Source organism: Eulemur rufifrons, chromosome 30 (assembly GCF_041146395.1).
Source record: "Eulemur rufifrons isolate Redbay chromosome 30, OSU_ERuf_1, whole genome shotgun sequence".
Lineage (NCBI taxonomy): Eukaryota > Metazoa > Chordata > Mammalia > Primates > Lemuridae > Eulemur > Eulemur rufifrons.
Genome location: NC_091012.1, coordinates 106,984,923 through 107,099,783, shown reverse-complemented (window position 1 = coordinate 107,099,783; position 114,861 = coordinate 106,984,923). Strand labels below are relative to the sequence as shown.

The 114,861-nt window shown below is 39.4% G+C and overlaps 1 protein-coding gene across 1 annotated transcript; it reads left to right on the top strand.

The window, feature by feature from the left end:
- The first annotated feature begins 38,383 nt into the window (after nucleotides 1-38,383).
- On the top strand, nucleotides 38,384-113,898 carry MAOA (monoamine oxidase A). Its single transcript, XM_069464074.1, has 15 exons — nucleotides 38,384-38,575; nucleotides 60,989-61,083; nucleotides 69,212-69,349; nucleotides 92,086-92,190; nucleotides 93,182-93,273; nucleotides 95,077-95,218; nucleotides 99,575-99,724; nucleotides 100,009-100,168; nucleotides 101,030-101,126; nucleotides 104,213-104,266; nucleotides 108,338-108,395; nucleotides 109,612-109,709; nucleotides 110,882-110,993; nucleotides 111,197-111,259; nucleotides 111,440-113,898. Exons 1-15 carry the CDS (start codon nucleotides 38,503-38,505, stop codon nucleotides 111,584-111,586), a joined length of 1,584 nt encoding a protein of 527 aa, XP_069320175.1. The 5' UTR covers nucleotides 38,384-38,502; the 3' UTR covers nucleotides 111,587-113,898.
- Nucleotides 113,899-114,861: the final 963 nt, after the last annotated feature.

Genomic DNA, 114,861 nt, shown 5'->3' with positions numbered 1-114,861 from the left:
TATAGAAGATATGGAAAATGAAGGAGACAAAATAAAATGCTCATTGTTGAGCTCCAAAGGAATTAGTAGTCTTAGATTAGAAAACTTCTCCATAGGATATTTTGGGGTCAGTAGTCCACCAAGATTATGTAATGCTCACTTAGTATTGATTTTTCAGTGCTTATGTTCTTGCTTCAACTCTATGACTTGCTAAGAGACACAGCAAATCAGCAAATAAAAATGTGTGTTAACAATTATAGGAAAATATAATAAAAAAATTGACTTCAATAATTTAAAACTCTATAAACACAGGAGGACTGTCAAATTTACTTTTGATTATATTAGGTTTGAAAATAGAAGAACTGACTAGAACAATTTAGCAGAATTTCTTATTCAAAGAACAGCATATTCTGTTTTCCCTGAAATTTAAGTTATATGTTTGTTGTCCAAAGGACGACCAAGGTGGCTAAATAGTAGAAAGGAGAGTTTTATTAGTTATGTCAGTTTGAAAACTGGGGAGAGACAGAGTCCAGCATGAACTGAAGGTGCTCTCTGTATGAAGAGGGAAAGTAGGAGGTTGGTTTTTATGCCTCACGGGGACTGTATTACATAATAAAGTCATATTCAGCAAGTTTGGGGAAAATCTATACATATTTATAAGGGGAGTCAAGTATATGTGCAATGGGTAAACATATATGTAACACACATCCTATGTTCATTTTGGGGCAGGGTTTAAGTCTTAAAATGAGGTGGAATAGGCTCTTTACATGAAAAGGTGAACTCTAGGGCACAAAGACAGTTTGTGTGCAGTCTCTGTAAGCTAGCCAAAACTGGCTTGAGGTCTGTGGTTGTTTATGAGGAAAGAATGTTTTTGTAAGGCCAGTTCCCTGTCTAATCAGAGTTATAGGGTCTGAGTCATAAATGAGAGTTAAGAAGGATCTGACATTGTGCCCAAAAACTCCTATTGTTAGAGAGTTCAGCAAGAGGGTGATCTTTCTTGTAGCCATAGGAGCTTAGGGAGTTGCCATGCCAGCCAAGCCCTGAGCCCTCCGTTTATAGGTAACTTTTGTTTCCTTAACCTTTGGGTCCATCTTAGTTCATAAAGGGGCATCTATTTTGGTCTCTCAGATCACATATTTAATGCTTAACTACTTTGGTAGCTAGTGATGGTTTAAATCAGAAAATAGGTTATTTGACTTCAGATCTGGAACTTTCTTTTTCCTGAATAGGTATGAGAGGAAGAATGCTGAAGAAATGTCTAACAATACACAGGAAAAGGTGATGCCTTTTCCTCACCTTCTCTTCAGTCACCTAAAAGAAAGTTCAAGCACAAAATCCCACATAATGTATTCATACTAAAATGCCCCAAGCTATCAATCTGAATTTATTTTCAGTTCCAACATATTTCATTTATTTATTAAACAAATATGTACTAAGCACCTACTATATGTCAGCTCCCTATCTAGTTGTTAGGGTTATAACAGCAAGCAAAATAGAAACAGTTCCTGCCCACATGAATCTTACATTGTATAGGAGATACAGACAATTAATTAAACAAACAATTGTAATAAAATATTATAAGTGCTATTATTGGAGAAGAATTAAGGAAGCACATGGCAGGGAGACCTAAGCTAGTGAAAGCAATCAGGGAAGGTTTTTTGCAGGAAGTGATATTTTAGCCAGGTAAAATCTGATGTCACTCGTTAAGATAATAGAGGATACAGAGAAGTTATGGTAGGTATAGGGGAAAATTTTTTTTTTTCAACATGCATAGGGTCGTAGTTGGAATGGACCCTTGTAACAAAAGACAAATTATGTTCATCTGCCAGGGTCGGAAATAGCAAATTAAAAAAAATGAAAAAAAGAAAAGAAAAAAAAGAAAAAAGAAACAAAAGACAAATTAACAAGAGGAAAACAAGTTTATTAACATGTATATTTCATATATGAAACATATACCCAGGAAATGAGTAGTTCTCAAAGAGGTTGCTTTGAATTCTAGCTTACAATGGCATCTTCAACAAAGAAGAGTAAATTTTTAGAGAAGTAACAATTCAAAGGAAAAAGACTTTGAGTCTCTAGGGGTGGCAACTTGAAGGAAGGCAAATGGCAGATAAACGCTAGTTAGTAAAGCTTGTTAATATAGATTTCTCTGGCACCATCTATAGGTTAATAAGGGTCTAAAGCTGTCTTCAGTGGTTAACCTTTGTTCTCCCGGGTAAAACTCAGACAGAACAGGATACCTTTAGTCCTTGTAAATCTATGTCCTGCATTTAAGCAAGTACTCCTCCTTAATTGTCTTCAGTTTGAAAATCCTTCATATTTTAGGGAGGCATATTCTGGTCTTCCACAGAGGGTTCCTCTCACATAAGGGTTTTATGACCTACTTCAGGGGAAAGTCAGAAAGTCATTCCTGCACGTGCCATTTCCCAAATTCTTTCAGCTTAAAATATTCAGCTTAAAATAGACTATAAAGGGAACTGAAAATCTCAGTATCATCCCCCAATTCCTTATGCAAAAGGGAAGATCAAGCCTGGAAGCTGAGTTATGCAACACCCTCTTCCAAATGAATAACTATTACTAACATTATGCATTAGTCAGATGCCCCACAGAAAGGTAAAAGGCCTGGGACATCTACAAGGACTGCCCCCACATATCATCCATAACGAAATTCCTTGCTGGCTTCCCATAAACAAGGACAGACAAATTGTAACTTTAGGTCTAAAGGCTAAGTCTAGCTCCTAAAACAAAAGGCTGTTTGATTTCATATTAACAATGTCGATTATAAGTTTATCTTCCCAGGTGCAGAATCGAGAGAAGACAAGATCAATCACTCTTCCACCTAGCCAAGGACATCTACCTAATTGATTTTTCCTTCACTCCCTTCAAACATTCACCTTATCTTATGTAAGATGTAGATTTCCTGGACCTCACAAGAATCTAACCATTTGCCTCAGCTGCCCACCTCCCTCCTTCTTTCCGTATGCCCTCTACCCCTTAAGTACTGAAGTTACCAAATCTTGCTTTGGAGAAAACAGTCACAGATGCACCTGTGGCTTTTTTTTCCTAGGTGAATCCTCAAACTTTGGCTTAATAAACTTCCATTGATTGAGATCTTTGCCTAAGTCACTTATTTTGGGTTGTCAAGACCAAGGTGCCATATTTTGGAGCAGTATGTCCTGGACCATATCACCAACAATAATATTTAGATAATAAATATTATTATATTCATAGAATGGAATATCACTCAGCAATAAAAAGGAAAAACTACTGATACATGAAACAGCACTGATGAATCTCAAAAATATTCTAAAGTTGTCTTCAGTGATTAACCTTTTTTCTCCCTGGCAGAGAAGGGGGATGGCTACCTTTTGTCTTTGTAAATCTATGTCCTGCTTTTAGGCAAATAGAGGGAGGGCAGAGAACTTTTCTACATCTGCTGCTTCTTAACTGCCTTCAGCTCAGCAATCCTTAATATTTTAGGGCAGCATATTCTGGTCTCCCACACAGGAAAGAGGAATTTTATTCTAGATCTGTTGAATTAGCTTATGGTGCCTATGCACAAGTGATGATATTTTGGTGACATTCAGCTATATCTTTGTCTGGAGCTCACAAGAGAGTTCTGACTTGGAATTCTTCACCCTGTGGAAGGTAAAGAAGCCATGTAACAGAGGGAAGGGCCTGAAGAAAAAAAAATATTTTCTGTCTGTTTAAAACTTCCCCCACTCTTTTTGGGAACTGCAGCCTGGCCTGCATCCCTGAGGCAGATTAAGTCCTTTGTTAAAAGAGACAACTCAGCTACCCCAGGTGGGTGGCTGTCAGAGTTCATAGGCTTTGTCTTTCGCAAAGATGGGACCTAGAACTGAGGGACCCTCCCTTTAAAAGCTCTGTATTTCTGCTATGTTCAGGAAATTTGGATTTTGAGATGAGAAGGTCTACCATTTTCCCTCCTTTGCCAGCAAAGTAATAAAACTTCTATTTCCTCCTCCCCATACTGTTTGTTCTCCTTCTGATGCAGCCTGAGGACAAGTGCCAAGTTTTTGATAACAGCCAGAGGAATAAGTGAGCTCATTCAGTCAAAGGGCACGAAGTGAGAAGAAAGGACACGAAGAGCAGAATCCTGAGAGAAAAGAAAAGATCCAGAAACAGGTAGAAGAAAAGAAGTCAGAGAAGGAAGAGTGTAGTATGCCAGAAGTAAAGGGAAAGGAGAGCTTCAAGGAGAGAGGGAACATTGAGTGCTGGGGAAAGGCAAATAAAATGACAACTGAGAAATGTTAATTAGATTTGTAACAAGCAGCTCATTGATAAACCTGGCAAAGCCAGTTTGAGCAGAGTGGTAGAGACAGAATACAGATTGCTAAGGAGTGGGTGCTAAATTAGGAGAAACACCCAGTATAGAAAACTCACTCAGGAAGTTTGGCTGTGAAAGTGGGTTGAGGGAGCCAGAGAGTGAGTGAAAAAAGCAAGAAAATGAGAATGAATTGAATAAGCAATAGGTGAAGCAGGATAAAACCCAAAGAGTTTTTTTTTTTCTTTTCTTTTCTTTTTTCTTTTCTTTTCTTTTCTTTTTTTTTTTTTGGCTCTTTGTTTTGTCTTTTTAATGGGAGAGACTTGTGCACATTTACATTTTGATGGGATGGAGAGTGTAGAAAGAAGAGGTTAAAAATAAAAGCAGGGGAAAGAGCAGGAGGGGGATAGGGGAGGAAGAGGGAAGGGGTGGGGGAGGAAATGAAAATAGCCATACGTGGTAGGAATACCAGGGAGATAGGATCCAGAGCACAGGTTCTACTGCAACTGGAAGGAATGAAGAAGAGACTGTTGAGAATGCTGACAATTTTGTAGATTTAATTGTAGGGAGTTGAGAAGATTTTGTTCACGTGGTTTCCCAGGCCTCATAAGATTAAAAATAATAAATCTGAAAGTATGGAGGACTTATTCAGGGCAAGTACATTGACAGTAATAAAAAGTCATAGTTAATCATAAAAGATATTCAATTCATTCATTTAACAAACATTCGCCTTGTACTATAATAGGTTTTATAAGGATACTTCAATGAAAAAGTCATTGTCTTAACATTTTGAACAGAAGAGAAAAAACAAGATTTTCCATCTCAGTAAATGGCAACTCCACTGCATTCATCTAGTTGCTCCTAGAAGAAACCCAGGAATCAACCTTGATTTCTTACTTTCTCCCACCTATCCCCCCACCATCCCGTCTCCCCAGCACACACACCACACACACACACACACACACACACATGCACACACACATGCACACATAAATACACATACACACCATATCCAATTTACTGGAAAGTCTATCAATTCTACTTCCAAAACAGGTCTGGAATTTGACTATTTTCATCTCTACTGTCTCAAGCCACTAGTGCTTTTTTTTTTTTTGTAAAGGAGTAAGCTTTATTTTGGGAAAGTGGGATCCTGCTCAGCCTTGCCCCAGCCAGGTGGCTTTACTTCTTCCAGTCTCTAGGGCCTTCTCCTTCCTGATTTCCTTAGCCAGATCCCCAATCAGTCTACAGTACTCATTGGACTTGAATCCTGATTCATATCCAAGCTTTTCATCTTCTCATCTAGGGAGCCCACATCCTTGAGCAGATGAGGCAACTGCTGAGTAGCCAGTTCCTTAAACTTGTTTATGCTGAGGCTGCCCTTCCAGCCTTACTGCCCTGCAAAGGTGAAGAAGGTGATGTAACAGAATAGTCGCCCCTCCTTCCATAGATATGGAAGTGTAAAATTGAGAGTGGGGAATATATAATAGAGGTAATGGCCTGGAAAAAAAGCAGCAAAAATATTTTCTGTCTCTTTGAAACTTCCCCCACTCTTTTTGGAAACCAGGCCTGGCCTACATCCTGGCTTCAGGCAGGTAGTCAAGAGGGGCAGGGGTATGTCTTTTTTTCTTTCTGTTACAGGAGATAGTTCAGCCATCCCAGGCCTGGTGCTGGCCTCTCAGGTGGCTGGAGGTCACAAGCCTTGTCTTCTGCAGAGATGGGCAGAGATGGTTAACAACAATGGCCTAGAACTGAGGGCCCCCCTTTTAAAAGCTTTGTATTTCTGCTTATGGATAATAATTTGGATTTTGGGATGAGAAAGTCTACTATTTTCCTCCTTTGCTGGGAAAGTAAAAAGTAATAAACTTCTCTTTCCTTCTCAAACCATTTGTTTTCATTCTTCTGATGTGGCATTGAGGACAAGTGCTGAGCTTTTGGTAACAGTGGAGACTACTGTCTCTATGGCTGATAAGGAAAACCCCCATCTATTATTTAGCAGAGCAGCCACCTGAGACTCCCACCCCTCATGGAAGACCCACATCAGCATAATACTAACCTATTACCTGGCCCATCAACTAACCTATTACCTGGCCCATCAGCATAACACTAAACCTATTACCTAGTGCTGCAACTAACCTAACCTATTACATGGCGGGCATTAGTCACCTGAGACCCCACCCCTTGGATCACCCCAACTTAATAAAAGTGGGAAAAATCAGGTAGATGGGGCTCGGAATTTGGTGGCGAGACCCCTCTGAGCCCGCCAGCGAATAAACCTTGATTCTCCGACTCTCCGTGTGCCACTCGGTTTGTCTTCGGGACCACTCGCTGTAACACTTGCTGTAACATGGCCACATCCAGCTCAGTCAGAAATAATATCCCAAATCCTAATCATGCCCTGTGTAGGGATGAAGGGAATGCTTCTCTTCCTCCATCTCTGCAGGTTCGCTGAAATGAGCTGACAATAGGCAGATTAATAGGAGAAAAGGCATATAATTTTATTTACCTGCACTTTGACACAGGGGTCCCACAAATATGAAACTCAAAGAAGGGCCAGATGCTTGAGGCTTAAATACCTTCTTCATAGGGGAGAGGAAAAATGGGGGATGTAGGTAATTGTGAGGGGTAGTAAATCATTTCCAGGGGAAATATATGAGCCCAAAGAGCAAGCAACTGGCCTGGGACAAAGTTCCTCTGAGCTTTGGGAGAGGTGGTGGCAAATTGTGGGAAGGTGAGAGGTGAAACTTCACAGTGAACAAAGGTTGTCTTACCATGCAGATAAATTTGCCCAGGTAATCTCTCAGAGCTACCCTTAGAAGAATACACAAAAAAGTCTCTCTGGGTGTGGTGATGACTTTTAGACTTTCCTCTTCTCTGGCAGTTAATCTTTCCTGGTTATTTGATAAAATTTCTAGGGAGAAAGTTTTAAGACAATTGCATTTTTTCTGGAGGAAGTTCCCTTAATGGGATAAGAGAACTTCAGAGAAAGCTCCTCCTGGTGTTAGTGGGGTGCTTCCAGAAAGAAAGGGAATCAGAGAGTGAGGGCAGATCAGAGAAGAGACCTTGGTTCTTAGGCTTATTTCTGAAACCTTTCCATTTTCTTTAATTCAAAGCACTCAGCATGCCAAAGTGCCATATTTTGGGGTATTGTTTTCTGAGCACCTCCAAGACCTTACATAAATGTTCTACTGTCCACTTATCCAAACTCACACTGCCTCCACATGGGTCTCATCTGATTTCCTAGAATATGTCAAGCTCTTTATCAACCCGTGGCCTTTGAACTTGCTGTTTTTCTGCCTAGAGCATGCTTCCTCTGGCTTTTTGCATGACTGACTCTTATTCAACTTCAAGGTTATTCCCGAGAGTAAGCTTTTGTGGCAATTCCACCAAAAGTACTTCACTTTTCTCTCTATCATAGCTCTTAACTTATGTGTTTCCTTTTATTGTTTGTCTTCCTCACTAGACTGTAAAGTCTATGAGGGCAGGAACTATGTCTGTCTTGTCTCTACTTCTTAGTACAGTACCTAACATATAGCAGGTATTCAAAAATGGAGCTTGAATGAATTAATTAATCAAAAATAATTAGCCATTAAACAAGGCACAATGAAAGTATATTTATACATAAGATAATAGCTATGAGAATACATAAAAAGGGATGATTAATTCTCCTTGTTAAATAATAATAATTACAACGAGATAGAGTTTAAGGCAAAACTAATCTATGCTGTCAGAAATCAGAATGATGTTTTCTCTTGGGGAGGTACAGGTAGTGACTAGAAGGGAACGTGGGTCAGGCTTCTAGAGTGCTGGTTATATTCTGTTTATTTGAGTGCTGATTATCCAGCTGTGTGTAGTTTGTGACTATATACTTATGTGTACTTTTCTTGAAGACATTTATGTGTATTTTTTTCTTCAATAAAAAATAAAATTGAGGGAAAACAGTTTATATGAACCATCAAAGTACAATAAGTGATGTTCATAATGATGGCCTAAGTCATCAAAAAGATTGAGTATGACCATTTTCAAAAACTTCAAGTGTGTATAATGTAGTTTTTAAAAGATTTCCACTAAAAACAGTTAATATTATGCCACATAGGTGTGTCTATTACCAGGAAAATTGACTTAGGTGGAATACTTATGATTCAATGATGCTCAAGAAATAAGATATTAACACATGAATGCTATTAAAACAACCACAAGAACCAGGCCAGGATTGGATTATTGCCCACCCCACCCCCTAGACCCATTTTACAGAAGAGGCAACCTCAGGGAGGTAACCTGATTTCTTCAGTTGCACATAAAGAAAAATGGTTGCTCCAAGGCCTAGAGTCCAGACTTCAGAAGCAGGACACTATGCTTCTTACTATTCATTGTATGAGTACAGGGTGTCAACTGAAAAAATGATGAGGTTCATAAATTTGGATAAGAGAGCTTTATTTGTCATAAAGGATTACAGCCTGCAGGGTGGGAATTCTGACAGGCTGGGAAGCCGAGCCTCTGGCAGAAGCTGAGGACTTGTACTTTGAGGGAGGGACAATGGGAACAGGAATTTATGCTGAGTGGGATGGTCAAATATACATATTTAAGCTATGGGTGGAGTCATGAATATTTAAGAAAGGAAAAACACGTGCATGCACAATTGAGCTTTGTGTCCCTTTATGGAGTTCGTGTTTAGAAAATGGCAGCCTTCTGATGTCAAAAGGTGAAGCAAGGATATGAGAACCCTTACTGCACATACTCCGTAGACTGGTTAAAATCACTCCATGGTTGGTGGTCACTTATCAGGAAAGAATGCTGGTCAGTTCTTAGTGCTGAAACCACAAATAGGGAGGAGTGGATCACAAGGTTAGCCCTTAGGTTAGCAAGGGAGGGAGCATAATGAGGCCTGTCTGACCTCCTATCCTGTCATGGCTGGGAATTCAGTTTTAAGATTTCTCTGGGTTCCCCTTGGCTGAGGGGGTTATGTTCAGTCAGTGAGGTTGGGGGGGGGGGCATTAGGATTTTATTTTAGTTCACAATGGTAATCTGGAAAAGAAGACGCAGAGATAATGGCATTGAACCATCATAAGGAGAAGGGTCTGTTAAGATGATGCTCTCTGTGTGGCCACCCATCTTCAAGATTCCCCTTAGTATCTCCCATGCCACCTCCTTTGAGTGGTACTTGACATTCTTTTAAGCAATAAAACTATGATATTTCAATAGGTATTCGCTGAGTTTTACCATGTATATACCTGGACTCTGAGTAGAGCCATCTTTTATTTCTAGAGGCCTTTGTGTCTGTTCTCTAATTATAAATAGTATTAATAATAAATATATACAGAAATAACCTTACAAAATGACTATATTCTGTTGGGGTCTAGAAATTTGATCTCAAAGCAGATAGAAGCATCTAAGCCAATGTATAGATAACCACTTCAGCATTCAAGTTCTAGACTTATGACCCAATTAAGGACTGTCAGCTACAGATTGAGTGAAGAAGTCGGATGTTAGAGGAAAAGAAAGAAGTGAGGCCTACTCTTGTGTATAGTGGTTCTGAGAAGGCCAGATTTCTCAGACTCCTATCACATCCAGAGGGCTTGGTGCAGGCCTCTTCTTAGGTCAACATGATGAGTGTGTGTACATTAGATAAAGCCCACATAGCCACAAAGCCCCACGAGCCTCAGAAAGGGTAATACTATGGCCCAGGAAGAGCCTTGTTCCAAAGCTTTAAGGTAAAGCTCTAGGTAAGACCCAGAATTGAGATAAGATCTCAGAGCAGATTAGTTGAACAAAGCCACACTTACCTTCTCAGACCTATAGAAGACCAGACACTATGTGGCAGAGAAAGAGTCATAACCCCCAAAATTGTAAGTTTTTCCAGTATTTTTAACCCTATAGTGGATGCTATGGTCCATCATCCCAGATTCCACCTTTAGGACTGAGATATTCATCCATTATCCCAACTTCCAGGAATGTTGCTGGCTGGTAACCATCAGTTGAGTCCCTGTCCAGGAGTTTCCATAAGCCAAAAAGACCTAACTGCCTTAAGGTCATACTCCCCATGTAGGGGTAGACCTCATCCAATGACTGGTCATGGCTAGAGTCAAAACCTGGTCCCTTTGTCCCTCAAGGTAGGACAACACTGAAGAGCCATCCCTGGGAGATATCTGAAATCTTTACCACAACTGCATCACAGCTCACCTCTGCCCAGTCCTGCTTGCTTCACTTCCCCACTTCCGATGTTCACTTCAACACTTCCAAGTGTTGATCCAAAGGAGGATCCTTAATACATTTCCTGTACACGAAACTGGCTCAAAGTCAACTTTCCCAGGAATAAGGAACCCAACCTCAAACAATCCCTTATAAAACATAAAAGGTACTATAAATTTAGGAAACAGAAAGACCACAAGTACAAATAGCTAAAATATGAAATACAGCAAAAAATACCTTCCTTAGGATATTATATTAGAAGAGGTAAGCTGGGAAACTTTGAAAAGAGGTCAATATACTTGATTTAAAAAAAAAGATTTAGTTTAGACTTAGTATTACTTTTAAGGATGTTCCAGCCTATGATTATTTTAGAACTAGAGATCCAAGCAGAAGTGCTGAGTTTTCATTTGTGGTAAACTTTGCATAGATTGACCAAGGGTTGGTATTAGTATCTAAGCAGCTCATACATATCAATGAATAAAAGCATGAATACCTCAAAAGATATAAATGTTTAATGGTGCGAATATACAACTTCAAAAGCAGCAAATAAGAACAATCTTCAGGAATAAAAAAGTAATTAAAACTAAACAATATTTTCCCTCTTAGAATAGCACACATTAAAAAAGTTGTAAAATGCCTAACCCTGGTGAGATTTCAATGAAATGTACTCTTACTACCAGTGGGAAGCAAATCAGCACAGTCTTTTTGGGAATCACCTTAATGTTTGATATTAAAACTAAGATTAATATTTGTTAAAGTAATTCCATTTCCTGGAATCTATCCTAAAGAAACAATTCCAAATATAGGAAAGGCTCTATCCTACATACTTTTTATCACAACATTAATTCAAGTTGCAAAAACATGAAAACAAACAAATATGAAATTTGTTTAGGCCAGGTGCAGTGGCTCGTGCCTGTAATCCTAACACTTTGTGAGGCCGAGGCAGGAGGATTACTTGAAGCCAGAAGTTCGAAACTAGCCTGAGCAAGGGCGAGACTCCATCTCTACAAAAAATAGAAAAATTAGCTGGGTGTGGTGGTGCACACCTGTGGTCCCAGCTACTCAGGAGACTGAGGCAAGAGGATCTCTAGAGCCCAGGAGTTTGAGGTCGCAGTGAGCTATGATGAGGCCACTGAACTCCAGCCAGGGTGACAGAGCAAGACCCTGTCTCAAAAAATAAAAATTTGTTTAAAAGAGTGATTATATGCCTTTTATGGGCTGTTATGCCATCATAAAAAGTGATGACAATGAGTTTATAAAAATTTGGAGAATGCTCATAATTTAATGTTAAGTGAAAGAAGAAAGACACATAAGTTCTATATTTCCTCTCTGCCGTTGAGTAGAAAATTTCTCTTCTATTGATACTACTTTTAAACAGTTATATCCTGCCTTTAAACTATTTTTTCTCTCAACAAGTTAGAACACTGAAAAGATATTGTCTTTGTCAGTTTTATTTAGTTTTAAGATGATCCTTATCATGTTGGATATGATTCATTCACATCAGTTTTCTCAAGGAATTGGACAGAATGGTTCACTGAAACTTTGATTGGAACACAGCACAGTAGCAAGTTAAAACATTGTCCTACTGTGCAGTGGTTTCCAAGAATTTTAGGGCTTTTACACACTCCAAAGCCCTGATCATTGCCGTAACTGTGTTTGCTCCAGCAAATGCAGTAACAAGACTTTATTTACTGAACCATCAAAGATATTTTGCCTCAAGGTCTCTTGACCCATAAAGGCAACAACAGTAAAGCTCAAGGACATTCTGGCAGGGATACCGCACCCTGCTGCTGTTACCTCTGGCAGGAAGAGCTACACTTCTGTGCTTGAAACTGCAGTTTATCATTAGCTGGTTAGTCCCCGTGTTATTTGAGCAGTGTGCAGCCAGAAGTAAAGATAATAAGCTTTATGTTTTGTACAAATGTTCCAGAGTAAAATCCACAGTGAGGTATTAGAAATACAGAAATGCTTCTACCATACTGCATTTCTAGAAAAATAATTCTTGAGGGAAGAAATGCTCATTGGATAGACTGAGACTTACTTCCTTAGCCAAATTACCCTGAAGGACTTTGATACATATAAAAGTCTATTCTTTTATTGGAGCAGTACTTGGAAATCACTTACGTATTACCAAGAGGTGTGTCTATTTTCAAACACTTTGAATTTGGGTTTTTTTTTTCTCATTTCAAACCAAAAAAATGTGGCGAGAAATATATCATCTGTCCTTTTGTCATACAACTTTGCAAAAATTATTTCTTTTTTATTTTTTAAATTTAAAACCAGAACCAGAACTTACAATAATAATTTCTAATATCTTAAAATAGCTATTAGAATAATGACTTTCTTATTTTTTATACTTGAACTTTATTGCTTTATTTCTTCTCATCGGGATATGATTTTCTATAACAGGGTAATAGGAACCTGAATTTTAAGAGCAGATAACACTTGTTAAAACCATATTATTTGTCACAAACAGATTATTTACATACACTCTTTTACCAAAACAAAACAAACAAACAAACTTTCTCTTAAGGCACAATTATTACAAAGTGACACTCTTAATATTTAACAGAATATGCAAGGCTTTGGAGAAACTGGAATTCTCACAGATTGCTGGTAGTAATGTAAAACAGTACAATTGCTTTGGAAAACAGTGTGGCAGTTTCTTAAAAAGTTAAACATATACCTACTGTACGATCCAGCCATTCTACTTCTAGGTATTTTATTCAAGAGAAATGAAAGTGTAAGTCCATATGAAGACTTGTACACAAATGTTCATAGCAGTTCTGTTACTGAAATCTCAGCACTTGTCCCTGAGGCTGCATCTGAAAAACAAAGACAAGTGGTTTGAGGAGAAGGAAAGAGAGATTTATTAATTTATTGGCAAATGAGGACAATGGCAGATTTCCATCTTAAAGTACCAATACCTCATCGTAAGCAGAAATACAGAGCTTTTTGAGGGTTTTCAGCTTCAGGGCTATTGTTCTTCAAGTATAGTTGATGATTCTGATTCTTCCATCTCTGGTGAAGACAATCCCGTGACCTCTGCCCTGGACCTCCACTGCTTGGACCTCGGCTGCCTGCACCTCCCCCAGGGGACCTGTACCTGGACAGTTCTACTGAGCCATCTCCTGTAGTACAAAGAACAAAGGACGCTTCCCTGCCCCGCCCAACCTCTGGCCTGAGGCAGGGATGCAGGCTTTAGTTCTCAAAAAGGGTGAGGGGGTTTTAAAAAGACAGAAAACATTTTTACCATTTTCCAGAGCATCTTCTCTGTTACAGCTGTATGTAATAACCAAAAACTGGAATCACTCAAATGTCCATCAGGAGGTGAATGGATAAACAAATTGTGGTATATCCACAATTGTCCAATATCCAATATCAGTGATAAAAAAGAATGAACTGTTGAGGCACACAAAAACACGAATGCATTTCAAAATAATTATGCTGAGTGAAAGAAACCAGATAAAATATAATATGTTCTGTTTGATTTCACATATATAAAATTCTAGAAAATGCAAACTAATCTACAGTGACAGAAAACAGATCAGTGGTTGCCTGAGAGTTAGGTGTATGGGAGGGGCAGGAGAGAGAGATGACAAAGGAGCTCAAGGAAACTTTTGAGGCTAGTAGATATGTTCATTTTCTTAAGCATTGTGATGGCTTCAGCCATGTGTACATATGCCAAAATGTATCAGATTATACTCTTTAAATATGTGCAGTGTGTTGTCAATTATACCTTAATAAACCCCTTAAACATAAATAAATATAAATAAGATAGAAGGAATGACATTCAATAGAACAAAGGTTGTACAAAAATATCATGTGATAACTGAGTTTCTTTTAAAAAGGATATAAAATTTACACATCCTGTTTTTTTTAGGAATTACCTGGGGAGTTACATAAGGACTAACGATAGACCTGGGAAAATCTTGTGGAGGGGACAGCCACTAAGCAACTTTATATTCACTAAGTCATCAGCTATGTAATAATATTTCTAAGATAGAAATATTCTAGATTATTTTGTCAACAATTATGTAGATTAAAATATCAACAACAACACAACAATCAGAGATTTGGGGAGGGCAAAGTAGAATACTGAGGAAATAAAATCCTGGTCCAAATATGACCTAAATTTCCTCCATCCATGAAGAAGGATATAAAAAATTAAAAATCTCCTAGACTACACAGTGAGCTACACACTACCTTACAAATTATAGCTTATTACGTGGGCCAGAAAAGGTGCTAGGAATGCATATGAAAACATATATCATCCTGCAAAGTCTCTTCCTTTAATAAAACTCCACCTATGAACAATTTATCCAAGCATCCGTTAGTAATTAAAAGTTAAACACAATTGAAAAATTTTACATTTCACTTAGGGACAAGCTAAAAAGAGAGAGAGAGAGAGAGATAATATAAAGGTTAGAGGCCTGAGGATCTGCCATCTCTGATTTAATGTGCTAGGAAGCAGGTATCCTAAGTGAGTTAGTATTATTGGATCTGCCTTCCTCTTTGAAACAAGGGATAATACTATTGAATATATCATCCCTCTGGTGCTGCTTTGGAGCTGCTGTTTCACCCTAAATCTTCTCTGGATCCTTTTGGAAAATAGCTTTGAGACGACATGATGAACATGGACTTTAGGTCTTGGTTTTAATGGTATTCATGTAAACAGAAAGTTAAGCTCCCATCAAAAAGTTCTGACATGGACAGTGGCAAATGTTGTAAGTAACACAAGTACAAAACATGCAAGACGATGAAGAGAAAAACAAAGAATATAAGAAGAAGAGATGAGAGGAGGGAAGAAAGCCCCTATGATTATTTGGAGGTAGAGAAGGAAACAGGGTTGCCTAGAAAGGCAGACCTTTGGAATAACTAGGACCCCACAACATTTATTGATGGCTACAGCTTCATTAGGAGATAATTAATTTAGTCTAGAAGAATGAATAGGGAACATCAGGCAAAAATTCATATAGAGGGAGAAAGAAGCACAAGAAGTAGTACAAGTGAAAGGGTGACATTAGGAAACATTGTGCTGCTATTGCTGCATAGAATGTGTGTATATTGGGGATAGAGAGTGAGACAAGTGAAGAGGAGGGTGGAGGCTAAAACCAGGAAATGACATTGGTACAATACAATTAACTTGACTACAGATCTTACTCAGATTTTACCAAAATTTTTAAATTGAAGTGTTAGCATTTCAATAGTGGTATGTATATAAGTCAAATATATTTACTAATGGCTTATGTGGGCCATCATTCAGAAATAACCTCAGTGATGCTAGTGAGCAAGTACCAACCTATATAAGTACATATCCTGGTATGAGACACAGATATCCCCTGTCTTATAGAAATGTGCTGTATAGTTGGGAAGCTACTATAGGGGAAGAAAAATAATTTTCTCTCTACCTTTCATAATTCTTAGTTTGTATGGCCCCCTGTAGCATAAGACAAATTAACAAGAGAAAAACAAACAGAAGTTTAATAACATGTATACCTCATATATATTAATACAAGTGAGATATCCAGGGAAAATGAGTAAATCTCAAAGAGGTGGCTTCAAATTCAGGCTAAATACCATCTTTCACTGAGAAAATCATAGTATAACAAGAGTCAGGTTTGTTATACAGATTTAAGCCTGTGCCTTCACCATCAATAAGTCTCTAGTGATTTAGCATCTTACTCTCTTCCTGGTACAGAGAGGGAGATACCCTTACAAATGGATATTTCCTTTGTGGATATAAATTTCCCTCATAAAAGGGTAACTTCTCTGTTTTCAGAGCTTCTCCAAGTGGCTGCTGCTTCTCAAAATAGTTAGCTCAAAATAATCCTTATGCCAAAGAGACATATTTTAGGGTGGCATATTCTGGTCTCCTACAGTCATATTTTGAGTTGGTGTTGGGGTAGAGAGAATGACACCCCAAAATATTGTGCTTTGACATGTCAAGCACTTTTGAATTAAGGGAAATTGGAAGGCCTTAGAAGCTGCCTCAGAACCAAGGACTTTCTAACTTTCTCTTGTTTCTCTCCCATAAGCACAAGGAGAGATTCTCTGGACTTTCCTTATCTAAGAAAACTTCTTTCCAAAAGAAATACAATTGTCTTAAGACCCCTTCCCTAGGCATCTCATCAAATAACTAGGAAAGATTAACCACCAGAGAAGAGAAAACACTAAAAGTTGTCACCATGACCAAACTTTTAATCTATTCTTCTGAGGGCAGCTCTGAGAGGTTACCTTGGAGACTTTATCTGCATAATAAGACAACCTTTGTTCACAGTGGAGTTCCATCCTTCACCTTCCCATCACCTCCCCCAGAGTTCAGAGGAACTTTACCTCTTTAGGTTCATTCATTTCTGCTGAAACCATTTACTACCCCTCACAATTGCTACACCCCCCATTTCTGTCTCCCCTATAAAGAGGGCATTTAAGTCTCAACCATCTTGCCCTTCTTTGAGTCTCATATTTTATATGGCTCCCATGTTTATGCTGTTAATAAATTTGCATACCTTTTCTCCTATTAATCTGTCTATTGTACTCAAACCTTTAGAGAAGGAGGGAAAATTCCCTCTGTCTCTACAGTGGCATATTCTGGTCTCCTACACTGGACAATGCAAATTAGAGATGAATACACAATCCAAGTTATTAATAAAATTTCAAGGTGGAAGTAGTCCTGTTGGAACAACTGGAAACTTGCTTGCAGTGGTCACTCCATGTAACCCAAAGATAATAGGGCAGAAAAAAATTTAGATCTAAGTGTTGAAAGGGCTGCTTGCCATTTCTGATGGGACAGCAGGTATTTATGTATTTATAAGCAAACTGTGACTTTGATCTATTGAATTTGGAAGTTTTCTCCTTTGATCCTCAATTGTGAACAAATGACTTTTCCAAAATGAAAACAGAAAAAGTAATAGAGAATGGATTCCTCTGTCCCCAGGGGACAGTGTTCCTAGGAGCATTTTCCATGGAAGTTACCCGCTTCTGGACTCAACAGAAGCTAAACATCTGACTGTTCAAAAGGTAATGACTGAAGTGGTCACTGAGATCTAAAAATCAGCAGAGACTAAAAAAAATTCAATTATTTCTGAGTCCGGGCTGGCTGTTTAAGACAAATGATCTTAAAGATTTTTGTGCCATGGACTCTTCCACAGTCTTGGTAATAATGTTTCTAAATGAATAAAGTGAAAGATCTAAGATTACAAAGGAAACAAATTACACTGAAACACAGTTATCAAAGTATTGAAAATTTAATAATACAATAATATGTGTGATTTTTAGTATGCATTAAATAGCAAGGTCTAATAGTGGGCTTTATGAGAAATTTTGAAGTACAAATTGAGTATCACTAATCTGAAAACCCAAATTTGAAATGTTCCAAAATCTGAAACTTTCTGAGCACCAACATGACACTCAAAGGTCATGCTCAAAGGAAATGCTCATTGGAGCTTTTCAGATTTCAGATTTTTGGATTAGGAATGCTCAACTGGTAAATAAATGCAAATATTCCAAAATCTGAAAAAAAAAAAATCCAAAGTCCAAAATACTTCTGGTCCTCAGCATTTTGGATATGGGATATTTAACCCATATTGTGATTAGCATTGATAAGGAAAACTCCCATCTATTGCTTGGCACAGCGGCCACCTGAGACCCCCACCCCTCACGGAGGACTCACATTAGCATGTCACTAACCGAACACCTGGTACATTAACATATCACTGACCTAACATTTGGCACATCAGCATAACACTAATCCTATTGCCTAGTGCAGACACTAAATATTACCTGGCGCGCATTGTCACCTGAGACCCCCCTCCCCTTGGATCACCCCAACTTAATAAAAGTGGGAAAAATTGGGTAGACGGGGCTCAGAATTTGGTGGCGAGACCCCCCTGAGCCCGCCGGCGAATAAACGTTGATTCTCCGACTCTCTGTGTGCCGCTCGGTTTGTCCTCTGGACCACTCGCTGTAACACTTGCCGTAACAGCATAAAGGATTTTCAAGATAGCTATAAGAACTGCTATATGGTATGACAATGTCTGTGATATTTGTTGGTGATGAAGTCACAGGTACTGCCAATACTGAAGTTTTATCAATATTCATAATCAAAAGAAATGTTCATTTCAGTTAGAAGTTAGTGAAAATAAAGATGTAATTTTTTTTTCCCTTTCAAGATCACAGATCCCCGTGTATTCTATTAGCTGACTCCAAGTTAAGAACCTTTGGTCTAAAACTGTGTAGCCTTATTGTATAGCCCCCACACTGGATCTGCTAGTGTGTCCTGAGAAAACCCCCATTGTAGAGCAAACTACATGCTCAGAGACAGTAGCCAAGCCTTTCCAGATCCCTCACCTCTTTCAAATCATAGAGAAGTGGTCAAGAGCATATGCAGGGCCTGACAACTCTGCTACTTGCATAGAATCTGCTTGTGTCTTTTTATCCTTAAATCTCTCTGCTTGTCCTGTCTCTGATGTCCCTAGGGCATTCTGATCTTTTTTTTTGTTGCAATAATCATGGTTTCAGCTTTTAGTTCTCTCTAGGAAAAACTTTTTTAAAAAAATTATCTTAATATATCACAGATATAAACTGGAGGGATTTCTGTGGACATGGGTCCCATACATTTGTGGTAGGAGCTGTTACCTCCAAATTTTTATTCCAAACATGAAAGCAATTGAAAATAATGAGAGGCTGACTCACGTTCATATTTACCAACCTAAGCCGTTTTGAGGAATGTTCACCCTCATGCAAAGGACTGTGGTAGCTGATAACAAATGGCACATTCCAGGGTTCTACGTTCTCTAAACATTCTTTTCCAGCTAGCTCAGCAAATTTAGAATAATATGGTCACTGTCCATATACACTGTGATTACTACTTCATTTTTGAAATATTTTTAAGGGATCCATTCAAAAGTACAACATGGAAAAGTGGATGTAGCTCCAAAGTCTTGTTTATCAGTTGCTGTAGTAGGTCATATTGACACAGTTGGTCATCGTCAGGGTCCTGATAAGAAACACATGACAAACTCAGCTGGCATTTTTGTACTGACTTTTAAAGAAGGGAATATTCACAAAGGTATGGGCTGGGTTAAGGGAGCCAACAAAGGATGTTGAAGCACCCAGGGACTAGCCATGGTGGGAAGCCATTACCTAGCCTGACAGGATATGGGGAAAAAAGGGTGTTAAGGGACCCCAGCTGGGAGGTAGACCTGTGCAAGATGACAGGACAGAAGCAATAGTTAGGAGGAGGCAACCATGGCCATGACCTCAGCTAAGGAGGAAAGGGTGAGGAGGGATGGTGATAGTGATGAAATAAACACCCTGAACTTTCTCTCCTGTGCTTCAACTCTTGCCAGCTCTCACGCCCATGGCCCAAGCCAATCAGAAGCTAGAAGGCAGGGGTGTCCAGGTGACGCCTTCCATAGGGATCAGAGCAGGGCAGAGAAGGGTGGAAAATCAACATGAAGAAGGGAGAAATGGAGAATAACCAGCACATGCCCCCAGCCCTTTTGAACAGTGCTTATACAAAAACAGGTGGAGGTCGTTGAAGGCAGTTATCTAGTTTATAATTCAAGTCCCTCTTAAAATGATGCTTTTAAGGAAGGTCTTGTTTGCCTAGCTTCCATATTGATCAAATTGTGTAGATAATTGTTTGTTTACCTTACCATTTTCCTTTGCCTTCCTGGTCCCCATCAGTGGGAATGCCTAGAGCTGCAACTCTTAAGTGAAGCTGATTTGAATTTAATTGCTTATCTGCTCAAAGGAGGGCACTGCCTGGCTTTTTAAAGAAATCATTCTTGTTGTTCAAATTGTGTCTCAAAATATTGAAAGTTAAAGAGATGATTTAAAGAAGAGCCTGGACTTAAAAATTGCCTAGAGCGGCATGATTCAGAGGATTCTCCGATTCTTGTCTATTTAGTTGAAGGGAAAAGTAAACACATTTGTAAATGTCAGACATGGCCCCTGTAGGGGCTATTGGTGCAGACAGCCAGAGCCAGCATTAAAAAAATTATCTAAAGGGCTTGATATAATATCATTGCTGACCAGAAGTCTGGGAAAGAATTGAGGTTGATGTACTTGGAAAGCCCTCCCTTTCCCCAATCTTCTGTCCCTGCACACAAGAACTTCTTTAAAGGGAAAGCAGTTCTTGTGGTATGAATGTGGAAGCTTCACCTTCAACCATTGAGCAACTGAAATGATGTACTTCCCACCTCACCACTACACCTCTAGTACCTCGCTCTGAACTTAAGTAACCTGTCACTTACTAAGGAACGCAACCACAGACATTTATAATTCTTGTAACTGGGAGATGCTTCTGAGAATTTAATTCAGTCCACATCTATCATATCTCATCAATACCATCACTAGTTATCACCATGATAAGCAGTGCAGCTCCTTTCCTCAGTGGGTTATACTTCAAAGTGTTATTCAGGTTGTTTTCAGTGTCGTGCCTTGCTCCCTCTTCTCTCTCACTTACAGACTATGGACCAATTCACTCTTCCAGCCTACAATGAAGTCGAAATAAAGGTACATAAAAATATTCCAAGAAACTTTTAACTTACCTGTCAAATGAAGATTTTCAGAAATGTGTATGCCAGCTTTTCTTCTCCCAGAGATTAGATGAGACAGAGCATAGGCGAAGTGGAAAGAAATGGCAAAGTAGAAACTCAAATGGAAAAAGAAAGACAGAAGAATTGGAGGAATAAAGTTTCTGTCACATAACCAGAGAGCTGAATAAAAGGAATTAAAAGGAGGGGCTGTCTTTGAGTGCAGATTCCCCTTCTTCCACCCCTGCCAACTCATAACTTGTGGAAAATCCACCTTTCAACAATACTGGATATTTCTAAGTCTCTACCACCTACACCCACACCCACCCCTGACCAAAAGGTAGAGATAGGAGGTATGAAAGGATAACCTCAGTGCCTGATAAGGTGGAACTACACAGGACCAGTAGAGAGTATCCTCCTTGAGCAGGACAACAGTAGACACACCTTTGCTATTCCACGTTCCTTTGAAGAACTGTATCAGAAAGATTAAGTTTAGCTGCTTGTGACTGAAAACCCCAAATAATAGTGATTTAAACAAAAAGAAGTGTATCTGCCATGTAAATGAAGACTAGCAACGAACATACTCCTTCTAATTATTTTGCCAGCCTCCTTCTATCTCATGGCCTAAGGCAACAACATGAGTTCTAGCCTTCATGTCTACATTCAGGTAGCAGGAAGAAGGAAGGAAAGAAGAGGGGACAATCCTTCCCTTTAAGAAAACTTCCTCAGAGTTTCACATGACACTTTCAATTACATCTGTTGACCAGAACTTAGTCACACTTAGCTGGAAGGGAGGCTGGGAAATGATGGTCTTTATTCTGAACAGCAAAACTGTGAGTTCCATTTCTAAGGAAGAAAGTGAAAACAGACATTGAGGGATAACTGTCTCCTCCACAAAGATAATCAAAGTGATCTTTCATTTACAAGGGAACAGGAGATGGGTAGAAGATTAGAGTGAGAAAGACAAATGAAAGAACAGAAATAATGTCAAGAATTTATGCTTTTTAAGAGTGAAAGTATACTTTAAAAATCAGTACCTCTTAATGAACAGGTAATTTTAATATATTTGTACTACATGCAGTAGAAGATGTAATACTCACAGTAGGACCAGGGCATAGACATTATTAAGGACTGGAGCTGGGTCAAAAAGGGCTGCTGTCAGGGCCAGGTAAATCATTTGCATGGCCCAGTGCAAAATGAATATGCAGAACCTGTTGTTCAAAAAGGGCATTGCTAGCAGAGCATGGTGGTGGGCACCTGTAGTCCCAGCTACTCAGAAGGCTGAGGCAGAGGCAAGAGGATCACTTGAGCCCAGGAGTTTGAGACTAGTCTGGGCAACATAGCAAGACCCCATCTCTAAAAAAAAAAAAAAAGGAGGAGCATTGCTAACACTATATGCAAATAGGGCAACAATGGTGTGACAAGGAAGAGAGTACATGCATATTATCTCCTCAGCTCATGTGCATACTCCATTTCCCAGTGAAGTTTCATTGGGCTTCATTTACAAAACACATGTTCCAAAATAAAATCATTAAGAATTTCAAGACAGAGACAGTGGGGCATTAAACTTAAGGGCAAGGCCCAGCTGAGTGTGGGACCCTGAGTGATTGCACAGGTCACATGCCCATGAAGCGAGCCCTGGGTGGTGTAGCAGGCATGGAGATGCACCACTCATATCCCCCTTTGAGAAAGGATTCTGCCCAGATGTGAGGAGTATGGTTAGCTGACAGCCTCTGGCTGTGATTTTCGTCAGGATCTGCCTCAGTTTTAGAGCTAACTTCACAATATTCTTGGGGAATCACAAGCCAATGACTAAGCAAAATAGTCTTCTTAGGGCAATCCCTGATGAATGACTAAGCAAGGCAGTGGTACTCAGGGCCGGCCATTTACACCCAACTCGGTGCTCCTCTAAAGAGCACCCTTTGCTTGGAGGTCCTGCTGGGCTGGCAGAGACTTTTCAGATCTGCAGTACAGCCTGATGGCTCCCCCTGGGCAATCCTGCTTCCTCCCATGTCCTTTCACAGCGGGTGCTACTGCCTGTAAACCTTTTGCATTCCTAGCTCCATTTCCACTTCAGCTTCCCAGAGAATCCAATCTGTGACAGCTTCATAAGGAGATAATGATTTAGTCTAGAAGAATAAATAGGCAATATCTAGACAAAAGTTCGTATAGAGGGAGAATGAAGCCCAGGAAGCAGCACAAGTAAGGGGGTGACATAAAACATTGAGCTGCTATCACTGGTGCATAGAATGTATGCATGTTGTGTGTGTGTTGTGGGGTGGTGTAGGATGGGAGAGGAGAATGGAGGGGCAAATTAGTAAATTGCTATTGGTATGATACAAGTAACTTGACTACAGATATTACTTGGATTTTGCCAAATAACAATATTTTTAAAAGTTAAAGTGTTAGCATTTCAATAGTGATATGTATACATATCAAATATAATTGTTAATATAATTGCTAATGGCTTATGTAGACCACCACTCAGAAATAAGTGATTTTAGTGAGTACATACCAACTTATACAAATACATTTCCTGATTTTGATAATGTACTGTGATCATACAGGATGTTACAGTTGGGGGAAACTGGATGAAGGGTACACAGGATCTCTCTGTACTATTTTTGTAAGTTTCTATGAATCTATAATCATTTCAAAATAAAAATTTTAACTTAATGTTTCAACGATTCTCTCTTATCCTATACATTTTGCTTTATACAACTGAAACCACCTTCCATTTAAATTTTTATCATGCTTTTTATATTCATTCAAGCTTATATAGTCATTTCCCCATGCCATATAAACATTCCTTGTCACATAATTTTTGAAGGCTGCATGACCTCCAACAACATCATCATAACATTTTTCCTATTTACTTTTTGTTTCATGTTTCATTGTTCTGAGTTTTGGAGGTTCTCCTTTGGAGGGGGTTATTATAAAAAATGATTGAAATAAAGTCTTTTTACATAAATCTTCTGCCTGTGTTTGTATTTTTATGAAAGATTCTCCAAAATGGAAATGGTAGTCAGTAGCAGTGAACATTATTGACACTTTTGATACACACTGCCATATTGTGTTTCTAATAAGTTTGTACTCATCCACCCTTTCAAGAGTTAGGTGAGAGGCCGGGCGTGGTGGCTCACGCCTGTAATCCTAGCACTCTGGGAGGCCGAGGTGGGCAGATCGTTTGAGCTCAGGAGTTCGAGACCAGCCTGAGCAAGAGCGAGACCCCATCTCTACTAAAAAATAGAAAGAAATTATATGGACAGCTAAAAATATATATAGAAAAAAAAATTAGCCGGGCATGGTGGTGCATGCCTGTAGTCCCAGCTACTCGGGAGGCTGAGACAGGAGGATCGCTTGAGCTCAGGAGTTTGAGGTTGCTGTGAGCTAGGCTGACGCCACGGCACTCACTCTAGCCTGGGCAACAGAGTGAGACTCTGTCTCAAAAAAAAAAAAAAAAAAAGAGTTAGGTGAGAGAAAACCTTTCAGTGTATTATTAAATTGTCATTTCTGAAAGGACACACCAAGAGTCACTTTAAACAGCAGATTACTGGAGAATTTGGAAAATGAAGGTTAATATAGGGTTTACTGGCTCCTTCAGTACTAGCAGACACCATTTGGGTCACACCTAGAAATTTTGTTTTTGTCAACTAAGATTGTCAGAGCAGATGAATGGCAAACAATCAGAGACTGAGGTTGCTCTCAAGTTAAAATATGTTTATTCAAAGAGCCATATATTCTAGGCCTAAAAATGGCAAAGATGGTGATTTGTTGTGAAAAGCAAGGTATCTGATTCATAGTCTTGCTTTAGTTGAAGGCTGCCTGCATTGGATGTCTTCTAATTCCCCTTCCAGATTTACCCTCTACTCTTCTCTACACTGCTTTCTGCCATGAGATGCTATCCCGTATAGTCTTAACAGACCCCGTATGCTCTGGCTTCTGGTTGAATTTGTCCCATGGAGAGTCCAATTGGTAGATAATAGGAAAAATATAGTAAGTTTGGGATACTTATTCCATGGCTCCCTCCCTGTGAGGTCTCCAGGGGCTACCTGTATCTCTCAACCAGTGGTAATAGCTCCTCTCAAGCTTGTCCTCTCCATACGACTTTATCCTTCCAGATTGCAGTAACTACTCCCTCCCTCCATTTTTCTGGCCCTGCCTAGGTCGTAATAGCTCTGCTATTACTTCCTCAGGGGTACCTCACCATCCTTTGTAGGCTCCCTCAATCCTGCCCACACCTTGGTAAATATTCCACTTATGAAACCTTCCTCAAATTACTCTAATTTGTATGTGCCTTTGTTTTCCTGGTGGGTCCCTTCTTCAAAGAGTGGCTGGCTGTGGCAGCTCTGAGGAAGGTGGGGGCACCCTCTTATTTCCAGAGAAGTTATGGACCCTGTGACAGTATGGGCTGTGCTTCTGCTGCAAGGTACCGTTGGATGAACTGGCTGGAGGAGAGTGGGCAGGTGCAAGTTATGACGTTGTTTTGGCATCTGTCGATCTTGTGTTAAATATTTTTAGCAAGTAACTGCCTTTATAGAAATGACACAAAGATATCGGGAGTTTGAAGGGAATCGTCTCTCAAATAATTTCCAAGACTTAAAATCAAGTGCTCTAGATAACAGAGGGAGGGTCAGTGGAGAAGTCCCAAAAGCATGTGATCTGAGGAACTGAGGAAAGCTCATAAGCAAAGATGGCATACAGGGAAACTGAAACGCGTGGCCTATGTGCATGTCCTACCTTCTGAGATCAGTAAAGCTTAGCCATGAATGGACATGTTGGGCAGACCCAGGGGCAGGGCTGTGCCTAGCCATATTTGAGCCTGAAGGCAAAAGTAAATAGCATAATTACTTCCCCTGTCTTTATTTTAAAATTTAACATTTTGTTCATCATGAAATTTGCATTAATTCTGATTTTTTTTTTTTTTTGGACAAAGTCCAAAGCCCTCTGACTGAGTGAGCTCATTTATTCCTCTGTCGCCCTGGCTAGAGTGCCGTGGCATCAGCCTAGCTCACAGCAACCTTAAACTCCTAGGCTCAAGCGATCCTCCTGCCTCAGCCTTCCGAGTAGCTGGGGCAACAGGCATGTGCCACCACGCCTGGCTCATTTTCTCTATTTTTGGTAGAGACGGAGTCTTGCTCTTACTCAGGCTGATCTCGAACTCCTGACCTCAAGTGATCCTCCTGCCTCGGCCTCCCAGGGTGCTAGGATTACTGGCGTGAGCCACTGCGCCCGGCCGGTTCTGATTTTTTAAAATACTGAATTAAAACATTTATCTTGATTACTGAGTTTTCGATACCCTCTTTAACATTGTACCTGAGGAAAGTGCCTCATTTGCCCCACCCTAGTCAGCCGAGACTGCCACAAGGAGTCGTCTTGGACTCTTCTCTTCCCTTCACACCTCATGCACATTTTTATTGTCTCTACTTTCAAAATATTTTCAAAACCTGACTTCTTCCACTTCTATCATCCAGGTTCAAGCCACTGTCATCTCTCACCTGGTGTTCTGGTTACTATTCCTGTATAACACATTACCTTAAAACATAGTTTGTTGGGGGGTGGGGGGGCAAGGGCAGTATACGTAACCTAAACCTTTATACCCCCACAATATGCTGAAATAATGATAATAATAAATAAAAAATAGAACCATAAAAAAATTAAAAAATAAAATAATTAAATTAAATTAAAAAAATAATAATAAAGGCATTATCAGAAGAAAAAAAACATAGTTTGTTTTGCTAATGATTTTGTGAGTCAAGACTTCAGGAAGGACTTGGCTGAGCAGTTCTTGCTTGGATGACTTCCGCCTCTCAGAAAAATTATCCAAAATCCTTAGCAAGACCCTAAGAGATTTGCACCCCTATCTCCCACACTTCCCCATTGCTCACTCTACTCTAACATTGTGGGTCTCTTTTCTGTTCTTCAAACAAACCAGGCATATTTCTAGCTTTATATCTTTGTGTTTGCTATTCTTTTACCTGGAATGCTATTTCCCTAGATATCTTCTTTTCTATGCCCCTCAATTAATTGACATCTCTACTCAAATATCACCATATGGGAGAGAACTTCCCTGAGCACCTTGTACAAAATATTAAACCCTATTCGATTACTCTCTTTCCCCTTGTTCTGCTTGATTTTTCTTCAGAGTACTTTTACCATGTGAAATATTGTATACTGTTTTCATTTATTTATTTGTTGTTTCTTTTGCACCCCCCCATTAGAATGTAAGCTCTATGAGAGCATAGACTTTGTTCTTCCCCCAATGTAGCCACAGCATCTAGAACAGTGCCTGGCACTGAACAGATGTTTGATAAATATTTCTCAAATGAATCAATGGATGAAGACAATCATAATTGATCCTGAATGAAATATATATTATTATTTTTCAAAATTGCAGTCATCCATTTTGTGGGTAAATCAAAATGAATTTAACAAGTCCCTTATGTTTGGGTTCTTCTCAATGTATCACTTATATAACAATAAACATGTGTATAGCTAAATCCCTTCTCGTAATTATTTTCTTAGGACAATTTCCTCAAGTAGAATTACTAAGTGAAAAGATATCCATGTTTTTCTATTCCTTATCCCACAAATTTGCCGGGGCCACCAGTCACAGACCCATTAATCAGTGACACTGGATAGGCCCTCCTGGGATGTATTGGACTTTCCCAGGATTAACCAGGCAACAAAAGTTGAGACAACAAAAGCCCTTTATGGGTGAGACTTCTTATTAAGACAAACTCCCCTGAGAGCTTGGCACATATGGAACAAAGGGTGTGCTGCTTAATAGCTTAAGTCTCTCAGAGTTCCAAAATCACCCCACGCATGGCAGAGGCCGAGAGAGTGCTCCCACTTGGTCACAAGTCAAACTCTCAAGAACGTAAGACAAGATGTGAAGAACTCTTTATGAAAAATGATGCAGAAAGAGAGACAAAGAAAATAAAAGCTATTTCTAGGAGGAAAAGGATCAGACAATATGAATATTCAGGGCATCCATATATATACATATACATATATATATATACATATATATATACACACACACACACATGCATACGTATATTTAGATGGAGTCTTGCTTTGTCGCCCTGGCTAGAGTGCAGTGGCATCATCATAGTTCACTGTTACCTCAAACTCCTGAGCTCAAGCCATCCTCCTGCCTCAGCCTCCTGAGCAGCTGGGACTACAGATATGTGCCACATGCCCAACTAATTTTTTCTATTTTTGGTAGAGACAGGGTCTCGAGCTTGCTCAGGCTGGTCTCAAACTACTGACCTCAAGCAATCCTCCCCGTTGGACTCCCAGAGTGCTAGGGTTACAGGTGTGAGCCACCACGTCCAGCCCAGGGCATCCCTATTTTTAAGGTTTTTAATAATACTACCCTCAAATAGACCATTGCAATCTACATTTCTATCAGCAACGTATGGGAGTGCTTTTTTCCTACAATCCCGGCTCATATTACTATTTCTTAATTAATTGTTTTAGAAACTGTCTATTGACTTCTTTGTATTTTAGGTGAGGATTTTATTCAGTTACACCACTCCCATAGTCTCTCCTCACTACCATTTTTGGTTGTCGGTCTATTAATTTAGCTCCTCCTTTATCTTTGAGTAGTATACTCCAATCCTTATTTCAGTTTCTACCAATTTTCTACAGTATCTTTTGACACTTGATAATGATTGTGACACTTGTACACTCTCCTCTACTCCCTCCTCCCCATCACTTGTCAGCTGTTCCTTTCGTTCTATATTGTCAAGATCTGATAACGTTTAGATTTTCTGTAGCCACAGCTAAGTATTCTAAAAGTGGAAAAATCAATAAAATACTTATGTAATAGCATAGTTATGAGAATACTGTTCATTGTAGAGCCAAGTACTGTGGCATAATTATACTGTGTTTTCTTCTCTCTGGTTTCAAGGTCATGATCCTTATGCCAAGCAAAGGAGAATTTGCCTAGTGTTGAGGCCAAATGGATTTGCTTTTCTTAAATGCAAAAAATTGTTCAATAATGCCACGTTTTTGTTTGTTTCTCTGTGACTCTTTAATTGAGAGGATAATAATTGGCATTTGTAGGGGAAAAGAAATATCTTTTCTTCCCATCTTAGACTCATGGGTAAGGCCACTATAACGACATACAGATTAACAAGAGGAAAGCGTACAAATGTATTTCATAGAAGTCTTACGTGGTTTAGGAGCTTTCAGAAATGAAGACCCAAAGAAACAGGTAAACTTGTGTATTTTTATTAGGTTTGATAAAAAGTGGACAGTCGTGGAGAAGTATGATTGGAGGACAAAAGGGTATGATCTCATGTTAATAAACTGGAGGAAACTTAACAAGGCCTGTTAGCTCAAATTCTAGTGTCCCTATGTCTTTAGAAATAAGGATGCTCTTTTCCTCTGGGTATAGATAGGAAACGCATCTCTTGATTGAGGGTCTTTTGACCTGTTTCAGGGGAGCAGGGTGGGAGAGGGTTAGAGAGTGACCTTCTTAGGTTTTATGACCTGCTTCAAGGAGAAGGTTGAGGGGAAGGTGAGAGTAGCCTTCCCGCTTCTGTGGTTTTCTCAAATGCCAAGGTGTCATGTTTTGAGGTAGCATGTCCTGAACCCCATCATTTTCTTTACCATACTGCTATTTTTTTCCAATTTATTCATTCTTGATCTCCTTTGGAATCCACTATATTCTCCTTAGAGCTCATGGAATTCTGATTTGGTCTATTTGTTTTCCAGACTGCTGATTGGTGGTCATTCTGATATTTCATTGAATTTCTAAGTTAGTTCCTTTCATGGAATAGCCCCCTTAGTTTTCAGCCTCATTTTTCTGGAGTGCATTCTTAGGAAGTCTTCTTTCAGAAAGAGAGGTAAAGTTCCTTCTTTCTTGTATGAAGATAAATTTCTTTTGCCTTCATAATTGATTAATAACTTACTTTGGTAAAGAATTTTTGGCTCAAATATTTTTTCCTCTGAACTGTTTTCCCCAACACTTAATATTGAAAAAATGTCAAAACTAAAGAAAAGAATACTTTGATCAACACAATGTACTCTTCACCTAGATTCACCAATTGTCATATATATTACCACATTTTCATTATTTCTCTGTTTTCCCCACTGAATTATTTGAAAATAAGTTTTAGCACTCATGACATTTCACCTCAAAGAACTTCAACCTACATCTCCTAATAATAATAACATTCTCCCCCATAACCATAGTACTATAAACACACCTAGGAAAATTACCACTAATCAATAACATCATCTAATATACAGTTTATATTTAAATTTCCTCAATGTCTGTAGCTTTTTAATTTTCCAACCCAGAATCCAGTCAAGTTTCACACAGTCTTTGGTCATGGCTCTTTATTCTCTTAATCTTGAACAGTCCTCCTGCCTTTTAGTTTTTTTCACAACATTGACTTTTTTTGAAGGATCCAGTTGCCTGATAAGATGGCCTATATCTGAATTTGTCTGATTATTTCCTCATGGTTGGATTCAAGTTAAACATTTTTTTTTGGTAAGAATACTGCATAAGTAAGGTTGTGAACTTCTTACTGCATCTCATCAAAGGACATATTATTAATATATTAGATCATTATGATTAGTGACCTTAAGTTGATCATATGGTTTAGGTGGTAACTGACAGATCTCTTAACTATAAAGAACAATTTTTTCCTTTATAATTAATAAAATAATGTGTGGAGTGATACTTAGAGACTTTGTGAATGAATAGTTTCCCAATATATTTCACTCAAGGTTTTTATCATCTGCTGAAATCCTTGCCTGAATAGATTCTTACAAGAGTTAAAAGTGGTGATTTTTTATAATTCCTTCTATTTACTACTTGATATTTTTATGTAAAAAAGAGTTGTCCCTTTTTAACCCCTTTCTCCCTATGTTTGATTAATTTATTTATTTTGGAATAGCACAATGGGCTGATGGATATTTTATTGTTTCATTATTGGAATTCCTTTTTATGCTCAAATTGTTACAATTCTAGGCAGCATTACTTATGGGGAAAAAGTACCCTCTGATTTATAAATAGCATCTGGACTAGTAGACACTATAAATGAACTCTAAATCCTAGACGCAAATGCCATAATTTTGGGCTTCCTTTAGTGTGTTGACTGTTACAATTGGCCATGCCCCATGTGAGGAATCCCAGAAGCTATACCTGTGGAATTATTACAAAAGTTATTGGCTCCTATGGAGCATAAGGCTGCTAACCAAGGCTAGGTTCCACACTTGTCTGATGGAAAACTTTTTTCCTTGTACCTAAACTACCACTTGGGAAACTAATGAAAATAGCTGCAGTGCAGCTATTTGGACTGCTCTATGATCTGCTGCAAGAATGCCCATGGAAGATAAACACTGCCTGGGCAACACAGTGAGACTCTGTCTCCAAAAAAAAAAAAAAAAAAAAAGAATGCCCATGGAAGATAAACACTGGACACAGTCCACTGACAAGCTGTGGTTTCTGTCTTGTATCCTTTTGGGCAGACTGATGCCAAATATAGTCCATGATAGTTTTGTGAATCTGAAGGTTTAGTTGAACCCATGAAGACTCCCTGATGGGAGCTGCACTGTTTTAAAAAGAATACTCAGAGAAATTTCACTTCCATTCCTACCCCTTTCATCCCATTCTCACCCATTTCTCCATTTATTATTTTCTCCTTCCTATTTTTTGCAAATGTAAGTAAATGTTTTTCTTACATGAAGATACAAATCCACCCACACTCACACAAAGAGATACTATATACATTCTTTCATACCTTGATTTTATCACTTGATAATATATCCCGAAAATCACTCTATATCAGTTCATAGAGACCTTCATTCTTTCTTTTTTTGTAATGGCTGCATAGTGTTTCATTGTGTAGACATATCAAAGTTTATGCAAATAGTCTTCCTTGGATGGGCATGTAAATTGTTTTGAATATTTTGTTATTCAAAATAATTCCACAACAGATAACCTTGTATATGTGTTTTTTCAGTTTGTGGAAATCATTAGGGTAAATTCCTAGAAGTAGGGTTACTGGGTCAAAGGACAAATGCTTAAGTGATTTTGTTAGATATTACCAAATTCCTTGCCACAATTGTACTGCTTTGCACTTGAGTCAGCAATGCATGAGAATGCCACAGATGTCTGCAGACAGAGAATAGTATTTTCAAAAACAATTGTCTCCAGAAAATGCATAAAATTAGGTCTCTATGAAATAAAATCAGGAAGTCATAAGGAGAAAATTCACCAAGGTATGCCTGGCATAAATGAAAAGTGAATTGGCTCAAATAAAAATTTAAAGTAAAACAAACAAAAAAAACCCAAAGTCTACAATGAAATGACATAGTTAAAATCTGCATTAGAAACTGTAAAAATAGAATTAGAACTTTAGAAAATGAAATCAGTAATATAAAGGATAAATCTAATTAGCTTTCTCAGAATTCAGAGGAAAAGGACAAAGAGATGGTAACAATGATAAAGGACATAGAAAGGTGCTCCAATAAGATAATTATTGGTGTTTTTCAGGAAGAAATCAAACACTTAAAGCCGAGGCAATAATCCAAGTCAGAGTAGGGAAAAACTGCCCTAACATAAGGATTAATAAAATATCCAAATTAGAAATCCACAGATTGAAAGGATTTATGATACTACACACACATAGATACACAGACACACACAGAGAATCATATTGTCCTCACAAAATTGTTTAATTTCAGGGATAAGTAAAATGATTTCCTATGAGTATTCTGAAAATGAAGACTTCTTTAAAAAGGTATTAAATGAGGCTGCTAAATATAAATTTCTCAAATTGATGCTTAGGAAATACCATTATTCCAATTAAATTAACCAAGAGTGTTTTTCATGGATGACATGATTCTGAAATCCATTTAAATATATAAGGATATATTAATGGAAGGAATATGTAACAATATTATAAATAATTTGTAAAAAAAAAAAGGCTATTGGGAAGGGACTAATCCTTCTATCTGGTAAAATCTACTGTAAAGCAACAATAAATAAGTCAATGTGGAATTGATGGCAATGTGGCAAAAATAAGCAGGTCAGTATAACAGAAGAGACAGTTCAAAAACAGATCTCAGTATTTATGTCGGATGAGGTAACACTAATCAGTGGAGAATGGAAGGATTTTTCAACAGGCAGTTCTCTTACGATTGGTTAACTATTTGTGGTAAAAGAGGGGAATCTATTAAGATCCTCACCCTATAGCATATAACAAAATACATATCAGTAGATTAGGATTAAATAATTAAATTTAAAAATATCAAACCATCAAAAGATTAAAAGAAAATGTAGATTTTGTCCTTCAGATCTCTGAAAGACAAGAACACTCTAATAGCAATGGAAGAAATCACTAAAGAATCGACATAAGCACATAAATTTAAAATTTCTGCATATCTAAAAATGTCATAAACAGTACTAAAATATAAATTGTAATAAACAATCTTCAGTGAAAATAATAGACAAGGGGTTAATATCTTATCATACAAAGCACTTACAGAAATGAACTACAGAAAGGCATGAACTGATAATTCACAAGAGATTGAAATGGCTAATAAATACATGAAAAAGCATTTTATCAGTAATGAAAGAAACACTGATTTAAGTAGCAATGCCATGCTAATTTTTCACCTTTCAAGTTAAGAAATGTTAAAAAGTTAACTTGCTTAATGTTGGAGTGGATGCAGTAAAAAGACAGCCATTCATAGGCATTGGTGATGAAGTATAAATTTATATGATCTTTTGGGCACGTAATTTGGTAACTTCAATCAAAGAACTTAAAAATACTCCTTTTTTACCTCATAATCCTACTTTTAGGATTCTATCTCAAGGAAATGCTAAGAAATATATATGATATTTTATGCATAAAATGTTCAGCCCCATGTTATATATTAAAAATTGGAAAGTACTAAGTGCTTAATGTTAGAGAATAATGGTTAAGTAGACTACAGTACATGACATGAATATATAATTTAGTTTTTAAAAATTAAAATGCAAATGTGTATTGAGTAATGATTACATGTCAGGTACTACACTAAATATTTTAGATTCATTTGCAAATTTAACCTTCACTTCAACTGTGCTGGATAACTTCCCTTTGCCCCTCTGGGTGCACACACTGTACTTCTCTACTCTGTTCTTGCCCCTGAAGGCTGACCTGTGTCAACCAAAGAAAAAAAATCAAACTTTTAAAGAATTAAATTTAGACCAAATTAAACTATAGACTGAGGTATAAAGTCCGGAGCAGCCCTTATTAAGAGGTTCTGTTGTACTGCTCCTGCACAGTATACTGAGCATGACTGCTCACTGCTTATATACAGGTGGTAGGGGTTCAGTACCAGTACGTGCAAAATTACATCAAACTTGCTCAGAAGTTACACTGAAGTAGAATTACATCAAGGTTTGCGCGTAAGAGTACATCTGGGCCGGGCGCGGTGGCTCACGCCTGTAATCCTAGCACTCTGGGAGGCCGAGGCGGGTGGATCGCTGGAGGTCTGGAGTTCGAGACCAGCCTGAGCAAGAGACCCCATCTCTACTAAAAATAAAAAGAAATTATATGGACAACTAAAAAATATATATACAAAAAATTAGCCGGGCATGGTGGCGCATGCCTGTAGTCCCAGCTACTCGGGAGGCTGAGGCAGTAGGATCTCTTAAGCCCAGGAGTTTGAGGTTGCTGTGAGCTAGGCTGACGCCACGGCACTCACTCTAGCCCAGGCAACAGAGTGAGACTCTGTCTCAAAAAAAAAAAAAAAAAAAAAAAAAAAAAGAGTACATCTGTTTATAGATTACAGAAGCATAATCACTAACCCTGTCACACATTATTTTATATATAGAGAAAGGCAAGGAGCAGAGTCATCTTTCTTTTAAGGAATATAGTGACTCAGGCGAGAAATGTGGAGGGGCTGTGTGCTCTATCATGTTTTGTCTTCAAAGCATCTTGCCAGAGAACTACACGCAGTCACAGTCAGGGGCTTTGTGAAATTATGCTGGTAAGCAGAAATGAGCAAACATGGCTTCTCACGTTTGTTACTTTGTCTCACGCTGGAACAGACTGCATCAACAGGCTCCCTTGCCTTCCAGCTTCTGGTTGGGTTAGGTCAATGGAGAGGACCAGCAGGATACTGGAGATAGTGAGGGTGATTGGATATTTCTTCTTTGAAGAATGCCTAATTCTGGTTTCCCTGTATCTATCTACTCCTGCCCTATTACTAACTTGGCAGGCATACAGACCTTTTCAAAATATAAGCTAGGCACATCACCCCTTGATTAAAGTCTTGCAGCCGCTTCTATTGCTCTTAGGATAAAGACCGAGGATGTTACCTTGGCTAAGACACCTCAGCAGAGAACCCTTTGCTGTCAGCTCCACTGGATGACTTTAAGTTGTCCTCAAAACCATGCTTGTTTCTACCATAGCGCTTTTGCCTACATTGTTCTGTCTTTCTGGAACATTTTTACACTCCCTGTGCCAAAGTTAATCTCCAGAGGGATCAGGACAACCTAACACTTTCTTATCACTATGGATCTTTCCAACATAACCATTGTCAGAGTTTGTATTTACACATCAAGCATGTAGTTGTCTGTCTCCTCTACTAGCTCGTCAACCAGACTATGTGTTCAGTGATGATGGTCTCTGTCTTGCGTTGCCTGCATGTCCCCAGTACCTTGCCCTGTGCCTAGCACATAGTGTGAAATTGAGCATTTGAATGAAAAGAAATGAAAGCAATGAAAATAAGGAGAAAGGTAGGCAGAATCACATTAGAAAGAGCTGAATTCTTTCCATCTATTATTTCCTTTCTTTATGCTTCAAAGTCTACTGAGAGAAAAAAATGGTTTTAATTTAGTCAAGTCTCAAGTCCTATTCTAGGAAGTAAGAGCTATTAAAACAGGATAAAGAAAGGACTAACTCTATATTTCCTTACAGTTTATTCACCAAGATGTTTGATATAGAATGGAGGGGGCAGGAGAAATGTTTATAGGCGGGAATGGATATCTAGTTAACTTCCTAGTGTTCTCATCGCTTACTCTGAATTTATGTCATAATTTCATCTATTTTTGAGGGCTCCAGTTATAACAAATTCAGCTTTAGAAGAATAAGAAAAAGTGGAAATTTAAAGAAGGGATAAAACTAGCAAACAGACAGCTGGCTGCACAGTAAAATATGTGCACTAAATACCACGCCTTTCAGTGGGATGAGGAAAACACGTTTTACTTTTTTATTTCTTTCTGCACCTTGGCCATCCCTTGATCTTCGCGCTTTTTTTTTTTTTTTCCATATAGAGTCTCACTCCGTTGCCCAGGCTAGAGTGCCATGGCGTGAGCCTACCTCACAGCAACCTCAAACTCCTGGGCTCAAGCGATCCTCCTGCCTCAGCCTCCCGAGTAGCTAGGACTACAGGCATGCACCACCATGCCCGGCTAATTTTTTCTATATATATTTTTAGCTGTCCAGATAATTTCTTTCTATTTTTAGTAGAGACGGACTCTCGCTCTTGCTCAGGCTGGTTTCGAACTCCTGACCTCGAGCAATCCTCCTGTCTCGGCCTCTCAGAGTGCTAGGATTACAAGCGTGAGCCACCACGCCCGGCCGACCTTCGCTTTTTAAACTGCACTTCTGCTGCGGTAGCCAAGATACTTTTCTTGCCTACTTGCTTCGATTTTGATTAAGCGCCTCAGCTTGGAAAACTCCACAGACAACCAATAATTGCCAAGTCTTCCCCAAGTGACGGTTACTTCTCGCTCCACCTCCTCCTCAGAGAGGGCGCGGCTGCGCAGACTTCCACGAGCCCTCCCTGACGTCACAAAGGGCCAGACCAAGTAGGGCAGCGACCCCGAGATCCTCCGACCTTAGCCGGGTCTGCTTCCTTCAAATACTTGCTTTCCTAAGCCCACCCTGGCCCAGCCCCCTTTCAGTTAAAGTCATAGAATGAAAGCATCAGGTTCAGACTCCAAGAGGTCACGCCCACACCCACTCCTTCACTCTTGCCAAGCCACCGCGCCCCCCCACCCTGCAGTGGCATCTTCCGGTCACACCCAGTGGGAGGGTAATTAGCGGGTGCCGTCCGGTAGGCGGGGAGGGCGGAGCCAAGCCGCACGAGCTCAACATCTCCCCGCCTCCCACTGGGCTGGCCTCCCCGGGTGGGCCTCCGACAGCGTGGACAGGGCACGGGCGGGCTGGAGAGGCAAGCCAGCGTGGGGAAGGGTAGCGGAGAGCAGAACACCGCCCCCAGCGCCCAGCATTCTCTAGAACCATGAGCGCTTACAACTCAGCCCCCTCCTCCGGCGCCGCCGGGAGTGAGCGTGAGGCGGAGCTCTCTCCCGAAGCCACGGGCACCACTGTCCGGGTCCGGAACCGGGCTTCCCGCTTTGGTGAGGCCTCGTCCAACCCAGACGAACAGAGCATCCACTCTCAGTGGGAATCCCTCCCCCACCCATTTTCTAGCTCCCTGTCAAACGCGGCCACTGTGGAAGCGGCCGACAGCTGGAGTTCTAGTGTAACCACCTCCTACCTCAGCACCAGTTTTGACCGGAAGACTGAGTCCGACTCCCAGACTGGCGGGGGCTTCAGCACCCAAGACCTGAACGATCAGATCCCCATGTCTGCCGCCTTCTACAACCCCTCTTATAGGTCCTCCCCAAGCTCCGACCAGGACACCGACATCTCCTGGTTGTCGGTAGCAGGCTCTCTCCCATCCTTGAAGCCCTTCGGGGGGCCAGTACAAAGGTCAGCCCAGCCCTCAGTGCCCAGTTCCCCTGGGGGTTCAGTAGGAGGATCTGCCCTGCCCTCAGAGTCCGCACCAGTCTCAGTGCCGGGCTACCCTCGGTTATCGGTGCCAAGACTTAATATACCCGATAACCTTTCTCAAGTGTCCATGGAGGGACCTTCTGTACCCTGTAACACCCCCCGAGATTCAGTACCAGGGCCCCCCACATTCACAATGCCTGGCTACCCCTGCATATTGGTACCAGGGTCTCCTATACCCGGCGCCTTTTCCCAACTGTCAGTACCTCCTACACCCTATAACTCCCCCCGGGATTCAGTACAAGAGCCTGCCCCGCCCTTAGTATCCAGCACCCCCCAGGGTTCAGTACAAGGACCTCCTCCTGCACCCCATAGTCCTCGCCAAGTGCTAATACAGGTACCTCCTACACCCCATAACTCTCCCCGAATTTCAGCACAAGGGTCCGCCCGGTTCCCAGTGCGCGGCTCCCCCCGGCTCCCAGTGCGCGGCTCCCCCCGGATCCCAGTGCGCGGCTCCCCCCGGCTCCCAGTGCCCGGCTCCCCCCGACTATCTGCAGAAAGATCGGCTCCGCCCTCGGGCGCTCCGGGAGAGTCAGCAAAAGGGTTCGCCCCGCCCTCAGCGCCCGGCTCCCCCCGGGTATCTACAGAAAGATCGGCTCCGCCCCCGGGCTCCCCCGGAGAGTTGGTAGAAGGGTACATCCCGCCCTTTGGCTTCCCCACTCCTGTACCCGCGCCTGAGGAGAATCTCTTCCAAAGAATGGCGAGTCGGGAGAAGACGAGTGTAGCAGACCACATGTTCGACGTAGTCGTGATAGGAGGCGGCATCTCAGGTCAGTGTGGACAGTAGCGGTGGCCTGAGGGGCCCTTGCCGGCCCGGGGTGGGGGGCTGGCAGAAGCGTTGTGCCATTTGGAGGGTCTCTCATTTATGCGAGAGTGTAGCCGTGTCCGGCTTCGTATTCTGAGAGGTGGGAGTGGGGGTTGGGCCACTTTTGCTGGTGGTGTGAACTGGGGGAGGTAGGCACAATAATTTTACTACTACTATTAAATACTAATATTTAATTAGATCTTGCTGTGTAGTTATATTTGGCACTTTATGTGGATTTTCTCAGTCCTCAGCAGTTCTGTGAGGTGGGCACTAAATTCACCCCCGTTTTACAAAGCCAACAAACTGAGGTCTGGGGAGTTTCAATAACTCTCCTGAGGTCAAATCGCCTGGCTTGGAAGTGGCTGAAAGATTTTCTCCCATTTAAGGCCCGCACTCCTAATTCCGGAGGTGGCTGCTTTGCCTCACTGATTTCATATCCTTTGCCCTAAACAGTACATCAGCGTATGCATTTCTGGTATTGAGGTATTATTATTATTATTATTATTCCAGCTCTGCTCTTCTCTAAGCATCTTTCCTTAGAAAATTTGGCAGGTGAAGAGGAAGGAGGCAGAATCCTTTAGGAAAAGATTTAAAAAAAAAAAACGAAAGAGAGGTGAGCTCTTAGTTTTCAATTATTCCTGCCTTTTTTTTTTTAGAACTTGCAGGAAGTTGTGGAGCATTTATTGCCCAAAGGGATTCCCTTTTTGAAGCAGAGGCTTAGTGCCCTATTTCATCCTCCTTCCTTCTTTCCCTGAGAGCTCCCCCTTCCTGACTCTTGTCTTCTGATGAGCCAGCTGTCAGGCCTGGGTTCCCCTGGTCCTAGCTTAGGTTTGTGGCTGATCAAGTGAGGGTTGCATGAGGCTTTTCAGTATCTCGCTAGAAGCCTCATCGTGATTCATATATTAAATTGTCACTTATGTTGTCATAATTGGTAAAATGTTTGAAATTTAGGAATTGTGTTGCATTTCAGTCCTAGCTAGAATCCCACACTGACCTGTCCACCCTGCCCCCATACCTGCAGGATCTGATTTAGACAAAAGAAGAAAGAAGATAGGAGGGAATATGTAGGGTGGCCCCACAGTAGCCATTTTTATGTATAATCCTTTTGAGGAGACTATGAACATGCTTACAAATTAATTTTGAGTGGAGATAGCTTTTGACTTGGCATGCTCGGGATAACCAGTCACCAGAGAAGAGACTGGTGTAATGAACTGTTGCTTTGACAATTCAGCCAGTGCCAGCAAAAACACACATATATGTTGGAGCATCAGAGGAAAGCAGATTCTGGTGGAGAGTAAGAAAAAGGAGTATTTCCCTTGTTTCCCTTCATTCATTCAACAAACACTTGTTGAGTGCTTGCAATGAAGTGGACTGGTGTTTCCAAAAATGTAGTCAGTCCTTCTAGGTAAGCCTCCTAGAAGCAATATAATTGTTGATCACTGGGAAATAAATATGATGATAATGTGTTGTGAAAATTGATTGAGAGTTCTTTGTCCTCTGCCATCTCCATATCATCCATATTCCACAATTCAGGGTTCCTTCTGCAATTTTATTCTTGTCTTTTCCTTATTCTGTTTCCAGTACTCCTTAAGGAATACTGTCTTTTATTACCTATGCTTTCTCTCTTTCCACACTTTCCTGTCAATACTTGGTCATTAGCAGAGGTAGATTTAGAACATAGCTGATGAACCTTATGCTTTATAGCCTTACAATCAATGGCAGGTCTTTTCTGGTTCTCATTGTAAATAACCAGTTTCACACCGAATCTTGTGTGCACAATTTTGCTTTCTTATTGTATGTAAGTTTCAGGCCCCACAAAACCTGAATCTATCCATGGTCCATGATCACCATTAATTATTAATTCATTTCCATTTGGGAGAGGTAGAGGGCATTTCTTACACAGTAGTTCAGACACCTATTCCAGAGACCAGCTTCTAGTCAATCAGCAACTGGAAAAAGTGCTTGGCTTCCTGTAATGTTATTTCCATTAGTTATATCTGAGTGATTTAACTCACGGACCAGAAACATTGCTTTCTGTCTGTAGTACCTTCCCAGATGGTTCTCGACTAAATTAAAGTAGATGCAAGTCTGGCTCAAGTTAGATCCTGGACATAGACTGGGTGTTTCACGAGCAGGTGAGAGGCATCACTTCTCAAGCATTCTTGTGAACTCAGAAACACATTATCTTTGTGTGTGTTTGGCAGTATCCCATGAGTTACTTAATAGTCCCTGGGTCAGTTTTAAATGCCTTTGGATATTCCTTATAACTTTTGTTGGGATTTGCACTCTTTCAATATGTTACCCACACTTTTATAAAATAGGGCCAGTACTTAGCGTCTGTGGTGCTATTCCTATTATATAGCTCCCAGAAGCATAAGTATTCTCAATGACATTACTCAAAACCTATCTATATTAGCAGCATTATCTTTTATTTTTTATAATTCTCTTTGCACAAAGAATAGCAGCATCCTGCTGTATCTCCTTTTTATAATTAAAAAACATAAAATAGAGCATATCTTACAGCCACAAAATTCTTTTCTTCTGTCCACCCACCAATCAAATAATTTCATATGATATACTGTGTTAGTGGTTGAGAGGGGAAACAACTTTGGTCATTTGTTAGTTTAGTAGTATCTTTAACATGCTCTGACCCTTATCCATCATTCCTCATGTATCACACATTCCACTTTGAAAGTCCTTTCATGTTTTCTGTGACACTATTGGATTTTTATCCCACACCGATTGCTCCTTTTCCATTCCTTTCATTGTGTGCATATTCTTGCAAACTTCTAGTTTTGAAATGAGCTGGAGGTTCTGCTGTTCATCACTTTTGGGCTCTTATGCACACTCTCCACTTTCTTATTCTAGGACTTCAGCTTTCTCTTATCTGTAGAAAGCTCTCAAGTCTCTAATTTGAATTCTTTTCTTTCTCCGAACACCTATTCCATAGCTTATCTGCTCTTGGATATTTCATACTTTAATACTTCAGATTCAACATGTCCAAATGCTACCATGCCTAACAATCCAGCCTCTCTTCTTCAGTCCCGTGACTCTGTTCTTGGCACCACCATACTTTCCATCATTTTTAACACATTCGTTTCTTTCATTTTCTATACTCTTTTAGCAGATCCTTGTAACTAACTCCTCTTTTGGACTATCCGTCGTCTTCATTCCCTGTGATGCCCTCTGCCCCCATCCCTGGGACAGACTTTTGACCCCTGAAGCCTACCTGGTTATGACCCCCTTCCTGGTGGCCACCGTTTACAGTAATGGCTCTCCCTTGATGCCCATCCTACATACAATGTTCTCCCAGACTTGATTTTTCTTAAATGCTCTTTCATCACCTCGCTCCTCTGCTCAGGGCCTTGAATGGTCTCCTATTACTAGCCTCTCAAGCCCTGCTTCCACACCCTCAATTATCTGGCCCCACTTTGTTGGACAAGTAGCATTTCTCACTATTCCCCAACATGGACTTGAGCTTCAGTTGCACTGCCTCTTGTGTTCAGGGCTATACTACACTTATTGTGTCCCTTCATGCCTTCCCTGTTTTTGTCTTTCTTAACATGGAGGTGCTTTTCTCTGACCATTTATATCCTATCCATCCTTCCATACCTGGTTGAAGATCCTTTCCTTGATCACTCTGGCTCCCACTGATTTTTCTATCTCTTGTAGATCTTGTAATCTGTACTTAACTATTTATACTTATTTTCTGTCTCTTATTTCTTGATTTGATTTTAAGTATAGTGTGGTTCCATCACTGACTTTAGATACTAGTTCCTGTTGATGAGCTGTCACAGATATAACATGATAGAAAACTAGTGGTGGAAGATTTTAAAATGTGCCCTTAACTGAGAATTTCTGAAATGGCTGCTTTTAGGGAGAGAAAAAAAGGAAAAGAGAAAGAAAAGCCCACCTCCAGTGGACAATGCGTATTTCCTTCATGGATCTGTTTGAAATTTCAGAATCTTTGGGATCAAAGAGGTTTTAAAAGGCAATCTAGTCCATTCACCTAAGATATCAATCCTCTGGACAACATTTCCTTAGTGATTATCTGGCTATAACTTTGAACACATTTAGGATAGGGAAATGCTCTATCCCTCAAAGCAACTCATTGTATGTAGAGGTAACTCTGACTCTTGGGCTTAGTGCCAGTATTTTAGGAGCCTCTATCATATGCTAGGTAGAACATGGGGGAAGAAGGAGGTATATAAAGATGTGTAGGTAGTGTCCCTGCACATAAGATGCCCGTGCCCTCTTGGTAGAAGTAATCAAGTGGGTGAATAATTGACATGAATACAATGAGATAAATATTAATGTTATAAATATGAACAAAGTTCTGGAACCTTGAGAGATAAGTAGTATTTTAATAGGTAGCAATAAGAAGATAGAAAAAAGATATACCAAACAGGAGAGATTGGAAGAGCACAGATACAGAGTCATGAAGGTGTGAGCCAGACATGAGCAGTGCTTAATTTAAGCCCATGGTGAGAGTTCCAGGGAAGGAAAATTGTTGCTTCTTATGCCTCCAGGGATGTGATCATAGTAGCTATTGAGATGACCCCCAGTGTGCCTCGTCTGCCTATGATTTTTGTGCCTCTGTGAACTGTGGATGGTTAGCGAGTGTACAGTTAAAACACCTTAGTCATAATGCTGGATGGTCCTGGGCGAATAGAGGGTTTCTCCATGGTTTTTTTGCAATTAAATTCCAAGTGTCATGTAGAAAGAGCTCTTAGTGTCCAAATAGTGTTTAAGCAATACAACTTCTCTCTTTTTTTGTCCATGAGCCGAGCTCCACAAAAAAAAAAAAAAAAAAGAAAGAAAGAAAGAAAAGAAAAGAAAGCACTAGCCACTCAGAACTCGGTGCTGTGTAAAACTAGCAGAGATTGAATTGTTCTCATCTGAGACAGAAAAGCTGTTTCACGAGAATGACTTATGTTCGGAGTTCCAATGATTGAGTCCACAACATACCACAATTTCCCTTTTTGCTGAAACACAGCACCCATACAAATCATTTCTGCCAGGACTATTTTAGGCATTTTAACTCAGAACTTGGCAGCACATATGGTGTGGTTTTGCAGTGACTAAGGAAAGCTTCCATTTTTAAAATGCTGCTTATTTTTGGTGCCTTTGTTATTTAGAGACTCTGAGGTTCAGTGTTGGCTGTGCATTAATTTCATGCCTTTTAGGATACTTCTCTGCCTTTATTTTATTTTTTTCTCAAAATTAAACTAGGATACTTTTACTTTATAGACTTTTTCATGCTGAACAAAGAATACAAGAATTACCTTTATTTGGGTCCTGATTTTTTTTTCAAATCTTTGTGGTTGAATGAACTTTTGGGTTTATTTGAATTTAATGGGTAATTTTAGCATTTAGTCAGTACTAATTGATTTGAATTTATACATAATCCTCAGCTACTATGAAAAATTTATTTAAGAATAGATCTAATTATAGTATAATTTCATACATCACAGAGGCCAATAATGGAGAAAAAGAAATGTGGAAGCCCATTATGGGCAAATATTGGGTCACATAATCATGCAGTTGTGGCATAGAAATATTTCAGCATGTGAAAAATCTTGCAGTATTTGGATTCAGGTGTATCCAGAGACAATGAAGTTGTATTGTAGTTTTATATCACATACAGAGACTTGCAAGAGTGCCAACTCTGTGATTTAGAAAGTATAGACACCCAATAAATACTTGTTTTAAGAATATATTTACATATATAAGATAGATAGATTTCATAATGATAGGGGTTTTCTTTATTTTAAGTTTGAGTGATTAGAAGTTTACGAATTGATTCAAAATATTTTCTAAATGTTGTGAGCGTTTGAGACAAGTTGATTGTTGGGCTGTTTCTCCTCCTTTATTGTGACAAATATTTTATATTTTTTACCAATAATTTATATTTTCCTTCAGGCAATATATTCCCTGTTATGTTGTCATTTAGCATTGTGTAAAGTGTTTGAACTGTGGTTTTTGTCATCTAAGGCATTGGATTAAGTTATATGTGGTATATCTTCTGGTATCTTTTTTAGTACCCAGTTTCATGAAGATCTGTCTCTTTAGCTTTCTTTTTAAGATACCTCCTCACTAATTTCTTTCTTCCATGATTTATTCTGGAAATGGTTTGTATCATCTCATATTGACATCTTTCACTCACTTAAATCAGTGCCTGGGTCTCTCCACAGGTGCTCATTCACTCCTTCCCCATGGCTTCTCTGAGGCTTTGTGTAAAAGCCCTTTTCTAGTTGTTGCTAGGCCAAAATAAACAGAGCCCCACTTATTAACAATATTTAATTGATCGGTTAGGTAAGAGTGTCAATAAAAACATAAAAAGCCAGATGATAAGCTTTGAGAGGTGAGTTAATTACATATTAACTACGTCCAAAAGTCACAGAACGGTGGCCAGTTCAAAGGGACAGAAACAGAGGCTCAGAGGGGTCAAGTGAATTACCAAATGCCACAAAATTCTTAGTGACATAACTTGACCTTAGACTCCTAAAATGCTGTCTTCCAAGACAATGCTCTTTCTGTACCTCAGCTCACTGGACTTGCTCTGTCAGCCCATCTATAGATCTACAATAAACCTTATTATTGCTTTATGTTGAAGTTTGATGCTCTGAAACCTAGTGACTGTTGCTTGACAGTAATTTATACGTTAGAACATATTACACGGAATGTTATTGTTTTGAGAACATTTAAATTTAAAAATATGGGGCATCCTATTAGGTAAATTGACTTTCATGTGACAATTTTATTTCTTTTTTGAAAAGTTCATTCCTAGTACATAGAGATTATCTAATCTCTACGCTAATGTGTAGAGATTGTTTGAATAGTTTAGATCAGTGGTTCTTAACCTTTTGGATCAAATGTCTTTTTGAAAATCTGATGAAAGCTATTGAACCTTTTCACCAAAAAAAAGAATAGATGTTTTTTTCCCCTGCACTAGGCCAACATCTGATATTGTAGAAACGGCTTCAGTGTCACTGTCCCCATAGTATAATTATTTTGGGCTGACACTGAGATGTCATAGAAATGGTGAAAAGTAAAAATTCAAAGTATTCATTACATCATTAGACAGTTACTAGTAATGAATTTGTAAATAGACCATGATGAAAACAGTCAACACATTCAGGCTGAAAATGAAGGCACCTATGTTTCCTGTATTAAGCCCACAATAAATAGAGAAGTGAACCTGACATGTCTTGAAAAGAAAGGATTTGAGAGAAAACATTGGTGAAGGAAATGAAAGGCTGTGGTGGTTGATAGGATTTCTTTTAGTAGTTTTCCAAGATTGATATTTAAAGATTTTACATATTGAAGTGAAGCTATTGATATTAAATATGCATTTCTTATTTAATATGCATTTGTGATAGTTTGTAAAGATCACTGGCCATTGAAAGCATTTGACAAAATTTGGACCCAAATGGAAGAGGGAACTTTTGGTCTGAGGGCTTTTTCTAGTTTATCTGTCATCCCAGTTGTCTATCTAGTAACTTGTGTGAGGCATAGGATCCCTCTGTGTCACAGGGGTTATAGCTGTGAGCCTGAAGTAATGTGGGTATTGAGGTTGATTCAGAGGTCCAGTGGCAACACAGAGAAAGAAATGTTTAATTCTACCTGGAGGAAAAGACAAGGAAAGGAAAGAGTTTCATGGAGGAAGTAATGTTTGATGGAAATGTCGTAGATTTTGGAAAAATTCTGAAATGTAATGAAGATGACCTTTAAGGTAACCATTAAATGAGTTAGCTGGGAGCTGTGGCTTAAGTTAAAGACCTTTTTCTTGCATGCCTGTATGTATTCATTCATTCATTCAGTAAATATTTGTCGATTGTGTGTTCACTATGTGCCTTGATTAAAATTTGTGGGTTTTGCTCTTTGCTCCTGCTTCGGGAACATTGCCCAGAAAACTTCAGTATGAGTTGATGTTTGACTATACTTTTTATTGTCTTCAGAGTGTTCAGTCCAAGAGTCCAAAAGTGCAAGTATGTAAGAATTCTATTGGCCAGAGACCAGTTCACTGAATAATAGATAATTTACTTTAAAATGTATTAATATTTTGCAGTGTACTCTATACATATTCCTAGGTGATGATGAATGTCAAAGTTGAAGAAAAATGTCACTTTTAGGAATAAAGAGAAAGAACTATGAGAGGCAGCAAAGCACAAGCCATAGTTATGCCAAAGCCTCGCTCCAACTCTCAGCTCGTGCTCAAGGCATCATTCACCTCAGACCCTATGGGAGCTTATTGCTCTTAACTATTTGAATTATAAGAGATGAAATCAGCTGTCCCAAAGTATATTTTGAGGTATAGTTTTGGTTTTAGTTTTTTAATGCAGAGGGTGGAGAAATGCTGAGATAAACAATCTCTTTGCTGTAGGACTTCTCCGGGCCTTTAATATGCCAGTGTGCATTAGACATTTTCTGGAAGGGGAAACAATATAAGATGTCCCAACTTCCAAGAACATTGACATTTTTCCCCGGAGCATCTTGCTTGAGGACTAGTGTTCCATAATACATTTTGGGAACTACTGCTTTAGACTACAGCCCATCCCAATGTGCCGAATCTGAGGACAGCATTGTGGAGTGCCGCAGGTGTATTTTAATTTTCAATGAAAGAATGAGGTGAATAATGAATTAAGGGGTAATTGCATTCCCTAAGTTGGGTGAAATCCTTTTATCTAAAGTGAAGATGAATGCTGAACAATAATCTAATAAATTAGGACTGTCTAGACAACCAGTCTGTCGAATTCAGGGCAAATTGAAGTTAATTGTTAGCTTTCATGTATTTATCATTTGAGACAGCCCTATCTTTTTAGATTATCAAAGAGATTAGAAGATTTGGCCTTTCCAAAAGCAGAAAATTATGTCTCTGAAAGGAAGCACAAAATACAGATGGGTATAGGTATAGATTAAATTGATAGGAATGGTTTTACGTATCACAGACAAGTTTGTGTGTACAGGTTGATATTCTCTGTTTTCTTCTGCCAAAAAGCACAATACTGATTCAAAAATGAGAAAATGTGCCAGTAGTATTTAGAATCTGCTGACTTACTTAGGCATAAAGGTTAAAATGACCTGGCATCCTATCCTTGTCAATCTTTCTTAGTTGCTTGAGATAAATAGAATCCAAGTATCATTAGAAACTTCCCTGTTGCCCTCATCTGCATGAGCATGATTTTGTTTTCTTGGTATGTGATTCTTCTATTCGTTGCAACAAGCATTTGGGCACTTGCAACGTGGCATTCTCTATTCTAGGGATGCAAAGATGTGTAACATATTTTGTTCTCGAGAAGTTTGTAACACACATTTAGCTCATTTAGGCATCTCAAACCTAATACATCTAAAACAAGACACTGGATATTTTCCCATGACTCTTTCTTACCCTGGCCATTTCCACCTTAGTACGTGGCATTACGTTTACCCAGTTGCTAAGGAATCTTTGCATTTTTCTTCAAGTTTGACATTCATCATCATCTAGGAATGGGTATAGAGTACACTGCATAATACATTTTAAAATTAATTCTCTATTATTCAGTGAAGTGGTCTCTGGCCAACAGAATTCTTACATAACTGCATATTTGGACTCTTACATAACTCCAGTTGGACAGTGGGCTGAACACTCTGAGGGCAATAAAAAGTATAATGAAACATCAATTCATACTGAAGTTTTCTAGGCAACGTTCCTGAAGCAGGAGCAGTGTGGGCAAAACCCACAAATTTTACTCAAGGCACGTAATGAATGCACAATTGACAAATATTTACTGAATTAATGAACAAATCTTGGAGCCATTCTTGACTCCTCTCTTTTTGTCATACACCACATCCATTCCGACAGCAAATCCTGTTGGCTGTAGCCTCAAAATATGTTCTGAATCTAACTGCTTCCCACGACTGCAACCACAGCCATCCCTGTCCAAGCCCTTGTGGTCTTTTGCCCTTGTCCAAGCCACCATGGTGTCTTGCCCAAAGATCTGCCTCTAATACTAGTCTCCTGCTTCCTTCCTCTTTTGCCCCTTTACAGTCTGCTTTCCTCACAGAAACTAGGATGATCTTTTAAAAAGTTGAAATAAGATGAACCACTCCCCTACTTATAAACCTCCAGTGGCTCCCCATCACACTTAGACCAAAACTCAGCATCTTTTCCATTGTCTACAAGGCTTTATGTCATTTAGTCTCTTCTTACTTCTCTGATCTCATCATCTTCTCACTCATTCCCTTTGGCTGTGCCAGCCTCATCATTCTTCTTTGAGCACATCTTTGAGACAGGCTTATTCCTGTCTTCCCCAGAAACTTGTGTGGCTTACTTCCTTACTTCATTAAGGTCTCTGCATTAATGTCACCTCTGAGATGTGTTGACTGATGATCCTATCTAAAAGAGCACTCCCCACCTCCATAACTCTCTCTCCCCTTAATCTCCTTTATCTTCATAGCACTTAGTATTTCTTTAATAGTTGATAACACAATATTTATTCCTTTATGTGTTTGTCTGTCTCTCCCATAAGAATGTAGGCTTCGTGAGGACTTTGTTACCTCTATGTCATAGCACCTAGGACAGAGCCTGGACCTAAAAGGAGTGTAGTATTATTTGTTGGACAAATGGATGAAGGAATGAATGTAGCAGGGTTTATGATACTTGTGAAGGTATAAATATACATACTTGAAAAAGATTCAGTTGCTGTTCATGTCCTAGATGCTTCTCGTGAAGATGGCCCACATTTCATATATCTGTAGGCTATATTTAAAACCTTTTAAGGAGAAAAATAATTTTGTATGGAAAAAATTGCTAATATTGTGTGTAGTAATTTTCTCTTTGCAAACAAAGTAATGTTCTATGTGAAACACATGCATGCGATAGATTCAAACAAGTACATATTGAAAGATGACTCTTCCTTCTATTCTTGACCCCCAGCAGTACACACTGAAAGATAACTGTTGTGGTTGTTTATTATGTGTATCTTTTCAGATATTTCCTATGTAAGTATGAAGTATGTACATTGTTATTTTTTTTCTATAATGGGTCCATACAATATACAGGGATCTCAACCTTGCTTATTTCACCTTATATATTTCAAAGCACTTTTAATCTTTTTAATAGTTGTATAGTATTTTACAGAATGCCTCTACCATGTCGTTATGTGAAGCTCTTTGAGCACATGTGTGAGTTTATATGTAGGAGCGCTTACTAGGGATGGAATTGCTGGATGAAGGGGATGTACATTTAAAGATTTGATGGCTAATACCTACAATGTTGGATCACTTTACTTTGCCACCAACAGTATAAGAGAAGTTCTGTTTTTCCATATCTACTTCGACACTTCTATCCAATAAGTCAAAATGGTACCTTATTTTAATTTATATTTCTCCAATTGTGAGTGAGATTGAGCACCTTTTTGTTGAAAGACATTTACATGTCTTCTGTGAAACTTTACATTCACATTTTTTACCCATTTAAAAAGTGTGTTTAGTCTTTTTATTATTAAGTTGTGAGAACTTTTTATATTTTGAAGAAATGAATACTTTGTTGACTGTTGCAAACATTTTCTTTTTCTTTTATGGCTTCTGGGTTCTGTGTCTTTCAAAGAAAGCATTCTTTACTCCAAGAATATTATTTTAGAAAAATCTACCCTCCTTTATTCTAGTTTTATTTGTTTTTATTTTTTACATTTAAGTCTTTTATCTGAGTTTATTCTGAGTAAAGAGTCAGAGAGAGATTCTTTACTTTTTTTCTTTCCCCAAATCCGATGTCCCAACACCATTTATTAACTAAACCAGGATTTGTCTACTAATTTATATAATTCAAGCTACTTCTGGACCATTATCTTTCACATTTCTCTCTCTAATCTTGTACCAGCACCACTCTTTTTATTGTAGCTTTGTCATATATTTTAATAAAAGGTTGGGCTAGTTATGCTATTTTTTCAGGAATTTCCTGGCAAGCTATTTTTTCATGTGAACTTTAGAATCAGGCTCCTTAAAATAAAGAAAAATAGTACTCATATTTTAATTGAGATTTCATTACATTTGTAGATCTATTTGGAGGAATTAAGGTCTTTATAATACTGTTTCCTCCTATCCAAAAATAAAGATTATCTTTCTATACTTTTACAACTAGACACCTTACTCCTTGAATTCTTTTCTTGTTTCTCTCTTTTGTTCATTCATTTGTTCGTTCCTTCTCATCAGTTTTCTAGGCTAAGTGTCTACTATCTACGCACCATGATAATTTTATCTCTTCTTTAATTTTAATGCCTCATTTCACTCTTATCTAATGACATTGGTTAGCCAGCCACTCCAAAAACCATGGAAGCTTTCCCAAGTTACTCTAACCAAGCTGGCTTAAGTACCCTCATAGCACCTTTTGTATACCTTTATTATAGTCTGGAATGCAATGAACTTGATAATATGTTTATCTTATTGAACACCTCTGAAAAATCCTGTGCACATCCCCCAGGAAGTACTTTTCCACAGAACACCCTTTGGGAAATTCTGACTTAGAGAAATCAGGACCATGGAAATATTGCTTAAGGAAGAACTTTTTTTTTTTTTTTTTTTTTTTTGAGACAGAGTCTCACTCTGTTGCCCGGGCTAGAGTGAGTGCTGTGGCATCAGCCTAGCTCACAGCAACCTCAAACTCCTGGGCTCAAGCGATCCTCCTGCCTCAGCCTCCCAAGTAGCTGGGACTACAGGCATGCACCACCATGCCCGGCTAATTTTTTCTATATATATTTTTAGCTGTCCATATAATTTCTTTCTATTTTTAGTAGAGGTGGGGTCTCGCTCTTGCTCAGGCTGGTCTCGAACTCCTGAGCTCAAACGATCCGCCCACCTCGGCCTCCCAGAGTGCTAGGATTACAGGCGTGAGCCACCGCGCCCGGCCAGGGAAGAACTTGAAGTTATGAATAAATGATCAGCAATACCAAGTATAGCATAAAGAAGTTTAAGGATTGAAACAAAACGATGAGCCTTAGAAAAAAGGAGGTCATCGATGACTTTAAGGATAATGGTGATGATGCCAGCTCACACTAATGGGACATTTACTACACACCACTCACTTGGCTGAGTAATTACATGCATTACCTTGTTTAATCTTCACATTGGCCCCCAAGGCAGAATGATTATTATCTCTGTTTACAGATGTGAAAGCAGTCTGAAGAAATTTGCCTCAAATTATCACACAGTAAATGGCAAAGTGTGATTCCAAATCACACTACCTCTACAGTGGGGGCTCTTCCACCTATTACTAGGACAATCGAATGGGGGTCTGCCCCAGGAATGTTTCATTTGACCAAATCATTATGAAATTTTTTAAAACTGTGAATGCCTTCAGTAGGAATGCCTGTCATTGAGTTTATGAGGGTTTTTGAATTGTAATCTCTGAAGTAGACTATTCATTCATCAATAAATTATTTCAATAAATATTCCCTGAGTGTCCACTGTGTGCCAAGTACTATGCTAGGCTCTGGAGATGTAGCAGTAAGCAAAAACAGGCAAAGACCCTACTTTCATGGGGGCTTAATTAAACAATATACAAAAAAATTGTGTGTGTGTGTGTGTGTGTGTACAGTGCTAGGTGGTGATATGTGCTAAGAAGAAAAATCATTGTAACAGGGACAGAGTGTGACAGATGACTATATTGATTGTCTATTTTTGACAGTAGATGACTATATTGGTTGACTACTTTGACAGTAGGGTCACTGGACGTCTTTCATGAGGAATGTGCTACATTTCAAGATTTGTTCTAATGAGGAAATGGAGACACCAAATCATGTGTTGTAGAAAGAAAATCAGAAATTGCACAGGAACTGGAAAGGGTGGCACAAGTCAGATGGAGGAATTTCTTTCTTTCCTGGGACAGAGTAATGTGAATGTGCTTGAAGTAGGTAAAGCAAATGGGCCTGAGCAAGGTAGAAAAGGCAGAGGCAAGTGTGGAAGCTAGGTTCCACGGTGACAGGATGCTTGAGATTTATGTCCCAGGAAGCAAAGGGATTATTTCTTTGGAGGCCTCATTGCATATATTAACTCTCAAGGTGCACTATGTAGGTAAAATCATTTCCTATACCAGTTCTCTGGGGACAGTAGCCATTTGGGGACGTTGAGAGCACTGCAGAATTGGTGAGAAGAGTTTCCATTGGGCAGTGGCTTTAAGAAGCTGGAGGTTGGTTAAGTTGCCATGGCAACACCACTGTTGGCTGCATACATCTCACCCAGGCTCTCCTGATCTAATAACCAGAACGAACATTGCCTTGAACTCTCAAACAAGGTGTGCTATTAGCAGACTTGCTTCTTTTTTTTTTTAAACCTCTTTACTTAATCCATTAACCTATTTTATTTTGGTTTCTGTAAAACCCAAGTGATGAAAGAGAGAGAAATCAGGAGAGGAATTGTATTGTTTTAAACTCATCATCCCTACATAAAATACTTATTACAACTTAATTAGAGATTTGCCTGTGCCATGAGCCACTATTTTCCTGTTTTTATGTTTTTGCATTTTGAAAGCGGTTCGATCTCCTTATACACACAATAAGGGCTTAACAAAATCTTTGTAAATGTTGCCTCTGCGGGCTCTCTGCTCTCATAGAAAACCATAGGACACTCAGAAATCCTGGGCTCTTTTCTTCCTAATGAGCTCTGTTTGCTATGGTTTGGGAGAGGAAGACCTCTGGTGTAAGGGATGGCAGATTTTGCCAGTGCCCACTTAGATGTCTCTCAAAAACACAGGTGGGAGAATTACAAACTTTTAACACTAGGACACTTGAGAGTCTGGCCCAATGGCCCCTTTCAGGGTGGCCTCTCATCTACAACCCAGTGAATATCATAAACCCTTGCTGATTTAATAGACAGTCACATTGGTAGCCTAAAATCACACTGGTAGTTTGAAATCCATGGTGAGAGTGTATATACACCATAGAAATCCAAATATTGCAAAATGGATGCTCCCTTCAACTCCATCCATTCCCCCTCCCCAGCTGATTGTTAATTATTTACTGGCATACCTGTATCAAACCCTTTCCTTATCTTGCAGGTGAGGGGAGCGGTGAGAAACAGGCTTCTTATCACTCTAGATTTCACGTGGCCATTGAATGATGGAAAATGAAAGAGAGAGCTATAATGCACAATGTTCTTCATTTTTGCTTAGTAATCTATATTACTTAGGAACAAGATGAAATAAAAGTAAACCTTTTTTTGAAATGAGGTTTTTCTCTTTTCATAATAAATATGAAAATAAAAATGTTTGATTATAAAATCTATTTTTATAGTAGCCACATTTTGATGACTTGCCTTCAGACTTAAGAACCTTGTCTAACAATTGTATCCCATTTACAAAACAATGCTAAATAAACATTTTGAAAGATTATGGCAAAAGTCCTTAAGCTAATCTGTGAAGTTGACAATTGAGATATAATTTTCCTTCTGTAAGTGATAGTTGAATTTTGTAGTGATAAGGGGAAGGTAGAATGCATAGTGAGTGACATACAAAATAAATATAAAAAAGAGTTAAAGAATATAATTTAAGACTTAACATCTTTAGTTTTGTCCATTCAAATCAACAGATAGCCATGGTTGTTATATTAGAAAAGCTTTTTTGGACTGCAAGTATTTGCTTGAGCTTTATTTATGACTTACTGAACATTCAAACATAACTACTTTGCTAACAGCATCTTACCTTTATTTACATATTTTGTATTTTCTAACCTTTAAATGATCGTGGAAGTTCCTTATCAGGGTCTTCTTCACAGTAAACATGCAAACTGAAACATTAACACCTATTTACTTAGCATCTTAGAAGAAATATGCTTTGCATATAGAGGATTTTTCTAAATAACTTAAATCTTCCCCCTTCAACTTCCAAGATCTTTTTAAAACTATTTTTCTGAAATCCATTCTGAATGTTTTAAACATGTTCTTTATTTCTTAAGCTAAGAATTTAAACTCTCCTTGCTGAGATAGGGCCCATCATTTTCCCATAATGTAGAAACAACTACTTTTTTCAACTTTTTAATTGTATTTTACTATATCCTTAAATACCAAATTGCAAAATTACCTTTGTCACTGGTGTGGTCATTGTACTGGCTCAGGTAGTCCTGCTCCCCACATCCCCTTTAGTCTCCTGAATAATACTTATTTATTATTGGCACTGAACTTCACTCACCAAACTTGGCTGGAGTTATATGCTAGATTAGATTTTATTAAGGTTCCAAATGAGGGTGTGAGAAGGGATTTGGTTGTGGTCATATCAGGCACTTGGTTTTCTCATCTGGAATATGGGAATAATGAAATCTACTCCAAGGGATGGTTGTGAAAGACAACAAGGAAAAACATAGGGAATATTTCTTTAGGGTGCCACTGCAAGATGCCACCTCAGTGTGCTTCTATGGGTACAACTGCTACAGGTCCCACTGTTGTTGATGTTCAAAGACACCCCTGCTTCCCCTTAGGCAGTGTGGAGAGGGCAAGTTTCTCCTCCTTAGAATAACAGCTGCCAGGGTAATTCTAGTAGACCCTTGGTTATATTTATCTAATTAGTTTATAGTTAGTTTGATTAAAGGGAACAGGAAATAAATGAAACTTTTTGTATCTGAGTTTCTCTATTTTTAAATATGGACTATTACTATGAGCCAAAAACATGTTCATCTCTTTTGACCTTCATTCTAGAACTTAACCCTGAAGAAATAATCAAACATAAGAACAAAGATTTATGCATAAATATATTTTTCATTTCACCTTCATTCCTTTTTTACATCGGTCAGCACAAGAAGCCTTTGGCTCTGTCCCAGAAAATAGATTGCACCAAGATTGGCAGACATTGGTTTGAATTTATTTAACTGTCAGGGAATGCCTTTCTTTGTTAGCAGATTCCAAAGATTTGTTGCATACCTAAATCTTTGATAGACATCAGCAAGGTAAGGGTAGTGTACTTGAAAGGGTCAAAATTGCACACAAACATTAGCAGATAGCAGTGCTGGATATGGTTTAGACTCCCTGTGTTTTAGATCTTACAGACCCAAACTCATACATGGCTATGTATATCCCATGCTATTTTGTGCATGAATAAAATGCTACGTCAGCCTGGATCCTCTGAGAGCAGGCATCAAGACAGAACTAGTTGTCTAAGAGATTTATTGTAGGAAAAGCCCATGAAGGATAAAGGGGAGAGAGCAGGAGTAGGCAATTAAAAAAAATAAACTAAGGTAATCCCACCAACAGTGTATAAGTGTTCCTTTCTCTCCACATCCACACCAGAAAACTAGTGCAACCTCTATCGAAAATAGTATGGAGATTCCTCAAAGAACTAAAAGTAGACCTACCGTCTGATCCAGCAATCCCACTACTGGATATTTACCCAGAGGGAAAAAAGTCATTTTATCAAAAAGACACCTGCACTATAATATTTATCACAGCACAATTTGCAATCCCAAAGATGTGGAATCAACCCAAGTGCCCATCAATTCATGAGTGGATTAATAAAATGTGGTATATGTACATGGAGTACTATTCAGCCATAAAAAATGAATTAATACCTTTTGCAACAATCTGGATGGAACTGAAGACCACCCTCCTAAATGAAGTATGCAAGAATGGAAAAACAAACACCACATGTACTCACTATTAAATTGGAACTAACTGATCAGCAGTCATGTGCACAGATGGAGGTGAAACTCAATGGAAATCATGTGGGAGGGAGGAGGGAGGAGGGGATGGGTAAAATCATACCTAATGGGTACAATGTATGTTACCTGGGTGATGAGCACACTTATAACTTTAACTCAAGCAGTGCAAAAGTAATCCATGTAACCAAAACATTTGTACTCCCACAATATTCTGAAATAAAAAAATAAAAAAAATTATTTCTTCTAGGCTTGCATAAAAGCTTTTCTTTAAACTACTTACAATACCCTTTTATTGTATGTCTTGTAATATTGCTCTGTACACATTTTAATAAATATTTTTGCATTTATTAATGAATAAAATTTTATTTTTCCCATTTTCTAAAAAATAAGAAAAAATAAACCAAGGTAGTCCTGTATAATTTTCTACAATCTGGATTTTGTTGATTGCATCTAGTAGTGTTGTTAAACATGTTCCTCTGACCCCTTGCTATCAGATGTAGAGGCTTGATCACATTAGAATTTAATTTGTTCTTTCCTTCCTTCTGTCCATCCATCTGTCCTTGTTTTTAGTAAAACTTATTCTAGGTAGTGGTATGTGCTTCTATCCAGAGGCAGATAACATCTGGTTATCTCTTTTTTTGTATGCAATGTTAGCTGCTGTTGATCATCATTATGCTAGATCCATTAATGCGTTAGGAGTTGCAAAATGCTGACGTTCTAATTATTTGTCTTTACTTACTAGTTGGTGAACTTTTATACAGAGTAACCTCCCTTCATTAGCTATTTGGTTGCTTTGAGATTCAGTGTAAATAGGAAAAGTAGGATGAATGCTGGACTCTTTTCTTTTGTTTATCATTTTTCAAAATGATAAGTTGGTTCCTCAGCATTTTCCAAAGGTAGCCAATGATTTGTGTTTGTTTAGTATTATTATGAACTTGTGGATTTAAGCCATTGCAGTTATCTTTATTTGATACTCAAATTATTCCATCTTTGGCCAGTGGGAGTATACAGGTAGGCTCCTGAGTCTTATTGACACAATCCTAGTAGTTTCTGACAGCCTCCTTGCTTTCTGATATGGCCTAATATTCCAGGCTCATCTTATACATTTTCTGCCTCAGATCTAATATAGGTCACAAGCCATGGTTCATTGTAGTAGGAATTGATTTTTTGGAAACTACAATCCGGGTGTTGAGAGTGTTCACTGCTACTGGGTAGGTTTTTTTTTTCCTAGGCCTTTTCATTGAGCAGGACTAAGAAATATGTTTCTTTTTTAAAAATATAGAATATGTCTAGAGATAATACCAATAATTCCAATTCACATTTAGGACTACAGGATTATTATTTCATCTCATAATTGTTACATCTGAATTTCCTTATCCTCATGCCCAAATCCTGCATCACAGCAACACCTACCTGATTACTCAATTGCGTTAACCCACACTACATACATAACAGCCTCAGGATCACAGCACTAATACTAGCACCAACCAAATGACTATTGAAAAAAATGTTTGCAGTTCCTTCTATCCTTAGGGTATCTACCATTAAATGAACCATCAAATCACTGGGTTTTAAAATCACTTGGAATAGTTTCTCTCCTCAACCATTTGTATACATATCTACACATCATTTATATCATTTTGCTAGTCTTATCCCTGGTACCATTTTTATTTCTCTTTTACTCTAATATTCTAACTAGCATTTCCCCCCTTGTAGTATATTTTTCTCTGTAGTCTGCTTCATTTTCTTGTAACGAGAAATATAAAGATAAGTAGGTGCTAAGATAGTGTTTGAAGTACAAAAATAAATGTAGATTTAGAAATAAATGTATGCACACATATATTTCCTTAGTCTGGAGCTGAGAGCTCCTAGAAGCAATGACACCCAAGTTACAATGAGCACACCTAGAGCCTAGATCTTTGTTTCTAATACTATTCTCCAATAAATGGGATCAAGGCTCATTGGAGAAATGGCTGATTCTAAGGCTGGAGCAGGGAAAGACAAGATGAGCCTGGAGCATCTTGTAATACCAGAAAGTAAGGAAGTACACGCGCACACACACACACACACACACACGCACACACACATACACACACATAAAAAAATAATGGGAATACGTTAAAGGGGCACAGGAGCCAACTGAAAGAGCTGTCAATGACCAAAGCCGGAACAATTTGAGAAATAAAATAAATACCATGGTATCAGATTCTAACCCAAAGTATAAAACAAATATATGTGAGTCCATATCAATATGAATAAATAATTAGATAAATAAATAAATGGGAAAAAGAGACAAATGCCCAGTGCAGAAGAATTCCAAATATTGTATGCATTGGGTTATAAAATATGAAATGTCCAATTTTCTTAAGTACTAAGTTTGACAGTCAATATCTCTGACATTTCACTTTGACACTTACTGTTTTATTTTTATTGTGAAGACACATCCTCAGTCTTTCAAAGCACGTTTTGGCTTGTGATTATCTGTCGCATTTTTTTTAGAGCTAAAACGAAACCATGGATAAGTCAAAAATCTGTTATTTTTTAAGATGAGGTCCATCATGGAACAAATGCAGCACAAACACCTCAAAATATCAATGAAATATTTGGGAAGGATGTGGTTAATGAATGCACAGTTCGTCGATGGTTTGAGAAGTTCCATTCTGGTGATTTTTAATCTTGAAAATGAGCCATGTGGGCGACCTGAGACCAAGATGGATAATGATTAGCTGAAAGCTGTGGTGGAAGAGAATCTGTCTCAACCTATGTGTGTATTAGCAAGGTTTGGCATTATTATTCCAACAATTTTGGACCATTGCAAACAAATTGGCAAGGTAAAGAAGCTGGATGATGGGTTTGCATGAATTAAATGAGCATCAGCAGAGAAATTGTCTCGAAGCTTGCCTTTCTTTGCTGTCATGACATAAAAGTGAACCATTTTTACACCGTATTGTTACATATGATGAAAAATAGATTCTTTTTGACAATGACAAGTTTTCACCACAATGGTTGGATAAAGATGAAGTGCTGAGGCCGGGTGCAGTGGCTCACGCCTGTAATCCTAGCACTCTGGGAGGCCGAGGCAGGTGGATTGTTTGAGCTCAGGAGTTTGAGACCAGCCTGAGCAACAATGGGACCCTGTCTCTACTAAAAATAGAAAGAAAATTAGCTGGACAACTAAAAAATATATAGAAAAAATTAGCCAGGTGTGGTGGCATATGCCTGTAGTCCCAGCTACTCAGGAGGCTGAGGCAGAAGGATTGCTTGAGCCCAGGAGTTTGAGGTTGCTGTGAGCTAGGCTGACGCCATGGCACTCTAGCCTGGGCAACAGAGTGAGACTCTGTCTCAAAAAAAAAAAAAAAATGAAGAGCTGAAACAGTCCAAAACCAAATATTCATCAAAAAAAGCTAACAGTGTCTGTTTGGTGGTCCAGCACTGGTATTATTCACTATAGCTTCTTGAAACCTGATCAATCGATTACAGCAGAAGTCTACTGCAACCAATTAGATGAAATGATGAGGATGCCTGCGATGAAGCAGCCGAGATCGGTCAATAGAGACAGGCCAATCCTCTTGCAAGACAACATTTGACCACATGTTGCAAAAATAATGCGGCTCAAACTACAGAAGCTGGACTTGGAAACTCTCTGACATCCACCATATTGACCAGGCCTTGCACCAACTGACTACCATTCCTTCCAGTCTTTGGACCACTTCTTGCAAGGAAAAATATTCAATTCTCAACAAGCTGTGAAAAACGCTTTTCATGATTTCATTGCTACTCGCTCTCCGGGCTTCTTTGCTGCTGGCATAAACAAGCTACCGTTAATGTGGCAAAACTGTGTTCATAGTTTAGGCACATACTTTGATTTAATTGTACTGCTTCATGTTTGAGATGTAATAAACTAAGCTTTTGATTAGAAATTGGACATTTCATATTTAATGACCTAAGTGTGGGCTATGCATAGCCTTCCTTCCAAAGAGGTACAATATGGAAAGGGGGGAAAGAAGTAACTTTATGGTGAAGAACCTTGACAAACACTACCTCAGCCAGGTGATCAGATCAAGGTCAACATCAGTGATAAATCATGTTGATAGCATGCACCCTTAATATGTTGATCTACAACACTTTCTCAACTTTTCTGGTATTCCTATGTTGGGTTTATAATATTCTTTTCTGAAAGCTTTTATTTACCAATGAAAACCTGTTCTTGGCTGTGTTTGAGCCAGTAAATAAAGTATGAAGCATGGTTCCTACCTTTTGGTAACTTAGAATCTAGTGAGGAAAACATGATCTACCAAGCATGTAATCCAGTTATAAGTCATAGGAAGTGATTATATAGGGTTTTCAAGTTGAGAAAAGCGTAGATATACTGAGGCCTGGTTTACGGGGAAACACATTCTTCTGTTTATACTATTAGGATGTCTGGAAGAGGGGCACAATAGGGACTGATTTAGGGGCTCAAAAGTTCTCTAAATATGATATAATTGTCACCAGAAAACAAGATATACATTTTAAAAATTATTACATTTTGTTTCTGTTGACCAACCTGAAATGGAAGATGACTAAACTAGTCATTTTGGAATCCCTTATGACAGATAATAAAATTGGTGGCTTAATCAGTCACAGTGTGATCAGAATTTATTAGAAAGACAGCAAGATCATTGGATTGTGTACGATGCCTTGTGTTCATTTGATGTGTTAAATCATGGATGTCTAGCATTTAGATGTTAATATGTTTCTCTCTTTTGTTTTCCCTTCAGGACTGTCTGCTGCCAAACTCCTCTCTGAGCATCATGTTGACGTTTTGGTTTTGGAAGCACGAGACAGAGTTGGCGGAAGAACATACACCGTGAGGGTAAGTGATATTAATATTCACATATAATCTCTCACTCAAATGGCAAATGAGGCAATTAGAAGTCACAGGGCTAGAGGAGATCTCAAGAGTTTCATGCAGGCAAGCCATTTGTCCTCCATAGCTCTAAAGTACTCCATCAAATAAATGTCTATTCTCTTCAACAAGCACTTACTAAAGAGTGACAGCCTCTGACCTTCAGTCACTCACATTGTAGTGATGACAACAAACATGAAGAAATAATTTCAATATGATGTGATAATCTCCATACTAGAGACCTAAATCAAATGTGTAGTATCTCAGGTGGGGTTATAGTTTGGCTGGACTGGAAGTGACTATATACCTACAATACACACGTGCACACACACACAGACATGCACACTTGCTATATGTTCCTGGTGATACACAGCTTAATAGAAGTGTGGTGGCTACAGTAAGCAGGACCAAATGTAGCATGTTTTTGTGCAACTTTTCCCCTTGGCCCTTGTTCCCTAAGAGGTATGCTGCTGCCAGAGACACTCTTTGCTCAGGTTGGGTCTGGCTACATATGAGAAGGAAGCCCAGTTCTTGCTACACCACTGTATTTTTATACTTTTATACTTTTTCCATTCTGGACAAATGCATGCTCACTATTATTTAAGGATATTTACTACTATTTACTAAATATTTACTATTTAAGGGAATGGTTGCAGGTATTTGAATCTGTGGGAGCTGATGAAAGTACATAGGGAGATAATAAAGGGTGGGAAGGAAACAGGGGCAAAAATGAAAGTTTGGGGCACATGCAAATAAAAGCAGGGCAGGAGCAGAAGCACAGGAGCCAGAGAGAAGTAGTCGAGGCAGAGGAGGAGGACCAGACTAGAGCAGTGCTTTGCAAGTCACTGAATGAAAGAGGAAGGGATGCTCAACAGAGTCAAATGACATAGGATAAAGGCAGAAAAGAGACCCTCACATTTGGCAGTTAGGAGGTCATTAATGAGACCCTTTGCTAGAACACACAAATAGAGTGTTAAAGGCTGGGGATTGCCAGTAAGGACAAAACCAGACTGTTGAAGTGACTGGAAAGGGAGGAAGCATCTATCTAACCAAAAGTTGTTTCATTGAGACTAATAACAGAATGGCTTAGGCAATGATAATAACAGAATGGGTTAAGCAATGCAAGCATTTGATTATTTCACAGAAGTCTGGTGATAGGTAGCCCAGGCTGGTGCAGGAGTTCAGTTTTGTTTTCAAAGCTTCAGGCTCTTGCTATCTCTCTGCTCTTCCATTCATTTCATATTGGCTTATTGCCTTGTAACAAAATGAATGCTGTGATTCTAAGTGTAAAGTTCTCATTCAAGGCAAGGAAAATGGAGGGACAATACCAGCCTTGTCTGCAACAAAGGCTTTCCTTTGTCAGAAGACCCCAGCGATATTTCCTTTAATTTCATTGGCCAAAGTTGGGTCACATGGCCACCTTCAGCTGCTAGGGAGCCTGGGAAAGCGAGTATTTAATATTTCCAGGCTGCATAACAGAAGCAGGCATTGGAGAGAAAATATGAATGGACACTGGAATAACCAATAGACAACATCTGACCTAGGATATTGTGGCAGCTCTTTCAGTCACGCTATGCCTTGCTACCTTTCTGTCATTGTTTCCTACCATTTTAAATATACAGGAATATATCATAAGCCTATTTGCACCTTGCTCAGCTTTAAGAATGCTCCACTGCCTTGCTACTCAAAGTGTGATCTGTGGATCAGCAGCCTCAGAATCAATTGGGAGCTCAGTAGAGATGCAGAATCTCAGGCCCTGTCCCAGACCTGCTGAATCTAAATCTGCCTTTTGACAAGATCTCCAGGGGACACTGCAGAAGTGCTACTTTATGTTTGCTTGCTTGCCTTAAATTAATGTCAGTCCAGATTAAATTTATTCGGGGAATTTCTGAGTACTCGCTTAGATGTAGTCCACTGGGAGGCTATTGATCTGGGAGTGAGGAGCCTAGGATTCTAGGCCCTATACTGGCTTGACACGTTGTCTTGGGTAAGTTCTATTAGCATTTTATATCTCAGTTTTCTCATCTGGGCAATAAGATACAATCTAAATGCCCTTGAAAAAGCTCCTTTCCATCTTCAAATTCTAATTGAAGGCAGTGTGTTGTAGTGTTAAGGAAGGGTTGCATATTCTGCCTGTATGTTCTTATTAGATATAATTCTTCTGTCATTTTCTGAAAAATACTCCTTCATTTTGGAGAGAGTTATTAAGTTGTCCCTTAGCCCTCCTTTTCTTATCTCTGAAACCTTTTGGTTATTAAATAGGAGCATCAGTCATGTTGCAGATTTTCAGTTAAGAACAAGTTTCTTTGTATAAGGGAAATGAGAATTCCAACATGCTTGTCCCCATCTGTGTTATTGGCCTGGGCTGCTCTGCCATGCTGCATCCTGTATGTGTCAGCACCATACAGGAACTATTATTTTATATTCAGTATGGTATTATACCCCCCTTAGGTATGTGAGAAAGGAATCTCTGAAATGCTTAGAAATTAGGACTTAGCATTTATATTTCAAATGACTAGAAGGAGAAAAATAGAGCTTTTAAGAAGCAGGGATGAAAATGGTATTTAATAAGAAACTGAATCAAATACTATTAAGAATTGCTGGCCGGGCGCGGTGGCTCACGCCTGTAATCCTAGCACTCTGGGAGGCCGAGGTGGGTGGATTGTTTGAGCTCAGGAGTTCGAGACCAGCCTGAGCAAGAGCGAGACCCCATCTCTACTAAAAAAATAGAAAGAAATTATATGGACAGCTAAAAATATATATAGAAAAAAAAATTAGCCGGGCATGGTGGTGCATGCCTGTAGTCCCAGCTACTCGGGAGGCTGAGACAGGAGGATCACTTGAGCTCAGGAGTTTGAGGTTGCTGTGAGCTAGGCTGACGCCACGGCACTCACTCTAGCCTGGGCAACAGAGTGAGACTCTGTCTCAAAAAAAAAAAAAAAGAATTGCTTATAATGGCATAATAGATTATGATAATTTGGGAAGGAAATGTCATAAAAACTACTCTGGGTCTTTACTGAAATGTCAAATTTGGTATTGTCACCTTAGAGCTGTTCACATAGATCTCTCAGTTCAGAATGTCCCAATTTTTTCTAATGTGATTCATCCGTAATTCTTCAGAATCAAATACATAGAATTGAAATGCCTGCAGGGCCACCGCAGTGTTGGTGTATTTGTTTCCTAATATAGTTGTATGTTTGCAGCCTCTTCAAAGGCTGAGTAGTGAGATCTTAATCAAGACCCTAAAGACTATGGTACAACATAGTATAGAATACAGCATTACACTTCTAGTAATTTCATGGCATCTCATTTAAAATGTTTCTACTTTGTAAAGAAACATTTTGTAAAATGACTCACTCTTTTTATTGCTTCATTTAGGATTATTTGCTTTAAAGATAGTGTTACTGTTCTAAAGACATCATGTTTGGATATTCCCAGGAGTCTTCTTGCTGTCTTTGTAAAAGCCCAGAAATTTATTGAAGTACTGACTCCAGTTTTGTTCTTTATATCTTAAAATGGATGTTGGAGACTCAGAAATGTTTGGAGGACAGCACCAATGCTTATTAGTAAAAGAGAACATAAGGATTATATGAAAGATAGATTAACAAGTCAATGAAGCACTTCATTTCTGATCTTTGGGCAGAATGGAACCCCTGAATAACTCCCTATTGAAATAAGTAAAATGCTGAATACAATATACTGTGTTTATCTGACATAGAAGTTAGAAATTTACAGATCTCCTGGATGTTGAACAGGTATCTCAAACTTCACAACACATCCAATTTCTGATCTTCTTCATCTAGACTGCTACAAATGAGCAACCCAAAGTCAAAAATTATAAAACATACAAGCAAACAAAGCACCAAAAGAGAATAAGCAGAAAAAACTATCCAGAAAGATTTTATAATAGTTGGATTATATACAGAACATAAAATTACTGTTTGGTATGTTTTAAGAAAATAAATTCTTAAAACTAGGAGCAGAGAAAAATAAACTAAAAAAATCAAGTAGGTTAAAAAATGATTTCTAAAGATGAAAATATACCAATTAAAATTTCATTAATATAAACTTGGTGGATAGATTAAACAGTATATTAGACACAGCTGAAGAGTGAGTGAACTGATACATCTGAAGAAATCAACTACAATGCAGTTCAAAGATAAAGAATTGGAAAATATGTTGGGGGGGGCAGAGACATGGAAGATAGTGTTATGATGTTATAAAAAATTAGTGGCTAAGGATTTTCCAGCATTATTGAAAGACAGCAAGACACCCAGCATGCCCAAAGCATGATAAATAAAAATACACTCTCACCCAGACACAGAAAAACTGCAGTATACCAAAGAAAAGAGATCTCAAAAGCAATTATTTTTCATAAGATAAAAAAAGGTAAATCGGCCGGGCGCGGTGGCTCACGCCTGTAATCCTAGCACTCTGGGAGGCCGAGGTGGGCGGATCGTTGGAGCTCAGGAGTTCGAGACCAGCCTGAGCAAGAGCGAGACCCCATCTCTACTAAAAATAGAAAGATATTATATGGACAGCTAAAAAATATATATATACAAAAAATTAGCCGGGCATGGTGGCGCATGCCGGTAGTCCCAGCTACTCGGGAGGCTGAGACAGGAGGATCCCTTGAGCTCAGGAGTTTGAGGTTGCTGTGAGCTAGGCTGATGCCACGGCACTCACTCTAGCCTGGGCAACAGAGTGAGACTCTGTCTCAAAAAAAAAAAAAAAAAAAAAAGGTAAATCATACATACTCTGAAAAGTCAACAATTAGACTTATGAGTGACTGTGACTCTTCAATAGCAAAAATAGTTGCCAGAAGATAGGGTAATAATGTCTTTACTGTTCAGAAAGAAAGAAAGAGAATGGGAAATTCTAACCAAAATTTGTTACCTGCTAGAACTATCTTTTGTCAAACTGACAAAAATAGAGAGTTTAGGACTCAGAATTGGAAGAAATTATAAAGGATATGTTTCAATCAGAAGGAAAATGATTACAAATAAAAGATCTGAGATTTAAGAGGGGACAATGAGCAAAGATATTGGTAAATCTTTAAATGCAATTAAGTAATATAAACAACAGAATAAAATAAAATTAGTAATGTCAAGTTTTTTGGTTGACAAACCTGAAACAAAGTATTTAATACGTTTATAGTTTACAGATTGGAAGAAAAGTGATCACAATTGAAGCATGAAGATTTTTCTATTTTCTAGTAGAAAGATAATATCTTAATAAACTTCAGACTATATTATGTATGTTAATATAGCTAGGAATATTGTCTAAAAGGCCTGACTGTATACCTTCCAAACAAGTAGAAGAAAAAACTTTAAAAGAAAACAAAAAGAAGAAAACTCTTAATCCAAAAGAAGGAAAGAAATCAGGGGGAAAACTGTTAATGTGGGACAAATGGTAAGTCACAATATAATAAGTAACGTTAAAACATTTTAAAAAGAAATAATAATAAGTATAAATGGACTAAACTTCTCAATTAAAAGAAACAGTCAGAATAAAGAAAACCCTAGCTGAAAGATAGAGAAAGAGATATACAAATATTAATATAAGCTGTTATAATTATATTAATATCAGACAAAATAAGCTTTAAACAAATTTCAATGAAATAAGTATCACTACATAATGATAAAAGACCCAGAAGATTGAACAATTCTAAACTTGTATACACTGAATAATGTAGCTTTAAAATATAAAGCAAAAATTGACAGGAACCAAAGATAAATGTTCAATAGAGTAAGGGATTTTTAACATGCTTTTTAAAGTTAATAATAGATTAAGCAAATAAAAAAGGGAGAGCACAGTCAAGCTTATTATAGTAGACATGTACAAAATATTACATATAGCTTTTAGAGACTATGTATTCTTTTCAAGCAGAAATATAAAATCTTTGAATATTGACCATGTGCTAGGTCATAAAGTGAGCCTCAAGGATTGTTGTCATATAAACCACATTCTTTGACCATAATGCAGTTATGACAAGAAGATTACTGAAAAACAGTTCAGCTGTGGAAATTAAAACAAAACACAACAAAACTTCCAGAAGAGCACAAATCACTGATATAGAAAATAAATACACAGTAAAGAAGATCAATGAAACAAAAGTTGATTCTTTGAAGAGGGCTGTTAAAGATAGAGAAGTGCCTGATAAGACTTTTCGAGAAAAAAATGAGACATCCCAAATAAACAATAAAAGAGATAAAAATGAAGATATAACTACTGATGTAATAAAGAATAAATGAAAAGATATTATGAACTTGAAACCAACAGTTTAAAACATATACGATATGTACATGTTATAAGAAAAATGTAATTTATCAAAAGTAACACTGATTTAAGAAGAAATAGAAAACATGAGTGGTGATTTCACCTCAAAATAAATTGACTCTCTAGTTTAAGATTTTCCCACAAAGAAAACAGTAAGCCTAGATAGCTATGCAGTTGTGTTCTATCTAATTCAAAGAACAGATCATTCTATTCATATACAAACTCTTCTAGAGAATAGAAGAAAGTGTGATCACTAACTAGTGAGAATAGCTGTACTCTAATGCAAAAACCAGACAAGGGCAGTAGAAGAAAGGAGAATCAATCACAGGCCAGTCTCAGTGTCACTTATGAACACAGATACAAAAATCCTAAACAGAATGTTAGCAAAGCATATCTTGCAATGGAAATATAATATCAGGTTGGGTAATCCCAGGAAACCAAGATTGAATAAACTAAACAGTCAATTTCCTGGAAATAACCGATTAGGTAAATTGTACCAAAATACAAAGAGACCAGACAAATTATACTGTGCACGCTCACACACACATACACACACCCAAATCTTCAAAGCATTAGAGAGCCAGAGAGCTAACAAGGTAGTGAAGAATTGCTGGGCCAACATCTGGAAAGGATTGACCTACCTTTTCCTGGAAGTTGGGGGGAGTTGCTGACCACCGAAGAAGCTGCTGGGAAGCTGAGCAGTGCTTTGCATAGTCTTGCAAGGCTGGGGTGACAGAAGGTCAATTCCGGAGCCCAGTGAAATTTGTGCATATGGTGGGGAGGTGTTGGTCAACTCCTCATGCTTTGGATTGGGCTGCATCCTAGGACTAAGAGTGAACTAGAAGAGGACTAGGCCACATGTGCATTTCAGCCCAGCTTCAAATCATCTCTAGCACTGAAAATGGAATAAAGTTATCTAGTACTGTTAGTGTCCCAGGCTCTGGGCAGAAGCAAACATAAATCCTCTCTGAGAAAGATATCATCCTCCTAGGATTCAAATTATTTCTGCATTTGTTCAAGTACAATGAGTGGCACGCAATAAGAAAATAATCAGGCAAACAAGGAGAAAAGGCAGCATGCATGAGAACTGGTATGAACAACTAAGTAGAAATAGATCCTTAAGAACTTATTATTATACAAAAACATGAAGGAGTTGTAGCTCACCAATATGCAATTTATTGATTAAATCATCAGGAAGTGTGTTAATAAAAAAGCTGAAAACAGTGGATAACTGCATTTAAGAGGGGGAAGTAAACAATTTTAGTTTACGAGAGGGTTTGCATATTTGTAAATAATTTAGTAGTATATGAATCTTTTTATACCTTTTTGTACTCTTTTCCAATGATGTATTCTTCCCTGGAGGTGTTTTAAAATAATATCTAGAGCCTACCAATGTGGGCTGATTGAATATTTCATCTGGTAGAAATCAGGGAATTAGGCCTAATAAATTTTTAGGTGGCTCTTCCACCAAGAACCCCAGAGAAAAGCATACGTAATAACTTAAATGTTTTGCAAAGGAGCTAGACCAGCAGAATATTCTGCAGTGTTCTTTATTCTTTATGCATTATATTGCTGAATCAGCCTCACTAATAGCTCTACAATGGTGGTGCTCACTGATCAGGGTCAGACAGGGTTGTGCCCCAGTTCTTGAATAGAGGAGAAAAAGATTGCTATTTTCAGATGCACTTTATAAGGGAGATGTAAGGCACAGTTAAGTTTTAAAAAATAAATGGGGTTATTTTTTATAAGGCATAATAAAGCCTTTCCCCCTCAAGTTTTAACAAAAGTCTTCTGACCAATTTTTGTCTTTTTGCAGAACGAACACGTAAACTACGTTGATGTTGGTGGAGCTTATGTTGGCCCGACCCAAAACAGAATCTTACGCTTATCTAAGGAGCTGGGCATAGAGACATACAAAGTGAATGTCTGTGAGCGTCTTGTTCAATATGTCAAGGTAAGGCTGACTTTTGACCCAAGTGACCGATGGGACAGCATTTTATTTGAGAAAACATTTGGTTTGTTTTTAGTTATTTGTTTTTTTCTCAAAGCAATCATAAAAACAGGCCCTTGGCTTTAAAATAGTAGTCTGCCTTTCTTTTCTTTTCTTTTCTTTTCTTTTCTTTCTTTTTTTTTTTCTTTTAGAAAAATCCCTAAGGACTCCTGGAATCACTGTGGGAGATCATGGCTCAGCTTGGCTCCTCTCCATGTCACCCACTGTGGCCTTCACAGGCTATGCCCCAACTCCCAGTCCAACCAAAGTAGACAGGGAGGCTCTTGGCTCCCTCCTAATGCATTTGCAGGGCATAGGAGTGGGGGTGCCTGCAACAGACACACTCATACATACACACTGCATACACACCCCACAAGCCCCAGGCAATCCCTGAGTCACCTGGGAGGCAACTCTAAGGCCCCAAGGAATACAATAGTTTGAGGCTACTTCTTTAGTCTTTTAACTGGTTATTCATCTTCATTCTTACCTGACATTTCTTTGAACACTTTGATCATTTCTTCTGTACCTGGCCTTGACTCTTGGGAAGTCTAGCTCTGTTGTGTAGTTTCCTACTGTTTAAACAAAAGATTGTTTAAACTCTAGCTGCTGATATCCATCCAAGAAATAGCAGCTGTTGCCAGTGTTTTTCTTTCTCATTGAAGCCAAACATGGAATGGCTGGAGTCTGGAAACATGCCTCAAGAAATCAAGTTTCCAATCTGTTACTGCACCCCACTTCCTGGAGCTAGTGTCACTGGGGAAGGGGTCATTTATTTATTCATTCTAATTCCAGGATTCCCATGCTGGTAACCATGTTACTTCCCAACAGACACATCTCCTCCCCCACTCCACCAGAGGCAATCACTGTGGGTTTGGAGACTGCAGGGCTTTTGGAATGTCCTAGGAGCTAATGATAATTGCAACGCATGCATACTGATGCCCAATCAGGGCACGTAAGGAATCTTTGCGAACTCTGATAGCCATGTGTTTTGGGATGTTTGGGAGAGTCTAGCAGTAACACGTGTGAAAAAGCAAACCAGTAGTCTTTAGAAAAACTGTGGGTTCAGAGGTCAAGGGAGGAATGAAGAAAGTATAAAAAAAATTATACAAAATGTTTAGGAAACCTGGCTTCAACAGGCCATGACCAAAAAGAAAAAACCTCTTTGCTTCCTTACTTTCTCTTTTCGACACTGCGTGGTGTTTCCCTGAACTAGTAAATAATGGCAGCAGTAAGTATAATAGTAGCTAACATTTATTGAGCACTTTTACCTGTTTTCTCACGTTTAATATAGGGAGAGAGACCAAACCCTTTGCACTCAATTACTGATTAAATAGTTATGTAAATTCACTTTCCACTCCAACTGAGAAGCAAATGAGTGTGATGATTATCCCAGAATCTGAGCAGATTCATGCTTTTGATCTTTTCCTAAGATTCAGGTGCTGAGAGAGTTTTGTTTTTCATCTGGAGGCTGACAACAACTAGGCACTTTTTATGCATGAACTCATTAAATCCTTATATCCACCCTGCTAGGTAGGCATGATTATCCCTACTTTACAGATGAGAAAACTGAGGATCCAAGAGGTAAAGTCACTTGAAAAGGCTATAAACCTAGTTACAGTCCACCTAACCCCTGAGTACATACTCTTCATTAGGAAATGAAACTGAGGGTCCTAAACAGAAGCATGCTGGGCTTCCAACATTTGTTTGGCCAAACACACACCTATTATAAGTTATCTCACCATCAATATCACTGAAGCCTGGCTCTTACAATGAGGAGATGCAGTTATTGAAAGACCACTTTTCTTTCACTTTCTTACTCTTCTTCTAGTTCCGTGTTCCTTTATGTACATTTTGAAAGCTAGGAAAAACTAGAAAGTTGTAGGTATGTCCTCAAACTAGTTACCTGCTAGCCTCCCAGCTATGCACACTCTAAAACATGATGCTAAGGTGTGATTGTGAAAGAGGCACCCATAGCCAGCTTTTGTGAGTAATTCAACTCCTCATCGTTCTTGATGGTGGCACATCTCAAAATGACAAAGTGCTGTTTGAGAATCTTGACTTTGCCTGCAAGTTATCAAGAGATCATGACATGCTGTCCAACCTTCCTGATAGGGCCTTACGACTTAAAGTATCTTAAGTTATGTTGGGCTTTCTGATGTCTCTGTCATTTTCTGGGCTTCACATGGAACCCTGCTTTCTAGAAATCCAGGTGTGATTGTTCTGAACTTTGAAAGGGTCCTGCAGCAAGCTTTAGTAGTCAGTGAACTTGTGGCAAGATTTAGGGAAATGCTACATGCTATATCAGGTGCCTAAGTAAGGAAAGAGAAATGTTAAGGGTAGTATCCCTTTCTTTGTTGTGGCTACTGCTGAGTCCTTCTCTAAGGTTAGGTCCAAGACACCCTGATAGTCCCGTTGCTAAGGAAAAATACAACTTCAGCTTTCTAGAGGGGAGAACTACTCACCTTCTACCATATTTTTCTGCCACAAAAATACAAATATGGCTGAGCCATTGCATAACCTACTGGAAAAAGGCATCTTATCATGGCATTGGACTTGGTAGCTTGAGGCTGTTTTCATGGGGCATTATTAACCTCTGGATCTTTGCCATTACATGGCCATACACATCAACACAATAGTAAGATTATATCTTAATTATGGAATACTCAGCATGTGGCAGGCTTGGTGCTAAAATGTATGCTTCACCTGCACTTTGGACAACTAATGGCACGTTTAAATCACGACCACAGTGGTTGATCCCTCAAGGTCAGCACCACTCCTGTAGTAATGATTAACGATGACTCTCCTTTACTGAGCTCCCATTATGTTCCTGGCTCTGTTCCAAGGTCTTCACCTTCATTATCTTACTTAACCCTCACAAGGATCCTAAGGCAGGAATTGTAGCTCCATTTCACAGAAAGGGTCTGAAGTTCAGAGGTCAAGTAACCTACCCTAGCAAGTAAAGGCCACTGAGCTGGAATTCAGATTAAGATCTTTCAGCTTTTCCATGCTATCTCTTGCGGGGCTAGATTCCACTCTCAGGGACTGTGGACTCCAAGAAGCTGCTTTACAGTTTGTGCTTGTCTTAGTCCTCTTTGGCAGCTCTCTTCTGAGGGTCATCCTGTATCCTTCATTGTGTCCCCGTATGCAGTGCTGGTGACCATTTTGCTCAGTTGTTTGGCCCAGAAGCCTGAAAGAGCAGTGTAACTACCTGCTACAATACAATCACTGTGCCTTGGTTATTGTATATTGGATGTAGTAACTGATAAACAGCCATTTAACTGCCAGACAATGAATGCTGAAGCTCTATTTTGAATTTTAGTACTTAACAATAACCACATATTTAAGATATAATATCATCTAACAAAAAGATGGAGAATAGAAATCTTAATCCATTCTCTCACATACTTTAACCTTCCAGAGAACACATATTTTCACCAAGGTAGACAGCAGTGTTAAGGCAAATAAAAATAGTGGGTTAAAGATTACTTTATTTTATCTGAATGAGTACCTTTTTGCTAGTGTTTTCTAATAAAACATATCATTTCTGCAATGAGAAATATTCAGTGTAGTGGATGTTTTTATGATGATCAGGAAACTGTAAAGGGAAGAGGCCATATTAGGGAAAAGCAGAAAGATACTTAGTCCAGTATTCCAGATAAGACTGTTAACAAACTATAGAAAAAAATTAAAATCTTTAAATTAAATTATTAAATTTATTATTGTTTTTGTTTATTTAATAATTCTTATTTATTGATTTATTATTAATATTATTTTTAAATTATTCTTTAAATTATTAAAATATTAAATATAAGTAAATTATTTAAAAATATCTCAACTCTTACTGTTCTCTCCACTTCTAGGGGGAAAAATGGGCTTTTCCCCAACGTTATAGTGTATTGGGTTAATAATACAAATTGTCTTTGTGACACTCTCTGCATTGCTTTGTGACAGCCCCAGTTTTCCTAATCTAATGCAGTGCATTCTTTTTTGTAAATAACAGTGAAATGGAGGATTGCCATTGTCTAGATAAACCCAGCCATATCCTTTACGATCCAGATTACTTCAGCTCTGAAATTTTACCAGTGTGAAACCTTAAAGAATGCCTAAATTGTTTCTTCTGTCAGCAGTCTGTAGTGTATCTAGTTTCAATCTAGGATAGTTTTTAGTATCCACCAAAGAACTGCTTTTTTTTTTTTTTTTTTTTTTTTTTTGAGACAGAGTCTCGCTCTGTTGCCTAGGCTAGAGTGCCGTGGCATCAGCCTAGCTCACAGCAACCTCAAACTCCTAGGCTCAAGCAATCCGCCTGTCTCAGCCTCCCAAGTAGCTGGGACTACAGGCATGCGCCACCATGCCCGGCTAATTTTTTCTGTATATTTTTAGCGGTCCAGCTAATTTCTTTCTATTTTTTTTTTTTTTTAGTACATATGAGGTCTTGCTCTTGCTCAGGCTGGTCTTGAACTCCTGAGCTCAAATAATCCTCCCGCCTCGGCCTCCCAGAAAGAACTGCTCTTTACCTTTGCTAGATTGTGTTTACAGAACAAGTTTTGACATAACAGTGTGTTGTTTCAAGCCTGACCCTCTTAGCTGAGCACTGGGGATCCACTTTTAATGGTGTTCCCTCCCCAAGAAGATTCATAGAAGTTTCACATCATAATGCTAAATTCATTCATCAGTTCGGTAAGTATTTACTGAGCAATCTACTCTGTACCAGATATTGTTTTAGGGTGCAAATAGAATGGTGAACAAATGATCCAAATTTCTGCCTTCATGGAGCTTCTAATCTAAAGGGGAGAAGACAAGTAAACAATAACAATAAATAAATAATAATAGCTAACATTTTTGCCTGTATCCTTCATGGATCCTGTGAGTAGAATCCCTCTTCTAATTCTAGTTTAGTAGATCCTGATTCTTATGTAACAGTTTTCTGAGTAGTTTCTACAGTGAATGGGTTTTCTGAATGTTGTGAATTTGATAGGGGTTTATTTAGGAGATTATATCTGATCTGTGAAATTAATATAAATTGTGTTGTCTTTAACCTAAAAGATGGATTTTTAAAATAGCATCAGCTAGACATTTTTAAAACATTCTCTTTAGGGTGGGCGTGGTGGCTCACACCTGTAATCCTAGCACTCTGGGAGTCCGAGGTGGGAGGATCGCTCAAGGTCAGGAGTTCGAGACCAGCCTGAGCAAAAGCGAGACCCTGTCTCTACTAACAAATAGAAAGAAAGTAACCAGACAACTAAAAATATGTAGAAAAAATTAGCCGGGCATGGTGGCACATGCCTGTAGTCCCAGCTACTTGGGAGGCTGAGGCAGTAGGATTGTTTGAGCCCATGAGTTTGAGGTTGCTGTGAGCTAGGCTGATGCCACGGCACTCACTCTAGCCCGGGCAACAGAGTGAGACTCTGTCTCAAAAAAAAAAAAAAATTCTCTTTATAATTTTTTTTCCTTTGGATGGTATAAGGGAAGCAGCTGGACCTGAATGCCAAGTGGATTGATTTATTACTTGCATTAGTAAATAAGATGCTCCATCATTAAATTTGTTTTATAAGTGAGTTTCATTGAGTTGTGGAGATCTTTTGTTAAATTTTGCAGTGCCAAGTAGTGCAGAGACAGGAGAAAATGCTTGATTCCTTTATTTTGCTTTCCATGGGTTCTTCCACATCATAATACAGATGGGGTGAGGGGCATGGAGAGAAAGAACCTAGCCAGAAACAGAGCAAGTCATTTTGCAGGAGCTACTTTGAAGGAGCTATTGACACTTTTATACATTTCCACTTTCTTCCTGCTTTTCACATCCTCTCTCAATAAAAGTAGAGACTATAAATATATACCACATATTTGTTTTAAAGAATGGTGTGATAAAGATTTATTTAAAATGACATAGACTTTGCTGATAGTAACAGCTCAGCAAGCAATTTTTTCTAGTATTAGTTCTATTCTTCCCATAGCCATTTAGTCCAGGTTTCTATGCCAACGACCAATCAAAGGCTTTTCACAATGTGTGTGTTCTGGAATACTAAGTAAATTTTGTTGTTGCTAAGAGGTGAACTTGATTCTAGCCAGTAGGCCATGTAGAAAGCAGAGGATGTGTTTTTTGTTAGTTTGTATTAATGTTTACCATATATAACTGTGTTGTTGAACTCTTGTTTCTTTTGGATAAGGGACATTTAAGTTTCTTTTAGCATCTTTTCTATACCAACTCACAGAAGACATTTCTTTTGTCATCAAAGAAAGTTAGTTAACTAACCCACTATTTTTATTTGTGTTAACATTGCTGTCTACCTTGGGTGAAAATATGTGTTCTCTGGAAGGTTAAAGTATGTGAAAGAATGGATTAATGAGTTATATCAAATTATATTTTCACTTTCAACCCCTCTCAGAAGGAAACTCAAGAAGCCGAAGGCATTGAGCCCTTGTAGGGATGTTGTTTGTTGTGTCTTTGTCTCCTTTTAATCACCTAAATTCCTCCCTCCTGACTCCATGCTGTTAGTATTGTCTTCCATCTGTAATGTGCCCATACATGTTTTACCTCATTTCAGTTTCCTAATGGTCCTCTGAGTTAATAAGCATTATTTTTTCCATCTTATAGGTGGGAAAACTGAGGCTCAGAGAGTTTAGGAGCCAAAATGAGGCTTTTCAGCTCTGACCCCAGTGTTCTGTGGGTTCCATCACGTAGTTCTTTTTTCCATGAAGAGAAAGTCAACTTGTGAACCCCTCTAATAAACTGTTCCAAGATGTGACAAAAATCACTTTACCCCAACAGGCTCTGGAGTCATAAGATGCCACTTTAGAAATAGGGGCTCCTGTGGACAAGGGGGTGGTGATGCCTGGGAGCCGTATGTGGCACAGTTCACCAGGGGGCTTATTCCGTTCTCTTGTACCCTGAGCCGTAGATCAGGAGGCCCTCTGGCCTTCAGTGAGCACCCGGTTCCTGAACAACCCCCAGGCTGCCTCAGTTAGGCTCAGCAGGCTGAATTCCACAGATGGATTCTATTATTTTTGTTAGAATACTAAGTCTAGAGGTCTAGGGCATGGTTTGGAATTATTGGCCATATTCTTTTTGTTGAATGATTTATGTAAAGTTATTAGTCAAAGTATTGACCAAGATAAGAGTATTTTATTTTATGCCATGATATCCTGCCTGGTTTTAAAAAGAACAAAAAAAAAGGAAAGGATTTAAAGTGCATGTTGATAAGTATTACTAATCTGTATAAGTCAGGGTAGAAGACGAAAAATAGAAATAGGTAAGGACTGGCAAGTGGTTATGGGCCTGTGTTCATGATAAGAAATTCTGTTTTGATGGTAGAAATGAGGTAACACAAGAGAAATTGTTTTACTCTCTAAATTATAAGTAGGTTTCTAAAAGAAGAGAGGCTAAAAATGTTTACATATTTTCAGTTCGATCCACCAAGTATCCGGTGTAAAGATATAGGGAGGTAGCTGGTAAAAAGTAGTTTTTAGTAACTTTCATGCTTTTTTTCCCATTTTGAAAAGACTTCATTTGCTGCTTGTGGGTTCCTAGAGAGCTTAATGACAGAATTACTCTTAAAACCTCGTGCTGTTTAGAGAGCTGGGTCAGCATTAGCCATTTCCTCTCAGAGGCTCCTTTTTCCTAGAAACTCTCAGGGACAATTTCATATTTGGCTTCTAGAATATGAAGTTCCTACTCAGCAGAAGTGACAGCCCAATATGTAGCAAAGTGAGGTCAATTATTAGATATTTTTCCTTCCATTCATTTTTTTCTTTTAAAAAAAATTATGGTAAATACACTGTCATAAAATCGACCATCTTCATTTTTAGGTGTATAGTGTTCATTAAGTAGTGTTCACATTAAGTACATTCACATTATTGTGCTACCATCACTGCCATAGCCACCCATCCACAGGACCCTTTTCATCTTCCTTCCATTCATTTTTAATACAGGCTATTTCACTACAGGAATTGTTTTCTAAGCATTCATTGATAAGTAGTCTAGAGTCACCGTCCCGTGTTGGACTGGCCTTCACTAGTATAGAAAGGGAGTTAGGTCATTCACAAAGGATTTCTCTCACATTCAGGCTGTGGAACTGCAATCACCTCTTCATGTGGGGCCTCGGCATTCGGGTTAATGGCCAAAGGATCCTTGCAGATGGAATGAAACATTACATGAGCAGCTTCCTCCAGAGAAATCACTCAAGTCTCCATAACTGAACTCATTTCGGGTTAGAATGTAGTTGCCCCTTGAAGGTTAAAATCTCCCCCTTCCTCCTTGCTTTCTACTTCCTCCCTGTTTCCTCTTCTGAAACCTTCGTCCCCACCCTAGTGTTCAAACCCACTACCCCAACCAAAAGGCTCCATCATTGATCCTGAATTTTCAAACTTTTGCAGAGTAATGTTCTAACAGTTGAAATCTTGAAAATGCTCTAATGTCCAATGAATCCCATATCTAGTCCATTCTGGGCACTTCCTGAAGAAGGGAAATTCACTTGTCCCATGAGCACATGTTGAACCAGCTAGAAAATCTTTTTTGTCATTGTCGCATTCTGCCACCTAACAGAACTGATGCCTCTATGTAGCCCTGTGTCTCAGGTACAGACTCAAAGCTTTTTCATTTCTGTGTCAAACGCAATGAAGAGATACCTTTTGGAAACCTACTGGGCCTCAGAGTTTTAGTAAATAACAGTTATCCCTGCTGTAGAGATAAGAGAAAGCTGTAAGAATGAGGCTGTTTGGTTCAAGGTCCTACAGAAGTGAAAGAAAGACAGATGTAAAAGCCTAATCAATCACTAACCTTCACAAACACAAAGCTTGAAAGTGAAAAGAGACAAATAGTAGTAATAATGTCAATATTTGATATTTGCGCAGTCCAGTACTATTTTTGTATCACTTAATTTTGGCTTTTGCTTTGTGTTTAAGTTTTATGCAACCAGAAAAAATTCCTGATGGAATCACAGAAAATTTGAGTATTAATTATAGTTCAGTGTAATGAACGCTTGATCCTGAAGGCTGCAGAACTGAGTCCTTTTCATCTAGAAGACTTTTTTAATGTCAGGTTTTTCAAACAAAGGGACGATTACTGAACTAGTTCATTTCCTTTCATTCCCATCGCTCTCCTGTAATTTGTAAAACTCAAATGATACACAGTGAACCTAAGGCTGAGATTTAATTTTGTATGTTTGCCAAAGTACCCAATGGCCTAGTTTCCACAGCCATATCCAGCAGAGAAATGTCTGAAAAATACATCAGGCTTGAAAGACAATGGGAGGAAATTACTGTGGTTCACACTTGCTGACCAGCATCAGTTGATAAAAGTGAGACCCTGGGATATAAATGCAGGTGTAGTCGCTAATCCACGTAATTATTTGAGCATCCACCAGTGGAGTAGTTCTGAGTACCTATGACTTTTCCCAACTGGTAGATTTTAAAAATAAAATGCTGGGAAGATTGTGCTGAGAGTCCGATGGCTCCTGGTCCACCTTCCTTCCCACTCCATGCCATCATCCTATCTTTGCCATCATGGTTGCAGAGCCATCACTTAAGTAACTTTGTCCAGTAGCAGGACAGGGCTACATCCACCCAGTTACTGGGATACACAAGGTGAATGCACTCAGTTAACAGCCTAGCTGCCAAGAAGCTCTGCTTTGCCCTTGGCTCTCTCGACCTGCTCTGACGTCCTTTCTCACTGTACTATATGGTTACAAGGGGGATGGGCCCCGGGCAGAGACTCAGCATGGAGCCCATGATGCATTTGCAGTTTTAGCTAAATGTACAAGCAGTTTCGTTTCATTGTTCCTGTTTGACTCAGTGTTGTGGAATGATGTAGCCTCATGTCCAGAAGGGATACAACTGATAATGTAGTTCCATGTGTAGCATTTGGAAAATAAATATTCTGGTTATCACAGATCGCCTTTCATCCCATGTTTTCCTGTGTTATCTCAGGCCCCTGCCAGTGCCAGCCAGAATGTGAAGAATGCCCGAGTCTTTTCTAAGCAACATTAATCTCAAAAATGTTTTGCAAAAGAGGGTATTTGGTGATAAGATAAATTTTGGAAGTATTCCATATTCTATCCCTATCTTTGAGAGTTAAGATGCCTGTTAACAAATTAGGAATCTTAGAAGGTCTGGCAGTAAAAAAGTGTTTAACATAAACCAGGGTTTCCCAGACTTAAGACCATGGAACCCGTTTTCATACAGCATCCTTAAAGATCACAGTGAGAAATGTTAATGCAGAAAATATTTTTAGAGATTTAGGTTTGCTAAGGAACTGAATCTTGCATCTTTTTTCTGTCCCCTTTAGCACCTTACACTTAGTGCATTCTAATCAATTTGATGATAATATAGATTCTGGCCATTTTGGAAAAGGTTTGTATGTGGAACTGTTATTAAAAATCAGTGCTAAGTTGGCATTCATTAGAAGGGCTTGTCTGAGGTGGGAAAGGGGGGCTATTTGCATAGAAAGTAACTAGACCCTTTCTGGGGCCTGAGGGAGCTAGATGTGATACCAGATGGACTATAAAAGCAAGAATTCCATTCCTCCCTTCATTCCTTCATTTAACAAACTTTTCTTGGATCTCTGCTATTTACAAGTCAGTGTAGGAAATAGAAACACGTGTGAGGCATAGTTCTTAGGTGCGTTGAGACTAGTTGGGAAAGTAAGACATGCACATATTAATGTATCAGTTTAATACAGTATACAGAATGATGGGAGCCATGGGTGATGAACAAGGTTCTCTGGTTCATCAGAGAAAGCAGAAATAGTTTCTGACCTAGCAGCTAGGTGAGAATTACTTGGAATTTGTTGAAAATGTAGATTCCCTGGCCACACACCCCAGATCCGATCAGCTGGGGACCCTTCTAGGACAAACAGGCAGAGGAAGGGGGATTTCCTCTCTCTGCCTCCTCTCTCCCTTCTGGAGTAGGACAGTTTTTCTCCTTCTGCCTTTGGACATCAGACTCCAGGTTCTTTGGCTTTTGGACTCTGACACTTGCACCGTGGCCTCCCAGGAGGGCTCTCGGGACTGACTGAAGGCTACATTTTAGCCCGTACATACAATCTCATAGAGAGTACCCTATGAGTAGTTGATGGAAGATGATAAAAACATAGGCCTGGTTTGCAGAGGATCTCACAGTTGCAGAAGGATCTCACAGTTGCCAACTGGAAGTGGATAGACACTGCATTTCAGCACTACTCAGAGGTGTCCCCTAAAGACAATGGTGAAGGGATATCTTCACAAAGCCAGAACTTCATGTAGCACATCTGCTGTCAATCTAGTGCAAAAGGAGAGATGGATTAGTTTTGCCCTCAAAGCAGACCTGGGAGAATAGATTGTGCCCCCAAAGTAGACCTGGAATCACTTCCCAAATAACCTATCTGAAGAGAAGGGAATAAAAGGTTATAATTAATGAGTTATTACAGTTATGGGCAACTGAGGCTCAATTCTCTTAGGAACCCCCTGAAGAACTGTGGGGAATGTGCCACAAATTTGCCCCACCAAGAACAGGGAAGCTGAAGTATCTTATCCACATTGCCTTTGTGAACACACTGTGCTTCCCTTAAACAGAACAAACTCCTGGTGCCCAGAATAAAGCCCTTAGGCAGAGAAGTAGAAAGACTGAGTTTTAATTGTTTGAAGTGGGCAGCTAGCAGAAGTCTAGGAATATTCTCAGAAGTAGGATGTGAGTCAGGGCATTAATAGCATTTGCTACAGACTGAGGTATGGATTTATACTGATACGTGAGCAGTGACTAGCAGATTGGCTATATAGGTAGGTATTTGGAAAGAACAAAATTAGAAAACTGGTAACAATGAGACTAGGAAAGAAGTATGTGGATGAACCTGTCAGAATGGGCCTATAATATGAAGATATTTGTGTCCCATGTGAATACTGACCATTGGGTATCCACTGCAGAGGAAGTTTTAATAATCAAATATAAGATGATACATTATGTGGATATCAGCCTGTATCAGTCAGGGTTCAATCAGAGAATCAAAAATGCTAAAGGATTTGGGATAGGGATTTGGCCTCACATAATCATGATAGTCTCAGTAAGGCTGTTGTCTTCGTGTCTGATGCTGGAGCTTGAAGTCCCTGTGGAAGTCAGGAAGGGGAAATAGATGTAAAATGGAAGAAGAATAACAATAAGCTAGAACCCACAGCATGAGCTGGAGTTCATGAGGGTGACTGAAACTCTTGGCAGTCCTTATTGCCTCTGACCTTGGTACTGTGGGTGTGTTGCAGAAGCCAGGACCCTTCATCACAGAACTAAATAAACATACCTGGCCTAGGAGTTGGAGAAGCTGAAGGAGGATCCAGAGAAGGGTGGAGCAGTTGCAGGCCCAGCCACTGTATCATGCCATGAGGTTAAACAACAATATGTGTGAGCTACAAAACGGATGGTGCTTCACTTTTGCTCTCCAAATCTCCCATAAGAATCTTTCTTGTGGCTCACCCTAACCATAAATATACAGGGAAGAAAATTCTAGGAAATCTAATTCAGCCTGAACAAGTAGACACATGACAAAGCCATCAGACCATCTCTTTCCACTGTTGCTTGCTCAGTGGGCCCATTTCTTTCCAATATACAATGGGCACACATACAAGTGGCCATAACAGCAAGGATGGAGGCTATGTATAGGCTCAATAACATGACCTTACACTCGCCAAGAATTCCTGGTTTGGTTTTGGCCACTGCCGAGTATCTAACCTGTGAACAAGAGACCAATGCTGAGCTTCCAATGTAACACCATTTCCTGGGGAAACAAGCCTGGTGACAGGTTGATTAGATTGGACACCTTCATCAGGAATATATAGCAATGATCAATATACATACAACAACAAAGCCTCAAATATGTGAAGAAAAACTGAATTAAAAGGAGAGATAGACAATTCAACAATAACAGCTGGACATTTCAATATCCCACTCTCAATAGTGGATTTTCAATAAGTAGGTAGATCAACAAGGAAACAGAACACTTGAACAGCACTATAAATCAACTAATCCTAACAGATACCTCTTGTCTTAGCTCGTGTTGCTATAACAAAATACCATATACTGGGTGGCTTAAATAGCAGACATTTATTTCTCACAGTTCTGGAGGCTGAGAAGTCCAAGATCAAGGTGGCAGAAGATTCAGTTCCTGGTGAGGGCCCTCTTTCTGGCTTGCAGACAGTTGGCTGCCCTCTTGCTCTATCTTCACATCATGGCAAGAGAGAGGAAGCAAGCTCTTTGGCGTCTCTTTTTTTCTTTTTAAGAGATGAGATTTTGCTCGCTCTGGAGAGCTGTGGTGTGATCATAGCTCACTGCAGACTCGAACTCCTGGGCTCAAGCCTCAAATGATACTCCCAACTCAGCCTCCCAAATTTCTAGGATTACAGGCATGGTCCACCATGCCTGGCCCACATCTCTTCTCATAAGGGCACTAATCCTATGATAGGGGCCTCGTTCTCCTGACTTCATCTAAACCTAATTACCTCCCAAAGGCCCTGCCTCCAAATACCATCACATTTGGGATTAGAGCTTCATAATATGAATTTTGGAGGGACATAAACACTCAGTCTGTGACACCGATAGTACTCTGTACCCAATAACAGCAGAATAGACGCTCTTCTCAAGTGTATATGGAACATTTTTCAGGATAGACCATAAGCTAAGCCATAAAACAAGCCTCAATAAATTTAGAAGGATTGAAATCATACAGACTATGTTCTCCAACCATTATGGATTTAAACTAAAAATAAATAACAGAAGGAAATTTGAGAGATTCAAAAATATGTGGAAATTAAACAGCACATTCCTAATTAATCAATGGGCCAAAAAATCACAAAGGAAATTAGAAAATACTTTAAGATGAATAATGAGAACAAAACATACCAAAACTTATGTGATATAGTTAAAGTAGTTCATAGAGGGTAAGGTATAGTATAGTAAATATCTATATTTAAAAAGTAGATCTCAAATCGATTATGCAACCTTCTGCCATAAGAAACTGGGAAAAGTAGAGGAAACTAAACACAAGCCAAGCAGAAGGATATAAATAATAGAGATTAGAGTGAAAATAAATGAAATAGAGACTAGAAAAACAGAGAAAATAAATGAAACCAAAAGTTGGTTCTTTGAAAAGATCAACAAAATCGACAAATCTTTTGCTAGAATGACCAAGATAAAAAGAGAAAAGACTCAAATTATTGCATATATAGTAGTAATATTCATCTAGTGTCAGGCAGGTGGGAATGGAGGGAAGGGGATGGGTATATTCACACCTAATGGGTGCAGTGTGCACCATTTGGGGGATGGACATACTTGAAGCTCTGACCTTGGTGGGTCAAAGGCAATATATGTAACCTAAACATTTGTACCCACGTAATATGCTGAAATAAAAATAAATAAATAATAAGGAATGAGGCCATATGCGGTATTTCATGCCTGTAATCCTAGCTTTGGGAGCCCAAGGTAGGAGGATTGCATGAGGCCAGGAGTTTGAGAGCAGCCTGAGCAAGAGAGAGACCCTGTCTCTATAAAAAATAGAAATATTAGCCTGGTATGGTGGCATATGCCTTTAGTCTCAGCTACTCAAGAGGCTGAGGCCAGAGGATCACTTGAGCCCAGGAGTTTGAAGTTGCAGTGGGCTATGATGATACCACTGCACTCTAGCCCAGGTGACAGAGCAAGATGCTGTCTAAATAAATAAATAAATAAATATGGGACATCAATACTGACATTAGAGAAATAAAAAAGATTATAAATGAATGTGAACAACTATATGTCAGCAAATTAGATCAACTTAGATATAATGGACAAATTCCTAGAAACCAACAAATACCAAAACTATTCAAGAATAAATAGAAAATCAAATAGACCTATAACAAGTAAAGAGATTGAATTAATAATTTAAAATCTTCCCACAAAGACAAGCCCAGGCCCAGATGGCTACATTAGCTAATTCTACCAAATATTTAAAGAATTAATACCAGTTCTTTACAAACTCTGCTAAAAACATAGAAGAGGAAGGAACATTTTTCAGCTCATCGTATGAGGCCAGTATTACCCTGAATGACAAAACCAGTCAAAGACATCACAAAAAAACTACAAAGCAATATCCCTATATATAGATGCAAAAATCCTCAATAAAATACTAGCAAAGCATATCCAGCAATATATTAAAAGGGTTATACACCATGACTAAGTGGTATTTATCCCAGGAATGCAAGGTTGGTTTAACATCCAAAAATCAAGTAACATAATGCACGCTATCAATAGGATTAAAGGACCAATACCATATAATTATCTCAACAGATGCAGTGAAAACATTTGACAAAATTCAACACTCTTTCATGATAAAACCGCTCAAAAAACTAAGAGTAGAAAGAAACTTCCTCAACCTGATGGAGGGCATCTATGATAAATCCATAGCTAACATCATACTCAATGGTAAATGATTGAAAGCTTTTCTTCAAAGATCAGGAACAAGACAAGAACATTCACTCTGTCCACTTCTATTCAACATTGTACTATAGGTTTTATCCAGGGCAGTTAGACAAGAAACAGAAATAAAATAATCCAGATTGGAAAGGAAAAAGTAAAACTATCTGTATTTGCAGATGACATGATCTTATATATAGAAAATCCCAAGAGATTAACTAAAGGAAATTAATAGAACTGTCAAACAAGTTCATCAAGGTTTCAGGATAAAAGATCAATATTCAAAATCAATTTTATTTCTATACAGTAGTAATGACAATCTGAAATGAAATTAAGAAAGTAATTTCATTTATAATAGCATCAAAAAATACAATTTTAGGGATAAATTTAACTAAAGAAGTGTAAGACTTGTATGCTTTATAAAACATCCTTGAAAGAAATTAAAGATGTAAATAAATAGAAGCATTCCATGTTCATGGATCAGAAGACTTAATATTATTAATATAGCAATACTTCCCAAGCTGAACTGCATTGTCAACACAATCCCTTTCAAAATCTCAGCTGGCTGTTTTCATAGAAATTAAAAGCTTGATCCTAAAATTAATAAGCAAATGCAAGAGACCCCTAATAGCCAAAACAATTTTAAAAGAGAAGGACAAATTTGAAGGACTCACACTTCCTGATTTCAAAACTTAATATGAAGCTACAGCAATCAAAACAATGTGGTACTGGTATAAGGATAAACATATAGGTCACTGGAGTAGAGTTTTAAGTTCAGAAATAAACTCTTACATTTATGGTCATTTCATTTTTGACAAGGGTACCAAGACAATTCAGTGTAGAAAGAATAGTCTTTTCATCAAATGGTGTTGGAACAATTGGATTTTCACATGCAAAAGAATAAAGTTGGACCCCTTCCTCACACTATGCACAAACATGAACTTTAAATGGATTTCAGACCTAAAATATAAGAGCTAAAACCATAAAACTCTTAGAAGAAAAAATAGGAGTAAACTTCCATTATCTGAGGTAGTCAATAATTTATTTGATGACACCAAAATCATGAGCAACAGAACAAAAAAAATAGATAAATTGGACTTCATCAAGAAAAAATTTTTAAAGTTTTGTCATTTAGATACCACCAAGAAACTGAAAAGACAACCCACAGGAGAAAATATTTTCAAATCATATATCTCATAAGGGACTTGTATCCAGAATATATAAAAAACTCTTACAACTCAGAAGACAAGCCCATTCAAAAATGGGCAAAAGACTTGAATATACACTTCTCCAAAGAAGATATATTAATACAAACAGCCAGTAAGCATATGAAAAGATGTTCAACATCATTATTCATTAGGGAAAAGCAAGTCAAGACTACAGTGAGATACCACTTCATGCCCACCAGGATGGCTATAATTAAAAAGACAGACAATAACAAGTTTTGTGTAGAATGGGAAGACATTGGAACCCTCATCCATTGCTGGTGGGAATGTAAAATGGTATAGTCACTTTGGAAAATAATTTGGGAGTTCTTCAAAACGGGGTGGTGGAGAACAAAGAGTGACTACTAATGAGTAAGGGTTTCTTCTTGGATGACCAAACTGTTTTCAAATTAGATGTGATGATGGTTGCACACTCTGTGAATAAACCAAAAACCACTGAATTGCACACTTTAAATGAATGAATTATAGGGTATAAGAATGATATGTTAATAAAGCTGTTAAACAACCATTTGTCCTCACAGTATAACATATTTATCTTTTTTCTAACTGCCTATTTCTTCTGAGTTAATGGCATTTCTGAAAGAAAAAAAATATTTTTTAAATGCTGTCAGTAATCTATAATTACCCAAGAGCCTCCAGAAGAACTCGTATGATTTCTATCTTAATTGTTTTGTTTATATTATAATTTCTGTATATAACTAGAATCCCTTTGGAAAGATGGCATAATTCATTTAAAATCCTTCATTCTTGATGCTATGGCATCATTTATATCTGAATTTAATGGTTCTCTTTTTCTAGAGATAGGACTGCACAACTCAGCTGTCCACTGTGCTATGTGGTAGCTGTGCAAGTCTTGATTGTGTCAAGAGAAGCCAGAAACTGAGAATATGATGAAATATTGGGTCATGAGCAAACACACAGGAATATTCTGCCAGCCTTTGAAGTTGCGTGGGAGGTTGTAGATAATTTGGTACTCATAAACATAGAGGGAGTAGAGGAATGAAAAATGCAAACCATAAGACTGTGCAAATATAACAACAACAAACCCAGATGGTGGATGAATTCCCCAAGGAAATGGGAAGTGGGTGAGCAGAGGAAAGGAAAAGGCTGAGGATCAGACCCTGGGGGATTCAGTGGATCAGAGAAGGGAGGGTCTTGGGGAACTCGGGGGAAACTTGGGAGAACCAGCACAATCCAATGGGGTAGTGTCAGATGCGGCCAAGTGCAAATGGGATGGATACATCCTTTCAGATTTGGCTAAAAAGAGCTTGTTGGTGACTTGAGAGAAAAGAGCGTCAGTGGACTTTTCAGGATACAAGTCAGATTTTAGAAAATAAAAAGATATGAAGGAAATGGAGGCATCATTTGAGTGGGACTGTTAAGAGGGTGATAACTGAAAAAGATAGATGTTTCTATGGAGAGTATGAAGGCTTTTTCTATGTAGAGTAGAAGCTACGTATATTTGAAGAGAGCTTGGCTACGTGCATTTGGAAAGAAGAAGAAAAAGCTTTTGTTAACTATTAATACAACACAATACTGCCGTCTTATTTAATTGGTCTCTTTTTTCAGATAATTTCTTTATTTAAAGGATTATTATGCAATATAGAAGATAAATTATCAAAAAACTTATTTTACAGACTTTGTCACAAAACCATGGGACTAGATAGATCCCAAGGAATTCATATGTGCTGGACAGGCATGTTCCTAAAGCAATCCAAAAGATATCTGTTTATTTCAAGATGATTAAAGAAAGAAGTTTGGCAGCTTCCCCAGTAACCTATGATACTCTAATAACACTCACTTCCTTCTGCTTAAATATAAAAGAACAGAGAGATGAAATTCCAGCATACCGATCAGTAAATGCCACTTGCTTACTATTAATATAAACTTGGCTTATCTTATAGGACCAACAATAAAGAATGATGTGGGGGGAATAAACTGTCATCCCCTGGCAATAATCTCCTGTTATTATGAACATTGGTAGATTAAAGATGTAGTTTCTCAAACGGACTTAAGTATTTGGGGCACAATTCCAGGGACATTGTGTTTTACTTGACGTCAACAATTTTTGCTTTATCAAAGACACTGCCCTTTAGAAATTAAAGGCCACTTTGGAAAGGTAGTAAGTTTTTGGAGTTTAGGTACAGAATGAACTTGACCGTTGCTCTAGGGTTTTTATTGCCTTTTATTTTTAAAGATCGGTGGTCATTTGGAAGTGTTCCCAGAGCTCTTGCCTCACACTCTTAGGTCATGAAGGCATTTCTTACTGAGAAGTGGTTTAGGATTGAGAAACTACTGACAGCTTGGTGAAAAAACTATGGAATCACATTTAGGAGACTGAGAGGGTCCCCACTCTCAGCCAGTTTTCTCTCAGCCAAGAGACATCTCAACTACTTTAGGGATTGACACATGCAAAAGTAACCTTAAGTTGTCTAGTCTAGAGGTAGGCCAGGGAAGAAATGAGCCTTCAGGCGCTTGTGAGAAAGGAGGATGTGAATCGTAGGTACCACTTCCCCACATATGTGCATTTCTTTACTAGATGTAGGTTTTCTGTGGAATGGGAACAGAGAAGCCAGAAACTTATGAGAGTGAAACTAATTAATGAAATCCTTTATAACTACTTGGTACATTTGTCAACAGAATAAAAGTGTATGATAAAGGACTGATAACTAGAATCTATTTAGAACTCAGGAAAATCAGCAAGAAAAAAATCAAACAACGCTATCAAAAAGTGGGCAAAGGACATGAATAGAAATTTTTCAAAAGAAGACAGAAGAATGGCTAACAAACATGAAAAAATGCTCAACATCTCTAATCATCAGGGGAATGCAAATCAAAACCACAATGAGGTATCACTTAACTCCAGTGAGAATGGCCTTTATCAAAAAGTCCTAAAACAATAAATGTTGGCATGGATACGGAGAGACAGGAACACTCATACACTGCTGGTGGGACTGCAAACTAGTGCAACCCCTGTGGAAAGCAATATGGAGACACCTTAAACAGATACAAGTAGACCTACCATTTGAGCCAGCAATCCCATTATTGGACATCTACCCAAAAGAACAAAAGACATTCTATAAAAAAGACATCTGCACTCGAATGTTTATAGCAGCACAATTCACTATTGCAAAGATGTGGAAACAACCCAAGTGCCCATCAATACATGAGTGGATTAATAAAATGTGGTATATGTATACCATGGAGTACTACTCAGCTATAAGAAATAATGGTGATATAGCACCTCTTGTGTTATCCTGGATAGAGCTGGAACCCATTCTACTAAGTGAAGTATCCCAAGAATGGAAAAATAAGCACCACATGTACTCACCATCAAATTGGTTTCACTGATCATCACCTAAGAGCACATTTAGGAATAACATTAATCGGGTGTCGGGCAGATGTTGGGGGGGGAGGGGATGGGCATATACATACATGAGTGTGATGTGCACTGTCTAGGGGATGGACACGCTTGAAGCTCTGATTCGACAGGGGGAGGAGGGCAAGGGCAATATATGTAACCTAAACTTTTGTACCCCCATAATATGCTGAAATAAAAAAAAGTGTATGTTATGGGCTCTTTTGATCTTCTAGAATATTCCATGGCTCCCATTCCTAAAAAAATTGCCAGGCCAAATTCTCCTCTCTCCCTGAACTCTTTACTTCTCCTGCCATTTCTGTTTGTTTATCAAGGCTCAGATCACGGGATCTTTGGACCTTGTGTGAAATCATACTCAAGTTGGCAACATTCTGTGAAGAACTTCTTTAGGAATGTAAAACACATTTTGTTGAATTATATGTATAACACTTTTCTTAATGTGTCCAGACTTATTGAGAATACGTTTTTTAATAAAATTTATTTTTCAAAGCAAAGATCAGTTTTGTATTAGACTGTTCCTCGAGTATAAATGCATTTTAGAGGAAAATGGAGATTTTTCCAGATTTCAGTTAAGGGAAGAATTATAACAAGAACCAGCTGTTCTGAAGGCTGCCCCTTAGTTATTGCTTAACCTCAGCCTCTCTCATCTCCACAGCTATTTTTGTGTTCTGTGTAAAATGCCTCTGCTCATTTCTCTCAGAACATGCTTTAGCATTTTCCAAGGTTGGCCATGTTTCCTCAGCAGTCATCATACACCCCTGGAACTTCTTGGTCTCTATTTTTACTCCTTAGAAACAGAAAATATGCATGTGGAAGATTTATAAGTTTCACATTTCAAAGTTCTCTTTCTTTTAGTTGGGAAGGTTAAAATGTCTCTAGAATAAACCTATCTCCACATTCCATCAGCTGTATAGAAGGCAGGAAAGCATATTTTATTAGCAAAGGCTTTGGGAGCAGGAAATTTCTGTTCTACTATTTACTAGTTACTGTCACTGGCCTTTAGTTTCCCCATTTATAAAATGGAAATATTAATAGTGCTTGTCTCCATAGGGTTGGACCAAGTATTACATGAGATAACGTGTGTGAAGAGCTTCAGCCAGTGCCAGGCATAGAGAAAGATCTCAATAAATGTTAGTGATGATGGTGGCAATGACGATAAAGGATTTGGAGTCTCAAAAAGTTGTGTTGCAGCATTACAGCATAGCATTTTCAGATAAATCAGATCACATAATCTGCCAAAGTTATTCAAATTTGCTATGTGAAAGGAAAAATTGCTTCTTTATCACTTAAAGACTGCTATATATTCTTACTCAGTTGGGGGGTGTGCACGTGTGTGTACATGCTTGTTATGTCTTGTGTTCCTACCTTGATGGTCCAGAGTTTTGCTTTAGCCCTTTTTAAAAATCCAGCACAGCTCTTAATATTGTGCAGTACACACAGTAGGCTTTCTTTATAAATAATTTTTTTCAATTAAAAAATCAAATTCTCACACAAAATCGTACTAGTAGAAAAGATTTGGACCTTATGAAGATCTACAAGACATTTATTTTTAAAGTGAAAAGAATTAAATTAGCAAATAAGGCCTTAGAAACTACCTAGACCTGGTATCTTTTCCTAAGGATTCCTTCTGCACTCATCCTTGCTTTTGCTTAGCACAATGCCTGTCACGCAATGAAATGAAGTAAATGGTTGCTAATAATGAGCTATCTTCATGTTAGAAGTCTTGGTGCCAAGCAATAGAAACCAACTTGGGTTAACAAGAGGGAATTTACTGAAAGGATATGAGAGGGCCCACAGAATCGGCATGAGGCTAGAGGACCACGCTTGAGAATGAGCAGAGAGCAGGAGAGCTCTGACAAGTCAGAGGCACGACCCATAGTCATGGTCTTTGTAGCAAGAAACATCTGCTCAATACACTGCCATGGGGAAGGAGAACCCACAGTCTACTTTCTTCTACACTTCGGTGACCCACTTCAGGGTCAGAATCCTCTGGGAGTGTGTGATTGGCCAAGCTCAGAACACAGGGTCACAGCCAGGGGTCGGGGTCAGGGGAAGAGGGAGGAGAGAAAGGATTAACCCATCACCTTCTGTAATGGGAGCTGGTACCTGGGACGCTCCTCCCTACATAGCTATATACAGAGGAAGAGAGGCAGTTTCCCAAAAAGAAACAAGGGTACTATTAGGAAAGGGGAATGGATGCTGGGCAGCCCAAAATGACAAATGCCTATTATTCCAAATTGCTAATACTCTGATTCTTTACATTGGACATAGCCTGTAGTCTAGCCAGTCTTTATTTAGCCTGTGTAGATCTTAAAACAGTCTGAAATATTCCTCTTTGCTATTCTTGTCCTAGATGTGGCCTAAAGACAGTCCTCCATGTCATCAACCTGTTCTCATCTGAGTGGGAACATCCTTCCAAAGAGATTAGATAGGAACTTAGGAGTTGAGAATATTGTAGTAACAGCATTAGATACTAGGATAAGCTACCTTTATTTATTTTTCCAAATAAGTAGAAATAAATTTAAAGCTATTATTTCCTGTAAGTTAAAAACAGCTAACACGGCACCAGGGAAATTTTGCTCATCTTATTAAAATTGGGGCCTGTATAGGTATGCAGTTACTTTGAAAATGGCTGTCTTAGGTTGGTTGGTTCTTAACCTTTTCAAATGATTCCATTTACTTTTATATTACAGGGGAAATCTTACCCATTTCGGGGAGCTTTTCCACCAGTTTGGAATCCCATTGCATATCTGGATTACAACAATCTGTGGCGGACACTGGATAACATGGGGAAGGAGGTAAATTGCATATGACACATTACTGATATTACAGTGGCAACTGTTTAATATCCTTGTGGTGCAGGGAATATTGCTCCAGACATCGATGCATATCATTTCCAATGCACCCAACAACTCTGCAAAATTATCTGCTTGACAGATGGGGAAAATGAGTGCCAAGAAGTTATGTAATTTACCCAAAACCACACAGCAAGGGATTCAAACCCACTCTCTCTGATACTAATGCCTATATGTCTTCAACTCTATACCATTGAGCACTTATAGGACACATTGTTGCCAGGTATCTCTACTTGCAATTGTCTTATCCATACATAATGTCACTTTAGATTGTAAAGGAGAGAAGGATTTGCTGCCCCAAAGTGTTTTTTGTTTGTTTGTTTGAAACAGGGTCTTGCTCTGTTGCCCAGGCTGCAGTGCAGTGGTGTCATCATAACTCACTGCAACCTCAAACTCCTGGGCTCAAGTGATCCTGCTGCCTCAGCCTCCCAAGTAGCTGGGACTACAGATAGATGCCACCACACCCAGTTAATTTTTTATTTTTTTATAGAGATGGGATCTCAGTGTTGCCAGGCTGGTCTCAAACTCCTGGCCTCAAGTGATCCTCCTGCCTTGGCTTCCCAAAGTGGTAGGAGTATAGGCATGAGCCACCATACCTGGCCCTCAAAGTATTTTTACTTAGTCTCAGGCTCTGTAACAGTACTCTCAAACTTGAATTGGGGACATAAAATGGGTGTTAGCTTTCAATAATAATAGTAATAATGACATAAATTTATGCACAGACTTATATGTAATTATTATCATTATTATTATTGTTTTGGCAATAGCATGAAAGCATAGACTCCAAAGAGCTCCCTGCTTTTTCTCTACATACCATTCCAATCACACATTCCAACACAGAGACCTAGAGACTCATTTTCAGAGGTTTTCATGAGGGCCTCTGGGCAGTGGCAGTTACCATCACACTTGAGTGTGGAACCTCCTTTCTCTGCAGATTCCAGCTGATGCACCCTGGCAGGCACCGCATGCTGAGGAATGGGACAGGATGACCATGAAAGAGCTCATCAATAAAATCTGCTGGACAAAGTAAGTAGGCTTGACAATTTAAAATTTACTTTTTATCTTCCCATCCTATCCTTCCAGGAATGAGCCAGAGGGGCAGTGGTGGGGGAGACAGGAAAGGTGGATGTTTTGGGGGGATATCATCCAGGAATTACCTACAGGATTAGTTGTGGGGGGAGAAGGATGGATAATGTTGGGGGAAGATATCTTCCAGGATGACCCATAGGGACAGGAGGGAGACACTCAGAGTGGGTGGTGTGGTGAGATGGTGTCTTCCAGGAATGACCCACACGGTTAGGGAGGAAGAAGGATAGATGATGTGGGGGAATGATATCTTCTAGGATGTCCCACAGGGGCAGGGGGGAAAAAGGGGAGAGTAGATAATTTGGGTGGGCAGTATCTTACAGGAATGTGACAGAAGCACTGGGGGGAGACAGAGACGTGTGGACATTGTGGGAGGGGGATGGCATTATCCCAAAATGACTCAGAGGGGTAGGGGAAAGATAGGAAGTTTGAATGGTGTGACAGAATGGTATCTTCCAGGAATGAGCCACAAAGTAGGTAGGGAGGACAGATAGGAAGGGCGAATGGGGTAGGGGGATGATATCATGCAGGAAGGACCCAGTGGGGTAAGGAAGAGAGAAAACATGAATGGTATGGCAGGATATATCTTCCAGGAATAAGCCAAAAGGGCTGGTGGAGACACAAAGAGTGGATGGTGTGGGCAGATGGTATATTCCAGGATTATCCACAGATTTAGATGACAGGTAGGAAGAGTAGATTGTGTGGAGGAATGACTCACAGGGCCCATGAGGAGATAGGGACTGTTGGATGATGTAGGGAGAATGGTATCTTCCAAGAATGATCCAATGGTCAGCAGTGGGAAGACAGGAAGGGTTCAGTGATTTGGGGAGGTGGGATCTAGGCAGAGAGAACAGGTAGCAGCTTTTGTGAGGGCCTTGAACTAAGAAGGATATTGGCATGTTTCAGCAGCTAAATGGACAGTATGTCTGGACCACAGTGATGACCAGAGGAAGTGGTATAAGGGGAGGTTGAAGGACTGTTGGAGGATATATTGGCCACATTCAAGCTTTAACTTTTCTCTATGGAAAGCCATTAAAGGGTTTTAAGCAGAGGTTTGTTTTTTTTGTTGTTGTTGTTTTTTTTTTTCCAGAATGTTACAGGGGTACAAATGCTTTGGTTACATAATTTGCTTTTGTACAGTTTCAGTTGAAGTTATGAGTGTGTCCATCACCCAGATAGTGTGCATTGTACCTGTTAGGTGTGAATTTACCCATCCCCTCTTCTCCCCTCCTGCCTGCTTGATTTCTGTTAAGTTTTAATGCCATGAATGCATGTAAGTGTTGATCCATTAGTTCTAAGCAGAAGGTTTTTTAAAGACCTCATTGGCTGTCGTGTGAAGAAGGATCCAAGAGGGGATGTAGGATGACCAGCTAGGAGCCACCACGGTTGTAGCCCAGGTGAGGGACCATCGTAGCCTGGACCAGGGTCATGGCAGTGAAGATGGAGAGGAGAGGATGATTGTTAAAACAGATGAGAGCAAATAGCCCTAATGACCTTTATACAGAACCAGGATTAACATATTTGGAGCTAACCCATAAATTCTTAAAAGCAGGAGAAAACTTAGTTTCCTCAAGAGTTAAAAAAATTCATTCCTTCAGAAATTGAGTCCATGAGGTTTTTTTTTACTTCTTTCAATTGCAGTAGAAATACTTTCTAACCACACTAAATCGTGTTTCAAAAACATGAGGTCTTCAGACTCCTGTATGTATTGACACCTGACTTCTACTCTTGTCCTTTGAACAGGACTGCTAGGCAGTTTGCTTCTCTTTTTGTGAATATCAACGTGACCTCTGAGCCCCACGAGGTGTCTGCACTGTGGTTCCTGTGGTATGTGAAGCAATGTGGGGGCACCACTCGGATATTCTCTGTCACCAATGGAGGCCAGGTATGATGTGTCCATTCTGAAACTATAACTTCCTTAGTGACTTTGCCTTCCCCCAGAGCAGTATCTTTAATAATTACTTCAATATTTTGAAACATGAAATGTTTCACATTAGAAATGTGAAATGGTCTGAAAAAAATTTCTCATTTCCTTTTTTCATTCCTGAAAAGAAATTCACAGCTAAAGAATGTTTCATTTTAAATTAATTAGGTTTTAGGAATTAAGTTCCTTCCTTTTAGAGGCAGGTAAAATTAGGCTGTTTATGTAGGAGAAGCTAAATCATGAAAATAAATTAAAATTAAGTTCCAACAAATTCTAATACTTGCAAGATTATTGTACTTAAAGTCATCTCTGTTCCAGACATAAGGCATCTGTCCTATGTGTTTCTCAGAGTTATTTTTTTACATTAACTGTCATAGAATGGAAGTGACTTTTCTTTTTTCTAATTCACACAAATGATTTATGGCCCCTCTTTCAAGAGTAAAGTCTACATTTTGAATTCTAAATTTTTGCTGCCCACTTGCATTTGTGCAGGTTCCATACCACTTCCTTTACTAATGAATGAACTCATTTAGTTGATTGGCTGGACACACAGCAAACCAGTGGTGAAGCTAGAATTTACTGGGAGTAAATTGCTGGGGGTCCTGAGTGAAGTGTTGGACCTTGGGGAGGTTCTGCTAGCCCGGTGTTAGTGGTGTGGGCTCAGTGGTGGGGTCTTGGGGTCCAGGCATAACTCTAGAGTCTTAGGGGTGGAGTTGCAGGCCCAGCAGCGACCCTGGATCTACAGGGGCAGAACCTCAAACTTGGGCACAGCGAGAGCTTCAGAGCTGGCTCTGGGATTTCAGGGGCAGAGTCCCCACCAGTGTGGGGACTGCTCATGCCCAGTCGCGTAGGCAGGGGTTTGTCTCAGTGGCCTAGAGTCCACGTAGGTGGACTGGAGCTGCTGGTTGGCCAGGTTCCCCACACACACCTAGCACCCACTGAGGCAGTTGCCCCAGGCTTCCCAAGTGGTGCCTGTGATGTCTGGGGCTCCTGCTCTGTTCAGCTCCCACACCAGGGTGGAGGCATGTTCAGTTCCCAGTCACAGGGCATGATGTGGGGGAGCATCTGTTCCCTCCCTGGCCTGGAGGGGGTGATGCAAAGGCTACTTCTGGAAGGCTGAGTCCCGAATGGACCCGGCTCCATGCGCCAGAGTCATCAGGACGGCCTCAGTTGTAGAAACTTGGGATTGGCAGGCACCAGCTCTCTGCTGTACCTGCTCTCCGGTGGAATGTCTCTGCACAGACTCTGAGCAGCTCCCTGATCAGCCCAGAGGTCTGCAGTGGAGGAGGGAGAACCCTCACAGATTGAGCTGCCTGTAACTTTTGTTTCTCCCCTAAAAAGCAGTGTCCCCTCAGGTTGCTTCTATCCTGCTGTCTTCACCTCCCCAGCAGTGTAAATTGTATTGGGACCCCCAGCTTAATCTCTGAGATGGTGGATGATGCTTGTGAGTAAGAATCAGCCACGTCCTGTTTGACTGAGTTGGTAGATGCCATGATGAGCTATAGAGTTGTTCTCCCTGTCAGTGGTTGATGATTGCAGGAAAGAGCCAACTGCAGAGATGTTCTTTTGTGCCTAGTCCTTCAGGAGGAGCACTTGAGTGCCCCAGGCTTTGGGAGGGGCCCTGTAGCTCCCAGGGGGTTGTTTGTTCTCCTCCACAGCAGAGGCAGGTGGAGGAACAAGGCTGGGTGTGATTAGCTTGGGCAAGCCTGGAAGACTTTGCAAAGCCTTGGCAGGGCTCAGAGGTTGTTTTCCTAGCCACTAGGAGGAGCCGCTGGAAGGAGCATCGAGGCAGGCTCTCCAAACCGGGTGACTGCTCATGAGGAAGGGGTTATTATTTCCCAACTGGCTCTGCCCCTTTTGCATCACCCCTGTCCTCCAGTGTCTGTTTGCACATGGGCACCTGAACATGCTGCACTCAGATGCTATGGCGCAACAAGCTGGGATCTTCCCTGCCGGGGGGGGGGGGGGGGGGGGGGAGGGCAGGGGGAGAACCTTCCCTAATCCGACAGTGGAGCTTTGAGCCTCAGCAGAGCTCCAAGGTCATTTTGTCAGCTGCTAGGGAAAACCGCTGGGAGGAGGACCCACCCTAGTCCCAACAGTACAGCTTTCCTGTGGGGATGATGGGCACTCCCCCAGATTGCCATGTCTCTGGCCCCCACAGTATTCTCCTGTAAGTTCTGCCCATACGGGCTCCTTCGCTTCCCAATTCCAGCTTCCAAATCTCCCCAGTGTCCCTAGCAACCCGCTGGAGTCTTTGGGGCACGGGATCTAGCCTATGTATCTGACCCACTGGAGTGCATCTCCGGGAAATGCCAGCAGGCAGGGAGCTCCCAGATTGGGCACCCAGGTCCACTGCAGGTCCTGAAGGGGAAAGATGCGGGCCTCAATCTCTGTTGAAAGCTCAGACTGGAGGACATGCCAGCTGGGGAGAGGCAGCCACTTGCCAGATTCTCAGCTCATACTGCTCTCCTGGTTGCAGTGGGTGGGGGTGGGTAGGGGAAGGAAAGAGTCTGAATGGAAGAAAGCCGGCTCCCTGGCCTCTTGGGTCACTCTCCTTGGAGGGGGACCCTGCACGGAATGTCCAAGCTCTGAGATCGTGCAAGTTCTTGCCACAGTTCCATGGTTGCCACAGTTCTCGGGCTCATGGGGATAGAAAAGCTTCCAAATAACTTGGTAGCCTGCTGATTACTGAAGGAGTGTGGGAAAGAGAAAGGGATCCCCTCTTACCCTTTCACTGGGCTCCAAGCTTCTCTGGGTTTGATCCTCACTGGTATCTTTTTTCCTTTTTCCTCTTCCTTCCCTGCTTTGCAGTTTTCCTCCTTGAGGTCTCTGGCAGGTTTTGGTAGTTATTCCTCTGACCTAAACCTGAGCTGTGTCCTTTCTCCCCTCCCTTTTTATCTTAAACCTTTCCTTCCCTCCAGGATGGTCTGGTAAGTGATGTCTCTAGTCAGCCATCGTGCCTTGACAGTGGCACTTTTTAAGTTTCTTTACTTACAGGCAGAAATTCCACATTACTCCTTTTAAACCTGTATTTTACTGTCTGAGGTATCTTGACTCATATTTGATATTTGTATTCTTCATTCAGAGGAGCCAGGATACTTTTTGGAAAGTATAGTTCAGACGATGAATCTTAAACCATTATCACAGTATCTCTATTAACAACTTAGGTTTATCCTGCAATAATTTAATTCAACAAATAGTTCATGGTCTTCCTACCACACTAAAATTCAAAGTGACTCTTGGAAAACATAAGTCAGATTATAAGTTAAATGGTACTAGTTTCTTGAGCAAGGACAAATCATGAATTTAGGTCTGAATCACTATGGAAATATTTTTAGAAAGAACTTCAGTGGTGTCATTAAAACATAGCCAGTTATAAAAGTACAAAACTCAATGTGGCTGCTCATGCAAAGTGTTCTGGAGGAGCATGAGTAAGGTACCTAGTTGTCAAGTGGTGAGCTGTGCCTCAATCTACCACTGTGTATTTCTAACCATTCAAAGAATCTTCTACAACAGGCTAAAAATAGTCCCCTGGTTCTTACCAAATGTATTGTGTTAAAGACTTACCTCCTTAGGTTAAGCTGGAAGCATCTCCATGGTGATTGTAGCAGATGGCAGTGGGCAGAACACTCCTGGTCTTATAAGGGCTGCTCGAGAGAACTATTTAGCAGTATCTAAAGGAACAAGCAGGTGCTTAGCCGTCACTTCACTGCTTCCACCTCAAAACTTCCCAACAGTTTTGCAAAAAGTCTCTCAAGGTCTGAGATTCAGATTCTTAGGATATCCTTTGGTGATGACTGGTAGGACATGGCTACCCCTAAGAGCGCCCTGAGCATGTTCTCTTAGAGTGACGTTGTCTATAATATGGCACCATATGCATCCTTACCTGCTTGGACAGCCCCAGCTTAGGACTGTGAGGATCAAGGGGAGTTAGAAACCGCATTTCTCAGGCTAAGTGCAGCACCCTCCTCTTTCTAGGGCTCCCTCCATGCCCTGCACTCTTGGGCATTTGAAGCCCACAGACTTGCTGATATTCCCATTTGGGCAGGGCAGCAGTGACATAGGGGGGAGTATTTCTTCTGGTTTTGTGATTTTATAAACTAGTAACAGCTTTGCACTGTTGGAGGCTGTGCAGAAAATGATCATTGAGGTGTCTTGGCATCCTCTGCCTCTGTCCTAACAAGTTCTTCTGACAGTTAGGTGTGCAGAGGGTAGAGGTGTGGCCTGTGACTTTCTCAAGGTTTTCTAATTAGTAGCAAATAAAATTTTTCTTCTTTGGGCTTTTATAATGTTTCCTTTCCTGCCTACCTCCTGTAGGAACGGAAGTTCGTAGGTGGCTCTGGTCAAGTGAGTGAACGGATGATGGACCTCCTTGGGGACCGAGTAAAGCTGAAACGTCCTGTCACCTATGTTGACCAATCAAGTGACAACATCATTGTAGAGACGTTGAATCGTGAACTTTATGAGGTAACTCAGTTTAGTCAAAAGGAGCATATGGTAAATAGGCCTTGTGTCGTCTGCAGCTTCTAACCAGGTATAATCCAGCAGTGGCATAATTAATGCTGGCATCTTTCTGCCTCACTCTTCAAAATCACCAGCCCTGGTTGACCTACCTAGTTCTGTTTTGTTGCCTCATTTTGTATGTTCTTACTGCTCAATGTTATTTAAAAAATGGTAAAGATGATTTTTCACACCCCCTGCAAAGCCTGCAGCTCACATTTGAGGTGATATTTTGCTTGTATGTGTTTTAGTGCAGATACGTAATTACTGCAATCCCTCCGATCTTGACTTCCAAGATTCACTTTAGACCAGAGCTTCCACCAGAGAGAAACCAGTTAATTCAGCGTCTTCCAATGGGGGCTATCATTAAATGCATGATGTATTACAAGGAGGCCTTTTGGAAGAAAAAGGGTAAGTTGCTCTTATTTATGTTTAAACTGTATTATGTGAAGAAACCACACTCTTTTAGGAATATTGAATAGAAGGCACTGAACAGACAAAGTGCTTTCAAATTGATAGAGGAAGGATCAGAAATCTTGATCTGTTGATTTTCTCATAGCCCCTGGCAACATGAAATGGTGCCAAGAGCACTTGTTGGTAATGGGAGGGAAGAAAGAGATCACATCAGTTGCATGGCCACCATTGCCTTGGCTCCTGGCACTTGCTCTGCTGCTTACTGTTCATGAGCAGAGTGAGGCCAAGGAGCACCATGGAAAGAACATTGCATCAAAGTCACTCATTCGTGGACTTGACTTGTTTACTGGCATCAGTCTATAAGCATAAAATGGTGACAGTAAAACCCACTTGTCAGGGAGTTGTGAGGATTAAATGAGGCAGGGTGTGGGACTTAGAAGGCTGCCTGGAGATGGTGACTACTGTTGATAAGCCTCCTGCTTATACTCACAGGATTCCCTCCCACCATTTCTTCCATGGTTTGCTAGGGCTGATTCCATCCAACACATTCTCTCTTTCTCCATGTATTCCAGAATCCAGGGCTATCGTACCATTTTTGCCATGCATTAGTTGGTCCTAAGTCCTTTATGTAAAGGTGATAGAGATGGGTCATTTTCTGTATGTGGGTGAATAGACATTCTTGTATAGTCAGTGTGTATATTTAACAAGAAATAGCTTGTAGGGTTGGGGCAAAGACCAAGAGTTTAAGATTTGCCTTCCTCTTAGCAAAATAGTTTATATATATTTTATATACATGTGTGTGTCTCTGATGAAGTAATTGATGAAAATCAATCTCCTATTGCTTTTCTCCTGGTTAAGACTACTGTGGCTGCATGATCATCGAAGATGAAGAATCTCCGATTTCAATAACTTTGGATGACACCAAGCCAGATGGATCACTGCCCGCCATCATGGGGTAAGAAGCTGGCCGTTCTGTGTTTTCCAAGTTGTGTTGATGTACTGGTGTGGATGCTGGCAAAGTATATTGCTTTGGAATTGAGCTCAGACAATGATGAATATCCCTACAAAAATATATCATATTTCTATGTATTAAAGTATTATAATAATGTTTTCTCTGTGGCACAAGAACACTGGGAAACTTTACTAAAATTGACATCAGTTTGAACTTGTGCCCATGTATTTCTTTCTCCCATAAAGCTTACATGTTGAGGATGGAGTGAAAAAAGCAGCTAGATAGGTGGTATGGTAGCCAGCCTTGCCTAGAGGCAGAATGTTCACAACCATCCTGGAATGAGAACTAGCTGCTTTATCCTGTAAAATCTTCCAAATTCAGGGTTTCTGGGCTTGATCCTTTTCTCCATTCCAGACAATCTGCTACATAGTAAATATTAGTTGTTACCCTGAGATATAAGATGGCTGACCCATCAGGAGGCACTGTTCAGAGTTAAGCCAGGCCTCAAGTGGACGGCATGGCACTTTTTCTGGTCGGTAACTCTACATTTATCCTTCACCAGTGGTGCTTCACTTACTCGGAAGTGTGCAGATGGTCTGTCTGGGCTGTGGTTTTGTTTAGGGAGCCCATCCCTGCACACAACTGTCTTGCCTGTTGGGAACTAGAAGTCCAGAGAAGGAAGTGGGGTCTCCAAAAAGTAATTGCCAAGGAGTGCCACAACTCCCAGTTGCCTGCCTTTTGGCCTCCATCAAAAGCTATACAAATAGAAAGTTATGTATTCTACCACACTGTAACAAAAGAATGCAGCTTCAATAGCAGTCAAATAACTCTTAGAGACCAGTGGTTTCCCCTTCACCTCTGGGAAATGCATACCTCCTGTTGAAGAGAGAAGTGAGCTCACGTCATCGTGTCATGGAAGGAAAATTACAAAGACAAAGGGAGCCAGACCCATGTCCAGGGAGACTTAGAAAGCAGGCTGTGGTTTCTTCGAGAAAGCAGGTCCTGGTTACTGATGAGACATTTTGTAACCACTTCTTTGGTTGTAAAATATAAGACATAGCACCAGCTTCCCTAAGAAGGGCATATGCTTACCACATAATGACCATCGGAGCAACACATCCTCTTCATCTCTAACCCCATCAGGCAGGAAAGGATAGAGATTATTTTGGCAGTTTGACATCACCTTCTTTCTGTATGTCACAGAGAAGCAGGATGTTGGGGTACAGGTTTCAGGAGAATGTCAGTTAAGATCAATCCAACTATGGATGGGAGAACACTGATATAATTCTTGCCCTGGGAGTTAGATATAATGATATCTGACCTTCTGAGCTTTCTTTGGCAGGGCCCTTCCAGATGTTAATGGGGTTACTTGGGCAGTTTCTAGCAAGTGATATTCCAATGTGTTTTATCTGGACAATTGCCCCACCCTTCCCTTTGCTTTTGGCTATGCCCACAAAAGCCTAGAGTGGTAACTGCTCAGCACTAAGTTTGTAACAACCAGTTCCTTTGGGAAACTAGAAAAGCCCTTGTACTTTAGAACCATGAAATGTCCCAAGTACAAAATAAGCATGTTTGATTTCCTCAATAAAACACCAAAGAAAGTTATTAAAGGATATTTGTTCAGAGTTAGGATTAGATCAAAGAGGTTATTTCATTCATGACTTGAGAGTTGACAGAAATAGCCAACACTAACCGCCCATTGGGAAAGCAACTGTAAAAAGCACACAAGATAAGTTGACTAAAGAGGTTTACAGATAAATCATTTAATCTTTTATCAGACATTGTGGATTTTTAAAAAATACTGGATAAGTCTAAACTTACTGATTCTTGTAAAAACCCAAAATTTAACTAAAATCATTAACAGTGGGGCATAACTTAAGGAGTAAAATAAATCATGCAAAATTCTGACTTTGGCTCATGAAATTCAATAGTTCAAATTTCTTAAGTAATCCACAGCTTCCTCTGAAATACTGTTCTCTGGATTAACACATTTTGTGTCTTTACTTCCCAGAATGATCTCTTATAGTAGCCCTAAAGGAATTGCTAATCAAATTTGAGGAACACTTTAATTTGGGGGTGATAAGAAGAGGAAAGATCTGTTTTCAGCACTGACGTATTTGTCTTTTTGGTCTAGAATAAGACAAATACAACTTTCAATTTTTTGAATGAGAAAATAATTTCATTGTCCTTTAGCTCATTTGGATTTTTGAAAGCTTTCTAATAATAGTATAACTAAGGACTTCCATGTCACAATTCAATTCTTTAAAATATATGTGCAATTAGTAATGTAAGTATAATAAATAGAATCTATTTGATTACAGGGAAGCAGACAGGTTATAATTGAGTTTTACTGAGTTACTTTATTTAGAGACTGTGTTAGGTCAGTTTGCAAGGAGGCTGACTGGGAGATGGAGATTTGGGTGCAGGAAGTTTATGGGGAAGTGCTTTGGGCATTACTACCTATAGGGGAAGGGAAGAAATTAGGATCAGGCAGAGGGAGAAGTTGGGCTCCACTGTTGTCCCAGCAAAGACCTCAGCCATCCCCTGGGAAGCTCTGGAGCTAGGATGGGCCTTCAGAGTTGTCCTGAACTGAGCCAAGGCCCGGGTTCCCTGCTGCCTAGCGCAATTGCTGGGGAAGGTCAGCTATGAGCTAAGGGTACCGAGTGCCTGGTCCTTAAGAGAAGGTTTGGGGGCCCACCAAGGTATCCACTACAGATACATATTTATATTTGTTTTACCAGCTTTTGTGAAGTATTTGGCAGAAGGCAACAGTAATTACCAAATTAATCATTTAGTGCAGGGTTGATTCATCTAACGTTTGACTTCCTACTGTATACCCAAAAGTGTGTTAAACTTTAGGAGTAAAATGTTAAATAGGAGGTGACCTGTCATTTAGGAGCCCACGGCCTAGCAGGGGTTTTGGACACAGAGGCAGACTGAGGACAACATGGCATTTGCTTTAGTAGAGGGGGCGGGTCTGGCAGAGTTCATCAATCCTGCGTGGGTGGAGGTACGAGCACTTCAAAAAGGAGCATCTCTTAAGATAAAGGGCTATAACCTGATCATTTCAATATATCCCCTCTCTCCAGCTTCATCCTTGCCCGTAAAGCTGATCGACTTGCTAAACTCCATAAAGAAATAAGGTAAGACTTTATAGCTGAAAAACGGATAAAAAGTTAGTTTTGTATTGTGTTTTCCTCACTGATGATAGTGGACTAGCATCAGGAGAAATGTAATACTTCACAAATATTCTTAAAATCCCAACAGCCCCCTCCATCCAGCCCTTGCCCATAAGCATACTAATTTACTTTTATATATTTGTGTTTATTTCACAGTGGTTAAGAGGTAGGGTTTCCCATAAGATGGACGGAGAAAAATTATAGAAAACTTTAGATGCAAAAAAAGCTGTAGAAACCAAATCCTGATCCCCTTGCAAGGCCGTCATCTATTTTCTAAGTTTCTCTGACATGGACTTTCTAAAAAGCAAATTCCTACATATGTGTTTTAACCTGTAGCAACGTGTGTACATGAAAGTATTCACCACTGATTATCTGAGACACAGTTCTGCTGTTCCCCTCCTCTGAAAGTTTCCTAATATACAAGTTATTTTAGCACAGTGGCTTTTTTCTCTCTCTCCCTTTCTCTGTTTCTGTCTTGTTATATTTGTTTTGTTTTGACTTGGATTCCTTTGTTCAAATATAAATCTTACCTGGAAAAGTAAGCCTTTGAACATGAGAGTCATTTGGCTGTTGGGGGGATGCCCTTGGGAACTTCCAGCCTTCCCTTTAGGGTAGCCCCAAATATTTCGCAAGCTTTTAAAGAAGTCCGCTGAAAGCCCTGACTTCAGTATGATACAATTTATCCATGTAACAAAAACACTTTTACCCCCTAAATGTTTGGAAATAAAAAAATAATAATAAAGAGGTCCAATACACACACAAACATAGACTTCTCTCTGAATTTAATTTAAAAATTAAACAGCTAACCCACTAGCATCCCTTGCTTTGGGAGTTACTTTGATAACTTTAGAAGTCAGGGAAAGGTTGTAGAACTTTCCCTGATGTTCCCATATGTGCACACAGATTTATTTATTTGAGCAACCGTAAGAGATTTGATGACAGGAAGGGCACTATTTTAGTGTCCACCTACTTATTCAACAGAGGAGGAATTTGAGGTCCAGCAATGGGGAATGATTTTTTCAAGGCTCCACAGCTAGTGTCTTAGTCTGTTATTTGTGCTGCTATAACAAAATACCCGAGACTGGGCAATTTATAAAGAACAGAAATTTGTTTCTCACAGTTGTGGAAGCTGGGAGTCCAAGATCATGGTGCCTGCAGATTGGGTGTCTACTGAGGGGGCCTGTTCCTTAGATGGCATTTTCTTATGGTGCCCTCACATGGTGGAAAAGGCAGAAAGGGGAAGGACAAAAGGGATGAACTCTGTGTCCTCACATGTGGAAGGCAAAAGGGCAAAATGGGCCTAGCTAGTTCCTTCCAGTCCTTTTTAAAAGGACATTAATCCCATTCATGAGGGCAGAGCCCTCGTGGCTTAATCACTTCCCAAAAGGCCCCACTTCTTCATGCCATCACCTTGGGGGTTAAGTTCCAACGTATGAATTTTGGAGGGGTGCAGACGTTCAAACCATAGCAGCTAGCTTGTGACAGAGTTGAGCACATAACTCATACTTTTTTTCATTACACCACACTAAGCTTGACATTTTCTTTTGGATTTCCTGCTTTCCTTCCTTATTAATAGTAAAATAAATACCAGCCTGAAGGTAGACATTTGGTTATGATTCGACATGGTGACGGAACTTCTCAAAAGTTCTTGCAAGGCAAAACCCTTTCTGAATATGTCATTGATGAGAATAGTTGTTCCTAGAACTGACTGCATCAACATCTCCCAAAGGATGTTTGGAAAATATATTTTGCTGAGGCCTGTAGAGTATGATTCAGTCGATTTGAGATGGGGCCTGAATATTTGTATTTTTTTAATTAGCTTTGGGGGTGATTATGATGAATAGACAGATTTAGAAACCAGTGGATAAATTCAACTACGAGATGATTTGCACAGTGACCTCTTTTGGCCATCATTTAAAATACATTCTATTTTTAGAGCCAAACTAATCCATCAATGCATTGCTCTAACATCCTTGCCTTATGTATCTTTTCTAAGAATTTTTAATTTTAAAGGGTGGAAAGGAAGGGAAAGATAATTTCCTGAGGTGTTTGTGTGAACTCGTCCTTGGCTCATCTAATAATATGAAATGTAGTAAATAATGACTTACAACTATTGTAACTGGTTTTATCATTCATGAATAAAAACTCCACTACAGTATAGGTTGATTGGATTTTAGGTTTCACTCTGCTTTAATAAAGATTTTATTATGTATCCCAAAAATAAGGTAGGCATCATTAAGCCTTTTAGTATAATGATTGTCAATACTTTTATTTTCTAATTAACTCAAAATGTCTGAATTATTGCTCGTAACACCCTTGTGAAGTAGGTAAGAATCAGTCATCTCTTCACAGACGAGGAAAGAGGGGACTGTACTAGATTGAGGATAGATTTTGATTCAACAAATATTTATGGGCAGGATGAGCATAGCCTCTTCCTGCCATTAATTTGCCGAGCAATGTTGAACAGGTCTGTGCAGCTCGCTGGGCTTCAGCTTTCTCATCTCTGAAATGAGGGGCTCTGATTAGACAGATACAGACAGATAGGCTGACAGTAGTCTTAAGACTTGTTCCCATTCTTCCTTTCCTTTATGATTTTTGATGTGTAGCATGAACACCTCCTTGAAGGAAACCAAACTTTTCCTGACTCTCTTGGAACCTAACTATCCACCTAATGTTGGGTGATACCATCTCAGGAGTGGCATTTGCCTCTCCCTTAAAACTTTCTATGGTCAAATGATGGCAATAAGCAATATTTATAATGTTGCCTCCTCCTGACAGTCTATACCTATGAGGTAGAAGTTCTGGGAGTTATATAAATGTATAAGTGTGAGTATTTAGATAAATTTATAAGGTTACATTTTGTCCCATATTATTCAGAGAAATTGGGGGCATGTCTTAAAAATATTTTCTAATGTAATTGACAACATAAAATCATATATTTTTAAAACTCTGTTTATTATGAGTAAGCTTGACTTCCCCTCCACACACACGCACATTTTTGGCCGTTTGTCTCTTCAGCCTTCAAGGCTTGTCTTAAAAATTTGAGTTAAACCTTTGGCCACACTTTTTGAGAAATATTTTTCCAGTTGCTTCTTTAGCCTTTAACAAATATTTTGGAGTACTTTCAAACATTTAAACTATATAAAGACTTTAAAAAGGTAACTAGGAAAAGTATGTAACTGGATCAGTGTGAACCTATTTCAATTAATGCTGCAACAGAACCGTTAATTTCTAAAATGGATGATTTTAGTAAATTAGACCTTTTTTAAAATTTCAGCAAGAGGGGTTGTGAGTTTAAAATATATCTTGTTTCAAGAAGAGTTTAGATAAATACAGCTACTGATTTTTCAGACATGAAAATGCCATGTTCTGTGCTAGTCATTTATACAATGAATTTTGAGGGCGACCAAAGACTATGTTTGAAGTAACATCACATGGTAAGCACATCATGCCTACCCCTCAGATAGCCTTTGGAGTACCGTGGTCCACAGACCAGTCTATCAAGTGACAGGTCACTAGACTGAAATGACTATAGCCTCTCCCAATATTGCATATCTTATGTTATGCTTAAAAGATTAAATGAGCTTTATATGTTTACAGATATTTAAAACACAAATATAGGATAAAGGGCACTCACTATCATTTGTACTATAGACCTATAAAAGGGATCATTCTAGAATTCTACATATTCCAGAAAGTGACATAGAATCAATTCCTAAGACTGAATAAACTTAATTCAATCTCATTATTCCCATTTTATCTCAAATAGATAGTATATTGGGTAGTGAGAAAAAATGTAAAAAAGAAGGAAAATTCTGTTGAATCTTCAAATCAAATGACTGTATTGAGACATAGAAAGTTAAATTTGAATGCAGAGATTTGTGGAACTGTCCATTTTGTGTAATTACAGAAGGCCATTGATTTTGATTTTTCTGTAATAAATTTGGTTCATTGACAAGGGCCCTGGAACTCACTGTATTTATTCTATACCCATCAATTATTACTTCCCTAACATGTTTTAGCTCTTTTTTGTAGGAAGAGAAAAATCTGCGAGCTCTATGCCAAAGTGCTGGGATCCCAAGAAGCTTTACAAGTAAGAACCCCCCAGCTTTAATCCCTAGCAAGTTCTGCTCTGTTTGCTCTAAGTGATAAAGCAAAGCAGATTCTGGTTTCCTGACACTCTTATTAAGAGAGTATAAAGGGATATTCTTAACTTGGAGGAAAAACTTAAGCAATCACAAAAAGCCATTAGAAGCTGGTATCAGATGCACGGCATTTCTGATGCAGAGGCTTGTTCAGACTGTTTAAATGTTCCCTGGATAACTGGCAGTCAATTGTGATCAGAGCCTGGGCTGCAGGCATTATGTCAAGGATGAGGGGGATAGGTTTCCAGAACAGAGGTCCTGCCCTCCTGTCTGTGTCACCTGCCTGCTGCACAATAAAATTCCAGATATGTCTTCATTTGTCAGTGAAGGTACAGTGGTATATACTTGACAGGATAGACCGAATCTAGACTCTCTTCCCAGGTCAAAGTCATACTTACTTAACTTTCCATGTGTAGACTCAATTCATAACTCATTTGGGAATTTCATTGCTTTAAATCCACCACTGAAAGTGATGAGGAGAATGAAATTACATATTTCTGAAGAACCTACCGATAGCTGGAGGCTCTTTCAGGGGATTATCTTTGAACCATTCAAATACTAAACTTTCAGAATATGTCAGAGAAATCGGAGAAGTTTCTCTCCTATCCCCTAGGAAACATTTTCCATCTTAATTGCTCTCTTTTCAGCAGGATTCCCATCATTCAATTTTGCAGCTTAGAGAAGAAGTTGGGGGGAAAGTCTTTCTTAGACATTTATTTGTCTTCTACCTCCTCCTCCCCATCCTTTTCATAACAGTAACGTCTGGATAGATGGGGGAGTAAAGTCTGTTATTTTATAGACTCCAGAGCTTTGAGCAGGTCTTTTCACAAGCTGATTATTGAGTTTCCTGGAGACTTAGCTCTAAAGACTTCAGAATCCGTGTAGGGATGCCCTCTCTCCTAGATACTGGAATACTTCATGTCTTTTCCCTAGTCAAGAGGTTGAGAAAATCAAAGTACACATGTTTTATCACTTGTTACCTCACAAAAGGCCATTACTTGGTACTCTCGTGTTTCCCCCTTAAATGAGTTAGCAAAACAGGATCTTCTTTATTTTCTTAATGTAAACCTTTTGTTAAAGTAAGACACACATGAGCCTTCATTGTTGACTGGCAGCGTTTCAGCTTTGTTTTCCCTTTGGCATTTTCTCCCCACTGAACTGCAGCCTGTGCATTATGAAGAGAAGAACTGGTGCGAGGAGCAGTACTCCGGGGGCTGCTACACGGCCTACTTCCCCCCTGGGATCATGACTCTATATGGAAGGTACCACTCAAGCACCACACCAATTAATACAAGACCTGCACCAAACTTAAAAGGAGAAGTAAAATTCAATGGGAATTCTAGAAATGGTAGTCAGAATCCTTATTTCTAAGGTCCTAGATAGTCAGTTTGTATATTTCTGGATGTCCATAGAAAAATAGGGATGTCAGTATGTAGAACAATGTTTGTCAGCATGTGGAACAATAGCAGAACACTGGGGAGGACTTCAGATGTCAGCAGTACGTGTGAGAATGAAGCAAGCTACAGTGTCCTCCAGGGGGCCTTCTTGAGCTCCGCTCGACATTTAGTCTCACTTGGCTGCCCTAGGTTCCTTGGCACCAGTCTACACAAAAGGACATTGAATGTGTTTATCTAACACATCTATCTTGCCAACAGAGAAACATTTGACACTCCTCTTCAGGGGGTGGAGTCCTCACTGTATACAGCTAAGGCATAAGGAGACGAAATCCACATAGGATGGGGGAGTTCACCTTGACCTAGAAGCCCCTTGCTTCATCCATAAGAGCAGTTATCTCCTTGAAGGAAACAGTTGCCCATTCAGTCCAGCCCTTCCTTGGTTCTCTTTGGCAGGACCTCTTTGTAAGAGGAGGCCCATTCCCTTGCCCTAAGCCAGTCTCCAGAGTTCAGAGAAACTGTCTTTTAAGGAGACATACCCATGTCATCTCTCAGCTCTCTCCTTTGCCAGAAATGGCAGTTAATTTCCCTATCTTCCCACTCACCACTGCAGTTCCTCCTAACTCACTGGGAGTGCCTGCATGGCTGCGGTCTGTGGCCATTCTCAAGAAGAATGTGCCCCTCAGAAAGACTATAGAGTGCAGAATGGGCCATAAACAGGAAACACAGCAAAGAAATCTGATTTTCGGATTGAATGCATGTTCTTAGATTCCAGCTCTGGCTGGCTTGGAAAAGGTCAGCAGCACCTTTAGTGACTGATGATCTGACAACCTGATTCTCCCTGGTTTGAAAGTTCAGATCCTTGCATTCGGGCCCAGGAAACCAGGAGTAGCCTTTCATCTTGGGCTGAGTCACGTGGGTGTGTTTTAGAACACTTTGAGTTTCCTTGTCCTCTGCAGAGTAACTGAGGGCAGTGATTGGCTTTTTTATCCTCAGCACCTTCCCAGGTAACTCTGTGTGACCTCTTTGTTCCCTTGAAGGGTGATTCGTCAGCCGGTGGGCAGGATTTACTTTGCTGGCACAGAGACTGCCACACAATGGAGCGGCTACATGGAAGGAGCAGTTGAGGCTGGAGAACGGGCAGCAAGAGAGGTAAGCGGGGAAGCCGAGGCATTCTCCCTTCTGAGTCACCGCAGCGTTTTTGGCATCTGATCCTGCTAGTTCTTGACACTGATAAAATCTGTATGTCCACTTCTCTGCCCGTCACTCATGGGGCTCATCTATGGCCAACAAGGCCTTGAATCTGTCAAAACTACATGACCTCATTTCATTATACCATGGTCACTGTCTTTCAGGTCTTAAATGCTTTGGGAAAGGTGGCCAAGAAGGACATATGGGTTCAAGAACCTGAATCAAAGGTAAGTTTGGTGGCTTCAAGCTCCATCGCCTTAAACTAGTTATGGCACATAAAACTCACATCTCCCTTCTTCTAGCCTCTAATTTAATTATAGATATCCGTGCACAGATCTTATAGATATGTTTCATTCCTCCTTGTGAGCACAAGAGGTTTTGCTAATGATCTGTGTTCATTCATCTAGGACATTCCATCAGTAGAGATCTGCCACACCTTCTGGGAGAGGAACCTGCCTTCTGTTTCAGGCCTGCTGAAGATCCTTGGATTTTCAACAACGCTAACTGCTCTGTTAATTGTAATGCAAAAATTCAAGTACCTGCCACGGTCTTGAAGTTCCATCTCATGCTTTCTGCTTACATGTCAGTACCATCAAAAGGGAAATGTTGACAAAGGTTGTGTCATTGGGCCATTTTTAAGTGCACTAGATTTAGCCCCCTTCAATTTAGTCTCAGTCAATGTTAAAGTAAAAATAACCCAAAGAATCACCTAATTAATTTTAGTAAGATCAAGCTCAATCTTATTTGTCTGTTTAGATTAACTCATGTTGATTGATAGAATAAATCCTGTGATCGCCTTCAAAAAGTTAAAATTGATGTATTCATTTAGAACAATTTCTGTGTCCTGTTTTTCTGCCCTTTATTGTAAAATACCTGATGATTTCAAAAAAGAAAGCATTTGATTTTCTCTCTGTAGAAGTGGAATAGGTTAAGGCCCAGTCTGTGACTGTCCTTTTTCTGTCCTAAGGCTATGGTGAAGTGTTGCTGCAGAGCCCGGTGGCTCACAGCCTCCTGAGGTGAGCAGGCCCCATTTGGATCAGAAAATAGCAGAGAAAAGCACTGTGGGGGCAGGGGCTTGCAGGCCCTCAAACCAGGACAGGGATATCTTTTTGGGCTGCTGCCTTAAGAAGCTCCTGACCACTTTCAATTCCTGTGACTTTTCTAGACATCTAGCCTCAGCACTAGCTTAATTTGTATGTTTTTCCTCTTTTGCGCCTTAAGGAGCAGAGAGTTTACTGCGTTATAATGCTTAAATTGACTTGCTGTGACTTACATACAGCTGCCCAGATAAGCCAAGTAAAATACTGGCAGGTCTGTCCCCCTGGAGGCCTCCCAGCCTAACACTGTGTGAGACCAACTACAATGGGCATCTCCTCTTCCCCCCGGAAGTCAGCCAGACACCAATCGATCCTTGTCAGTGACAACATTCTATGCTGACTTCAGGAAAGCACTATTTTCCATTTTTTTTCAGGTGGCCCCTGGCTGTCTGAAGGCCCTTAGGGGCATATTTTATTTCTCTTTTCCTATGACCATAGAATTAGATCCCTTAGCTTTTACATATGTCTTCAACCTGGTTACATTTCTGTAAATATTCGATTTCTCTCAAGTACTGAAATATACACGATATATATCTGATTGTTATTTGTTGAGACTGTCAAAGACAGAAAGGAAATTAGGGCTCTATATTATAACCGCACTTGATTTAGTTATTAAGTTTTATAAAAGACATGAAACTGAGTCATTTAAGACTGAGTTCTCTATTGTAGGAGTAATGTGGGCCCAGAAGGATGTCCACCTCTTTTCTTTCCCATTTTAAAAATGGTCAGATTTTTTAAAGCTCCTTCCAAAAGTTTCAGCCATAAAATACTTCTTATAAAAAAATATAAGCATATTTTTATTTAAGGAGAATTAAAGATTGCCAGAGGAAACCAACCAACCCAATCTTATTACATCATTAACTTTATCATAAATCCAAGTTTAAGTCACTGGACCGTGGTGTGAGGATGTAAGGTCTGCCAAAGTTTTGCCTGTCCTAAGAGCTGGATTTTTCTGCCACTGTTTACCTTGCAATTCCAAAGCATTTTGGCTGACTTAGGCATTTTGTTAATATCTTGGATATGCTCCAGTACATAAGGAGTTGCCACATATTACACTAAACTGATTCAAGAAATCTCACCCCTAATCTATTGCAGTTGTTTCTATTCACTTACTGATTAACTCAGTCTTGATACACCTTTAGGGAAATGCTGATTTAAACTCCTTAACTGGCAACAGTTTCAGCAGTAATCAACTTGTTAACATATTTGAATCTTGAATGTTGAGGGACTTGTTAGTATGTGATTTACCCTCTAACTTTTTGAGAAAAACAATTTATTCTAATTAGATCAACCCTATTAAGCTACAGATTGGGTATCAAAATAAATGTCAGTCCAGATGTGCCTACACATGAAATTGAAGCTAAGAACTCCCACCACATGTGAAGCCATGCAACATAAAGATACCATAGGTCTTTTCCCTGAACCAGAGAAATAAAAGTCAATTTAAGAGGCTGATAGAGCCTGGCCCTGTTAAGGCACCCACTTCACAGTTCCGAAGGCCAAGTCAGCCTCAGTCCATAGTTTGTTAAAGAATTGTAATAGATTTCAAAAGTTCATCTGCTTGTCACAATTAACTGTTAAATAAGGTCTCCTACTCTACTAAAGAAAAAAATATTGAAGGATTGTGAACTATGTTTTAATGTTCCATGTCTGAAGTTTGCTCCAGTGCTACATGTGGGAGTATGCATATGTGTATGTTTTGCCATTGAAGTAGGATTTTGCCTGTATGGTACTGTTTTGTTCTCTAATAAAGTGCACTAACACCCTGATTCAGATCTGGCTCTTCCATTCAGTTGATGGCTCTATTCAAAAGGTTCAATGACTTTTTACAGCAGGAGATCATGATGAGGTGTTGTCCATGAAGGACAGGTTCAAAAACTACTGGTTATTGACTCCAAATTCTCAAAGTTGGGTTTAACTCATTGGGTTTCCTGGGAACTAAGTGCTAGAATACTGTAGTTGGCCTGACTGAGCCACAGGTGTGGATTCTGATCCAAAGTTTCTCACCTAATTGGCTTATGATACCTTGAGCAAATCACTTTGGTTCTCTACCTCAATCTCCCCACCTGGAAAAGGGTGGGTTGCACTAGATGGCTTCTAAGGATTCTTTTCATGGCAGGATAATGTAATTTCTGTACCTTGTTGCCAGAGCTCTATCTACTTTTTGCCTTTTGTTATGGCAGGGGCAAGACACTCAGTCTTTCTGTATATTGGTTCACTCCTTGTCTTAGACTGTGTTCCCTGGAAACAGAATCTGAGATGCAGAGTCAGGGCAGAAATCTTACTGGAGACAGCTCTCAGGAAATACACCTAAGGGGCTGAGGAAGTCAGGATTGGGCAGGAGGAAGAGAGTCAACCTGCAATGCAGTTGCAACTGAGGTCTCAGCAGATCCTAATGGGGAGCTGGAAAGACCCTTCAGAATTGTCCCCCATTGAGGCAAGGAGGTCTAGCCTCTATGTCCCTTCATCAGCTGCCCTGTGGGAAGGAATGTTACCTTGGTAAGCAGGTAGGTTCAAGGACAGTGCCTAGTGAGGAACTGTAGCTGTGAACTGAGACCAGCCTGTATTCCCAGCGGCTGGCAGATCCAGGACAGGACACCACAGTATCCACTTTACTCCTCCAGAAAATCAAATTTCCCTGTCACATAAAATACATTATGTACTTGAGCTTTGGCTCCACAGATAGAATGGAGCTATCTGTAACTCTATTCCTGTTAGGTAAGGGAACTTCT

What these genes read in the sequence shown, in the direction of transcription:
- MAOA (XM_069464074.1), top strand. Translation starts at nt 38,503, where the DNA reads ATGGCGAGTCGGGAGAAGACGAGTGTAGCAGACCACATGTTCGACGTA. An exon ending in AATAAAATCTGCTGGACAAA is followed by an intron (nt 93,274 to 95,076) that starts GTAAGTAGGCTT and finishes TCCTTTGAACAG; the next exon opens with GACTGCTAGGCAGTTTGCTT. An exon ending in AAACTCCATAAAGAAATAAG is followed by an intron (nt 104,267 to 108,337) that starts GTAAGACTTTAT and finishes TCTTTTTTGTAG; the next exon opens with GAAGAGAAAAATCTGCGAGC.